The following is a 144,179-nucleotide window of genomic DNA, read 5'->3' as shown; positions in this document are numbered from 1 at the left end:
CTATTATCATTCCTACATATCATACATACATGCACACCACTTTCATGTGTTTTCCAGGCAAACGTTTTAACATTATATGGTAGCGTTTGCAAATTGCAGTTGGCATTAATAACTAAAAATTTACCTTTGCAGTGAAGAACAAGAGAACATGAATTAAAACTGCATTATATATTGATCATTTTTCCCCTGACTCCTCTTTAGAACCTGTCTGCATGCCCATATACACATGCATATACTGCCCCCTTACATTCTATGCTCCTCCTTCCTTTTCAGATGTCCTCACTGCACATGGTTTCACTGTTGGATGTACTTCCGCTGGAACCAGAAATAAGTGACAGTGTCCACTCTGCAGTGGCACAGGAATGCATGTGTTGGGTGGCCTTGTCAAACACTCATGAAAAAAATGAGGAAAAAAAGCTTCCACTGTCTCATAGGCTAGCCAAATGGGAACATGACGTGGTTGGTGGGAGAGGAGTATTAAAGGAAAAAAAAAATACTGTTGCTTTCTTCAGAAGAAAGGAGATGGGTAGCAATGGGTGACTCTTTCTTTTCCTAAAGATTGGATTGAGTATGTCATCTGTCTTGGAAATAAAATGAAAACAAACCCCTCTGAGTTTTATTGCTCTTCGTGGAGAAAGGGTACTAAACTCCATCGCTTTTTGCTAGAACCTTTCCAGAGGTTTCTCTTCTTGCTGAAATAATCTCTTATAATATACAAGCCTTTGTTCTATCTTTTTCTTCCTAGCCATTATTTTATTTTTAAAATTATTTTTCATTAAAATATAATGTATTATTAGCCCCAGGGGTACAGGTCTGTAAATCATCAGGCTTACACGTTTCACAGCACTCACCACAGCACATACCCTCCCCCCAACAATGTTCATAACGCAACCACCCTCTCCATAGCCCCACACCCCCCAGCAACCCTCAGGTTTGTGTGTGTGTGTGTGTGTGTGTGTGTGTGTGTGAGAGAGAGAGAGAGATTAACAGTCTCTTATGGTTTGTCTCTCTCGTGATCCCATCTTGTTTCATTTTTTCCTTCCCTACCTCCCACAACCCTCCACCCTGCCTCTTAAATTCCTCATATCAGAGAAATTGTATGATAATTGTCTTTCTCTGATTGACTTATTTCACTCAGGATTATATCCTCTACTTCCATCCACAACTTTTATTTTTAACTTGTTCCCACTATTCTGGTTCTTTTTTTTTTATATATAGATAATTTTTTAACCTATTTACCATCACAGTGAGATGTCCAGTACATCAAATTCCATAATAACCTTCTAACCTGAACTTTTTGATACATACACCCATGTTTTTCTCTTGCTTTTCTATTTTTTTAATTTTTTAAAAAAATTTAGTTTAGTTTAGTCTATTCTTTTTTTTATTTTTATTTTCTAATATTCATATAGAGTTAAACTTCAAGGTAATCCCCTTTCCCTAATCAATGCGACCCCTATAGGTAAACCAATTTTTAATCCCCCTTTATCTTAGGAAAGTTGAGTCCTTTAACAAAGATATCAAGATACATCCAGGAAGAATCAAAATAACCTTCCTCACCCACACTGAGAACTTATAACCACTCTCCCATCTTTTTCTTCCTCCAGTGTTTCTGTGTATTTTGGTTTGTCCTGATAGTATATAAATCTTATACTTGGGGTTCTTTTTGATGAGGTTCTATTTTTGTTTGTTTCTTTTGCTTTTATATAAAAATATTATTTTTTTCTCTTGTCATATACTTTTATTAGTATTTTTATTTATCTGTTTTTGTTTGTATACTTCATAAATCTTACCTTGGGGCCCATTTGGGCTGAACCTTCTCTTTTATCTTCCCTTTTTTTCCTGTCTTTCTCTCTCTCTCTCTTTTTTTTCTTTTTCTTTTCTTTTTTCTCTCATTTGGGTGGGGACTCCTGATTGCTCAGAAGTGTTCCAGGGTGCACCTTGACTGCACCATGGTCGATACATCCAGCTACATCCATTCAGCCATCTCTCACCAAAATGACTAGGAGGAGGAATGCCCAACAGAAGAAAAATTCAGAGGATGGGCATTCTGCAACAGAGCTAATGGCTATCAACATAGACAATATGTTGGAAAGGGAATTCAGGCTAACAATTATCCAGGCAATAGCTAGGTTGGATAAAGCCATGGATGACCAAACAGAATTGATTAGGGCAGAACTGAAAGCCACCAGGGATGATGTTCATAATGCTCTCAATAAGTTCTAATCTAATCTAAATTCTCTAAAAGTTAGGGTAACTGAGACAGAAGATAGAATTAGTGATCTGGAGGACAAACAGATAGAAAGAAAGGATCAGGAGGAGGCCTGGAACAAACAACTTAGAAGCCACAAAAACGGAATCAGGGAAATAAATGATGCCATGAAACGTTCCAATGTCAGAATTATTAGAATTCCTGAAAGGAGGAGAAAGAAAGAAGTCTAGAAGATATAGTGGAACAAGTTCTCCATGAAAATTTTCCCAATCTTGTGCATGGAACCAGCATTATTGTACTAGAGGCAGAACGGTCTCCCCCCAAGGTTATAGATTACTGAAAGTCCTCCACCTAATAGCAAGAATGAAGAATTATAATTGTAGGCAGACCCTCCTGAAGGCAGCCAGGACAAAGAAGCTCCTTATATACAGAGGAAAGCCCATCAGAATAACATTAGACCTGTCCACAGAGACCTGGCAAGCCAGAAAGGGCTGGCAAGATATATTCAGGGCACTAAATGAGAAGAACATGCAGCCAAGAATACTTTATCCAGCAAGACTGACATTCAAAATGGATGGAGAGATAAAGAGTTTCCAAGACCGGCAAGGCTTAAAAGAGTATGCGACTACCAAGCCGACACTGCAGGAAATATTAAGGGGGGTTATATAAAAGAGGAAAAGTCCTAAGAATATCATTGAACAGAAATATGGAGACAATCTACAGAAAGAAAGACTTCAAAGGTAACACGATGTCAATAAAAACGTATCTATCAATAATCACTCTCAATGTGAATGGCCTAAATGCGCCCATAAAACAACACAAGGTTGCAGATTGGATAAAACGACAGGACCCAGCCATATGTTGTCTACAAGAGACCCATTTAGAACTGAAGGATATACCCAGACTGAAAGTGAAGTGATGGAGAAGCATCTTTCATGTCAATGGGCCTCAAAAGAAGGCCGGGGTAGTGATTCCAATATCAGATACATTAGATTTCAAACTAACAACTATAGTGAGAGATACAGAATGACACCACATAATTCACCAAGATGATCTAACAATTGTAAATATCTACGCCCCCAATATGGGAGCAGCCAATTACATTAGAAAACTATTAATCAATATAAAGAGTCATATTGATATGAATACATTAATAGGAGGAGATCTTAACACACCTCTCTCAGTAATACACAGATCATCCAAGCAGAAAATCAATAAAGAAACAAGAGAATTGAATGACACATTGGACCAGATGGACCTCATAGATATATACAGAACATTCCACCCTAAAACAACAGAATACTCATTCTTCTCAAGTACAGATAGAACCTTCTCCAGAATAGACCACATACTGGGTCACAAATCAGGACTCATCTGACACCAAAAGAGTGAGATGATTCCCTGCATATTCTCAGATCACAATGCTTTGAAACTGGAGCTCAATCACAAGGAAAAGTTTGGAAGGAACTCAAATACCTGGAAGCTAAAGACCACCTTGCTTAAGAATGCTTGGATCAACCAGGAGATCAAAGAAGAACTTAAACAATTCATTGAAACCAATGAGAATGAAGACGCTTTGGTCCAAAACCTATGGGATACCGCAAAGGTGGTCCTAAGGGGGAAATACAGAGCCATCCAAGCCTCCCTCAAAAAAACTGAAAAATCCAGAATACACCAGCTGTATCTACACCTTAATGAGCTGGAGAATCAAAAACACATCAAACCAACTCCACACATAAAAAGGGAAATAATCAAGATTAGAGCAGAGATCAATGAGGTGGAAACTAGAGATACAGTAGAACATATCAATGAAACTAGAAGCTGGTATTTTGAAAGAACAAATAAGACCAATAAACCATTGGCCACACTAATCCAAAAGAAAAGAGAGAAAGCTTAAATTAATAAAATTGTGAATGAAAAGGGAGCGATCACAACTAACACCAAGGAAGTAGAAACAATCATCAGAAGTTATTATCAACAGTTATATGCCAATAAGTTAAGCAACCTAGATGAAATGGATGCATTCCTAGAAAACTATAAACTCCCAAAATTGAACCAGGAAGAAATTGACAACCTGAATAGACTGATATCTAGTAACAAGATTGAAGCAGTGATCAAAAACCTCCCAAAAAAACAAGAGCCCAGGACCTGATGGATTCCCTGGGGAATTCTCCCAACCTTTCAATGAAGAGATAACACCTATTCTCCTGAAGCTGTTTCAAAAAATTGAAGCAGAAGGAAAACTTCCAGTCTCTTTCTATGAAGCCAGCATTACCCTGATCCCCAAACCAGGCAAAGACCCTATCATAAAGGAGAATTTCAGACCAATATCACTGATGAATATGGATGCTAAGATTCTCAACAAGATCCTAGCAAACAGGATCCAACAGCACATTAAAAAGATTATCCACCATGAGCAAGTGGGATTCATCCCTGGATTACAAGGATGGTTCAGCATTCGCAAATCAATCAATGTGATAGAACAAATCAATAAGAGAAGAGAGAAGAACCACATGGTCCTCTCAATTGATGCAAAAAAAAGCATTTGACGAAATCCAGCATCTGTTCCTGATTAAAACGCTTCAAAGTATAGGGATAGAGGGAACATTCCTGAACTTCATAAAATCCATCTATGAAAGACTCACAGCAAATATCACCCTCAATGGGAAAAAGCTCACAGCCTTCCTGCTGAAATCAGGAACACGACAAGGATGCCCACTCTCACCACTCTTGTTCAACATAGTATTACAAATCCTAGCAACAGCAATCAGACAACAAAGAGAAATAAAAAGTATCCAAATTGGCAATGAAGAAGTCAAACTCTCTCTCTTCACAGATGACATGATTCTTTATATGGAAAACCCAAAAGACTCCACCCCCAAACTACTAGAACTCATACAGCAATTCAGTAACGTGGCAGGATACAAAGTCAATGTACAGAAATCAGTGGCTTTCTTATACATTAACAATGAAAATACAGAAAAGGAAATTAGAGAATCAATTCCATTTACTATAGCACCAAGAACCATAAGATACCTGGGAATAAACCTAACCAAAGAGGTAAAGAATCTGTACTTGAGGAAGTACAGAACACTCTTGAAAGAAATTGAAGAAGACACAAAAATATGGAAGACCATTCCATTCTCTTGGATTGGGAGAATAAACATTGCAAAATTGTCTATACTGCCTAGAGCAATCTATAATTTTAATGCCAATCTGATCAAAATTCCACCGGTATTTTTCAAAGAGCTGGAGCAAATAATCCAAAAATTTGTATGGAATCAGAAGAGACCCCAAATTGCTAAGGAAATGTTGAAAAACAAAAATAAAACTGGTGGCATCATGTTACCTGATTTCAAGCTTTACTACAAAGCTGTGATCACCAAGACAGCATAGTACTGGCATAAAAACAGACACATAGACTAGTGGAACAGAGTAGAGGGCCCAGATATGGACCCTCAATGCTATGGGCAAATAATCTCTGACAAAGCAGGAAAAAATATACAGTGGAAAAAAGACAGTCTCTTCAATAAATGGTGCTGGGAAAATTGGACAGCTATATGTAGAAGAATGAATCTTGACCATTCTCTTACACCGTACACAAAGATAAACTCGAAATGGATAAAAGACCTCAACCTGAGACAGGAATCCATCAGAATCCTAGAGGAGAACATAGGCAGTAACTTCTTCGGTATCAGCCGCAGCATCTTCTTTCAAGATATATCTCCAAAGACAAAGGAAATGAAAGTGAAAATGAACTTTTGGGACTTCATCAAGATCAAAACTTCTGCACAGCAAAGGAAACAGTCAACAAAACAAATCTTCTCCCACGGAATGGGAGAAGATATTTGCAAATGACGGTACAGACAAAAGGTTGATATCCAGGATCTATAAAGAACTTCTCAAACTCAACACACACAAAACTGATAATCATATCAAATAATGGGCAGAAGACATGAACAAACACTTGTCCAACGAAGACATACAAATGGCTATCAGACACATGAAAGAATGTTCATCATCACTAGCCATTAGGGAGATTCAAATCAAAACCACATTGAGATACCACCTTACACCACTTAGAATGGCCAAAATTAGCAAGACAGTAAACAACGTGTGTTGGAGAGGATGTGGAGAAAGGAAAACCCTCTTACACTGTTGGTGGGAATGCAAGTTGGTTCAGCCACTTTGGGGAACAGTGTGGAGATTCCTCAAGAAATTAAAAATAGAGCTTCTCTATGACCCTGCAGTTGCACTACTGGGTATTTACCCCTAAGATACAGATGTAGTGAAAGAAGGGCCTTCTGTACTCCAATGTTTATAGCAGCAATGGCCACACTCGTCAAACTGTGGAAAGAACCAAGATGCCCTTCAACGGATGAATGGATAAGGAGGATGTGGTCCATATACACTATGGAGTATTATGCCTCCATCAGAAAGGATGAATACCCAACTTTTGTAGCAACATGGACGGGACTGGAAGTGATTACACTGAGTGAAATAAGTCAAGCAGAGAGAGTCAATTATCATATGGTTTCACTTATTTGTGGAGCATAACAAATAACATGGAGGACATGGGGAGATGGAGAGGAGAGGGGAGTTGAGGGAAATTGGAAGGGGAGGTGAACCATGAGAGACTACAGACTTTGAAAACCAATCTGAGGGTTTTGAAGGGGTGGCAGGTGGGAGGTTGGGGGAGCCAGGTGGTGGGTATTAAGGAGGGCACGTAGTCCATGGAGCACTGGGTGTGGTGCAAAAACAATGAATACTATTACGCTGAAAATAATTAAAAAAAAGAAATATAGTGGAAGTGGGGAGCAGAAATTAATGAAATAGAAAATTGAAAAATAAATGGTAAATAAGCACAAAAAACCTCCCAAAAAAACCAAAAACATAAAAATAACAACAAACTATATATATATATATATATATATATATATATATGTATATGTATATATATACACAACAACAACAAACATATAAACACAAAAAATAAAAACAAAAATAAAAAATGAAAATTAAAAAATAAAATAATAAAAAAAACAACAAACATATATATTATATAATATATGTATCTGTATATTCAACTGTATATTATTAGACTATATATTATATATAATATATATAAGATATTCAAATGTGTATATTAGACTGGTGAATAGAACAGAGGCACCCAGTTGATTTTGGGTATATTCTGGTCTCCTAAAAGAAACAACCTCTCAAAATTTTAAAGAAAGCATGCTCACTTTGGCAGCACATATACTAAAATTTTAAGGAAAGAAAAAGTTATATAGATCCAAAATAAGGGTAAACACAATGAAGGTATGAATATGACTGTAAAGATGAAAATTAAAAAAGACTCTAAAAAAGGAATTGATAAGTTGATAAGTTAAACTTTTTCTTGGAAAAAGAAAAAAAAGAGCAGAGAATGTGATCAGGTTGGAGACTAGAACAAAGCCATGCACTGGATTTAGGGTATATTTTGATCTATTAGAAGAAATTTTATCCCAAAATATAAAAAAAATCCTGTATGTATACAAAAAATAAGATTAAATACAACGAAGGGATTTTTATCCCTATAACAATGAAAATTTTTTATCCCTATAACAATGAAAATTTAAAAAGATTTTTTAAGGTATTGTTAAGATAAAATAGTTAAATGTTAAAAGAGGAAAGAGGAAAAGTTAAAAAAATAGAATAAGAAAAAAATAAAATTAAAAAAATTTAACTTTGCAAGACTAAAGGATCAAAACGCCATGAATTCTATATGTGTTGCTTTCCACTTGCTCTGGAGTTCCACAGTTTTCATTGATCAACGAAGTTGGTCTTGGCTGGATGTTCTTGCTGCTCTTCTGGGGGAGCAGTCTCTTGCTGTGATTTTCAAATGTCTGCCTGAGGCGGACAGCACTGTTCTTGCCAGCGGCCAGGCTAAGTAATCTGCTTGTGTTTGCTCTTGGTAGCTTTTGTTCCCTGAACACTTTCCATAGAGCTTCGGAGGCCCAATCTCTGGCCCAGAGTAGCTGAGAACTCTGGACCCCACTCCTCATTGTGCCCTCCCAGTAAAGCAGTCAATCCCTCCCATCTCCCTGGTCTCTGGCCATGCTCTGTGTTCACCTGGCCTGTGACGGAGCATTTCTATCTCTAGTGCTCCAGACCCAGCAGATTCTTGCCATGTGGTCCTGTGCCACTCCTCCTGGAGGAGGAGGGGATCTCTCTGGTTCTGCCAGTTGTGTGGTTCCTGCTCAAAGAGCAGTGGCCTGACTGTGCCTTAGATCACAGTTTAAGGTAACCCCAAGCTGAGAGCTCACTCCTCAGTTCCGTCTCTGTAGCCAGCTTCCTGGCTCTGATACCTGGCAGCTCTGCCACACTCAGACACCCCTGGTCTTTCTGTGACCCTGTGGGTCCTGAGACCATGCTGTCCCTGCAAGGGCTCCACCCCCTGCTTAGCCTCTGGAGCAACATCCCTCAGTGGAGCAGACTTCTAAAAGTTCTGATTTTGTGCTCCACTGTTACACTGCTTGCTAGGAGCCAGGCCTTACCCCCATGGTCTATGTTCCCGTAGCTTCAGATTCACTTCTCCACACGTCCTACCTTCCAGAAAGTGGTTGATTTTCTGTTCCTAGAATTGCTGCTCCTCTTCTTTCTCCTGTTGAGTTTGTAGGTGTTCAGAATGGTTTGATAACTATCTAGCTGAATCCCTGGGACATAATGATATTTCAGTTTCCTACTCCTCCGCCATCTTGCTTGCTACCTAGCCATCATTTCTTCCGTTCTACATGTCCCTGGCTGGAAAGCATCTGATAATGCCAGTCAGATTCTGTGTGTGAGTGAGGTGCTCACCTGACAGCAGAAGATGGCCCAAATGATCCCTGTCTCATGACATTCATACCCTCGTGCAGTTTTCTCCCATAGTGTGCTGTGGTTGAAGTTTGTATCCAACAGAATATGGCAGAGTGATAGTATATCATTTCTGGTGTTAGATTATAAGAGATCCTGCTGTGTGCATTTTGGCCACACTCATTCTCTCTGGGATCATTTGCCCTGGGTGGAAACCAGCTGCCGTGTTTTGAGGATGGAAAAGCTCTGCGGAGAAGCCTGTGTGGTGTGGAACTGAGGCCTCCAGCCAACAGCCATATGAGTCAGCCTTCTTTATGCTGTATCTTTCAGCCCTGATTAAGCCTTCAGATTACTTCAGTAGCCTCTGCTGGTAGCTTCACAGTAACCTCATGAGAGACCTCCAACCAAAATCACAGGCAAACCAATTCCAGATTCCTACTCTCAGAAACTATGAGAAAATAAATATTTGTTGTTTGAAACCACTGTCAAAACCCAAGAAAGATTTGAGATCTTACCCTATTTGTAATCTAAAAAGTCATTGGACTCTTGAGTCAGGAACAAAAGACTTGTACATTTATAACAAAGCAGTCAGTGTGAGCATATGTTTGCATTGGTTCCTCTTGCTTCCTAAGTCTTATGGGGGATGAGAAAGCGATGGGCAGGTAGACACTACACAAGCAGTGCATTTGCCTCACAGCTGAGGGACCCTCAGCTTAGAAAACCCCAACCTTTTATAAGAGGGCTTCAAGAAAATTTGCTCAAACTTTACCCTGGAGAGCTATGTTATTTTTATTATATTGGACAGCAGACACTTCTGGCCTCTGGCCCAGGGGGATACACAGTCTCCATCTTCTGAGGTTGTTTGCTATACAAATATCCTAGAAAAGAGAATCTGGACCAAAAGCTGTCAGTGCTTCTGCTCACAAGAAGCACAAGGGGCCTAATGGAGACTTGTCTGCCAACAGCCACAGAATTTTGGAATAATTTTCTGTGCAGCAGTAGATAGCTAATGCAGTGGAGACACCTGTGTCTGACCTCAACTGACAGAGCAACTGCACTGAGGCATGTGTGATGGAGTTGTGTCTGTTGACAGACAATGGGTGCAGGGTCTTTGAATTTAGTGATAGGTGAAAGTGTAAGGAAGGTACAAGGCACTGGTTTGGAAGGTGAAAAAGAGTGAGAAAAGGAAAGGGAGATGTAGGGAAGTGGTCAACAGATGGAACTGATTGGATTTGACATGCTTAGCTTCCTCTAGAAACAAAGGTTGATCTAGGGAATAGTTAGGTTTGTTAAAGGAGAGAATTCATTACTTAGCATCTTGCTCTGTTAAAACATCTTGTTTCATCTTTATTAATAAGCTGCCTTTTGCAAAGCATGTGGATGTGTTTTGTGGTTATTTTTCACACTTTTCTTGTCTAGTGAAAGAAAATGAGGTACAGTTAATGTTGAGCCAATCCATAGAGAATCAAACTTACATAATTCTCTTTGAAAGATAAAAGAAAGAAATTACTTAAAAGATTATTTTTTGTTCCTTTGTTTTATTCTATGAAAATGAGGGATTGAATAAGATATCTTGGGTTTTATGCCATTAGGCAGTAGCTTCATTTTCCTCATGAAATCAGAGGAGACAAAGACTTGTGAGTGTTTTTAATCTGAAATGATATTTAGTCTTATGTTTCATTCAGTTTTAGGAATATAAAGTTTTAGGCATATTAAATGACATCCTTCATGGAGTATCCAAATGTGTGAATGAGCTTCCACCGGCCCATAAGATACTTAATAAGTGTTATTCCTCCAGGCTTCTTCCCCCATGCACTGATTGGACAGAGCCCAAGGATGTTTTATTAGTTCTGCAACACATAATTCCATAGCTAATTGTACAGATTTTCATCAGGATCTCTCTATACAGGTTCCCAGGGCAAGCTATACACTTGATTACCACTTAGAAATTTAAAAGTGTAGGTTAAATGCCAGTTCTTTAATCTGACTGAAGTCTTAGTTTCTTCATCTTTTTACACGAGAACTGCAATAATTTTCTCTCAATGTTATTGTGAAGTTCAAAAGTGCTAAAGTAGAGAAAGGGTTTATCACTGTGTTTGGCTCATAATAAATGCTCAGTAAATTAAGACAAGTATTAATAACCTAGGGATATTTTTAAAAAGGTTTTACTTATTTATTCATCAGAGAGAGAGAGAGAGAGAGAGAGAGAGAACGAGTGTACACACAAGCAGGAGGAGCAACAGGCAAAGGAAGAAGCAGGCTCCTTGCTCAACAGGAGGGACTTGATCCCAGGACCCTGGGATCATGACCTGAGATGAAGGCAGGTGCTTAACTGACTGAGCCAGGTGCCCCTTAACCTAGAGATATTAAAAATGCTCCACCATGGATTACATTATGTCATTTCAAATGCAGTAGTGTTCTCTTAGATGACAGCTGTCTCTATCATGTCCTATTTGATTATATTATAGGTCAGTTCATAGTTCTCTTTTGTATAGAAGTCTCATTTATATGATGTTAGCTATGTGCTTCTCTTCCCTGGCATATGGTAAAATCTCTCAGTAAGTGTTGACTTTTTGATACTAGCAAAATAATAAATCCCACCCACTGACCAAACTTAGCAAAGCCTGGCTATTCTCAAAGCATATTGATTTTAACTTTTTCTTAAACAGGAAGACTCTTTACAGAAAATTTCCCTAGAGACTAGAATTCCTAATAAGTTCAACCTGTTTTGTGTCTAAAAATCCACAAACTTGATCCAAGAGAAAGCCAGGACTGAGAGTTATCCTGCAGGTGTGAGGAGGAATGTAGTGTCCAGAGTAGAGATTTAGCCCTTTTGCTAAATCTTCCCATGGGGCCCCTAGTAGTGTGGCCAAAGGCATCATCATTCACACACAGTATTCCCAGGTGTTGTCACAGTCTGGAGAAAATCATGTTGCAGTTCTGACAATGAGAAAAGGCCTTCATATCTCCAGGGCCTTGCAATGTTGGGTCTGAGCCTAAGGGTGTGGCAGATGCTGTGCTCCAGCCACATTCTCTTGGCACCTACCATTTCTAAGCATGCCTATTCTATGGCTTCTGTTGCTGGGACCTGCAAATCTTTGCTTAGGGCTCTCTCTGGCCATGGGAGCCCTGTCAGTTGAAATCTGGGGCACACTGGAGGTATAGGAGAGTTAGCCTTTGGGACTATGGACTTGATGAATAAATGCCAAGCTCCTTCGCCCCTCAGGTGGGAAAACTCCAAGATGTCTTCTGCATTGTTTTCCATAGTTTCCCGATGTGAGTGAGGCCCCCCTTGCCCATAGTGGTGCCATGCTTGGTAATACTCTCTTCATCTGCTTCCATCTCTCTCTTCTTTCACTGCTCTATTCTCTTTACTGGTTTGCTAGGATCATCTCCCAGAAAAACTCAAATCCTTGTCTCAGATGATCCCAGACTAAAACAAAGGATCCACTCACATTGCTTCACGTTCTCCATTAGCAATTATAACTTGCCTTGTAGGTGCTCATTATCCAGAATCCCCCTTCTCTGTATCTCCTAGGAAGGAGGGCAAGAAAGAAGGGACTTGACATCCTAACCATCCACTATATGGGCAGTTTTAAATCCCTCATCTCATGTATATTTCAGTGCTATGATGTAGTATTCCACTTTATAGGTAATGAAACTGAGGCCAGAGGATTAAGTATTTTGACTGAGGTAATACAGTTTCTAGATGGAAGAGATAGGAATTGATTCCAGGTTTTCTGACTTTTTGTCTAAAATGTTCTTGTTTCCAGTTTATGTCTAAAGCCAAGAACTGGATAGAGAGGAATAATGTACATTTCTGCATTCCATGTTATAAATTTTTTAGAAGAAGCATAAATCATATCAGATCACTCCAAAGGTTTCATGTAACAAGTAGAATAAAATCTAACTCCAACCTGTGCAGTCCTGCATATCCTGGCTCCTACTTATTTCTCTAATTTCAACTTATACCACTTGTCTTTCCCCATGCTGTTCTAGACAAACTGACCTTCCCCGCGTTGCATGCATGCACCAAGCTCAGCCTGAATGTGGTCTTTGTCCTTGCTGTTTCCTCAGTCTGGAATGTTCTTTAGATCCTGTAGGGCTACCTCTTTGTCAGCATCCTAGTCTTTTGTGAATGTGACTTCCTCAGAGAATCCCTAACTGTTGTAGTCACCTGCTTCCAGTTCCCCTGTACTAGCCCTGGCCCAGGCATTCTTTATCCATTTTTTAAAAAAATTATATTTAATGCAGTTATTTCCTTCTTTGCTTGTTTTCTAACCCTACTGGCACGTAAGCTGATCAAGGGCAGGGACCTCTTGTCTTGTTCATTACCATTTCCCCGGGGCCTAGAACAGTGCCTGGCACAGTTTTTGTCCATTGAATGAATAAATAAATGAAGGTAAGGCAGTAAAGAAAGAAAATTCTGAGCATGTATGAGAAAAGAACTTAAAACAAATTTTGTGAAAAACTAACATTTATTTACCCAGCTCTTTGTAATCAGCAGAATTAATATAACTTGAAAGCAAATGCATCTTGCTGACATTTTAGAACCTGTATGCATGCATTAATACCAATCAATTTAAGTGTGTGTTTCACAGCATGCCATTTGTGTGAGAAATGGTGGAAAGGGAGAAGGTGGATAGCTTCTTAGCTTCCTTTTTTCTGGCACATTTAACATCATTCCAGTAAACTGGGCTCTGGGTTTAATTAAAGATTGTTCAGGGTGTGGAGCAAAGGTATGGAGAAAGTCAACAATCTTTTACATGTGGACTTTACTTAAAAAGCAAAGGTATTATTGTGGTTAAAAGGCCCACAGTTTGAATTGTCCAAAATGCATTATTTTTGCCTTTCTTATCTCTTTTATTTTGATATTTGTAGCTTTGATCAATGAGCTTTTTAAGGGAGTTAAGAGGTAGAAAATGATATGCCTATGCTCATGTATTTGTTTTAATAATATTGCTTGCTTTTCCTTATTATGAGATTTATCTATATTTATTAGAAAATTTGGAAATAAAGAAAACATAAAGAAGAAAGTAAAAATTATCTGTGAGTCTGTTCAACAATTTTGATGTGCTTCACTCCAGTTGTTTTTTAGGATTATGGATATCTATGTGTACTATAGTTCTTTAATTCTAAGATACACTATCTGTTATAAAATCCAGTTTGGTTTAGTTACTGTATTTCAAGACAAATAATGATACATTTCTTTCTTACTTAAAAATTGGCAATTACATGCCATTTTCTTCTCACAAAATTGAGACCAAGTTTCTTTTTCATTCTGAGTCTAAAGTTAATTTAAAATCACTTTTGGCCAACCATAGCTGTACAGATCATCCCTATTATGTGCCGTTTCCCATTATATGTGCTTCAAATGTTGACCCCTGAGACATCTTTATCTACAGTCTAATGTCAAAATATATGAAAAAAATAACAGGATTTTATCTGAATTTTCTATTTGGTTAAACTCATAATTTCTTCTTTATTGAATTACACATCACAAGTTTCTCTTGAAATTCAGCCAGAAGCTTTTACTCATGGATTTTCAGTGCCCAAGTAATAGTCCTTCATAATGTATGAATCAGTCACACCAAATTCTCCCAGCTTTAAAGATTGCATGATATATTTGGAGAGACCGGGCACTGTTCCCATATGCATTGCAAGAAATGACAAGTATGTCACAATTTAATCTATTTGGCAGCTTATAAGTTCTTTTTGATATAAATTATTAAATGCATCCTAATTTAAAAAAAATCAAGCTGTGAAAAAACATACACCATGGAATCAAAGATGTATAGTATATGTGTAACAATATGAGTGTCTTTATTTCAGCATGGTGGTTTTCAACTCTGCTGCATTAGAATCACATGGATATTAAAAATAAATCTGTGCCAAAATCATAACCTCAGACTTTCCAGAGAGGCCCAGGGAGTAATATTTATTTTAAAAGCCACACACTCAAAATGACACTTCCCAGAAATTCCAAGGAGAAGCCAGGATTGAGAACCACCATTTGAATAGCTGATAGATCAAGATTATTCTTAGGGTAGGACCTGTCCTTATTTGGGAAATGCCTTGATAAGCAGCCTGGGATAGGAGGCGGGTCCCAGAGAGGACTGTTGTCCAGCCTCTCAGGTACAAAGTAGACAGTTAAGTGGCTTGCATGGAAAATGATAGAATTTATTTTATTGTTCTTGAAGGAGGAGAGGTAGAGAGAAGGGAAGGTGAAGAAAAATGGGCCCATGAAATGCGCAGCTCAGTGATTTAACAGGCGAATAGCCAGTGGGCTGACTAAAAATAATTTTTTAAAAATGGTAATACTTTGTGTTCAATTTGAAATGGTTTGCATACTGTTAAATGAACTTCTTCTCCATCTTCCAAATGCTTGATTCTATTATACCCTTGAATGCTTTGTGTGATTCCCACCCGCTTCCTACCCCCGCCCCCCACTGATGGAAATTTAAGAAGGAGCTAAGCTAAAAACTTAAACTTTGTGTTGATTCAGGACAGAACAGAGTAGGATTCTGGAGCTGAGAGGACTGAATATATCACTCTTCAGAAATCTTAGAGGGGGTTTTACTTTTCCATAGGGCATGGAATTAGTTGTTTAAGCCAATTTAGTTTGATATGTAAATCCAGGGAATCTTCACTTGGCATGTAATTCAATGCACACAAACATGTCCCTTTATCTCCGTGTTCATATTTTAAAATAAATTGGATCATACTGCATACCCAGTTTTGTATCCTGATTTTTTCATGTAGTATAATGCCATTAATACTTCCCATATCATTAATTATTCTGAGAGAGTTTGAATTTTAATTAATACTTCATCTTATAATCATACTATGATTTATTTAAATGTTATCCTAAGAGATATAGTGTAGGGTAATGTAAGAACTAAGATTCTGCAGCCAGAGGCTATGTCCTCACTATGCCAGCTGTGTTGTTTGAGCAGGCATCCCCACACTGCTGCCTCCGTTGCTGACACACAATATTATCCTTCACAAAAGGTTTTGTAGTTTCAATGGCTAAAAATGATGCGTAATTGTTTTAAATTTGTTTCTTTGGTGATTAGTGAGTTTGAACCCCATTTTACCACTATTAACATTTTATCAATTTATTCTGATCCATTTTTCCACATTAAAATGTTAATTTGAGGGGCACATTAAAATGTTAATTTGAGGGTTAAAGCCTCTGCCTTCTGCTCAGGTCATGACCCCAGGGAACTGGGATCGAGTCCCGCATCGGGCTTTCTGCTCAGCAGAGAGCCTGTTTCCCTCTCTCTGCCGGCCTCTCTGCCTATCTCTGTCTGTGAAATAAATAAATAAAATCTTTAAAAAAAAGTATTTAAAATGTTAGTTTGATAGATATATGTTCCTGTTGCTCTGATGACAACGAAAAGTTATACATTGTTGGAAGGAAAGCAGATCTGCCTCAAAGAAATCATGTTGGTTTGTCAAATAAATTACATGCCTACCTCTCTGAGAGCAAGTATCACAAAGTTACAAGTGGAATCAAAGCCACCTGCATATATCTCAATGAAAAATCTAGCCAAGAATAAGGTAGAGAAATACTTGTGAGAAGAAAAGCAGAAAACTAGAGAGCTGCCAGTTGCTCAGAGGGTCATATTAGAATCTTTTTACGGAGTGATTTAGAATAACTGAGCATCATCAGCTTCATATCAGTAATGATCACAGCACAGGAGGTGCTGGGTACCCAACCTGCCAGGCAATCTGGCCAAGTTTACTGGGCTGTGTGTGGAAACCATGGAAAATAGCTTATACTCAGTCTAATGGCTGCTTCTCAGCATATCCTTTCATTAACAAAATCACCACAACAATTATAATTGATGTGTTTTTGAGTGGAGGCAGGGAGAGTATATTAAAAAGAGAAGATTATGCTCCTCACTTTCACTCTTTCAAGGAAAATCAAGATGATATTTTCTAAGTGCTTTAAAAGGTCATTTATAGAGAAAGTTTGCCGGTCATCCCAAGATGGCGGTACTTGTGTCAGGCTGCGGAATATTCCTGTGGCTCTTTTCCATCTCTCTGTCCTCGAGGTACCTGTTCACCCACATCATGTCTGCAGAGATGTCCTGATGAGAAGGAGTTACTTTTGGTCATCTGTGAGCCTGAGAATGAGAAAAGGTTGAGAGGAAAATGGGGGAATTGGCAGCTACATTTAGGTGAGAGGGAGCAAAGGAGGACAACAATCAGAAGATGGGGAGGTTATGAGATGTTAGAAGAAAAATCCTCTCTGACTTAGCTGGTCAGGCAGCCAGGGCCATGAGCTAAAGGAGGAAAAGATGGTGAATGGCTTTCAGTTCAAAAAAGAGGGCTGAGGCAGAATGAGAAGCTTTTTAAAGAGGAGGTGGATGGTCCCAGAGAGACCTAGATGCCGTTTGACTCTGTTAAAGATACTTGGAGAATATAGATTTTACTTAAAAATAGCCAAGCTGTACAGGTCAGGCTTCAGCTCAGGGGAGAGGAAAGAGGAGGGCCATGGCAGAGATCAACAGCCTGGGAAACAAATGGTTTCCTGCCAACCAAAAGGCACGATCAGAGAATAAGAAATGAGCTGCAAGGGTGGAACTTCTGAAAGGGAAGAACTGGGGGAATAAGGGGGATGGATTAGCAAAGCCGCAGCATCCAGCAAGAAGTCTGGAGATGGTGGTTGCAGTTGTGCGTTATTGGGGTTTAACAAAAATAATTTATTTTTATTTTGATATCTTTCAAACCCACAGGAAAGACCCCTTCCTTTCTGTTTATACACTCGTACTTTTGACAAAGTATCAAAAAGAAGGTCGCAGCCACTACAAGTTACCCCTAAATATATAGGGTATACCTCCCAAGTATTGGACCAGTTTCTATGAAACCACAGCCCTATTACTGTACCTGAGGAAAAAACATTAATTCAATACCATTATCAACAGAGTCCAAGCTCAAATTTCCCCAACTGTCCCTAAAAGTCTTTTGTAGCTCTTTCTCACCATCCCCCCAAATCTAGGATCCAATCAAGGTTCACCATAACATTTGGCAGTAGTGTCTTTTTAATCTCCCCCAGTCTAAGAGGGTTCATTACCTTTCTCTGGTTTGTTGTTGTTGCTTTCCTTGTTTCTAATTTATTAAAACACTCATATTGTTACACATATTTTGAGGGATCATTTACATAATTATCAACATTTTACAAGTTTACTCCTTGTAGTATACAGGAGTTTGTCAAAGCTGTAATTATGTACAATTTATGTTACTACCACCACAGTCTAGATAAAGAATGGTTTCATCTTCCTCCAAAATACTTTCCTGTCCTTTTGCTGTCAGACCATCCGCTCTCTGAGTCCCTGACAACCATTCATGTTTTTTTGTTCCTATCATTTTGCCTTTGCCAGAATTGTGACCATCTTAGCTCTCCTTGGTAAAAATTCATTTTTTTCCTTTGTAATGAATAAGTGAATTTGGATAGCAGATTACTTTGAGTTTATGTGAGTATTTTGTTCTCCAAGAAACTTTTATTCTTTTCACTTTAACATTTACTGATGATTTTGCCTGAATCAGTACTTATATTGTATTTCAGAGTGGTGATTTTACATTTTATCATTTGTTCCTTGTTTTTTAGTTGGTATTCTTCCTTAGAGAGGAGTTTTTCTCTTTTTTTTTAACCCCTCCACTTTATTTTGAATCTCATGATGGACTTACATTTTCCCATGTATTTTAATTCATTGCTATCATTTTTTTTTTTTTGACTATCAATTACAACCAGTGGCTGTCCCCTTGGGACAGCATCTGGGCTCACTAATTTTTAAATACTTACTTACTTTTTAGTACAAGATATTCCAGGATCATCTTGTATTTTTCCAGACCTGGAATCAGCCACTTCTCCTAGGAGCACTGGTGACTTTTTCCTAGAGGATAGTACAAGTGCTAAGTGCTAATTGTGCCTCATCACTATTGAGATTTATTTCTACTAGTGTCTTTTCAGTGTACCATTAGGATTATATTTTTGTTGATAACTCAAAATCAAAATGAAATAGACCCTTACCAGCTCCAATATATTTTTCTCTTTCCCTTTCTTTAAGCAAATACCCTAGTTCTCAACATAATAAATATATTTTAAAATTTTCTCTATCCTAGAAAACACAAAATGGTTTCAGAATTAAAATATCATTCCACTGTCAAGAATAGTGGAATTTACTCTACTAAGTAAAATTTAAGACTTAGGGAATATCCAGAGTAAGGACTCTTTTTCTGGGGGGCTCAGGTGAACTTCAGTGCAGGTTCTAGATTATACTGAGTTTATAAGCAGGGTGGGACTTGGGAGGACATCCAGTCTTCTCAGATAGGTAGAGAAGGATCTGCAATTGATTTTATAAATTGCCTGTAAATGATTCATTGATATATATATATATGTATATATATATATCTTCAATATTCTAATCAAGTTTTATACTCCAATAAACTGAATATTATAATTTGAGATATTATATGTCTATTAATATTTCTCATTTTAGAGATTGCTTTGATATTAGTTTATTAGTATATTAATATTATTATATTAGTATATATTATATATTAGTATATATTAGATATTAGTATAGCAACACCAGGTTTTATTTTTGCATCCTTTTACTATTAAACTTTCTATATCCTGCTATTTAATGTGTCTCCTATAGGTGATGGGTATATTTATTCTTTGGCAGTGGTGGTGGTTACATGGGTGTATACTTACCTCTAAATTCATCAAGTTGTATACATTAACTATGTCGAGCTTTTCACATGTTAATAATACCTCAATTAAGTGGCTTAGTAATTTATTTCCTATAAGTGTCTTATATATATTTTTTAAAGTTTTAATTAATTTATTTACTTGAGAGAGAGAGAGCAGAGGGGGAGGGAGAGGGAGAGAATATCTAGCAGACTCCATGTAGAACAGAGCTGGGTCGGTGTTCTCTCTCATGACCCTGAGATCTTAACCTGAGCCAAAATCAAGAGTCACTTGCTTAACTGACTAAGCCACCCAGGTGTCCCACCGTATAGTTATTTTTTAAATCTATTTTCCTCAATCTTTAGCCTTTAAGGGTTTAATTCATTTTTATTTAATGCAATTACTAATACATTTGAATTTAAATCTATCATTTGACTATTTCCTATCTGTTCAACTGGCCTTAATGTTTTGTTATGGCTGTTTCTGTTGTTTTTTTTCTCCATCTGTGTTGTTATAATGTTGTCTCTTGCAATGTCTAATTTTTCAGTTAATGTCAGTCATTATGAATAAAAATGGTAGAGGTAATTTGAAGCTCTGAATGCTGTTATATTTTTCCATTACTTTTGTTTCTGGTAGCAGTTAAAATAGAGGACAAATTATCTTACTATAACCAGGAAGTGAGCTGATCCAAAGTTGGGCTTTGATTTTTTAAGTGCTGCTCTATTTTTGGTTTACCTTTACTTCAAGGGTATATACTTTGGGGACCCCAAATTAAAACTTAGGGTTTACCAGAATCTCTCTCTTTTTGGTGGATCCTGAACTCCATTTTTTTTTTTTTTTTTTTGCATTCTTAGCTCTTTGAAATAGCTTCCCTTCTCAGCTTCTGAAATGCAGCTTTCAAATTAACAAAGGACTTAAGGGGAAAACTGGTGTCAAGTGTTGGACTCACCCTCCTGCCACAGCTTTGTCTCCGCACTTCCCTTTTAGTGAAATAATTCTGTAGTTCTCTGTTGACTTACACTGTTAATAACCCCATGTCCAGATTTTTCAGTTAGGGAGAGAAGGAGGGAGAGAGGAGAGAGAGAGAGGGAGGTGGAGTGTTGATCTGCAATAAGCTATTTGTTTTATTACTAATTATCCAATTCCAGGGATGGAGTGAGAAGTGAGTTTTTCCTCATGTAAATAGTTTGTCACACTTTTGGATGTTTGACCTGAGAGTATTTTCTTAGCTTTAGGCTCTCTTCATCCTATGTGACAGTGCTCACTTCTTTTAAAGTTAGTATTTTGGCTTGTAAGCTGAGGTGATAGAGGCAGAACTGGATGTCACTATGTAAGTATCTAGAGGAACTACTAACTATTTTAGATAGAGCCCAAAGTCAAATCAGCGGTATCAGCAGGGCAAACTGGTATCAGTGCCCAGCAGTGGTGGTAGTGGTTTTTTGTTTTGTTTTGTTTGTTTTTTTTCATTTTGTGAGAGCAGACTTAGAATATACTTTTGAGGTGTTATTCCTTGTTGCAGAGCCTCCAAATATAATTTTCAGCCTTGTTGGTAATGAATGATATAAATTGTTCAAACAAATTCCTTTTATATGTAAAGTAGGTAGGATTGGTTGTTTACAGCTAAGAATCCTGACTTGATATATGAGCTTTAGACAGAGAGACAGTCTCAGGGGGGTATAAACATAAGGAACTTTACCGGCACTTATTATCCTTTGAGAATCAGAGGTAAAGGAAGGGCAAGCTCCCTAGCAAGATGGTGGTTTAGGTATGCTGACGTTAAAGAAGTAATGGAGTAATATTAACATCCCATGGGGTTTCAGGAAAAAACAGGTTTTTCCTTATGTGGCAGGGGAGGAAGATCAATTCCACTGATGAATCTTAGTAGACACAGGAGTGTTACTTTGGGTCTTCCAGGAAGCAGATGGCAAGAAAGAATTAGAAGTGCATGAAATTTGTTGGGGGAAGTGTCTGTGAAGGATGAGTGGGAAGAGTAGGTGTGGAGAGCCTCAGAATGTGATGCACATCTGACACCTGTTGAAGGAAAGAAGGAAGTTCATTTGGCTAGGAAGTCAGACTGTAGGGCAGTTCTGAGAAGTCTCAGCTAGATTTATTAGGAACTCTATTGCAAATACTGTCCGTTAATGGAGTCCTATGTTGGTCAAGAATGGCTGCCTTTTATAACCCATTGTGTGCAGTGATTGGCTAGGAGCAACTTTGGGATAGCATGAGCTTAGTATGAACCTTGTAATAGATCCTGATGGTATGATAGCTGGAGGCTGTCCGCCTACCACTTTGTAAGAATAGGTTCTCTCTTGAGGGGAGATCTGGGTAGTGCAATCCCATATGTGTGTCTGTCACACATTACTACCAAGTTTTGGGGGAGTGTGTTCAATTGCCTTAGATGATCCAGGGGATATACTGTTCAGATACAAGTACTTCACCACTCCTTTGAAATATGTATTAAAAGGCAATCAAACTCCTGCATTTCGAATATAATTAAGTTCAGACTGCTATATCAAGTTTCTAACCTTGAATTTAGGGGATAAAGCTTCAACTTCATCAGGGGACTATTCAGTAATGAAAATTGAACGGCCAGTACAGAATGACTTTACTTATAATTAGGGTAGAAAGGGAGAACATGTTCCAAACTCCAGGGAAATGGGCATCAAAATCTTGTTATATGCATTTTATGATTTTTGATGAATGTATATACCTATGTTTATATCTTCTCCAGCACTTGGAATTGTCAGCGTTTTTAATTTTAGTCATTCAAATGAGTAGGCAGTGATGTTTCTTTGTAGTTTTAATTTGCATTTCCCTGATGAATAATAATGATGAGCACCTTTTTATGGGCTTATTGCTCTTCATATATCTTTTCTGGTGAAGTATCTTTTCATTTCTTTTGTCCATCTTTTATTGCATTGCCTTCTATGTAGTTGTAAGAATTATTTATATTCTAGATACAAGTCTTTTGTTAGATATATGTTCTGTGAATAATTTCTCCCATAGTGTGATTTCCTTTTTTATTATTTTATCAACTGTGTGTTTGTCTTCCAAGAAACAAAATTTTTTAATTATGATACAGTCCAATTTATCAATATTTTATGGCTCAGGTGCTTTACAACTAATCTAAGGAATCTTTGTGCTCGCCCCTAGTCAAAAAGATTTTTGTCCTATGTTTTCTTTTGGAAGTATTATATTTTTAGCTTTTATGTTTAAGTCTAAGACCCATCTTGAGTTAATTTTTATATATGTTATAAAATGAGGGTTGATGCTTATTTTTTCTCAAGTGGATATCTATTGTTCCAGCATTAGTTTTTGAATAAACTTTACTTTCCTCATTGAATTGCCTTAGAATCTTTGTAAAAAATCAATTGACCATGTAAGTTTTTTTTTTTAAAGATTTTATTTATTTATTTGACAGAGAGAAAGGCAGAGAGACAGGGAACACAAACTGGGGGAGTGGGAGAAGCAGGTCTCCTGCTGAGCAGGGAACCTGATGTGGGGGTCAATCCCAGGACCCTGGGGTCAGGACCTGAACCAAAGGCCAGAGACTTAATAACTAAGCCACCCATGCATCCCCTAAGTGTTGGTTTTTATCCCCTTCCTTTCATCTGTATGTCTGTTCTTACACCAATACAATCCATGAGGGTTTCTGGTACTTAAAACCAGCGACTGGTAGTCCTCTTTGTTCTCTTTTTAAAATTGCTTAATTTTAGAATCAGCTTTTCAATTTCACTAAAACAATTTTGGAATTTTGATTGGGATGACACTGGGTTTTATGATATAAATTATTTGAAGATTCCATTTAATGATTATTTGCTGCTATATATAAAATACAATTCATTTTTAAATATTAATCTTTTATGCTGCATCTTACCACCTTAGTTATTAGTTATAGTGGGTTTGTATAGATTTCTTAAGATTTTCAATATGGGAAGTTTTGTCACCTGCAAACGGAGACACCCATTCTCCCTTAATAATCTTTATTGCTCTTATTTCTTTCTGTTGTTTTACTGCTGCCTAGGGAGTGGTAAGAACAGGTATCCTTGCATTTTTCCCATATTAAGGGAAGAGTATTCGATATTTTATACTAACTGTATTGTTAGCTGTGTTTTTTGTAGATGTCTTTTGTTAGGTTGAGGAAATTTCCTTATATTCCAAAATTGTGAGAGTTTCAGAAAAATCATTAATGGATATTCAACATTGTCATATGCTTTTACTGAATATTTTACAATGATCATATGATTTTTTACTTTTTCCTTTTTGTACAGTAAATTGTTTTTTAAATGTTTTATCAACTTTGCTTTTTTGGGACAAACTACTTGAAATATGTATATATGTATGTATATATATATATACATACATATATATATGTATATATATATATACATACATATATATATATACACACACATACATATAATCCAAACTACTTGGATTATATAGTCTGTTAATTGTTTAAGGATTTTATATGCGAGATATAATGATCTGTAATTTTTTTTATGGTGTCTTCTTCAGATTTTCATGTTGGGGTTATGCCAGCATTAAAAAATGAGTTTGGAAGTACATCTTCCTTTTCTGTGTTATGGAAGATTTTATGGAACAGTCTTATTTTTTCTTTGAATATTGTATGGAATTTGCCAGTGAAATTGTCTGAGTTTTCTTGGTGGGAAGATTTTAATGAAGAAGTAAATTTCGTTAATAAAGTGCATGAGATGTTTTTGCTTCACTTTACATCATTTTTTTAACTTGTATTTTTCAAGGATTTTGTCCATTTCAACTAGGTTGTTGAATTTATTGGCATAAAATTGATCATAATCTTTCTTATATCTTTTTAATATCTGTAGGATTTGTACTGATAACTCATTCCTTTCCTGATATTTATGGTTTATGTTCTTTCTTATTTTCTTGATCAGTCTAGTGATGGCTTTATCAATTTTATTGATCTTTTCAAACAACAGCTTTTGGGCTGTAAATTTTCTTTATTGTTTATATGGGTTGCACTTAATTATTTCTGTAGTTATCTTTATTACATTGCATTTATTTGGCTCTTCTGTTTTTTGGCTTCTTGAGTTGGAGCCTTAGGTAATTGATTTTAGGCTTTATTTATTTTCTATTATGTGTTTAAATCTGTAACTCTCCCCGTAATAGTTCATCAGCTGCATTTCACATCATTATGTTATTTTTCATTATTGTAGAGCTTGAATTACCCTTGTGAATTTTTCTTTGATCTATGGATTACATAGAAATGTGTTGTTTGTGACAAACCATAAGAGACTCTTAATCTCACAAAACAAACTGAGGGTTGCCAGGGGAGGGGGTTAGGGAGAGGGTGGTTGGGTTATGGACATTGGGGAGGGTATGTGCTATGATGAGTGCTGTGAAGTGTGTAAACCTGGAGATTCACAGACCTGGGGCTAATAATACATTATATGTTAATAAAAAAAAAAAAAAAAGAAATGTGTTGTTTGACTTACAAATTTTGGGCTTTTCCTAGATATCTCATTGTTATTGATTTCTAATTTAATTCCATTTCGTTCAGAGAATATTTTTTGTAAATTCTCTTAAGTTTAGTGAGATTTCTTTTACAATCTAGCAAGTGGTCTATCTTGATGAATATAATGTATGCATTTGGAAGTAATATAAATTCCAAAACTATTGGGTGTATGGATCTATAATATCAATTAGGTCATGTTGTTGGTAGCATTTTTCAGGTTGTTGGTAGCATTTTTCAGATTTTCTATGTTTCTACTAAATTTTTGTCTATTCACTTTAGCAATTTCAGAGAGGGGTGTTAAAAGCTCTTATTATCATTGTGGGATTGTCTATTTCTTCCTTTGATTCTAACAATTTTTGCTTCATATATTTTGAGGCTCTGTTATGAAGCATATACATAGAACTGATTGTTATGCCTTTCTGATAAATTTATACTTTTATTATCAGGAAATGTCTCACTTTATTGCTGTAATACTTAATCTTGAAATTATTTTATACAGCCTTCTATTGCTTATTGTTTGTATGGCATAATTATTTACATTCATTTACTCTCATGTTATAGACAGCATTTATTTGATTGGTTTTTCTTTTTCTTCTTTTATTCATTTTGATAATCTCTGCATCTTAACTATATTGTTTAGCTTATTAGCATTTTATGTATTCATTGATATTGTTGGATTAAATCTGTTTTATTTATTTATTTATTTAGGTCACCTATGTGGTTAGATATTCTACTTCTTGTTTCATGCTTTCTTTTGGATTATTTGAGTATTTTTAGAATTATATTTTAATTTATCTATTGGCTTTTAAAATAGACCTCTTTACATTATTTTTTAGTGATTTTTTCTGTAAATTACAGTACATATTCTTAAAATTTCATGCTGTATTTAAAATTAATATCATACTATTTTACGTAAAATGCAGAAAACTTGAATCCCATAAGTCCATTTATTCACAACCTACCATTTTTTATGGTTTAGCTGCCATACTATATATCTGAATATATATTTTAAGCATACAAGATAATATTATGTTTTTGCTTCAACTGTACATATTTTAAAGAAATTAATAGGAAAAACTGTGTTTTCTTTTTTTATTTGTTATTTTAAAAAAGATTTTATTTATTTATTTGACAGAGAGGGAGAGGAGGAGAGAGAAGGAATACAAGCAGGGGGAGTGGGAGAGATAGAAGCAGGCTTCTTGCTGAGCGGGGAGCCCATTGTGGGGCACCAAGTGGGGCTTGATCCTAGGACCCTGGGATCATGACCTGAGCTGAAGGCAGACACTTAATGACTGAGCCACCCAGGTACCCAAAAACTGGGTTTTCTTATTTGTCCAGATATTCACTATTTCTGATGTTCTTTATTCTCTCTTGAAGATCTGATTTTCCGTTTGGTACCACTTTCATTCAACTTTAAGTACTATTTTTGTTTGTATTATTTCTTTTTTTAAAAAATTTTTATAGACATATAATATATTTTTATCCCCAGGGGTACAGGTCTGTGAATCGCCAGGTTTACACACTTCACAGCATTCACCATAGCACATACCCTCCCCAATGTCCATAACCCCACCCCCTTCAACCCCCCTCCCGCATCAACACTCAGTTTGTTTTGTGAGATTAAGAGTCACTTATGGTTTGTCTCCCTCCCAATGCCATCTTGTTTCATTTATTCTTCTCCTACCCCCTTAACCCCCCATGTTGCATCTCCTCTCCCTCATATCAGGGAGATCATATGATAGTTGTCTTTCTCCGATTGACTCATTTTGCTAAGCATGATACTCTCTAGTTCCATCCATGTCATTGCAAATGGCAAGATTTCATTTCGTTTGATGGATGCCTAGTATTCCATTGTATATCTATGCCACTTCTACTTTATCCATTCATCTGTTGATGGACATCTAGGTTCTTTCCATAGTTTGGCTATTGTAGACATTGCTGCTATAAACATTCGGGTGCACGTGCCCCTTCGGATCACTACGTTTGTATCTTTAGGGTAAATACCAAGTAGTGCAATTGCTGGGTCATAGGGTAGTTCTATTTTCAACATTTTGAGGAACCTCCATGCTGTTTTCCAAAGTGGTTGCACCAGCTTGCATTCCCACCAACAGTGTAGGAGGGTTCCCCTTTCTCTGCATCCTCGCCAACATCTGTCATTTCCTGACTTGTTAATTTGAGCCATTTTGACTGGTGTGAGGTGGTATCTCATTGTGGTTTTGGTTTATATTTCCTTGATGCCGAGTAAAGTGGAACACTTTTTCATGTGTCTGTCAGTGGACATCTGGATGTCTTTGCAGAAATGTCTGTTCATGTCTTCTGCCCATTTCTTGATTGGATTTTTTGTTCTTTGGGTGTTGAGTTTGCTAAGTTCTTTATAGATTTTGGACACTAGCCCTTTATCTGATATGTCGTTTGCAAATATCTTCTCCCATTCTCTCAGTTGTCTTTTGGTTTTGTTAACTGTTTCCTTTGCTGTGCAAAAGCTTTTGATCTTGATAAAATCCCAATAGTTCATTTTTGCCCTTGCTTCCCTTGCCTTTGGCGATGTTCCTAGGAAGAGGTTGTTGCGGCTGAGGTCGAAGAGGTTGCTGCCTGTGTTCTCCTCAAGGATTTTGATGGATTCCTTTCTGACATTGAGGTCCTTCATCCATTTTGAGTCTGTTTTCGTGTGTGATGTAAGGAAATGGTCCATTTTCATTTTTCTGCATGTGGCTGTCCAATTTTCCCAACACCATTTGTTGAAGAGGCTGTCTTTTTTCCATTAGACATTCTTTCCTGCTTTGTCGAAGATTAGTTGACCATAGAGTTGAGGGTGTATTTCTGGGCTCTCTATTCTGTTCCATTGATCTATGTGTCTGTTTTTGTGCCAGTACCATACTGTCTTGATGATGACAGCTTTGTAAGAGAGCTTTAAGTCCGGAATTGTGATGCCACAAACTTTGGCTTTCTTTTTCCATATTCCTTTGGCTATTTGAGGTCTTTTCTGGTTCTGTATAAATTTTAGGATTATTAGTTCCATTTCTTTGAAAAAAAAAAAAAGATTGTACTTTGATAGGAATTGCATTAAATGTGTAGATTGCTTTAGGTAGCATAGACATTTTCACAATATTTATTCTTCCAATCCAGGAGCATGGAACATTTTTCCATTTCTTTGTGTCTTCCTCAATTTCTTTCATGAGTACTTTATAGTTTTCTGAGTATAGATTCTTAGCCTCTTTGGTTAGGTTTATTCCCAGGTATCTTATAGTTTTGGGTGCAATTGTAAATGGGATGGACTCCTTAATTTCTCTTTCTTCTGTCTTGTTGTTGGTGTAGAGAAATGCAACTGATTTCTGTGCATTGATTTTATATCCTGACACTTTACTGAATTCTGTAGAAGTTCTAGCAGTTTTGGAGTGGAGTCTTTTGTGTTTTCTACATATAGTATCATATCATCTGCAAAGAGTGATAGTTTGACTTCTTCTTTGCTGATTTGGATGCCTTTAATTTCCTTTTGTTGTCTGATTGCTGAGGCTAGGACTTCTAGTACTATGTTGAATAGCAGTGGTGATAATGGACATCACTGCCATGTTCCTGACCTGAGCGGAAAAGTTTTCAGTTTTTCTCCATTGAGAATGATATTTGTGGTGGGTTTTTCATAGTTGGCTTTGATAATATTGAGGTATGTGCCCTCTATCCCTACACTTTGAAGAGTTTGGATCAGAAAGAGATGCTGTACTTTGTCAAATGCTTTCGCAGCATCTATGGAGGGTATCATATGGTTCTCGTTCTTTCTTTTATTAATATGTTGTATCACATTGATTGATTTGTGGACGTTGAACCAAACTTGCAGCCCTGGAGAAAATCCCATTTGGTCGTGGTGAATAATCCTTTTAATGTACTGTTGAATCCTATTGGCTAGTATTTTGGTGAGAATTTTTGCATCTGTGTTCATAAAGGATATTAGTCTGTAGTTCTCTTTTTTAATGGGATCCTTGTCTGGTTTTGGGATCAAGGTGATACTCGTTCATAAAATGAGTTGGGAAGTTTTCCTTCCATTTCTATTTTTTGGAACAGTTTCAGGAGAATAGGAATTAGTTCTTCTTTAAATGTTTGGTAGAATTCCCCCAGGAAGCCATCTGGCCCTGGGCTTTTGTTTGTTTGGAGATTTTTGATGACTGTTTCAATCTCCTTACTGATTATGGGTCGGTTCAGCCTTTCTATCTCTTGTGGTTCAGTTGTGGTTGTTTATATGTCTCTAGGAATGCATCCATTTCTTCCAGATTGTCAAATTTGTTGGCGTAGAGTTGCTCATAGTATGTTCTTATAATTGTCTGTATTTCTTTGGTATTCGTTGTGATCTCTCCTCCTTCATTCATGATTTTATTTATTTGGGTCCTTCCTCTTTTCTTTTTGATAAGTCTGGCCAGGGGTTTATCAATCTTATTAATTCTTTCAAAGAACCAGCTCCTAGTTTCGTTGATTTGTTCTATTGTTTTTTTGTTTTCTATTTCATTGATTTCTGCTCTGATCTTTATGATTTCTCTTCTCCTGCTGGGTTTAGGGTTTCTTTCTTGTTCTTTCTCCAGCTCCTTTAGGTGTAGGGTTAGGTGAGACATTTCTTGTTTCTTGAGAAAGGCTTGTACCGCTATATATTTTCCTCTCAGGACTGCCTTTGTTGTGTCCCACAGATTTTGAACCATTGTGTTTTCATTATCATTTGTTTCCATGAATTTTTTTCAATTCTTCTTTAATTTCCTGGTTGACCCATTCTTTAGAAGGATGCTGTTTAGTCTCCATGTATTTGGTTCTTCTTTCCAAATTTCCTCTTGTGATTGAGTTCTAGCTTCAGAGCATTGTGATCTGAAAATATGCAGGGAATGATCCCGATCTCTTGATACCGGTTGATACCTGATTTAGGACCGAGGATGTGATCTATTCTGGAGAATGTTCCATGTGCACTGGAGAAGAATGTGTATTCTGTTGCTTTGGGATGAAATGTTCTGAATATATCTGTGATGCCCATCTGCTCCCGTGTGTCATTAAAGGCCTTTATTTCCTTGTTGAATTTGTTCTTGGATGATCTGTCCATTTCAGTGAGGGGAGTGTTAAAGTCCCCTACTATTATTGTATTATTGTTGATGTGTTTCTTTGATTTTGTTATTAATTGGTTTATATAGTTGGTTGCTCCCACGTTAGGGGCATAGATTTTTAAAATTGTTAGATCTTCTTGTTGGACAGATCCTTTGAGTATGATATAGTGTCCTTCCTCATCTCTTATTATAGTCTTTGGCTTAAAATCTAATTGATCCGATATAAGGATTGCCACTCCTGCTTTCTTCTGATGTCCATTAGCATGGTAAATTCTTTTCCACCCCCTCACTTTAAATGTGGAGGTGTCTTCGGGTTTAAAATGAGTTTCTTGTTGGCAACATATTGATGGGTTTTGTTTTTTTATCCATTCTGATACCCTGTGTCTTTTGATTGGGGCATTTAGCCCATTAACATTCAGGGTAACTATTGAGAGATATGAATTTAGTGCCATTGTATTTTGTTATTGTTAGTGTTATTGTATATTTTCTCTGTTCCTTTCTGATCTACTACTTTTAGGGTCTCTCTTTACTTAGAGGACCCCTTTCAATATTTCCTGGTTTGGTGTTTGCAAATTCTTTCAGATTTTTTTTTGTCCTGGAAGCTTTTAATCTCTCCTTCTATTTTCAATGATAGCCTAGCTGGATATAGTATTCTTGGCTGCATGTTTTTCTCATTTAGTGCTCTGAATGTATCATGCCAGCTCTTTCTGGCCTGCCAGGTCTCTGTGGATAAGTCTGCTGCCAATCTAATATTTTTACCATTGTATATTACAGACTTCTTTTCCCGGGCTGCTTTCAGGATTTTCTCTTTGTCACTAAGACTTGTAAATTTTACTATTAGGTGACAAGGTGTGGACCTATTCTTATTGATTTTGAGGGGGGTTTTCTGAACCTCCTGGATTTTGATGCTTGTTCCCTTTGCCATATTGGGGAACTTCTCTCCAATAATTCTCTCCAATATACCTTCTGCTCCCCTCTCTCTTTCTTCTTCTGGAATCCCAATTATTCTAATGTTGTTTTGTCTTAAGGTGTCACTTAGCTCTCGAATTCTGCCCTCATGGTCCAGTAGCTGTTTGTCCCTCTTTTGTTCAGCTTCTTTATTCTCTGTCATTTGGTCTTCTATATCACTAATTCTTTCTTCTGCCTCATTTATCCTAGCAGGGAGAGCTTCCATTTTTTTTTTTTTTTTTTTTTTGAGAGCTTCCATTTTTTATTGCACCTCATTAATAGCTTTTTTGATTTCATCTTGGTTAGATTTTAGTTCTTTTATTTCTCCAGAAAGGGCTTTTATATCTCCTGAGAGGGTTTCTCTAATATTTTCCATGCCTTTTCGAGCCCGGCTAGAATCTTGAGAATCATCATTCTGAACTCTAGATCTGACATATTACCAATGTCCGTATTGATTAGGTCCCTAGCCTTTGGTACTGCCTCTTGTTCTTTTTTTTTTTGTGGTGAATTTTTCTGCCTTGTCATTTTGTCCAGATAAGAGTATATGAAGGAGCAAGTAAAATACTAAAAGGGTGGCAACAACCCTTGGAAAATATGCTTTAACAAATCAGAAGAGATCCCAAATTGTGAGAGGGAGAAAGGGGATAAAAAGAGGTTCAGAAAGAAAAAAAAAAAAAGAAAAGAAATAATTAAAAAAAGAAAATGAATAAAAAAGAGAAATTATTAAAAGGAAAATATATATATATATATATATTAGATAAACTAGTTAGAAAATGTTAAAAAAGAAAAGGGTAAAAGTTAAAAAAAATTTAGCAGAAGAAGAGAAAAAAATGAAAAAGAAAAAAAAATTGAATTAACTGCAAGGCTAAAGAATCTTGGGGAGAAAGCCATGAGTTCTGTGCTTTGCTTTCTCCTCCTCTGGAATTCCGCTGCTCTCCTTGGTATTGAAACTGCATTCCTTGGTAGGTGAACTTGGTCCTGGCTGGATTTCTTGTTGATCTTCTGGGGGAGGAGCCTGTTGTAGTGATTCGCAAGTGTCTTTGCCCCAGGCGGAATTGCACCGCCCTTACCAGGGGCCGGTCTGAGTAATCCGCTTGGGTTTGCTTTCGGGAGCTTTTGTTCCCTGAGCGCTTTCTGTAGAGTTCCAGAGGATGGGAATGAGGATGGCGACCTCCCAGTCTCTGGCCGGGAGGAGCCGAGAGCCCAGGGCCCCACTCCTCAGTGCGCCCTCAGAGAACAGTGTCCAATTACTCCTGTCACTCTGGCATCCAGCCGCGCTCCGAGCTGACCGAGCCTGGGACCAGTTCAAGGTAACCCCGAGCTTAGAGCTCACTCTTCGGCTCTGTCTCTGTAGCCGGCTTCCCTGTTCTAATACCTGTAAGCTCTGCGACACTCAGACACCCCCGATCTTTCTGTGACCTTGCGGGACCTGAGGCCATGCTGACACCGCATGGGCTTCACCCCGGTTAAGCCTCTGGAGTGATGTCCCTCAGCAGAACAGACTTTTAAAAGTCCTGATTTTGTGCTCCATTGCTCCGCAGCTTGCTGGGAGCTGGCCCCAACCCCCGCGGTCTATCTTCCCGTCGCTTTGGATTCACTTCTCCGCCAATCCTACCTTTCAGAAAGTGGTTGATTTTCTGTTTCTAGAATTGCTGTTCTTCTCTTTGATCTCCCGTTGGATTTGTAGGTGTTCACAATGGTTTGATAAACTATCTAGCTGATCTCCTGCTACCTGAAGTAGTCTCAGCCTGCTACTTCTCCGCCATCTTGACTCCTTCCTGTTTGTTTTATTTCTAATAGTGGCAGTCTGATGTTGACTAATTTCCTTAACTTTGTTTTATCTAAAAATGTCATTGTTTCACCTTAGTTCTTGATGGATATTTTCAGAGTATAGAATTTTGGATTATCAGATTTTAGTCTTTCATATTACTAGGGTTTTACTTATTTTCTGGTCTTCCTACTTTCTGGTAAAATATTGCTAGTCATTTGAATAATTGTTCCCTGTATATAATGTGTCATTTTTTTTCTCTGGATTTTTGCAAGTGCTTATTTTTTGCTATGATTTACAGCAACTTGAGTATACCTAGGCATGGTTTTCTTTGTATTTATTCAGTGTGGAGTTCATTCATCTATCAATCTCTAAAAGTCTTTGCCAAATTTAGGAAGATTTTGTCCATTTTTTTTTCAGTATATATATATATACATATACATATACATATATATATATATATATATATATATATATATATATATATAAAGATTTTATTTATTTATTTGACAGAAAGAGAGATCACAAGTAGGCAGAGAGGCAGGTAGAGAGAGGGGGGAAGCAGGCTCCCTGTTGAGTGAGAGCCTGATGTAGGGCTTGATCCCAGGACCCTGAGATCATGACCTGAGGTGAAGGCAGAGGCTTAACCCACTGAGCCACCCAGGTGCCCCCAGATGTATGTTCTAACCTATTTTTCTCTCTAGCCTCAAGCTGGGTTTCCAATTATACATGTGGTAGAATTTTTGATAGTCCACAGATCTTTAATACTTTAACTTTTTTCAATTTCATTTTTTTTCCAGATTGGGTAATTTCTATTTATCTATCTTTGAGTCCACTGATTTTTCCCATTCTCATCTCCATTCTACAATTGTGTCCATCCATCTAATTTTTAATTTCAGGCATTGTACATTTCAGTAATTTTTAATTGGTTCTTTTGTATGTTTCCTCTTTCACAGATTTCCTCTCTTTTATTCATTATTATTATGTTTTCCTTTATTTTGAACAGTTATAGTAAGTGCATTAAAGTCTTTGCCTCTTAATTGTAACATCTGGATCATCTTGATATTGTCTGTGAATTGTCTTTTCTCACAAACATGGATCACACTTTCTTAGTTCTTTTCTGTTTTTTTTTTTTTTTTTATGAGTAGTTATGGATTATATCTTGGGAATTTTAGAATATTATATTCTGGATTTTGCTACATTCCTCCAAAGAATATTGATGTTTTTGTCTTAGCAGGCAATTAATTTTGCTTGACTCAGATTGCAAACTCTTATGTTCTGACAGCTTAAGTGTTCAGTTCTTTTAGCTTTAACTACAAACTTCCCAAGTATGCATGGTTGAAGTGTTCTCCAGATACTTGGGCAGCGTTTATACCCACAATTTGTGATTTCTTCTTTTATATTTTCTGGGTTTTTTTTTCCACTCTGAAATTTTGCTTTACTTTGTAGTGACTATAGTTCCCTGTGTTCTGCCTTTTGGCTTTTCAGTACAGAAGTATGGAAGGTTTTCTTTTGAGTTTGGTTCTCTATGTTGCATACTGTGGTCTGCTTTCAGTATAAAGCCTAAAAATGGAAAACTCATCATGTCCTAGTCTCTTCTCCCAAATTTTGACATCTTTAAAATCTTTCTGATTTTGCCTGCTCTCCAGAGTCTTTAAATAGCTGTTTGTGTGAAGGTTGGTCTGTCAGTTCACTCCATCATGTCAGAATGGGAACTCTGCCTTATCTTAACATAATTATAGTATCCTGAAACACTGGCCTAAAAGTAGTGCTACTAATATTTTAAAATCTTAGAGTTAGAGATTTTGTAGGGACCTAGTGTAACTTTCCTATTTTCTAGTGTAATATTCCTTCATATTAATGAAGAAATGGAGAATTTCTGAGATCAAATTCATTTATTCCTTCATCAACAAACACTTTTTGAGCATTTGCTATGTGCCATTCACTGTGCTGGATGGTGAGACAATAGAGACAACTTCCTCAAGGGCATCCAGTCCTTGGCACAGCTGAAACTAGGACTCATAGCTTCTATTTTCTAGTTTATTGCTTGTTTTGCTACTGTTGGGGAGAATGAGAGAAGGGGGTGAGGAGAAGTCTGCAGGGCATAGACTCTGGTTACCAAACTGACCATATTTTGGCAGGTTGAACCAGATACGGTGCCACAACAGCCTGAAGTTCTTACAAACTTTTTTTCTGTCAGAATCCTGTGGTCTCAAGCTATGTATATAGAAAAGTTTTCTCTATGCTCATTGTTGCTGGAATGAGCATGTGAGATGTATCCCTAAACTATAAGTCCATCCTTCACTTAGCATAGTGTCCTCTAGTTTTATCCATGTTGTTGCATATGGAAGGATTTCTTCCTTTTTTTGTTTTTATGATTTTATTTATTTATTTGACAGAGAGGGATACAATGAGAGAGGGAACACTAGCAGGGGGAGTGGGAGAGGGAGAAGCAGGCTTCCCAATGAGCAGGGAGCATGATGTGAGGCTTGATCCTATGGTGCAGGATCGTGACCTGAGTGGAAGGCATCTACTTAATGACTGAGCCACCCAGGCACCCCTCCTTTTTTATTTTTAAACCCGAATATATTCCATTGCATATATATACCACATTTGCTTTTTCATTCATCCATTGATGGACATGCTAAACACAATAAGCTAGTTAAGAAACAGAAGGACAGATACTGCATGATTCACTTGTATCAGGTGTCTAAAATAGTTAAAGTCATAGAAACAGAGGGTTGAATGGTGGTTGCCAGAGGAGCTAACGGGAGGAAGAAATGAGGAAGAAATGAGGAATTGCTTTTTTTTTTTTTAAAGATTTTATTTATTTATTTGGCAGAGAGAGATCACAAGTAAGCAGAGAGGCAGGCAGAGAGAGAGAGAGAGAGAGAGAGAGAGAGGAGGAAGCAGTCTCCCTTCAGAGCAGAGAGCCTGATGTGGGGCTCGATCCCAGGACCCTGAGACCATGACCTGAGCCAAAGGCAGAGGCTCAACCCCCTGAGCCACCCAGGTGCCCCAGGAGTTGCTTTTCAACAAGTATAAAGTTTCAGTTATGCAAGATGAATACATTCTGGAGATCTTTTGTACAGTATTATGCCTAGACTTAACAATACTGTATTGTGTACTTAACAGTTTGTTAAGAGGGTAGATCTCATGTGTTTTTACCATAGTAATAAAAATGTACTAATGGAACAAATAATGGCAACATTCAAAAAAAGCATGCCAACAAAAGCTCACCTTCGGAAAACTATCCGATACCCCTTGAGGAAGAGGAGGTTTGAGGTTTTGAGAGTAAAGAAATAATTATAATTTTCAAAAAGAAATTGCCTAGTTTTATACATGTATATCTTCAGCCTTGGATTTTGGCTAATGAGTCACTGCTAGGCTCCCATCCCCTTAGGCTTGTGGATTACTCTAAGCATCCTGGAGCTTCTGCCTTCTTCCTGAGTTCTTACTGCCACATGACTTGCTGTGGCTCCCCACTGCAGGCAATAAATAAACCCTCCTGGTCGTTGGGATGGTTGACTTGGATGGATGTGATTGATTCCCATGTGAAGAGTTAGGAACTGGGCTCTATAAAAAATGCAGAGAAGTAGAGGGGCAGAGACAGGAGGGTTTAAACCTCTTTGTTGGACCTTTTCAATTATTCATGGAAAATCTATAATCTCTGTTATTGGCTTTAAGTAAAGCAAATTTGTTGTTTCTATTGATCATGCAATTTATTATCTTTATTTAAACTCTTCAGGCAATAAATAAATAAAAAGCAGTTGGAGGGAAAGAAGCTTTACAGAGAAAACAATTTCCTAGGCAAGTAGTTTAATCCTTTTAAAATTAGGTTTATAAACTTAAAGATGGCATCTGATTATTCTATTTACTCCCTTTTAAAAAGGACTCTGGTCTTGGTTTCTCTGTTTTAGCTGAGATCTTTCAATTTTCACCTCTTTTTTCACCAAACTCTCTTTCCATTATATTCATAAATTAATCTACAAAGAAAAAAATAGCAAATGTATTGCAGCTAGAAATAAGAAAGCTTCTATCTGAGTAATAGTCTCATTTCGCTATCATTTGCTGGTGAATAGAATTTATTTAACCTCTTTAAGCCTAATTTCTATCATTGGCAAAATTAGGACACTAACATTTGCCCTTTCTTCTTCTTGGTCAAATGAAGATTGACAAGATAACCATGGTGATGAAAACACTTTTGTATAGTAATTCACTGTTTATTAAATTAATTAACATTTTTATTTTCTCTAGGTCTTCCAATATGAAATCTAGTGGCTTTTTTTTTTTACAATATAGAATTTATACTATTATAAAATTAGAATGTTTGTATGAGACGTTCTTGAATTTTTTTTCATTTAAAATTCTGTGATTTTATTATAGCTTTTCATATAGAATTTCTTTCAAGCCAGAGATTTTCTATAATTTCTGTTGCACTTTCTCCTTGAATCCTGGGTAAAATTGTCATTGGTTGAGTCTACTTCTTGGGCAAGTGAACATTTTATCATCTTCACATGTTCTCCTTCCTCTGCCTTTAGGTCCCTGATTGTGTTTATTGGGGAAGTGCTTCCCTTTTCTTCTCTGATTCAGTCCTGCCAAGATGAACAGCCTCTCCTGTGCTCTGTGTTGTATTACTGTGCCTCTTTTGGAGCCATGTTGATAGTTTCCTTTTTCATTTCATCTGTGCCTCCTGGCCTCACTGTTCATTACTACTATAGTGGAGTTCCTTAGATTTACTCTGTCCTTTGCCCTTGCTGGATAAATGTCTCCAAGTTATCTTTATCAAGAGAAATTCTCATTTTCTGGATTGAATCTCTTTTGCTTAAAAACAAAAACAATCAAAATGTGTCTCTTCTTGAAGATAAACTTTGGCTTATTCTGTATAGTAATTTACAGGAACTTTAATAGGCTCTATGTGGGCTTGAAAAAATCAACAGGTGATGATCTGGTTCTTTTCTTGGGGTGTGTTTATAATTATAATTATGCTCTTTCCCCTTAGGAATGTAACACAATATCCCCCAAGGTAGGTTTAATATCCTCTAGAAACCCCCTGCTTATTATTCTAAAACAGCACAGGTGCTTTGGAATTTAAATGCATCTTAAAACAAAATCCTCTAAAGATTATTATAAATGATACTACTGAACCACAAAGAGGCCATAGTTCTCTTCCATGCATCAGCAACATGGTACTGGTGAAAGCTTACACGTTTTGGGGTTAGATAGGCTTAGGTTTGCCTCTTGTCTCAGCAACTTACTAGTTTTACAAGCTTGGGAATGTTATTTGGCCTCTCTGTGCTTTAATCTCCTTATCTCTAAAATTGGGTGATGAATAATACCAACCTCATTTGCTTGTTGTGATGGTCAAGAGACTGTACCCATGAGTGAGCAATCCCAGCTAGGCTCATGGAGGAAGAGAATTAATTGCCTTATGATCCATGACAGCTGCCTGAGTAGATTGCAAACAAGAGGAAGAGAGGAAAGGGGTGGGGAGATGAAGGACAAAGGTACTGAAGAAATTATGAAGCCTTACAGAATTTAGCAAAGAAAGAGCAACAGCAGGGACAGCTCAGGAAGAATAGATTATGGCGGTTTTTTACTCTGAGCATTGGGCCAGCTAATTGGAAGAGAACTTCTAAGAAGAAAGAGATGGACAAGTTGAAAGGGACAAAATTGGGGAGAAAAAGGGGAAAAAAACAATGAAAACAGATGAGAAGAGAAGAAATAGGGGCCAAGAAATTCTCTGTGGCCTTTTGGGTCCAGAAGAAGGAGCTGGAGGCAGAAAAAAGTGAGATATTTATTGAAATGAGGAAGTTGTTTTACAGTTTTCCAGGACTAGATTGTGGTGAATCCAAGGAGTCTCAATGCATGATAAAATATTGAAGAAATCAGGAGTTTAGGTGAGTGTCACTTTAGCAGAAAAACAGCTTATTTTTAGAATATCTCAATGAGAAAGATTGAGTGTTGAGGGGATAGTACGAAAATGTGACTTGTGCTAATGGCCTAAACAACGTATATAGTATTTTCAGGGACATCTCAACAACCCGCTTTTCTTTTTTTCTTTTTCTTTTCTTTCTTTCTTTTTTTTTTTTTTAAAGAATGGAGGATAGATGTAGCAGATTATGTGACCTGGTTACTGTTGTAATAAATACGGTGCATAGGGTTAGCATTCCCTCTAAGAAGTGTGAAGGAGGATTTTGATAAGTGAAAGGTGAGAATGAGCATATGCTAAGTGTCCTTCATTCATGAGTAGCACAGAGTTTTAACCAGGACAAAGAACAGCCAAAAAATCTCACCCATATGGATTATGTCATTTCCTATACATGGTGTGTAGCTTGAGAGACTTCTTCTGTAAAGTGAACTAGAATGCCTGCTTAGGGGTCTCTGGTAGGCAAGGGACTCGAATTACTAATGTGAGTATTCTTTGGCCTGAAGTGAGATTGCAAAATACCCCATTGTTGTATGTTCCTATTTTTTCCTTTAGCCACAAGAAAGAATATAGAGTACAAAATAAGATTGCTTTAAAATCAGTATGTTTAGTTATATTAGGCATTCTACTAATTCTGTCTTTGGATGAAATTTCTTCTGAAGACCTGAACCTATTCTAATTTGGAATGTATTCTCTGCTGACATTTATCCTTATTACCATACTGTGGATTTCCTTCATCTTTCTCTTGGCTGATCCTAGATTTTGTAATGACATTTCCTTTTGCTTTTCTAACTTATGTTCTGTTTCTGGTGGCACACATGCCCCAGGAGTGTCCTGAAAAATGGTACTTAGAAGGAAAATTTTTTGAACCCCTACATGTCCCCAAATATCTTTCTCCTGATAGCCTAATTGATAGTGGGCTGAGTATAGAGTTCTGGTTTGAAAGTAATTTTCCCTCAGACTTTTGAATGTGTTGCTCCTTTATCAGTTGGCTGCCAGTATTGCTGTTGAGTACACTAAAGTCAGCAAACGATGTCCCGGTGGCTTGTTTTGTATGTTCCATGAACTGAGAATAGGTTTTATGTTTAAAAAGTGTTGTAAAAATCAACCAACCAACCATGTCTTGGGATAGATTCTTCAGAGAACATTCTCTCAAGGTATTGTCTAGAGAGTAATAGACTTATTACCACTGTTCTGGGAACAGTGAGGGAAAAGAACTCTGGGTTTCAAAATTCAACATATAAATTCCCTTAGCCCTTCACTATGATTCCTCCTACACTGGATGTCTTCTAGTAGAAGGACCCTTTGTTTTACCTTTTTCAGGGAATTAATTTAACAGTTCTCAAGTGAGAAGAGAAGGGCATTCACTAAGCTGCTCAGAGAGGGATAGGAATCTAAGTTTCTCCTTGCCTTTAAAGCAGACTTTCAGCCCGTCATCCTACTTTAGCTCCACTTTGACCAACACTTCCAGTGTTTCCTATCACCAGTGTTTGAACATTTTGGGGGCTTAAAGTGAAAATGAAATTGTTTTTCTCCTTCCCCACTGTCAGCCTAGGATTCCCCTTTCTCAGTTTTTTGAAGTCAGACATCCCACCTGTTTTCCAGCTTCCCAAATTTGTTTCTACTGTTTTCTTTCTTATTATCTTTATCCTTTTAGATTTATGCCTCAAAAATACATTTATTATCATTTTAGTGAACTTCAGGAGGGAAAGAAAGTAAATATGTGTTCTCAATCTGCTATCACCCATTTTAAAGGAATCTTAACATTTTGCTGTAGTTGCCTAAGAATTCTCTTTCTTAAAAAACAAAACATTACACAATCAGTTCAAACTTCTTTTGGCCTCTTTCCAGTCTCATTTCTCTCCCTCCCTCCACCGAGAAAACCATCATCTTGAAGTAAGCTTATACTTTCTCTTCCTTAGTTGTCTACCTTCATTGCATATGGGTGTTTCCAGTAAAATGCAGGCTGTTGCTCCAATGTCTTAAAGTTTGGATAATTGGTGTTATATTATGTGTAACTTTATGCAATTTTCTTCACTCATTCTTAACTGAGATATAAGCATGGTGATAGAGTTAGCTCTAGTTCATTCATTTTTACTACTTAAGGATATTCATTGGGTAAATACTGCCAAATTGCACTCCTGTGTTTCTACTAATTTATATACCCACTAGCAATATATAGGAGTTCCCATTTCTCCAAATATCCCAATATCTGATATTATAACATGATCTTCAAATGTTGGGTAGTGATAACATGGGTTTTATTTTGTGTATGAAAATATAACATTGGAACTCTATCTTTTCAAGAGACACACAGACTAAAGCAAAAAATAATATAAGGTCTGGGGACTCCCAAATTCTATTTGGTCTGACTTCTTTGTACCTTAATTTCCTACAGTTCTCTTTGATCATGACTGCTGCTATTCATGCAAATACTATGCTTTTACTTAAGTGAACAGAGTTTGAGATGTGATAATTTTGGGATTTGGGTACATAATGTAGGGGAAGTGTAAAAGTAGTCTTCGGGCAGATGGTGATGCTGGTTCTAGCAGTTCTACTGTCTCTTACTATCTTTCAGCTTTCAGATTCTGATGCCAAGGGACTCATTAATCAGTGACACAGGGCTAGGAGACTAGTTCTTTTAAGAGGCTCTCTGTTTGACTTGTGTTATTTCTGGTGTGAGCACATCTCCAGAGAGGCAGTGCAATCTGGCTGCTGTGATAGCAAAGTTGGTGTATAACCTTTATTAACACAATCAACTCGCCATTGCTAAGGGGGAAGTACTTTTCCTTCACTTTCCTCATCTTAAGCAGTGCTTTGCCAGCAGAATGTAACAGAAAGTTTGACATGGCTCACCCATACTTCATCCCTTTCCTTGCTAATAGCAATGAAGTTTCAAGGCCTCTAGATATTTTGCTAATTTGTTTTTTCTTTTCCAGAGATCACTGAAAAAGTGTCTTTTAAATTTAATATATACCTGAAAACATGTAAGAAAGTGAAATATAGGGAACTTAAACAACAGACACACCTTGTAGGGGAATCACAGTCATAAAGCAAAAAATACTTTCAAACTTCCTAATTACATTTTTCCTTTATAATATGATCTTCAGTATTACATTCCCAGCATTATTTATTTATATGTTCTTTCCTTTTTGTTATTTTCCTTTGCAACTGAACTCACAATCAGCTGGCGCATGTCCAGCAGGAATGCAATTCAGGTAAATGATTTTCTGCCATTGACATGCCTGATGAGTTCCCTCTTTGTCTCAACTGAATTGAGTTTATGAGAACAGTACCTTTTACAGCTAATGTCAGCTCTTTAATTTTATTTTTGTTTACCCTTACTTATAAAATAATATGGAAAAATACAGTTTTTTTTAAATTTATTCATTTATTTGAGAGAGAGAGAGAGAGAGAGAGAGCACAGAGAAAAAGAGGAAGTAGACTCTCCACTGAGCAGAGAGCCCAAGGATGTGAGGTTGGATCCCAGGATCTTGAGATCATGACTACAGCTGAAGGCAGACACTTAACCAATTGAGCCATCCAGGCACCCCCACAAATTTTTGAATAATTGCATAAATAGTGTTGTGTACACAAATATTACAAGGCTTCTGAAATGGAATCTTTAGCTGAGAGGTGACTTGAAGAAGTTATTTGTCACCTGAGTTATGAACATCCAAGTTTGGCAATAAGATTACGATATATGTACACACACACACACACACACACAAACACAAATATGTGAGTTGTTTGAAAACTGAATGCATGAATGTTGAGACCATCAGGACTAACTTTCTTTTATCCTTTTGTTCCCTTTTGATCTTCTTAAGCCCTAAGTATTTCCCTTTCCAATCATTGATATCCAGTCTCATCCATTTCATTTCCATGAAAAAATATATTCTTGTCTCTGCTCTTCCAGGCGCCTTTTACATAGAAGCCCAGTTGACTATCCCATATTGGTCTTTCCAGTCATCTCCCTTGTGAACTTCAGGAAAAAGTGAGAGACTCACAAATACCCATGTGAGATCATCAGAGCACCTTGCGTTCCAAAGGCTTGGGATAGGCTGGTGACCTTAATTTTCTCTGGTTCTTGGCTGCAAAACATCAAGCATAGGAAGGCTGAAAGGACACCAAGGGTCTTAAATGCCCAAAAGAGCACAAACAGATATCATTTCAAGTTCCTCTATGTATAATAAGGCATCCTCCAAGAATCTAGAAATAAAAGAAATAAGATTGCTGTCTGAGGGTTAAACATGTAAGACAAACAGGTAATGAATTTTTCTAAAAGAAAGAGAATGTCTCTTTGTCTATAAGACCAGACAAAAAATTTACTGAAACTAACATATCAAAAGGAAGTCTATACCAAGGTGTGAAAATGACTAAAGCTATTTTAGAAGAGAGAGAGAGGGAGAAAGAGGGAGTGCATGCTCACACAGGTGAGGGGGAAGGAGAGGAGAAGATGATGGGAGAGTGGGAGAGAGAGAATCTGCCCAGCGATTTCATATATCTGGTCTCATGATCTTCCTATTATAGAGATAAAAATGTCATTTCAAGCTGATGCTGTTAAGCATCCAACTCATAAAACTCTTCTTGTTTTGATTTTATGTTCACCAAGTTACTTTGTTACTACTATTTAGTTCCTTTGGTAGTTAGTGTATCTATAGGAAGAGAATACCTGGCTCAGTGGACTGATGTATAAGCCTTTTGGCATTTTGTTTCACTATAAATAAATAAACTAGTATTCTGGTTTCATATATTCTGGTTTTAGACTTAGAGTTCAGTCAGTGTAAGCCCAGCTCTGAGTAGTGGATTTTGGAAATTCATTAGGACAATGCCACTCTGTGAGGTCACTTCTGAAATGGTTGACTGATGACACACCCCTCAGATCATGATTATAATTGAGCAAGCATACTTATTGAGCACAATAACTTCAACCCTGAAGGAACAAAATACAGCAAGGGAAACAAACTGCCTTTGAGGAATTAAACAAATCAAGATTTAGCTCTTTTTTCAACAGGACCAAGATGTGCTATATACATGTAGTCTCATTGTCACATCTCCACTCTTCATTCTTCTTCTATGTTTTCCCTACTCTCATTTTGGTTATTGCAGTCATTTCCATGTGACAGGCTCTCTCAATCCTGTCTCCTTTTCCTTCCCTGAAAGCAGTTGTTAAGGTAACCACCGATTTCCATAAAGGACCTCTATTCAAAGGGCAAATATCAACTCCAGGGAGTTCTAGCTTTCCCTTTCATAAGAATTAAGGCTTCTTGGGATTCAAGGAAGCCCAATTCCTTTTCTGAGTCAGTGTGTAAAGGTCTGAGAATGTGGCAAAGTTCTGCCATTGAGTGGCTTTTCTGGAGCAAAAGGGAAGGCTGGAGGCAGTGAGAACCTCCGGGCAGCCTAAGGCAACAGCTGCTCCGTTCCAGTCAGCTTTTTGGGAGAACCATGCATGTGGGGCCAGATCAGTGAGAAGGATTCTTTCAAGACAAATGAATACCTACTGATTTCTTCCTACCTTGATTCTAGCATCATTAGTATCCCTACAGATATTTTTAAAAACCTAAACAAAGGGAGAAAGAAAATAAAGGTAAGAAAAAGTTCCCAGGTTAATAATGATAATCATTCAAGAAGATCAGAAAACACAACCTTCCCCAAAAATAATAAAAGAAAACAAATTACATGTCAAAAATATGCCAGACATTAAAATTAGGTAATTTTTACCCTGAATGTTGAAAATAGCTTATCTTCCTAGGCTCTATGTCTATCAGAGTTTTGGTGTGTTTTTCTTTGAACTTTTAGGGAAGATCACAAAAGTAGAAAGCTCAGACTGAAAGCCCAGGTGTCAGACCCAGGTAATGAATCTCAAGTGCAGTTGTGATGCTGGTTCTGGGGCAAAGTGCTGACCACTGGGCTTGGGGGCTGTAATTTCATATTTTCATCATACAAGGTACTCTAGCCTTCATTGGCAAAATCTCAGGGTCTTTTAATAATAAAGCAAAAGCTTCTGTGTCTCAGTTTATTAGTAATTGAAATAGCAAAACTGTATGGATGCTACTCTTACAAATGCCACCATTCATTCAAAGGATGTGTTCGCAGACGGATGGTATGACATCCAAGTTTGATGCCTGAAACTTAGTGCCGCTGTGAACAACTGTCCATCCTCAGGAGGTCATCTAAACATATAGTCATTTAAAAAAAAATTAATTTTATTTTTTTCAGTATTCCAGAGCTCATTGTTTATGCACCACACCCAGTGCTCCATGCAATACATGCCCTCCATAATACCCACCACCAGCTTACCCAGTCCCCCACCCTTCTCCCCTCCAAAACCCTCAGTTTGTTTCTCAGAGTCCATAGTCTCTCATGGTTTGTCTCCCATTCTGATTTCCCCCAACTCCCTTCTCCTCTCCCTCTCCCTCTCCCTTCTCCTCTCCTTCTCCCTGCAATTGCAGGGTCATAGGGTAGTTCTATTTTTAATTTTTTGAGAATCTCCACACTGTTTTCCAAAGTTGTTGCACCAACTTGCATTTCCACCAACAGTGTAAGAGTGTTCCCCTTTCTCTACATCCTCTCCAACACATGTTGTTTACTGTCTTGTTGATTTTGGCCATTATAACTGGTGTAAGGTGGTATTTCAATGTGTAAACATATAGTCATTTGATTGTTTCTCAAGCTCTGCATCTGGGTTGTGTGAGCTGCTGGGCAGAGAAAGCAGCTTTGAATTTAGAGAGAGTTCTGGACATGAGCTTGGGGGACAGACTGCCTAGACTGTGAGCTGCTATCTCCTTCCTGAGATTATGTTCCTCTGCCTTGCATTCACCTGGTAGGTCCTTGAAACCATATCTATATATGTTGTCCAACTTCCCTTACTCCTCTCCCCTCATATCTAAGACATAAGGGACATTTAACTTAAGTTAGACAATAAAATTTCTTTCCTGGTAATAGGGGCATTTGAACCTAGAGAAGTAAACTTTATTGTGGTGGTCTAATACTGACATATGGATGAGAAAGAAAGAAGCTTGTCTCCAGAAAAAGGCAGAATAAAAAAGAATAAAGAAGTTCTGCAGAAAAGGGCAGTCACAAGAAATGCAGAGAGGGTACTTCCTCAGATTCTCCAATTTTCCAGTTGCTAGCTTCTGTCTCATTAAGATCTGGCTATGTTTTTGCCTTTAGATTTAATGAGACACCTCTATATATCCTTATAATAAAATCTTCCTTTGGTGTAATGCTTAAATTAGTTACTTGTAATGCAGAGTCTTAATAAAAAAGAATAAACAGAAAATGACAGACTATCAATGTTTTAGCCTTTCTCAGTAAAAGTCATTTGGGTTGACTCTAAGAGAAGTTTTGTTTTTTTTTTTAATGTTTTATCTTTAGGAATTTGGAGTCCATTTTAAAAGCAGCATGTTCATTTGAAATGTTTCTTTTGTTTGTTTGTTTCTATGAGAAGCTGTTAATAACCCCAAGAGGCATCTGATAATCAATAATATCTCAAAATCAAGGAAATGCTGCATATTACTGCAATATAGTTCATGTCTTTCTTTTTTATACTAACATTCCTAGATTTCCAGATTCTTAGACTGTAAGAAATGGCTGACCTACTTCAAGGACTCCTGTCAAAATGATTGTGCTTATGGAATGGTTTGTTTTATTTCCCCAAAATACTTTATTTGACCTGGACAAAGTTTTCTTGTTGTATTATTTACTTCTTGTAAAGTGAAGGCAAAAAAAAGGCAGACACCTGGCTTGAGAATCTTCACCCATCGCCGGAGCCACTGCTACTGAGAGTCAGTTGCCTTCCTGGACTTCTGGTAAGGTTTCCCACTTAGTGACTCCCTTCTTACATAGTACACCTGCATTTTCATTTTTGCCTGGCCCATAGATGTTAACAAAAACACCTGTGACTTTTCAGTGTCACTTTCCTTAAAATACAAAAAAAAAAAAATCAGGAAACTTCAAATATGATATTGTTTAACAAATACAATGACAATTCTTTGAAATCTGACTGTTTTGGTCCTTAAATAGATACCACTTACCTTTCATTACTTAGAACTGCCTCTGAAGATGGTTTGCAATTTAAATACATAAAACTACTAGAATGAGTAATAGGAAAATCAATCTTTATTCTTTCAGATTAAATAAACTTGCTCAGGAAAAATTTCTTATGTGGACACCAAAATGTATTAAGAGCTGTTTTTTTGGAGGTCGTTAGACATCAGTGGATAAATCTTTTAAAGTGGTTGATTCCTTTCTGTGGGAAGGCTGATCATCAGGACCCTGGAAATTCTTGGGTCTAAGTCCATATTCCATTTCAAAGTGTTACAGTGGGGAGGTGGTGGGCTTGGGAAGCAGAGAGGCATTTTATGAAGTTGGGCCTCTGCATTAACTGGCTATATGTTTTTACAGAATTCACTTAACCTTGAAACTTCAGATTTCTCAGCTGTAGAGTGGTAGTAATATTGCTTATTTTTCAGGGTGCTCACAGAAAATAGAGAAAATGAGATAAACTGACCAGGGTACCACCTATCCTGCATTATATCTCCTCAGATCACTCTCTTATATGTGGGTCTGTGTGGTAGGACCTAAACCACATGCCTGTTCTCTGATAGCAAATGATATTAGGACAGGAGTTTTTCAAATTCTATGTTGAGAAGGTAAGATTCACAATGTGGAGAATTATCAAGATTTTAGCAGCCACAGATAGATGTCCATTATTTTAGGTATGTTAGAAATCTCTTACTTCTATCTCACCAAGCCATCTGGGCATGAAGGCACTCTTTGTAATAACAGTAATGGCCACTGTCATCAAGATTTCTAGGGTCTATTTTCATCATGTTGTCACCCAAATTACCAAGACATAAATTGAAAATATAACTCATGTTTTATGTGTGTTATGATTTATGAAAGTCTTTTCACATTATTGCACCTTTTCCCCTTTAGAAAACCCTGGAAAATGGTCATTATTGTTAGTTCCACTTACATATAAGGAAGTTGATCACCAGTGAAAGTATATTTTGCCAAAGGACATCCAGCTAATGATTGCTTGATCTAAGGGTGCTATAGAGGTTTTATCTGAACTTGCTGTTTCTAACTAAAAATTTACAAATGGTTAAGAAAACAGGCTTTTGGATATGACATATGTGGGGTTCAGATCCTAGCCCTAATATTTATGTTTGCCACTTAACCTTCTTGAGCTCAAGTTTTCTCATTTGTGATTGATGGTAGCATCTACCTTGTAAGGTTATTGTGATGATTAGATAAGATACCATAACCAGAGCATCTGTACAGTGTCATGGTAGGAAGTGAGTGACTCCTGCGTGATATCATTTCTGTCATCAGGATAATCATCATTTGTATTGTACCACATCACCTGAAGAGATTTGTATGTGTTTATCTCTCATTTTCTCATGAATGTGTACTCTAAACAGTCCTAGATAGAGGGAGAAAGCTTGTTCATTAAGTGTCCAGGCATACAGGACTGGAGCTCTACTTACTTTTATATAACTGTCATTTTAGAGTTGTAAGCAGTTTTGTTTCTCTAGGAGAGAAAATTTATTCACTCTTGGGCAGACTCACTTGGTTCTGGGATGGGCTGCCAAGTGACTCCTTTAAGGTATTTAGGATATCTGGCAAAACCCTATTCTATTTGTATGTCTCCACCAATTTACAAGGCTTCCCAGGAGACTTTGAAGTACTGATGGACTGTGGTAAGGCCCTTCTAGTTTAGAGCTCCAGAAATGTTGGCAGAAACTTTAAGAAATTGCCCTAAGGGAGAGAGAAATGTGAATACGTCCCAAGTTAGCACAAGGGCGGTGACTCTTGGTGAGTGAACTCCTGGGTACAGTTCCAGGTTCATGTTAGAAACTCTGCTCCAGGATACAGTCTGCACTGGGGAAAGATGAGATGAGAGAACTAGCAGTATAATAATTGGAACTCCAGGTTGAGTTTGGGTGGGGACATCCATGGTTGAACCTGGTAGTGGGGTCTAAGGAAACGCTATAGGGGATGGCACTGTGGCCATCAGCTTTAAGAACCTCTCTGAATTGGGTGATGACATAGTATTCTAGAAACAACAGTGACAGTGGAAGGAAATGGGCATTGCTTCTAATTCCCAAGTTTTTCTAGTGCCAGTTCAAATGAACAAACCTTTTGTTTCCTGGTAGTGCCTTTCTGGTTTGGTAATAGTGTCAACATTGACAGTGAACAAGTCTTGGTTTGATTAGGCCATCACTTTCACTCTTACAGCAAGAGAATCCAGACTGAATCTAAAGACTGACTAAGCTTATTTGGGAATTCTGATCACACACAGGAGGGAGGTTCTTTGTATGAGTGTAGAAAACTTAGATTTTCTGTTAATCTGGGTATGTGGAGAATTAGTGGCACTGTATGTAATTTGTATATGAAAGAAAAATATAACTTTTTGTTTTGAGCCCAGTTTGGTAAAGTCTGGGTTACATATATGAATAATGATTGTGACTATGCTTGGGAAACAATCAAGTGCTATTAATATTGAAGATAGTGGTGTATCAAAAACCAAAGAAAGTTTGCAGACTCACACTAAATAATGAAAGTGATGCTTTTCAGCACACACAGGCTAAGTGTCACCTGGAATTCAGAAAGTGGGTAAATTATCTTTTTAAGGCTCAGCTGCTAAAGGGAAGGCTCACAAGAGGAAAAGAATCACACTGCCCTACCTCTCTGCATTCCTGGTGGAGCCCACAGCTTGTGGGGTCTACTGAAAAAGCATGGAATTGTAGTCTGAATTCCACCTAAACTTTCTGAGCCTCACATAACCTTTCTTAGTCCCATCTGCAAAATGGGAATAAAGAAACTACTTCCCCTCCTCCCCCTCCTCCTCCTCCTCCTCCTCCTCCTCCTCCTCCTCCTCCTTCTTCTTCTTCTTCTTCTTCTTCTTCTTTTGAGAAGGGAGACTGCTGAGGGAGGAGTAGAGAGGAGAGGGGCAAAGGAAGAGAGAGAGAGAGAATCTTAAAAAAAAAAAAATCTTAAGCAGACTCCACATCCTTCATGGAGCCTGACACAGGCCTTGGTCTCATGACCCTGAGATTGTGACCTTAGCTGAAATCAAGAGTCGGACACTTAACCAACTGAGCCACCCAGGCACCCCTAAATATACCTATTTTATGGTGCTGTTATGACCCTGGTGTAGCATAACACAGGAAGGGAGTCTAGTATGGTACCTAGCACAAGTTGATATCTTTCATCCTTTTCCTCTTTACTGTGGTCAGTGAGTGTGAGGGAAAGGAGTGGGACCAGAGACCAGTGAATGTTTTCTTCATGCTGCTGTCAGACCTCTGACAGACTTTTCTGTTGATGATTTGATAATTTTCCCCAACTTTAAAAAAGTACCTACTCTTTTGGTGGTTGTATCATTTAAAAGTAGCTAGTGAAATTTTGGTGATTTGGATTAATTTATTGTTGTGTTGTAGGACAGGGCTAATGAGATCATGGGCTCCATTTCCACATTGGAAGTTTGCTTGTCATAAAACAAAAATCTGTTTCAGGCCATTGTCTGCCTTCTTCATTCTTGACAGCTGTGGGCCTAGAGTCAGTTGGTGGGGGCACTGCAGTGAACTTGCTGCATGCAGTGAAATTGCATTTACCTTGAAGGGGAAGTCTGGGGAACAGTGAGTCTGCATAGCGAGGCCAGGCCTGGGGCAGCCTGCCATTACCAACAGACTAAATGAACCATGACAGGCCCTCTAAACCTGTCATTAAATGCCAATCCAGGAGGACGGATTTTTCAGCTCCATTTTGTAAAAGAAAAAGCTGAAGCTCAGTGTGGTTAAATGACCTGTTGAAGAAAATCAGGAGCAGAAATAGGTATAATTCCATGGCTTTGGATTCAGAGTTGTCTATAAGGCAAGAGCCCAAGGCCACACTTCCCTCTTTTCCATTAAGGCACACTCTTTCACTGCTAAATTTGTCTTGCTTCTTTAGACTTGCACCGAAATTAATAAAGGTCTACTTTCCTAATTGCACAATCAAAATAAATTATGTCCACAAATTAGAAGGCAAGGAAATTGCATGTGCATTTTGGGTGCTCTGATAATGTCCTGCAGTAAATTGTTTTCATATAAATTGCATGCTTAATTAATCGCTTTCAAAAGTGCCCATGTATTTTCCTGCAAATACATCTCTGCCTGCAATTCATAAAATACAAAGACAAATTAAATTGACGATCCCCATATAAAAGTGTCGCCCTTGGTGTACCCTGGCTGTGCTCAGTCATTCTGCCCTTTCCAGGGAATGCAATAAACCTGGTGAGCCTCTTCCTTTCTGAGTTGCCCCTGGGTATCTGATTCAACAGATTTGAGGTCTATCTTAAATTACAGCCAGACAAGGCAATAAAGCTAACGTGTGCTCCATAACTGGTTGCGTTGAAAAACTGGCTGGCTCAGGTGACTCTTGAGACCTCTGTCAGCCTGAAAGACAGCTCGAGACAGTGAGCTTTGGGACACGTAGCCACACTAAAAGTAAAAATAAATAAAATGCCCCCCAACATCCAAAATTAAAAAAATAAAACAAAACAAAATAAACCTTTCTACAAAAATGCATGCACTGCACATGTTTTGATAAAATTATAGAAAAGTATAAAAAAAGTTGCCTTCTGTAATCCCAGCACCCATATAAAATCACAGATCACCATGTCTTCTTTGAAAAGAACACTAAATGTTAGAAAAATGAAAACGATCATTCCGATTGAGTTGATTTGTTTAGGAAATTATTTTTAGGGATGAGTTTGGGCTTGTGCAGTTTTCATTAATTAGAGAATATGTCCTCTATTTCAAACTCCCACATATGGTATGCCTCAGCAGGTAAAAGTGACTGTTTAGAAAATACCCTGGTGTGGCCTGCTTGCTGCAAATCCTCTACTCTGATTTCTAGAAAGGAATTGTGCTAACAGAAAGTGAAGGGAATGCTTTGCTAGATATTAGAATTTATTTGTCAAAAGAATTAAATGCTGGAAAGTTTTATTTTTAAAACATTTCACTGCATGTTTTTGATACAGAAGCCCTTCCTCTGGCTTCCTCTTCAGGTGACTGCTTGGCCAGTGTTATCTGAGGTGAGAGGTGACCTAGCAGAGCCACCCTCACCAGCCAGCACAGCTTGCCTTTAGCTGATAATTCTTGCACTTGGCGCTGAAGTGCTTGTCTTTGAAAAGCAAAGAAAACAAAAGTCATAAGGTGCTGAGATGGTTCAGTTTGTGGTCGTTGGGGCTTAGGTGCCTATTCATTCTTATGGAGTCATGACCTGTTGAGCAAAATTGTAATGGAAGAGTCAAAACGAGGGTTGATATCCACTGAAGTGTTATTTCCAGTGATGGCCAAAACCAACAATCAAAACAAAACTGGATACACTTTACGGATGTGGGTTTTTTTTTTTTAATTTTATTTATTTATTTGACAGAGATCACAAAGTAGGCAGAGAGGCAGGCAGAGAGAGCAGGGAAGCAGGCTTCCTGCTGAGCAGAGAGCCCGATGTGGGGCTCGATCCCAGGACCCTGGGATCATGACCTGAGCCAAAGGCAGAGGCTTTAACCCACTGAGCCACCCAGGTGCCCCACGGATGTGTTTTTGTAGATGTTGTGAACTTGGCTGTACTTCTGGCTCCAGTGCTAATTCTGGATGCATCATGGGAAATTCAGCTTCTATAGGGGCTCTCTCAAAAGGCAGCATCTGAGCTGTGGTTTGCAGTTAAGAAGCTGCCATCTCCCCACACCCTGCGAGGGCTCTTCTGAGTGGCTGATTCAAGCATCTATGGAGGTAGAGATCCTCTCAGGCTCTACTAAGGCCTGAAAAGGAAGTTGTTTTCAAGCTAATTCTGCTGTGGGCCCTACAAATGTACCGAAGTGAGGAAAAAGATGACCAGAGGAAATGTGTGACCAAGTTACATGTAATTCTCATCCCTTCTCATTGTTGCATACCAGAAAAAGAACAATTTCAATAACTATTTCAATAAATTATGTTGTCATAAGATGTTAAAGAGTATAAATAGTATAAATAGGTATTCATTTGAGATTTATGCATGTGGCATGTGCCTAAGCATGAGTACACACATATACTGAAAGGAGTGTTAATTCTTAAAAAATGTTACATTGAAGTATCGTTGGCACACAATGTTACATTAGTTTCAGGTATATCATGATTTGACAACTCTGTATGCCATGCTCTGCTCACAAGTGTAGTTACCATCTGTCACCAGAGTGTTAATTCTTGATAAGCTTATGAAATCAGCAAAATTTGTATTGGGTATTTTTCTAAATCATCTTTTTTTGTCATTCCTTGTTTTTCTTAGCCTGTTAAACCCCATATCCCTATTTCCTTCTCCAACCATCATTTCCCGCTGAGGCTTGTTTTTTGTTTGGTGTCGGTGAGTACCCTGTAGATGAAACGGGTGTTGAATGAAAATGTGCTCTTCTTTGGAAATTTAAAATCTGTAAGCATGATGTTTTATAAATAATCTGTGTAAAACATCCAGCACAGAAGCACACTAATGCCCATATAAATCCAGTGATTTCCAACTTGGTAATATAGGTCCTTTTTACAATCTGGACCCTCAGGCCTCATAAGATAAAATGATGAAATTTTCTTTGAGGAGACAGGTGACTCTCTTTTCATTTTCCCTTTCTTAGGGTGTCTCCTTGAAAACATAATAGGCTCAATAAGAGGCTTGACCTTTTGATTTTACAATGCAAAATCATGGGCCTTCTGACCTTTGGAACTGTAGATACATACCTCTGAAATTACTCCCTCCCAAGGTATACAGGAGAAAATGACAGGTGCATTCATTTATCTTTCAAGGAGAGAGAAGAAATTGTTAATGTTCTTTTCCTTTCCCTTCACTGTATAAATTTGTGTGAAATTCTATCTATACTTTGTAGTCACTTTTATCCTATTTTACATGTGTGTGATTCTGATAATGCCTACTTTTTAATAATTGTGACTATTCTCTTTCATATTGATATGGACAAGTCTTATGTTGGCAGGATTGTTTTACTTCCCCCAAAGCCTGTAGCTGTTTTCTAAGTATAGCTATGCCTGTGGGCTTCTGGGTACTTCTTTAGAAAAGAGATGTTCAAGTGTGGAATGATTAATATTACATGCATTCAGATGGTGGTATAGCTGGAAATATAACCCTGTGGTTACCCATGACTGCGGGCAGACTCTTACGCTTTGGAAGGAGGGACTATGCCTAGGATTTGTAGAGGGTGTAAAGAGAACCAGTGCTTTAGAAAGCTGAATTTCACTTATTTTTTGTGCATAGTACATACTCAGTAAGGATTTGTCAAATGAATGACTGTCTGGTGAATGTGAGGTGGTTTACCAGAAGTCTGCTGAGGGACCTCTTGGGGAAAAAGGCACTGGTGTGAAGAGCGAGGCTTTGTTGTACTCAAGCCTTGGTTGTCAGAGGAAAGGGATGTTCCAGGTAAAATCTGAAGGCTGCCAAATCAAATTTATCTCTTTCTGGCCCAATTTCAGGAATTTATTTCTGGTTCATTGGAGATAAAGGGATGTGGGTAAAATATGACAAATTTATTCCACTAAAAACACCACAAGGCAGAGGAGCAGGAGAGATACTGTTTTCTGGCTCTTCTGAGTGGGTCTTGCATAGCAGAGATGTAAGTGTCATCTTTTCCTTCAGTTACCATAGGCCAAGGCGTAGAAAGCTGAGGGCTCTGGTATGGTGACAGAGGTGACAGAGCTTCCTGGAAGGAGTGTACTAATTTGTGAGCACATGTAAGACCTTCCCTGGGACTCCTAGAGATAGATGGGATAATAAGGGATTATTTCATAGAGGACTCTGGCCCTGTAGCAACAAGTGAAGTCTGTGTGACTTGAGTTGTCATTGTCACAGTAGCTGTTATAATACTTTCAGATGGATAAGCCCTAGGTGAATTTTTATTTTAAAAATAAATATCACATTTCTTCCATTATTATCTATTACACAGAAAGCCTTAACACCTGAACTCAGATTCCCTCATATCTGTTTAGAACTGCTATAACAAGATAAAAATTCAGGTTTTTCTCAATCCCAAGACCATTATGAGCACAGCAGTGCAGTCTGCCTGCACTGAAAAATAATATCTGTGTACCCTTTTCCTTAGACTTTTAGATTTCACTGTTTTTAACAGGGACAAAGGAATATGATATCACCGTGATGCTCTAACTACTGCTTCCAAACCAGAAATTCAAGGCAGCTAGTTTTTGGCCTTTTCCTCTATCTCTCCTGCTCCTACTCCCCACTCCCATTCCTTGTTAAAATTTCTTAACTCCACTACCAGATACCATATGAAACTGAGCCTCCATGCATCTGTTTTTTGTCATCCCAGTTGACAGTATATTTTCAGAACTCTGGAATTTCTCTCATTGCTTAATCTTATATCTGGAAGCAGAATCTATGAAGCTAGGGCAGGAAGCAAAGTCTGTACACTCTCTGGGATCCTGTCTTAAATTTTCCCTTTTGGAGGGGTGGGGCAGCTGTCAAGTTTCTGTCTGTCAGACAAAGCCTGGGACTTCCAGCAATAATGGAACAGTGACTTGTTAGGTCTCTGAAGGTGGTTGAAACTGGAAAGCTGGGTGGAACCAACAAAGAAGGTGCCTGGTTTTGAGTGAGTCTAGGTTTTGAAACAGGAAGTAGAAAATCAGAACCAGATAATAGTGGAAATGCAGGAAACATGGCACGAATGTAAAATTAATTGCAGGAGTTTTAGTTGCTCAGTTGTGTAAGTCAGCTTTCTGAGGCCCATAAATTATTGGTCAGAGAACACAGAAGAGAAGGCAAATTATTATGAGGCAGGCATATAGCTCTTCAGACATATAATCAATTTAAATTGTATTTTCTGAACAATATGCAGTGCTGTCCTTCATTCTCCAAGAGGGTGTTTCTTTCTCCAAGAGGGAGTGGGAGTCGGTTATAGAGTGCAAAGCATAGGCTTCAGTGCCAGAAGTTCCAGGTTTTGTCGTGATTATGCTGGCTCATGGAAAAATCTTAATTTTTCCTGGCCTCAGCTTCCTGATTGACAAGATGGGATTGAAAACCACCATATTATCTATTTCCCAGGATTGCCATGAGGATCAAATAAATTCTTATGTGAAGGAGACATACGGCAGCAAAATAGCTGACCTGCCAGACTTGGTCAGGTCACACATAGCTCCGTACCCCCCACCACATTCGGAGGCCTCAGGAATCATTATTTCACTATTACTAGGAAGTTCCAGGGAGACTGGTGCATGACAGACTGAGACTTAACAATTTCTCCTGCCCTGGTGCAAAGCAAAATTTCAGATAAGACTTCAGAGAGTTCACAGGCTTTGCTTCCTGTTTCATAGATTTTGCTCCTGGATGTCAGAATAAACACCAGCAGAAATAGTAAAATGCTAAATGTGGTTCTGTGATATGTTGTGCTCATGCATAGAGCCCAAATAGTACTCAGATGCCATCTACTCACTTCTGGTATCAGCTTCTTGAAGAATGTGGTATCATTGGTGGCTTTGCACCTTTCAGGCCTTTGACCAAATGAAGAAGAGTTTTGTGGCACATGTCAACTTGTCATCAAATAAACTGTCTATGAAATTGCTTAATGTTCTGGTCATTCTATTTCTCAGAGCCTGTTTCCTCACTTGTAAAATAAGTAGGGTAATGACCATATGGCAGGCTTACTGGGAGCATTAAAAGAGGTGCTTGGCAGGTAAGTATGTTCTGTAAGTATTGGTTTCAGTTTGAATAACTATGTAACTTTTTCTTCCTCAGTACTAAATTGTTGTTATGCTTTATTTTCAGTAGTTAATGAGTGTTTGTAACTCCTTATGTCTGTAGCTCAAAGCTAGATTATAGGTTAGTTGTGATAAATATACTTACCCTAGATTTTCTGCTACAGTGATCTCTCCTCCCAGTATTATATCTTGGTTCCACATCTCCTAATCTTTTCATTCAGGTTTTAATGATTCTACTGTTTGTACCATGGGGATTTATTTTTTCCTTAGAAGCCAGCACAACTGTTAATAGAATCAAGGACATAAAAGTACCAAGTAAAATGAAGGAAGGAGAAAAGGAAGGACAGATTGGAAGGAGGGAGAGGAAGAAAGGAAGGAAGGAGGGAAGGGGGAATGGAAGGAAGGAAGATAGATTGATCTGTCTTTTTGGCTCCCTGTGGTCCTGAAGTCTTTATGAATATTTTTCAGTGAATGTTTATACTTGTAATCGGTTGCTGGGCCTCTTGATAGTGGCCTCTGACTCCATGTGTGGCTGTTTACTTGGACAGTGTGTTGGAAGGTGGGCTTTCAGCTCTCACCAATAGGATTTCCCCTGTCCTTCTATCTTGGGCTCCCTTTCCCTCAGCCAGTCAGGCTTCTCTCTCAGTTGCTTTGGGGGCAGTCTTTCCCTGGGCGTTGTCCAGCCTGGCAACTCCAAGTTAAGATTAGCAATCTTTCCATCTCCCTGCCCCCTCCCACTGTTTGTTGATGGACAGGTGGACTGACTGATACAAAATTAGACTTGAATAAAGACTTAAGTACAGATTAATATAGGAGATCAGATATTCTCTGCTAAAGGTAAATGACTCTTTTTAGCCAAAAGGTGTCTATTATTTTGTTCTTAAAGTGGGATGTCTGTCCTTGAGAAAGGGACAGGAACAACTGTTTGGCTTTGTTGTAAGCCAGTGAACTCAGAGAAAGAAACTTCTCAAACTCAAGTAAGATGATTGTGAAAGGAAAGGATAAAGCGCTTTTCCTTATATGGACACATCACTCATTCTACAGTTTGTAAATGTTGTATTCATTTCTCCTGTTTTTTTTTTTTTTTTTTTCCCAGTATAAGTATTGAATGGATGGGTCTTGGCAGGAAGAGGGAACCAAGGTGGCAGATTTTTCTGGCTGCCAGTATCAGGCTTCTTAATGATGGAAAATGGATTAGGGAGAAAGCATATCAATACACAAATGCGGAGTCTAATATAGAAACTGGAGCAAGTTGCCAGAGCGCCCTGGGTTGTGTACTCTTGGAACAGAGCAGCCAAGCCCTGAGGGGCTTCCTAAAGGAAGAGTCAGAAATAGAAGCAGACACGCTCGCTGTCGGAAGGCACAGAGTTCTCTGGGGAACGCTGAAAGCAGCAAGCAGGGCGACCTATTTTTTCCATTTTGTTTCATGTCTTCTGGTAAGGGTCCTGGGATTCTTGTCCTAAATCCACTTGCCATTTGATTAGAAGTGGGCAGGGGTGGAATGGTGGGGATAAATATGTGTGTGTGTGAGTGTGTGTGTGTGTGGAGAGAGTGAGAGAGACAGACAGAGATTTGTGTTCTATACTTCCTTAGTGACTGTTAATGTTTCACATTCTTCATTTTGCCTTAAGGATACTGTGTGTTTGCAGGAAGACCATTAACTACCTAAGGACCATCTCCATTAATCTCCCTATGAAAGTATGGCTAGCAGGAAATACCACCTTCAAAGAACATAGTATCTTAAAGGCAAAATGAAGAATGCGAAACATAACAGCCGTTAGAGAAGTAGAGCACACAAATCTCCCGCTGTCAAACACACACACACACGTTGTTAAAGTTAGGGTCTGTTTATATATATTATTTCATTATGAAATAAAAAACGGTGGCTACGTAGTGACTTGAGCTTGAACACAGCATGTCCTGCCTATTTTTCTACTTGTGGTCTCCTCCATAATTAGTCTCACTAGTAGCCATATTATGCTCTCAGTCAAAGAAGATTCACTAACTGTCCATTATATATTACCATGTACAGGTCCATACACACATACACTTAGCCACTCACAGAATCACCTGCTCATTCATGTCAGAAATTCCTTTAATAAGACACAAAACCTGAAGGGGCTATGCATTAGCTTCTATCTACCTTGTGTGAATGTGTGAAATAAGCAGCTTTCTTGAGAGCAGTTCCTAATGGGGAGAGATGGCATTGGGCATTTGAGTAGTAATAAAGCCTTCCATTCAAATAGCATTTTATAATGTACAGAACATGTTCACATTTCTCACTTACCGCCAACTGCTAAGATTGGGTCTTTTTGGAGGCTCTTCCCATCTTCCACTAGACTCACAGAAGCCCTTCAGGAATTGCTGTGATTCCTCAAAGTTCCTCCATCCTGGAAGGAAACTTCATTGTTTTTAATTCCATAAAGCTGCTTTAGCCTTTGTCCATTTGTTGGGTGTTTTTTCTTTCTAATTCAGACTACTAAGAAGCCGTCACAGTGACCCTCTCCACTAAAACCATGGTGAAAGCTCCCTCCCTCCCCCAAGTCTTAGACCACAGCATCAGTGTAGGACAACATTTTAGGAAGTGGTAGAGGGATTACTTTTTCAGTTTTTTTAAGTGCCTTTTAGAGAAACCAATGCAAGATAAGAATTATCTCAATAGCTTTTCCTACCACAACCCTGAAAAGGTAGTCATGGTCTTTTACGGGAAATTCCTTCAAGTTAAATCAAATATCAGAGGATAGCAATGAAAGGCTATGGCTCTGCAGGCTTAGCCTGCAAGAAACTAAAGTGTCCATGTTGCCCGCATTATGTGGGCCCAGAAAATGATTCTATAATTGCTGGTCATTATACACACGCTGTATCCGAGAGAGTGCAAACTAGGTTCTCAAGACTGAGGCTTCAATTTCTAAATGTCATTTGGATAGCATCAAATGGATAGAGTAAGGGACTTTATATTCATCTTGAACTGAACTCATTTCCCTCCCAAATTTGCTTCTTTATGTTGCTTTATCATGGTGATGGCATCACTCCTTATTCAGAAAATTGATATAAAAGCTGCGGCATCACCTCTGTCATTTTACTTTTCTTCCAAGTATCCTTTGAAAATCCAACTTATATTTTATCTTCTCCATGAAGTTTTCCATTAGTACACCAAGAAGTTTTTATACTCCAATTAACAGGTTTGTTAACAAGGCTGCTATGTATGTTTTGATTTCTCTTTCCCTATTGTCTTCCTTCCACTTGAGCTCCTTTGGTACAAGTCTTAATTCCTTCTTCACTTTTGTATTCTTCTGCCACCAAGTCCTTAACACAGTGTCTTATACATAGCATGGGATCATGAGCTTTTCTGCTGTTTTAGCAGCAGGTGCTAAGATAAATAAAACCATTCTCATTGTTATCTTGGCAACACTCTGAAATGGTTTTCTTTGATAATCCAGCCTCTCAAAATGAAATACTTTCTGTAGAGTTTAGGTTGCAGGGTGCCCCCATGATGACCAGTGCTCCATGTTCACACTGTCCCCTCCCTGCTGTATTGGTCTCTCACTTTCTTCTCAAGAGTTGTGAAGTTTACAGCAAAGGGAGGAGAGAGATAGGAAGGGCATGACTCATTAGTTGTCACAGTTGTACACTGATTCCATGAAATGTGTTGTAGGGCTTCCCGTGTTACCTTACAGGAGGTGGCTCCCACTACTTGCCACCCCCCTGGATAAACTGTTCTCTTGTAGACACACGTTTTAAAGAATTGTATTGTACATTCTTAAGGTATTTATACAAGATGGCCTTCTGGATCCTCAAGATCATGTTAAATGTGCTGTTTTTGAGCTCAACTCAGCTGGGAAATCCTTTCTTTTGTACAAAGTTGGAAAAATCAATATAAATGGCTGTGAGATACTGAAATGAATCCCCACTCACCTGCTGTTTCTTTACATGCCATCTGATTGCTCCTGAAATAAAAACGGTTTGCGCTTTCATGGAACATTTTACAACACTAGCTACAATGGGAACAATTATTTTTCTCTTGGAGGAAAGTGAATGATAATTTCTGAATTATTCAGATAATGAAGGTGAAAACTTAGTTTCTGGAATACCTAAGAGCTGTGGGGGTTGGGTAAAAGGACTCTTTGGTGGGTATCTGGTGACATCTTCCAACCCTCCTGGAATGTGAGGGATGTGGGTGGGAAAGTCATGGGCTTCTCACAAAATAATGAGACTCTGTAAGCATTGACCTCTAATACAGCTCATTGAAAAAAATCCCTTTTCACAGAATGTTTACACAGAGAGTATTTTGCTGTTAAGCAAATACAGTATTTAATAGGCCCAGAATGATCTGATTACATGGGAGCCTATAACGATCAGAGAGAGACCATGCCAGAACATTAAGAAATTAATACATGGCTTAGACAAGCAATGATCCTTGAAGAGAACAACAGTTTGTGGAAGTCAAGACAAATGCCACCTGCCACAGTGACTCCAGGGGAAGATCCAGGATATGGTCTCCTCTGGAGCAAAAGCAGTTTTCCAGTACCTTGAACAGCCAGCTGAGGTGGAACACTGGAAGAAAGAGTCAACTATTTGGTTGTTCCCTGGGTAGTCATTTCTTATATCATTGGAGATGGCATTGTGCAAGTTGTAGCAGCTGGTGTTTTCATGCCACCCAGCACACTTCCAGTTCTGTAGCACCTTATAGATCTATGTGGAACCTCAGAGATCTGTGAGAACCACATTTCTCATTTGTTATGTAGTTACTTTGTGCCAGCCCCAGCACTCACATTCTTTATGTACATTATTCCATTTAGTCCAATGAGAGGTATGCGTATCTGTAATCTCCATTTTATAGATAAGAAAATGGGAGCCCACAGAGGATAAGAAACTTGTTTGAGGTCTCACAGCTTTTCAATGGTGGAACTAAGACTCAAACACTGATTTTTTTTTTTTTTTTTCCTAGTTCAAAGCCACTGAATTGGAGCTCTCACGCCATGGTGATCGGAGCAAGGTCAGAATTGCTGGATAAGCACATTCATATGAACGAGTCACTGATTGTACAGATGTGCTAGTGAGATTGAAGAGCATCAGCTTTGGTGATCCCCTGGGATGTAGCCTTTCTGAGTTGATGTGAATTTCCCTGACCCTTGCCACCACCACGGTGACATAGAACAGCAGATACTTGAGCAAGCATTTGTTGATTTGAGATGTTTGCCTTCTAGCCCTACTCCCATGTGACACACTACTCACATGAAACAGTAGAAATTTATATCATTGCATTCTAAGACTAAAAATAACTGTGAGGGGCAAAAAATTAACATATAAATTTCCCCAGGTGTGACACCCTTCTGTTAATTTGTTCAGGTCCCAAAGAAACAGTCCTAGTGGGAATAATGGATGAAGGGGAAACAAACTAAACTTGAAGAGAGTGTTTGAGAAGAGGCCAGGATAGGTGATCTGGAGCTTGGTGGGATGAATACAGCAGATTTGGAGCAGTGATGATGGTGCATGGTGGGGCCTTGGAGAGGAAAAGAGAACCTTTTAGACATCAGTTATGTCATGACCATCTAAGGATTTTTTGAATTGATTTTAGTTTCTCTTGGATATGGCATTCCTACAATTTGCCTGTGAGGCATCCAAGTTATGGTTATTTAAGCTAGATTATTAAAAATGCTACCCTCAGAGTGCCTGGGTGGTTCAGTCGGTTAAGTGTCTGCCTTCGGCTCAGGTCATGATCCTGGAGTCCTGTGCTCAAGCCCCATGTTGGGCTCCCTGCTCAGCAGGAAGCTTGCTTCTTCCTCTGCTCCTCCCCCTGCTTGTGTTCTCTTTCTCAAATAAATAAATAAAATATTTAAAAATGTTACCCTTACCTGTGCACAGTCCTTTATAATTTAGTAAACATTATCACACTTGATTCTCACAGTAATACTAGGATGTCAGGAGGAGCAATACAAGCAAGCTCATTTCATCAGGGTTTGTGGAGGTTTTAGAGACATTCCTGCAATCACACAGCTTTTAAGAAGCCAGGCCTGTACGAGAGTCCAGTTCTCTGATACCTCTGCCAATGCGCCCCTCTGAAGGTCTCCTTTAAGAATACAAGAGCAAAAGAGAGACCATATAGGGTCAGTTCAATGGTTCACGCCACCATTTGAACAGGCTGGACACAGGGATGCTTTGCAAAGGAGGATGGCAGTTGCCTTTGTAATATCAAAAGTTGGGATTGCACCTAGACACCTCAAAACTCTCTTCAACAACCAGTAAGATATTGGGCATCATAATTTTTCCAAACCCTTCTTGAACCTATTTACATTTCTTGGCTTGTTCAAATCTTTGGGAGTAACAAGTTCCACATGTTTACCACCTGCTGTGTGAAGAAGTACTTCCTTTTGTTATTATTTTAAATGACTGCTTTCCAGGCTTAAATGCTCCTGTACCCAAATTCCTTTCCCAACCAGTTATAGTCCCCAGGATGCAATGTCTGTCTGGCTCACAGCTCCTGGCATGCACGCTTCTGCTGCTGTTGAGGTGCATGTGGTGATTTTATCTGAAGTATCACAGCATGAGGAAGTACGTGTCCATGGGCTTGCTTTTCGGGTATAAGTACTGTCTATGTGCAGGAGTGAAAGTTGGAATGGACTCTCCCCCATAGTGCCCTGACAACTTGAAAATGTAAAGGAAAGATCACTGTTTTGAAACTTTCCCCTTTCTGTGACTTTGTCCTTCTGAAAACCTTCACTGTTTTAAGGAATTCCATGCTACTCTAAATGAAATAACTACAAAATCTGCTTGCGTGAATGTGCTATTCCAGTTTGAATCCTTTCTAGCGACTGACCTTGCTAATGTGAACATGTTCATATGGTTAAGATTAATGAGTCAATTATTTTTATACAAGCTATCCCTCATGTAGGCTGTTTTCCTTGACTTGACTATGTTAATTAATAAAAAGCATTCAATCCTCCTTCCATTGCAGTTTGTGGTTAATCAGGTGCAATTATCAATAAGGTTATGGTGAATGTCTATGTGCTGAGGCAACTCTAATGAAAATAAGATATATTTGGCTATGAAGAGAAGTACTTAAAGTTTCTCCTCAGTGAGTGCTTCCAGAAGAAAATAAGGCTATGGATCTTGGAAGGCACAGGCTGCCATTATAAATATAGTTGTGTTTTTAATTAAATAAATACTGAAACAAATGTGATTGAATATGAGATAATCCATTCATGTGGATATTATTTCATGTCATGCCTTAAATTAATACTTCCTAGGGCTTGGCCTGGCTCTTGCTAGTTGAAGAGTAGAGTGTGCAATAAATACATAAATACACAAAGGCTTGCATGCTCTCAGTCTACCTGCACCAGAGCTGTGAAATGACAACATTGCTTTAGGAAAGTCCAAGACAAAATTTCAAAGTTGCAGAGAAATTTGAGTAGCAATTATTATGTCATCAAAGGTTTCCTTGCTCTGTGGGTGGTTGTAAAGGAGTAAATTTATATAAAGCAATTTCCTTAGTGACTGGCATATAGTAAGCAGTTAGAATGTTAATAATTTTATTTTTATTACCAATGTGGGGTTTTTTTGCTTCACAAAAATTTAAAATTTATTTCTCACAGTTTTGGAGGCTGGGAATTCCAAAGTCAAGGTGTTGCCCAATTTGGTTCCTGGTGAGGGGCTTCTTCCTGGTTTGCAGATGGTCATCTTCCCCTTGTATCCTCCCATGGTAGAGAGAACGATTGCCTCTTTGATGTCTCTTCTACAAGGCCACTAATCCCACTCATGAGAGCTACATCTTCATGACCTCCCAAAAGCCTCACCTCCAATAGCATCACATGGAGGATTAAGGTTTCAACATATGAATTTCACTGGGGCACAAACACTCAGTCCATTATGCAATTATTACCAATGTTCCTTCCTACCACTCTTAATATGTGATTTGATTATCATATCATTTGTCAAGGACACATCTCTTATATGAAATGAAACATGCTTGAGGATGGTTTTATTTTTAGGATGAGATAGTTAAAATAAGAGTTTCAAGATCCCTGTGTGGTTGGTAGATACCAGACCTTTAAAAAAGGAGTAAGTTGAATTGATGTATTTCTGAACTGGTGCATTTTAGGATGGAAGGTGATTTTAGTGAGTGGTCAGTTTGTCTTAGTTTATAGAAAAATGCTATGGATTTCAAAATGGCATTAGCTTTTGAGACTTCAAGAATATTTGCAAATACTAAATTGATATTTTCAGGAGAGATATTTCTTTAAGGCTATTTCTATATGCATACAAAATGAATGGCTGCCACTAAATTTTTACTCCTGTTTCCTGCCATTGAAATTATCCTAATTAAGGACAATGATTCATTGTCCAGGGAGAGCTAAGGCATGGCATGTTTGTGGAAACAAGACATTCAATCCATTCAGAGGTATAAATGACTGCTGCTAGAACATTTCCTTGTTGCCCTTCGTGATGGGAGAGCAGGAAAGATAAAAAGGACATGAAGTTAAAGAAGAGTTTGGGCAGCTAAGGCCAAAACTCATGAACTTAATAAGACCAGTTCATTATATCTCCAAGACTGCAGGATTGCTAAAGAGGATGGAAAGCTTCCTCTGACATCACTCACTCAAAAGGCATTCACTGAAGACATACTCTGGGCTAAGGTGTATGCTGCATCCTGGAGTTATAATAGTAAAGCATTGGTAGAGTTCCTTCCTTGAAGTAACTTGCAGTTTATTGGAGGCAGATGGGATAGACATCTATTTAAATGCTGAATTGGGTAGGGCAGTGCCAAGTATGGTAAGACACAAGTGAAAGAATTGTTGATTTGACATGAGGTCACAGTGGTGTGTTGCAGTCAGCTTCTATCACCTCATGAGAGTTGACTATGCAAATCTTTTCCCAACTATGTGTTCAGTGCTGTCATGTAGGTAACTTAAAGTCAGCCTTGGAAGGAATATTAGCACTATATCAGCTGGGAAACACTACAAATTAGGGTTCCCCCTGCACAACCTTCAGAGAACTAGTTGTTAAACATTTATTAGCATACTACTGCCTGGGGGTGTGGAGGGGGTATATAAGGAGAGGTTTTACAGAGAAGGGGATTCTTGGGCTGAATTTTGTAGAGCAATTAGACAAATAGCCATTATTAGATTCTTAAAGAGGAGTTTGAGTTTTTTTGCGGGGGTGTGGGAAGGGGTAGGTTTTTTGTTTTTGTTTTTGTTTTTTTTTTGTTTTTTGAGAGGATGGGGGAAAATCGGACTTCTATCAATACATTTCTGATGATTATAAACTGTAGCCAATGTTTTATTTTTTTTAATTTTTCTTTTGTTTCATTTTTTAATTTAAACTCTAATTAGTTAATATAAAGTGCAATAATGGTTTCAGGAGTAGAATTCAGTGGTTCATCACTTATATATACCACCCAGTTGTAGCCAATGTTTTAATCATCAACTGATCCCTGAGGTCAGATTCTAGGTCTTATTTATCTTTGTGTATATATGTGTGTACAACCTTGCACATGATAAGCAGACTATAAATGTGTCTTGCATGAAGGGAATACATGTTGATATTCCTTAAGCCTCCTCAATTACCCTTTCTGGATGGGCTCAACCATTTTCCCTCACTATATGCCAAACATTGTGCTAGGCACTTTATATAACTTTATGTATACATTTTAGAGAAGAAACTAAGCACTGGAGAGGTTAAGAAATTTGTTTGAGGTCATAGAACTAACAGCAATAAAAACAGCATTTAAACTTAGGTTTTTTGCTTCCAAACCCCAGTTTTTTCAGCTGTCCCATATTTCCTTTCAACTCAGGGGCCGTTTGTTATGTGTGGATGACAATAAGTACTTTGGGAGTGAGAGGTCATCAGGGACTGTGGACATGAAGTAGATGGTCTTTAGCTTAAAAATTATTGGTTTAGGGGATATTGCATCCTCTGTACTTGGCTCCTTTGGTGACATTTACGTTAGCACCTTGGCTGATCTATGATAACCTTTTCCATGGACTCCTAATCTGAAATGCAGCTTGACACACTTATATAGTACACCAGAAGGCTGAAGAATGAGGTTTGGATTTCTTTTCCTATCCCACCTTCAATTCAGTTACCAAGAAAAGATCTTTTAGATCAAAACACTGTATTTCCCCACCCGCAGAAAAGATGTCAGACAAAAGTGTTGGAAGATAATTTTGGATGTGGTGCACTTGAATACTGCATCCAAGGACCGAATATGACAGATATCGAGTTTAGGATTATCTATAAGACAAAAAATGGAATACTAAATTTTTGTACTTCAACAACTTGCTGCATGCTACTTAGCCCATCTTATGACCTCTGAGTTAGACTATACCCTATTTTTGTTTCCATTTTTCAGACTAGGAAATTAACTCTACTCCTTAAATCATAACTTGAAGTGATTCACTCACCACTTGGGTATATTGCATCCAAAATTCTCATAGTGGTGGAAAAGAATAGAGAAGAAAATCTGCACAGAGTTGCATTTTGCAAGTGAGGGATTAGAAGCTGAAGAAGGTATAGAGTTAATATTAGATATTGCTATAATATAAAAATATGAATTGTATAGGAAACTTGTGGGTAATTTCTGGATAACTAGTAGTTAAAGGAGCAACAATTGGATCCCCTTATATCACCCTGCACTAATAGAGTTCTTGGTTGGAAACCATCGAAGACTACTTTGTTTACATTAAGGAAAAGAGGTGTTTCTTGGGAGGCAATGACGATAGCTTATGGAATCCAGCAGGTTGGATAACAGGTTCAGGTGTAATCAAGGGGCACAAGGCATGGCTGAAGCACTATCTTGGGAGGATCTTGCTGAGGACACTTGTTTGCCAGCTGAGGACTCTCTACTGCTTCTGGCACCATAGTCAGTGGACACTTAACATGCTATGGGTTATGTCTCTCTTACATGTTTCACTGTTTCTGGATCCTCTAATCTACCACAGCCACCAGGAAAAATCCCTGACTGATTCCACACTCTTATTCAACCATCCATCCATCCATCCATCATGTATTCATTCATTTTTTACATTCTTCTCTTAAAGACTTATGGAAGCATGAGGTGGGAGCGTCTGTTTGGAGATGTCAAGTCACACAGCCACACTCTAGCTTCCTGGGAGGAGAAAACAGGACTATCTTTCTCTAATTTCCCCAATAGGAATTGAACTCTGTCTCCCACCAATTCTGTGATTTACCCAAATCAGAGTGGAGTTTTGGTGCTGGGCAATCCTAAATGAGTGATATTTCCTCTACATATCCTAATTTTTGCCTAGAAATGTGCTTAAGAGAAGCTGAGACAACCTTATTTACATGGAGCACTGTTCAAACAAAGCATGCTGTTATACTAATGGCAATGAGTCTAATTATGACACATTTATTTCCCTAAGTCCACAGCTCTCTTGAACCTATTATGTATACAAAGTGAATTTGTCCAGGCTCTGTATTTGTCTGATTCAAGCACAAATGCTCACATGCAGGCTAACTTCTTTCTCACTGTGTGGCTTTGCAATTCAGAAGATGTAAAGAGGTTTTCTCTGGCTTTAAGCCTCCCTATCTATTTTGATCATGGAGGTTAATAATGCTGAAAAGCGCTCAGAGTATATAAGGCTGCTGAGGAAATGAGAGCTCTATGGTTTATAGCTGGGACATGACTGATTATGTATCTGCCAAGAAAGTTGCCATTCAGAATTCAGCAATGAATATTGGATTCCATCAGTACTCTACCAGTTCTCACTTCCCCCACCTCACCCCACCTCTTTGCTTCCCACTTGGGAAGGGAGCATTCAGAACCCATATCTGAGCATCCTGGGAACATTTGTCTTTGTAGGGCTCTGGCAGTGTTGCACAGTCGCTTACCATCTTGGTTGAACATTGGGGTCACCTGGGAATTATTAAAAAGCCTTACGTTCAGGTGTTACCCTAAACCAATCAAATTAGAACAACGGGGGAATCCCAGTTGTCAGTTTTTTTAAAGCTCCGCAGGCTGTTCCAGTGGGCATGAAGGATTGAAAACCACTGTGTAGCACAAGCCCCTAATGTCTAAATGAACCAGGCTGACTTCAGAACAAAGGCAGTAGAAATGAAGACACCCTCTATACACCGTTCGTTCGTTCGTTCGTTCGTTCCTTCCTTTCTTCCTTCCTTCTTTCCTTCCTTCCTTTTTCTTTTTTTGTGACAGGATTGAAGTGGCCATTCCTGAAACAAGTACTATGCAGCAGGACAACAAACATAATTGCATTCCTATTTACTAACCGTGTGGTGCTGGGCAGGTTACTTTAGTACACTTGCTTTCAGCTGTTTCACTTGTGGTAATTTCTGCCTCACAGTTATTTGGGGGAGGATTATATAAGAAACTTCATTTCAATTTCTTAGTGTAGTACCTGGAACACAGTAAGGGTTTAATAAATCCTAGGTTGCTTTATTATTGTACAGCACTTGGAGTCTTCAGAGCATTCCCATATCTGCTATTTCCCTAGAGTTTAGGCATCATCTTTGTTATAAGCTAATGTGGAATTTATGGCCCCATTTTAGAGATGAAGGCACAGTGATCCAGAAGCGTGAGTCAGTTGCTCACATTCATTCAAGTGGCATCATGATAAAGTGACCTCACGTTAGGTGCTAAGGTGCTAAGGAACTTAGGTGCTACGTCCAAGAATCAGCACTTTTGTATACCATGAGTCATCTTGCAGAAGTGGTCAAAGGAGAAGGAAAATGAGGATAACGTGGAATAAGTGAGGGGTCTTTGCGGGGTGTCTGTTGACTTAGAGGCAGGAGAAGAGACTGATATAGGGAAGCTCCCAAATCTTGGATTTAGCTTCCTTGTGTTGATGTTATAATGGCTGTAGAATTTATTCAAGCAACTCCTTGATTTGACTCATGATTCACTCTTGGCACATTTAGAGTTTAGGAATTGAGGGGAGGGTAATAGAGAGCAGTCATACCTCACCTCTAGGAATAGGACAGGAGTGGGAGAGTAACTAAAAAGTCCATTATGTTACTTTTAGCTTGAATCAGTGAATGTGACTATGATCTGGGGTGTGAGTGTGTGTGTGTGTGTGTGTGTGTGTGTGTGTGTGAGAGAGAGAGAGAGAGAGAGAGAGCCTTATACAAGCTTAAGAAAAGAGAGGAAAAGAAAAAAATAGGAAGTCTAGGGACAGTTGTCAGAGTAGCTGAAAGTTCAGTCTTCAGAATCAGTCAGAGCTAGATGATCTATTAGCTATGCCTTGAGAAAATTACCTAATTGCTTTGACACTTGGTTTCCTTATCTGTAAATTGGGATAATAATGACATTTAGCTCATAACATTTTATGAAAGACTAAATGAGTGAAGTATGTTAAGTACTTGGTCTAGTATAAGATGCATGGTTAACACTCAATACATGTTGGCATAATCAATCAATCAACCAAGCCATCAGTCAGTTAGGGATTGGAGTTCTAAGACTGGGAGCCTGGACACTGGTCCCTGTTTTCACATAGTTTTGAGACCTCAACAATGTCAGGTTGACCTGTATCTCCATCAGTTTCCCCACCCATGTGGCAATGAAAATTTACCATTGTTAGAAATCGTTTCACTTTTCTTCTTAAATGCCACTTGAGAAAAGAAATGTTAGGGTGAAGTTATCTTTGTAGGAGAGAGGAAGATCTAGGGAGTTCTTAGAGTTATTATTTAAACACAAATTCTATAGCCATAAAATGGCCTGAGACCAGACATTTTTTTTATAGTTAAAAGTTTTTCTTCAGTTTAGTTTCCCATCTATTCAGTTAAAAAACATACTTTTTAGGAAAAAAATATGTGATATTTGTGGAAGGCTATAAGGTCATATTGACATACTGTTCATTTCTGGGCTTTCCAGACCTGTTGTTTTATTCATTCTGTTGCAATGTCTCTTGGCCTGTAGCTCTTTCACAAAGTGTGCTAATGGCAGACAGCACTCTATGGGATGGACTCCAAAATGTAACATCTTTTCTATCAGCCTGCATGCTAGACAGTGGTAAGAGCACCCTGAGAGTGAGAAAAAGAGATGGCCAACAGTGAATTATGACCACCGCCATGTGAAGGGTTCTTTTGAGGAAGAGGCTGAGTCAGGTGTACATGGATAAGGGTGAGGACTTTGAAGTTAGTTTTCTCTGGACCTTGTATCCTGGCATTGCCACTTACCAGCTGTGGGGACTGGACTAAGATACTTCTCTACACTCCAAATTTCTCATCTCTAACATGGGAAAATAATAGTAAAATCCTTGTTGAGAATTAGATGAGTGAATCCTTTTAAAGTGCCTAATGAATTTCTTGATAAATAGAGAGTATTTGCAAAGTTGCTTAATTGTTAACACATCTAGAAAGTGATAACTTGTTCTTTGTTTTCTGGCACAGAATCAGAACAAAGGTGGGGGAGATCTAATATTTACTGGCCATCTTTTAGGTTTTAGGAACTTTACTTATTATTTCTTCAAATAGTCCCCCCAAATATTGCATGATACAGATTCTTAGTCCTATTTTACAGATGAGCAAATTGAGACTCAGAGAGGTCAATCAACTTGTTCAGGGTCAACACAATTAGTAAGCTGTAGACTCCAGCTTTAAACTTGATATATGTGACCTTAAGGCCCATTTTTTTTTCTCCTTAATTGAATAGCATGTATTGAATGAGACTGGGAAAAAATGCAACCCATCTGCCATTATGAATAGTCAGCACCAAATTGAAGACACAACTGATGATTTTATTGAATAAACCAATGAGAGGGATCATGTAAATGAGTAATGATCCAACCAAAAAAGTGCTTACTTCTCCTTGAAATTAAACAGCCTACCTAGAAAGGTAGTAGAATCTCCTATAAAAATTCTCTAAAACATGGACAGGTGATTTGTCTCTGCCTGTTTTATCACTGGCCTTTGAGGGGACAATGGAAGAAAAAGAACCTCTTGGAATTTCTTCCTTGTCTATTCTATCTCTGCAATATGTTGCAAAAGGCATTTCTTTCTATTGCTAGCAAAATCTGGGAGTAACTCAGTACATAAAACAGTATAATTGAAAGGAGTCAATAGTAATAACTAATATTTGTATAAGTATTTTAGAACTTCCAGAGCTGCTTGAAACTCATATCAGCTATGGGAAGGAAAGATGGACAAGTAGTATTACTATTTGCTTTACTTTTCATGTAAAAAAACAGAGACTCAGAAATTAAAGAATTTATGCAATATGCTAAGGGGAATAAGTAACCAAATTCAAACCTGAATCTGTCCAACTCCAAAGCCAGAGCTCTCAACCCAGGACCTCTTTATTTGCTTAATGTATGGTTTCTGGACTAGGAGTACCCGCTTCTCATGGGGGCTTGCCAGGAATGCAGAATCTTTGATTTCACCTCAGACTCGTGGAATCCAACTCTATAGTTTGGCAAGACCGCCATATGATTGGAATATTTGAATAATCTTCTCTAAGTCGACCTGATTCTTGGTCAATACCACTCCCACATTTGTGACATTAGTATTAATCATATTAGCTTGAAAACACAAAGCTGGCTGTAAGAAAGAATTCACTAGCCTTCCACTGAACATTGCCCTCTCTCCACCCTTTATGTAATAAGAAGCGATTTACTTTTAAGCATAAGGCAATCTTGGTTTTATTTTCTCTTGCATGTCTTTGAGTCATGTTTTGGAAGTTTAAAATGACTAAGTTTGGGTGAGATGGTAGAGGTTGCTCAGATACAGAGTTTGCTTGACACTGGTGGAAAGGGAGCCCAGGCTACTGGGTATGGAATCAGGAAGTACTCTGCTCCTGCAAAGCATAACCTGGGAGGGAACACAATCCATAGCTGGATTTATCTGAGAACCTTCTCCAGGTTTCAAAGCAGTTATTTCTGGCTCACTTAGAAACAGGATGTACTGAGGCCAGATGCCCTGCATGAGGGGACCCTCTTCAAATAGTATCTGGCTAGCATCATTCAACCCCAGTAAAACCCAGAGAGCCTGAGCTGGTCTTTTCTTTCCCAATGTCTGCCTGGGATTTCTTTTCTTTAAAGAGCCAGCTGTGTTTCTAAGAAATGTGTGCTGTCCAGATGGGCTCCCTCAGTTAAATAGCACTGCCCCCACTCCTGGGAGATGTATCCAGGATGGCCCAGCAGCCTGCTGGCATTGTGACCCTAGCCAGCAGGCTGTCTTCTTCCCAAAGAGGATGGCTCTCCATCCTCTACCAGATGATGTTGCTGAGTGAGGAAGAGCATGCTTTTGCACATTTTTTGCCCTGCTGTAAAAACAAGGAATTTATGATTATGGTGGTTTGAAAAGAGGGCCTGGGGAATCATTACAGAAAACATAAAAGACTAATTTTCCCCATAAAGTGGCAGCAATAAATGTCCTGTAAATATGGGCCTCCACTGACTCCTTCTTCAAAAGCATATTTTTACCCTCAATCCAGTAGAGTCTATTTCATGTTTAAGCAGAGTAAATGACATAAACTCAGTGACTACTTTCAGACACCCAAAGTGAAAGCATATATACTAAAGCAATGGAGAATAACTCAGGGGGACACAATTGCTCTGGCTGCCTCCAGTCTGGGAAAGAAGGAAAGGAAGAAGCAACATGAAGCGGAGAGGCTGTCGAAGGAAGCCACCAGTGTGTGCAAGTCCAGAAAAGTAGCAATGGCATTACCCTCCTGAAATTCTAGGAATCTAGAGGATTCCTCCGATTTGGGGAGAATTTTTCTGATTTTCAAATATCAGGAAAAACAGTATTTTCATAATATCTATTTATGAAAATTAAGCCAAATTAAGCAAGAATGTAAGTTCTGTCGATTCTTGCCATCCCCCAGTGTGTGGATGTGACAAAGTATTTGAAATTGTTTTGGAAAACTAAAATTTTCACTTATGTTTTCATGGTCAGCTGATCAATGAACAGATGCTGAGGTTTTGGGATGTCGGGCAGAGAGAGGATCCTTGCTTTTCTGAGATCTTGAGAGATTTCAGTGGGTCCATGGGGAAGAGATACTTCTCATAGGCCACATCCCTGGGGGGTGGGGGTAGGGAGTGAACGCTTTGCCAGCTTGGTGGACAAGGAGAAGGAAGGAGCAACATGTTCTTTCATTGTCAGTAAGAGGATCTCTATCAGCAGTAATAATGATTTAAAAAAAGAGTTGGCATGGAGAATGTTCCAGATTATTTATCTACACTATGCCAATAAACCTATAAAAATTCTTTCTTCATATTTTGCTTTCTGGGAGTAGGATATAGAGTTGACTAAGGAGTTCCAGATTGGGATGACCCAGGGAACTAGGCTCTGGATGTTGGATGTTGGGTTAGGGGACATAAAATGGCAGATAAACTGCTGTTGCTGTTGTCATCTCTACGTCACCTGGCTATAAATTCCACCTTAATAAGCAAAATGACTCAGGGTTGGGAAGAAACAGCTAAGACTAAGTACTGTGGAGTCAGACATGCTGGGTTCAAATCTTGGTCCCATCTGGGTGACATTAGGAGAGACATTTACTTTGCCAGTGCTTTAGATTCCTCATTTGTAAAGTGGGGCTAATCACAAGTTTGGTGTGAGTTAAGGAGTCAATATTTGCCAATGACTTAAAACAGTGCCTGGCACATTGTAACTTCATAGGCTATTGAAGCTGGCTTCATATACATGTAGGCTACTAAGTTATTATTGGCTAATAAGTTATGATGGGTAATATAATATACAATGAGTTATTTAGAAGTTATGTATCCTACTTGCTATGCATCATCTACAGGAGAATACCTCTTACAATAAATGGGATGTGTTTTTTTCCACACATAATTTGGAGTCATTGATGACACAGATTGTGTTTATTTTTTAATTTATTTTTTTAAAAGGTTTTATTTATTTATTTGACAGAGAGAGAGATCGCAAGTAGGCAGAGAGTCAGGCAGAGAGAGAGGGGGAAGCAGGCTCCCTGCTGAGCAGAGAGACTGATGTGGGGCTTGATCCCAGGACCCCGAGATCATGACCTGAGCCGAAGACAGTGGCTTAACCCACTGAACCACCCAGGTACCCTTATTTTTTAACCAATGAAAAACACACATTTTTTAGATGCACTCAGTGACTGACAATATGATTCTGGAAAATTGGCTTCTTCCTCCCTTACTCTATCATACTTGTGCTTTTAAGGTGACATGACTTGAAATGACTATGGATCAGGCATGTCCTACTTCATGGGTTTTCCGGTGACTGTTCTTAAATTCCTGATGCTTGAATTTTGATTTCTTCTACTTTTCCAATTTTCTAATGTCCAAACTATGATCTGTCCTCTTCTCTAGGTGCCTTCATTCACAGGCACTTTTCCAGCTGTCTCGCAGATTGTCCTTGCCCTGTGGGATTCACGTTTCCTCTTTCCACAGTGGGAACACGTCTTAGCCTCCACATTCTTAGTCACTATCTTTTTCCTCTTCTTCCTCTGTCACTCCCTGAGGCTGGAGTCTTGCTTGGTCTCCTGTGTTCTTGCAGGAGGAATCTCTGAAAGACTGTCTCTGAGAGATATAGGAGATGTCAAGAGGTGAAGGTAGGGCTGAACCAGGCATTGTGGTTAGTTCGATGCTGGGGCAAGTTACTTTCCTTTCAGGAACTGCCACACCCACACTTGCTTCTAGGTGTGAAGGAGGGAGAGACAAGCCTGCCACTCTGGAGTCCTGGGAAACAGGCTGTGTTAGCGTTAACAAGAGTTTCTAACTGTTCTTAGGATTACAAGGGGTTAAAATAAAGGGTAGGAGATGTCCCTCAGCTGCAAGAATGTAAACAATCACAAAACTGTTTTGTTAAGAATGAAAACAATTAGGAAAATCATGTTCTAAATTATATGTCATGGTCTATAAGAATAATAGGAGCTTAGAGTTGGAGTGAGGGCTGGTGGCTTCAAAGAGAATGAGATTTGAAGGATGAACTTGGTTTAGGTACGGGGACTTGGGCAGAGAAGAAGAAATGTTCTAGGTGACAATGGAATGTGTAGGGTGTTTAGAACAGTGTCCCTGCTGGTCTGAAGGGCTTCAGGGGGTGTGAATGGTTATAATAATGGCAAAAACTACTTAGAGAAATATAGTACTTCCCTGTTTCCTAGAAAATTCACATGCAATATCTACTTGGAAATGGAATTGATTAAGTTGGAGATCACAGAGTTGTGCTAAAGTGAGATCACAGATCTTGAAGAAGTGGAGAGCTCTGCCTATCCGCAGTGGAGTCAGGAGATTGGTTTGTCTGGGTCTCTTACCCTGAATTAATGGATTCTTCACCAAGAGGGTCTGGTCCTAGTTGAACTATTCTTTAGTTATCTGGGATCCCAGACTCAGTTTATTGGCTCTGTGTTTCTTTTTCCCTTCCATTGGATAACCCAGACTTCCTTTTGCTTTGCTTCTGGTAACTCACCTTAAGTCCAAATGTGAGCTCTTGTGGAGAATGGGAAAGAGCTATACCAGTGCTTTTTCTTTTACTTGTTTAAAAAGAAGATAGGCCCATCTTTTTATAGACCATTGGAAAAAATGAACACTTTTCTTTTTCTAGGTAGAAGCACACGCTAGTATAGTGGGGCCTTTTTAAAGAAAGAAAAAAAAAAAAGAAAGAAATGCATGTATTAGTTTAACTTCATGTGTTATTATTAGCCATCATTTTCAACTTCTCAGACTGCTGTCACCCACCCCTGAGGAGCTTCATTGGGCTGATATTGGCACTTATTCAGATTACATTAGTGTAAATTTGGGTTTTCCACTGCCTGCTGCTTAATAACTATCAGCAGTTCTGTCCCCATAGTATCATTAGCACCTTCTTCCTCCAGGTGCTGACTAGGGGCTGCAGAAAGCCCTCAAGCCTACAGCAATTTACACCTATTGACTCTCCCTGCAGCTAATTCATCTTCATGATCTGTCAAATTCTTCACTCAACTCTTAACTCTCTCACTACTCTTATGGAGTTGGCTTGCCCAGAGTCCATTGATTTTTGAGATTTGTAATAAGGTTAGGGAGGCAAGGGACTTTGCAGACCATCTTGTTTACATCTTCTGCTTTCTGGATGATATAAGTGAAGGCCAAAGAAGTTAAGTGATTTCTCTAAAGTCACACAGGAAGGAGTAGAGGCAGAGCTGGGCCTATACTCTGTTCCCCCTAATCCTCATTGCATATTCTTCCAATTGCTTTGACTGTAGCTTGGGATTCTGCAGGCACTTCCCTGACCCAGTCAGCTCTTGGACATGTGATCCCATGATTTGGAGGCCACAGCATTGAAGGATAGTCTCTAGGTTGAACTGTCACATTTTATTTTTTTATTTTATTTTTTGAACTGTCACATTTTAAAAAAGCTACCATCAATGATTGCAGTAATTTTTATAATGTTGTAACATGTGTTATCCTCACCAGACTGTACACATATTAATTTTTTAAAAAGATTTTATTTATTTATTTGACAGAGAATGATATTTGGAGAGGGAACACAAGCAGGGGAGTGGGAGAGGGAGAAGTAGGCTTCCTGCTGAGCAAGGAGCCCGATGTGGGGCATGATCCCAGGACCCTGGGATCATGACCCAAGCTAAAGGCAGACGCTTAACTGACTGAGCCACCCAGGTGCCCCCACATATTAAATTTCTATAGAGTATGTTTATTTTATCATAATGGGTCAAATGGTCAGTCTTTACTTTTTCTTTCCTTTTCTCTCTGCATCTGGTCAGTCATCAGTCCAGCTGAGCACTCCTCTTTGAAAGCATTTCTCAGATTCTTTCTCAGTTCCTGCTCTAAGATTTCCCTCCTATTTCAGATCCCATGACTGCAATATCATCTTAGCTGGTATCCCTGAGCCCTCCACTCTTAACCCCATAAATCTGTCTTCCACACTTATTCCAGAGTTATGGTTTAAAACCAATCCTGTTCTTTCACAGCATATCTTATAGGTGATGACTTCCCACTTAGAGAAGATGGGGCTACATAGATTCACAAAAGGGTACATGTGCATGGATGGATTTTAGTTTACTTGTTTATTTTTTACTTATTTATTTTTTAAAGGACTTATTTACTTATTTTAGAGAGAGAGAGAGAGAGAGAGCATGAAGGGCAGGGGCAGAGGGAGAGGGAGAGGGAGAGAGAATCTCAAGCAGACTCCCTGCTGAGCATGGAGCCTGCTGTGAGGCTTGGTCTCATGACCCTAAGATCATGACCTGAGCCAAAATTAGGAGTTGGACACCTAATCAACTGAGCTACCTAGACACCCTGAATGGATTTAAAAAAAAAATCAATTTCTAGGTATTTAATATACAAATGAGCCTGCAATCACAAGATTCTTCTACCTCTTATAAAAGAAAGATAGTTTTGTTTTTGTTTTTGTTTTTTTTTTTTACCCATCCTGAATCTTACTTTGGTACATTGTCCTAGGATGTAAGAAACTCTGAATATCAAATAAAGGGATAAATTGAAATATTGGTTTTTAGAAAAGACTTCCTTTAATGGTTAATCACTATATTTTCATCGTCAGCTGAAACAGTAGAAGGTTAATGATGTTAATTTTTCTGAATGTAACTAGAAAGCATGGGGGCTATCACATTTTCCCAGACAATAGTATACAAACTAAGGATGCATATTTTATGTGATTTGTTTCAGATTTAGTATGCTTTATCAACAGGGTAGTTAAAATCTATTTATCAAATCATAAAGTATAATATTTGTTTCATAAATAGTCATTTCTCATTTCATTTTTATTTATGTTTATTTTATTTTATTTATGTTATTTCATTTATGTTTAACATTTTCTATGTCCTTTTATTTAAAAAATAAATCTATGATGAAAAAGTTTAAATATGTGTGAGGGGCAATATGGATTTTTCTTTCCACAAATTTTTATTGTGACAAAATTTTAAACTCAAAGACTTCAAAGAATTATATAGGGGTACCTGGGAAGATCAGTCATTAAGCATCTGCCTTCAGTTCAGATCTTGATCTTGGGGTCCTGGGATCAAGCCCTGCAACTCAAACTAAATTGCAGACATGAGACACACAGTTTTTAAGTTATTTTAGTGGGTATATAAACAGATAAAGTTTGAAGGCCATGGAATCATGAAGAGAGACCAAACTCTTTAGCTGGCTATCCATGGAGGGCAGGACTGAGCCTTTGGCAGACAGTGGTTTTCTTGTTCTTCTCTTTTGTGCTTTTTTCTTGGCATTTGCTACATACAGTGCTCCAGTAACATGAAGCTGGCTGAAGTTCCCCTGCACCAAGCTGATTAATAACTCTGTTGTGGTAGCATAGACTGTTCTCTCTGCCTGGGGTTTCCTCCCTGACTCCAGGCTTCCCTGTCTCACTTCAGTGTATTCTTTAGGACTCAGCCCATGGGGTACCTTCTACATCATAGAGGCTTAAAAAATTAAGTAAAAGCTTGTTGAATTTTACTGAATATGGTATGTTGAAAATTGTTTCCTGTGTTGCATATCAGATGATCCAAGAGCAAAACATTTCCCTCAAAGTTTTTTTGTACATCTTTTATATTTTGTTCCAGTGTATTTCTCCTCTTGCTCCTATTAGCATGTAAGAACTACCTATGGCCTGAATCCCTTGTAATTAATATTTGTATTTAATTAAATTTATTAATTATTATTAAATATATTTAAACATGTTTGTATTTTATATTGTTATGTTCCTGGTCTTTTTTGGGAAGGGAATCCAAAGTCCAGGTCCCATCAACACCAACTGTATGGCTTTCCAAGTTCGCTTTATCTTTCTGGATCTTAGTTTGCTTATCTATTAAACGGAGGTAGAAATACCTGCTCTACCTAGCTCATGAATATTTCTTGAGTATCAGATATATGTGAAATCATGTTACCAAGTTTTTTGGAAATAGGAAGTGGTAGATGAATGTATGATAGTCCAGGTGTTTACATGCCATATGCCACAAGGAGACATTGCTGCTGAGGGTCAGGGATTTGGACACCATGGTTTTGTTCATCAGCCTGTGCAATCATTCTGGCCACCACTTCATCTCTCTTTTCTTCTCAGTTCTCCTACATGGTGGCCCTTTTCTGTCTAAGCTCAGTGCCAGCTGAATCCTGCGTGAGAGTCCTCCATATCCATGAACCTGTAGGCAAATGACAGATGAGAGACTGCAGAGAAGAGTGTGGAGGACTCTGATCATAACCAAATTTGGGCTTCAGTGAGAAGTTGGTGACAGTGAAGCATATCCTAGAGTCCATGTCTGTGCCCATTTCCTGCCCACAACAGATCAAAGATATAAATCCTGGTATCAGTTAGGATTCCCTCAGTACAAGTAAAAGAAATGTGGAGCAGCTGGCCGAAGTGGTAAGAACATTTGTTTTCTCAGACAGCATGAAGTGGAGAGGCAGGGACTCCAGGGCGGGTTAGTTCATTGGTGAAGTTGTTGCGAGTCCGCCTTCTTTTATTTCCTGCTCTACAAGGAGCTCCAAGTATCAAATCCCAACAAGAGGATATTCACAGAAAGGGGAAAAAAATGGTCTCTTCCGTTGCTCCAAGTCCTGCAGTATCATTGGCCAGAATTGTGTCACATGTTCATTCTTGAACAAACCACTGGTTGGGGGAGGGCTGAGGCAACTTGAAAACCTGGACCAATCAGAATCCAGCCCTGTGGGTCTGGATGAGGCGGCTTGTGTTAAGGGTCAAAACTACTTGAACAAAACAGGAAGGAAGAGGATAGATGTAGGAGAGTTAACCAATAGTATCTGCTAAACCTCCTCTCTCTAAATTGGCGAGTAACCTAAGGGTAATTGAGGAGATTGGTACTGCATAAGCTTGGTGCAGCTAATTGGTGCAAACATGTTTTGCTGATCTATTTTTTTCTTCTCTCCTTTCCTCTGTCCTTACCCTCTTCCTCCTTTCTCTCTGTCTCTCTCTCCTTCTGTCTCTCTCCCTCCCTCTTTCTTTCTCCCCCCCACCTCTCTTTTCTCCTTTGCCTCCTCTTCCTTCTTCTATGGCTGGGCATTTTAACCAATTATTGGTGTTTTAGTTACCAAATAACTAATCTCTGCAATTTCATCAACTTATGTTATCCTTTCATTTTATCATCTTAAAATATTTCTCCTTCAGTCTGCTCTCTCAGATTTCTCAAAATTAATGTCTGTCTCCTATGTACTTCCATAGCATGTTTTGATAACTCTCAATATAGACTCCCTTCTGCAAAGCTATTTTGGTAGGATTTGTTTTCCCAGTGCATAGTGAACAAATAAAGCTCAGGGGTTATCTATTCTCATTTCAGTTTCCTGAGCACCTTTCCACCGTTTCATATGTAGCAAGTGCTTAATAAATGAGTTCATTTGAGAAAAGGGCTTGTGTCTGTGGCCTCTTGTCGATGTGGTCAAGAAGTAGTTTCTTCATTCTGTTTTGAATGAACTTAACCATGATATTGGTTACTTTGCTTCTAGATGCTTTTGTCAAAGGCTTTTTTTTTTTTTATTAGCCTACAACTCTTCTAAGGATTAAAAACCAAAAAATTAAAATGCTCTGTTATTTTCTTTGGCCTAAGGGGAGATTATCTTCATTCATCCCTTTCTAACAGTGCGTTTCAACCAGATCCATCCTTCATGATAGTCTCCTCCAGTGGCTCTAGGCTCCAGTTTCTTAAAAAGCTTTCCTTGAGATGAAAACAACCATTTTCTTTAGTTTGGGTGTTGTTTTACTGCTTTCTTTTCTTTTTTTCTCTCATTGAAGAGTGGTCTCCCTTGCAGGAGTTAGGGCTACCTTGACTCAAAAGGCAGTGACACATGTCAGTGGAAAAGCTTTCCATTTCTGCTTGTTTTAGCTTCTCTTTTCTTCAGACTGCTCATGACTGCAAACACTTAACACATGATATATCCTTTACAAGTAAAGATTTGGTTTGTGATATAGTGGAAGAGTAATGGATTCATTAAGGGGCCCTAGAGGATCAGGAGGGTCCTTTGAACTGATATGTTTTCTTTTTTGATCCTAAAATTTGATCAGTACCTATTGAGTTCATGGGAATGTAGCCTCATTCTTTTCTTGGCTGGACACTCCTATAGGTCATATGGGAAAGGAAAAGAAAGAAACAGAGAGAGGAAGTTATATTCCTTGATACCCTAACATAGTGTGCTCTACATAGAAAGTGTACATAATGGTTAGGTTTGGAGATTAATCCAGAAAATTCTTCTTAATCCATAAAATACCTCAAATTGTAAAGTATCCCCAAACAGTGTAGAACGGTAGTTATGGAATGCTTTTGTGTATAGTACGTGTATAGTACTTATATAGTACTTTATTTGACCTTAATAATACTGTATGCTATATTACTATCCCCTTTTACGGATGAGGAACTCCCTAGCTCACAGCATCCAGCACATAGTAAGTGTTCATTAAATGTCTCCTGGATAAATAAGCAATCAGAAATAGTATGGTCAGTGTCACATGGTATGTGATGAAGCTGGGCCTTTCACAGTTCTTCTAAGTGTCCATTCTGTCCAGGGATCTTCCCATCTCCATATTTTTCAGGCTTGCTCATGGAAAGACTTCAGTGTTGGAGGGGAGCCAATGAATCGACTGTGTCTGGGGATACAGCCTGAATTTGTTCTGTGAGAGATTTCTTAGATAAAATACATTTATTGACTTAAAAATGTATTTTTCCCCCAAATAAATGTAGACACTTTTTTTTGGAAAAAATCAACTCAAACAGTACAAATTTATATAAAGAAATCATGGCAAACTGCCATTTATAGTTTTTGTGCACTTGTGGGTTTTATTTTAAAGGTTCATGTGAATTTAGCCTTCCATCCCATATATCATCTACATGTCATGTTTGAAATGACTTATCATCAAGTACAACAGATTCAGGGAAGACATCCATGTGTATCCCATGACTCTAGAGTCCTGGTACTTTGTGGCTTGCTCCTGTGGGGACACAGAGTATCCCGTTTTGAGATCAATGGAGTTCTGCTGCTACTTCTGCTTCTCAGTACTGAACGGATTATGAAGGCCAGCCTGGAATTAACTATACAAAGGACACTGTCCTTACAGGAAAATATATATTCAGTTCTCAACAAATGAATGTGTAGAACACTAGCTGGGGACTCTGAGTCTGTGAGGTTATTGTTGATCTTAAAGTAGTTTACTTTCTTTTTTTTAAAATTTAATTTTATATTTTATTTTATTTCTTTTCAGTGTTCCAGCATTCATTGTTTATGTACCACACCCAGTGCTCCATGTAATATGAGCCCTCCATAATACCCATCACCAGGCTCAACCAATACCCCACCCCCTACTCTTCCAAAACCCTCAGTTGGTTTATCAGAGTCCCCAGTCTCTCATGGTTTGTCTCCCCTTCCAATTTCCCCCAACTCACTTCTCTATTCCATCTCTCAATGTCCTCCATGTTATTCCTTATGCTCCACAAGTAAGTGAAATTTTTGTGAATCCAGATTCCACAGGCAAGCTATAAATTCCAACTTTCCTACCTGTCTCTCACTGACCATCTCTGAAGATCGGGAGAGTAAGCATGTTGGTGGTGCCTTGTGATGGCCATAACGCCACAGGCTCATGGCTCTGAAAGCTGCATTCTACCATTCCATGCCTTGATTCTCTTACCAAACCTCTCCTTCAGTTTCTTTGAGTTTGAATCAGCTTTGGTGATTCCACCCTCATCTTCTTCTGCCTGCAACTGCCTTTAAAGGTAGAAGGTAAAGGTTTTATAGAAAGCAAAGAGGGTTATACTTAGCTGTTTTCAGTCACAGTCCTGTGGTCAGAACAAGAGGCTCCGGCTTTGAGTCAGGAGCCAGTGACAGTGGAGCTTCCTCCTTTCCTCCCCACTTTGTTCTTACCTGCTCTAGCTGAGAGTCAGCTTCTGAGGACAGAGCTCACATTTTCTCATTCCTCATTTCCTCCCCCACATCATCCCTCAAACCGCATGTAGCAACATGGATGGTCTGACTTCACTGGGAGACGAAATCACTCTCATTTAGATTTTTAAAGGGGTGGAGGGAGGGAAACAAAGGGTCAGTTCAGTGGGAAATAAATTGAGAAACATCCCCTCATTCCTGACTCAAGAAGATAAGTATTGTGCTCATGATGGAATTTTGGATAATTCCCCTGCTTGATTATGTTCCTGCAGATTTCAGGAAATGGCTTATTTGTCTAGTCATAGCCTCCCTATTGTGTTAGGCCCATCACCCAGGCATGACGTGGATGATTAAAAGCAGCACATGTACTAGGTCAACAATAATACAGCTCTTCTAAAAATATGCATGCGTCCACTATGGTGTCATTGTATTGGGAGCCAGGAAAATGAACTCGACTCCCAGGAGAAATAAAAGGGAAAAAGGATCAACAGTGTGATTATAACTCACTTTCCCCTTAGCCCCTCTTGTATGCTTTAGTTTCTGGCAAATATTTTTCCTTCTTTACACTGTCTTGGTGCTTTTCATTAAGAAAAGCCAGTACCTGCTGAATGGTGGTCCTGTGATCAGAAGAGTACAATTTCCTCTCATCTGTTTTACAAGGAAGCTTTTGAAGTCAGGATAATTTGTGTTTAAATTAAGATGTCACTGACAGGCATGAGAAAGTATTTAACTAATGTAATGACCTTCTGTTAATAAGGGGAAATATGACCTAAGAGTCATTGGAAGAAGCTACCTGAAACAGTGAAGTCCACTAAGCAAGCTGGCTCAGAAATAATTACTGAACTGGAAGGAGAAGAATCAAGAGTACATCTAACATTCACTGAGCACTTAGTACATGTGAGGCACTGGATTTATTTAAGGATAAAGTAGACCATTAAAGTTAACCATTAAGTCTGTAACTCATCCTGTGAGGGATGCACTTTATAGATTAAGAACCTGATACTTAGGATACTTCAATGACTTGCCCAAATCACATAGCTTAAAAGAGAGCAGAGCTGAGTTCTGACTATTCCCATTATAACACATAGAAAGGCAAGTGTTAATTTAGTATTTGTGATAAACTTGAACATATATAGACAAATTTTATGTGATGTAATTTGAGGATTCACAGGAGAAGCCATGTTACAAAATACCTTTTCTATTTTTCCAGTTTTAGCATTAACTCTGGCTTAAATGTTAACTCTTTAAAATAACTGGTGAAAAAAAAAGGCCTTGATGATTTGAACTTTGATGCTTAGTGCTCTTTTAAGAAAAGACTAGATCTTGAGAAAATAGTAGCTGACAGTAGGCCGTGATGGGGTGGTGAAGATGGTTGGTAGTGGCAAGGCTATGCCAACAAGTGATAAGCAGGGGAAGGGACCAGCCATGTCACTTCGCTTAGCCACTGGAAGTCACAGTAAATCTGTAAGAAACATAGAGGTAGAAGTTTTATAACTACTTATCACAAAATTCCAAGAGCTCAGAGTCCTCAAAGATGTGCCTTAAATCCTGACAAAAAGAGGTGAGAATTTTTCCCACTAGGGGCTCAGACTAAGTGTGTTGGTGGAAATGGAAGACAGGGTTAGGGTGAGCTCACCCTTTCTCCTAAAGCCCTCTTCTGAATTCCCCAGTGTCTGTCACCAGTACTCTTCCAGCCACCTTCAGGTCCAGAATTATAATCATTTTTTTCTCCTGGTCTATCACTTGCTCCCTCCCCTAGTAAGTTCGGGCACGTGTGCATGTGGTGCACGCACACACACACACACACACACACACACACATACACACTCCTTCTTTGCCAGTGATACTTTGAGATCTACTACAATCTTGTAAAAGTGGCTAGAAATGGCTTTCTTCAGATTTTCTAATACATATTTAGCACTAAAGTGTCTGTAGGTGGTACTCTTCGCTCTAATCACAACTCTCCCAACAGGAATTTAAGCTGGCTGTGGATAAAGTACAGATGAAGCTCAGTTTGGCCAGTTGGCTCTAGGACAACGAGGCCAAAGGAGGGCTCAGTATCCCTTTGGCACTCAGAGGGGATTTATTCAACCAGTTGGTATTCCCTCAGGCTAGACCTCCTTCACCTAATCTCATTTATCAATATAGCCTCTTCTGCTCCCAATTTCTGAATCATTAGTTAACAGTTGTGTGTTATTGTGGTTTAATCTTAGGGCTCACCCTACTAAGCTATCCCTTGGTAGAAATTCCTCAGTGTTCTAATACACTGTGATTGTGGTTTCCCACGGAGATCCTATAGGGTGCAACCCCCTGAGTACGCCTCCCTCTCTGAAAAAAAAAGTTGAGTAAGCACAATCACTATGGATCTGTACCACCCTCCTCAATGCCATTGGTGACTTAGTGGAGTTTCTAAGCCAAACCTTGTGGAGAGTAGCTCTCCACCTCCCTTTTAAAAACCAACCAACCAACAAGCAAACAGCAACAAGGAACCTCAGAAAGGAGAGAGGGGGAATATCCTCAATTCTCTCAACTGCCTTTGTGGTTCAAATAGAAGCAGGGAATGCTGTAAATGTTCTGACAAGGATTGAAAGTATTTTTATGTTGACAGATGCACATGTGGGAACCACCTGTGGCACCACTTTAGAAGGAAGACTCCCAGTTGCCCAGGTCATTAAAGCCAGGTGTTCTTTCTTGCTTGAGTCTTAATCTACATTTGGGGAGAAACCTTATGTTCTGCTCAGACCTGCTTAACCCCACCTGTAAGAACAGGCTTATGATTTTCTGGAAAGAAAGACTATCCAGGCTTTTTTTTTTTTTTTTTTAAGCCTGGTGTTTATTGTGAGCTGATGTCAATAGATGTGGCTTAGACCCCTAGTTCTGCTTCTGTAAGCCCAGAAGACCTGGAAATGACCGTTAGAGTTTATAAACTGCCAGAGGCCCTGTGGTCCAATTTGGGGCAAGTAACTGGAATACTGAGCAAGATGGTGCATAACAAGAGAGAGTAGTATTGTGAATTCAAGTTCAACAGAGGAAAAAAATGAACATTTCTTCTCCATTCCTTTCACTGTTCTGATTGTTTTGTTTCTGCTTATGCTACTAGCATTTCCCCAAGGCCACACATCTCAATTTCCTGCATCCTCTTTCACCTTCAACTTTTTTATCTGATTAGCAGGCACATCTTGACAGTTTTATTTTGTCCTGTAAATGCGTGCGTGTGTACACACACACACACACACACACACACACATCCCTTTCCATTCTCCATCATCACCACTCTAGTGCAGGCCCTTCTTAAATGTCTTTTCATCTCAAATATCTCTGCCAGTCCATGGCACTCACCACTATGAGACTGATGGTCTGGTCAGGTTACTCACCTCCTCATAAGTTTTTGGTGGCTACACACTAGACAGTAAAACCCAGACTCTTCTTAAGAAATGTATCATAGTTAATTCATTTTTTTCCTTTCAGAATTTTTTCCATTCAGATGAACGGAATACAAGGTCTTTGGTGTTGCTTCATTATTTGGTGTTTTAGCTTTACTCCCTGTAGTGGGAGTAAGATTCTATTAGTAGCTCTCCCTTGTAGGGTCATCTACAGCTTCAGTAGACCATTCACTCTACACCAGAAAGGCTTCTTGTCTCAACCTCTCGTGTCTCATTACCTGAGGGCTTTCCAAGCTGCAGGAACATGCTTAGCTGTAAGTGCCATGGAGTTAACATCCCTGAAAGATTAACCCTCAACCATTGAGAGAAGGGAGTTGGTGGATAGCTATCTCAGCTTCCTTGTCCCTTGTGAGGATAATTCTGACCAATGTTCTACATGGTCTCTCAGTAGGTCTTTAGATGGAACATGTTCTAGTTGTCCACAGTGACAAACAATAAGGACACCCTTCATTGTCTTTCCCTCCCTGTCCTGGCTGGCGTCACTACTCCCTCTCCTGAGTTCCTGGAATCACTCCAAATTAAGCTATATTAACCTAAATTCTTGTCTCAGGTTATCATTTAGGAGAAATCATGCTTCCGTACACAGCTCTAACCTTGCCCCCCACCCCCAGTGGGTTACAGAGTGTTGTCTGAACAAATCCTGTGCTTTTCCACCTCTTTCTGAGTTGTTCTCTCTGGCTGGAGTGCACCTTACTTTCCCTTCTGTGGATAAAAAAATCCATTTATCTTTTAATACTCACAATTTATACTTCTAAGATCTAAATATATCCTCCCTTACATTATAATCTTTATGTATTTTCTTCATTTCTTCTAGAAGACTAAGAGCTCATTGGAAACCCACTGTCTTTATCTTTGTATTTATCATAGTGCCTGGCACTAGGAGGTGCTCAATAAACACATGTTGACTAATACTTAAGTGAATGGTCAGGAATGGATGCTGTTCAGTCTGCACATGTCTGGCACCTTACTGCCTGGCACACTGGAGGTAGAAATTTCTAATTTTCAAGACTCCAGCATACCCAGCCCTGATTCTCATTCAGATGGTTTAAGGATTTCAAGTATTTTATGGATGCTTTGCAATTCTAAAAGCAGAGAAACAGTGTTTGATTATTTTTGGGCATCTTGAAACCAAGTAATTGCTACACCTGTAGTACCCAGAGCCCCTTGTGTTACAGCTGGGGCTGACCTTTGGCAAATGTATTTTTCATGATCTCAGAGCCCATTACAACCTTAACTTTCAACTGTAATTCTTTCACACCATCTTGAATGAACCAGACTGGTTACTACAGCTATTACAGAGAGAAACCTCAGTGGGGTTAGATAGAAAGGACTGATGGAATATGTGTGACTACTGTGCATGTCCTTAAGGGGACAGTCATCCCACAGATTGTTCTCACTTCTAAAAGCTAGAATCCACTGAGATGGTCCAAGGCCTGATTGCCAAGACTGCAGACCGGCAACATTAGACTATCTCTTGCCTGAGTTGGGCATTTATTGTCCTTGCTTTTCAGCTTGTGCAGTGTTCATAAAAAAATGATTGACTGGAGGCCAGGCTTCTCAGGTGATTTTAAAACACCACAGTGAACTGTTCATAGGGTCCCAGATTCCTCAAATTGGGAATAGGAGACAAACTTGAACTTTTAACACTCTATCTCCAACTTTTGGTGTCTTATCTACCTAAAGTGAGACTTTATGTATGTGTGTGTGTTTTATATGGTATATGATGTTAAAGCCTCTTGAGACATAATTGGATTGTAGTTCTAAATATCCTCAAGAGAAATAAAATGATGTCTCTACTAATTTTAGTCTATACATACACATATCAGAGCCAAGGGGAGGCAGTTTTATAGTTTTATTTTCCCTCTATTATTACTATTATTTTATTTTCACTGCTTCCAACCTTTGTATGCTTCTGGGGAAGTGAAAACTTGATTCCCAGTATGACTAGAAGTTCTATTTCTTTCCTCAATCTAGACTTCGATCATGTAGCCAAAAAGGAGACTTCATATTTAGAATCATGGGTCTGTTTCCTTCTCTTTGAATTTTTACACTTTATAAGATCCAGTTTACTCGATTGTGACCTACACAACTGGTGTTCCCTCCCCCCTTTAGCTTTATTTAGATATAATTGACATATAATAATGTATAAGTTTAATGTATACAATGTGATGATTATTCATCATCATGTGATAATGCAAAATGATTACCACAATAAGGTTAGTTAACACATCCATTACCTTAAATAGTAACAATTTTTCTTTTTTTGTGGTGAGAACTTCTAAATCTACTATTCTCTTAGCGACTTCCAGGTATATAATACAATATTATTAACTTTAATCACCATGTTGTATATTAGCTCCCTGGAATTTATTCATTTTGTGACTTTGTACCATTGAGCAACATCTTCCCTTTTCTCCTACCCACCCCCCACCATCCCTGGTAATCACTCTGTTTCAATGAGTTTGGCTTTTTCAGATTCCACATATAAGTGGTACCTTACTGTATTTGCTTTTCTGGGTCTGAACTTATTTCAGTTCGCAAAATAACCTCAAGTTTTATTCATGTTGTTACAAATGGCAGAATTTCCTTCTTTCTCATGACTTAACAATAATCCGTTGTGTGCATGTGTGTGTGTGTGTATGTGTGTATCAGTCATGTTTTCTTTATCCATTCATCTGTGGATGGACACTTAGGTTGTTCCCATAGCTTAGCTATTATAAATAGTGCTGTAATAAACATGGGAGTGTATGTATCTTTTTCGAGATAGTGATTTCATTTTCTTTGGATATACATTGAGAAGAAGAATTTTCAGATCATATAGTAGTTTTATCTTATATTTTTTTAAAAAGATTTTATTTATTTACTTGACAGACAGAGATCATAAGTAGGCAGAGAGGCAGGCAGAGAGAGAGAGAGGAGGAAGCAGGCTCCCTGCTGAGCAGAAAACCTGATGCGGGGCTTGATTCCAGGACCCTGAGATCATGACCTGAGCCGACGGCAGAGGCCCTAACCCCCTGAGCCACCCAGGCACCACCTTATCTTCCATTTTTAAAGGAACCCCCATACTATTTTCTTCTAGAAGTATTATGGTTTCAGTTCTTATGTTCAAGACTTTAATCTGTTTTGAGTTAACTTTTGTGTATGGCGGAAGATAGTGGTCTAGTTTTATTCTTTTGCACATGGCTTTCCAGTTTGAAGAGACTGTCCTTTTCCTATAATATATTCTTAAATCCTTTGTTGTAGATAAATTGACCACATGTGTATGTGTTTATTTCTGGCCCTCTATTCTGTTCCATTGATCTATGCAGTTTTTTAAAATGCCAATGCCACACTGCTTTGATTATTATAGCTTTGTAATATAATTTGAAATCAGGAAGCATGATGTGTTTCAGCTTTTTTCCTCTTTCTCAGAATTGCTTTGGCTATTCAGAGTGTTTCATGGTTCCATGTGAATTTAAGATTATTTTTCCTATTTCTGTAGCAAATGCTATTGAAATCTTGATAGGGATTGCATTGACTCTATAGATTATTTGGATAGTTTGGATGTTTTAACAGTGTTAATTCTTTCAAGCCATGACCATGGGATATCTTTACAGTGATTTGTGTCTTCTTCAATTTCTCCCATCAGTTTCCACTAGTTTTTAGCATATAGATCTTTCATGTTTTGGTTAAATTTTTTCTTGAGCACTTTACTATTTTTGATGTTATTTTAAATGAAATTATTTTCATTTCTTTTTCAAGATATGAAATTTCTAATTCATTGCTAGTGCATGCAAATGATTCTTATGTATTGATGTTGTGTTCTGCAACTTTACTAAATTTATATATAAGTTCTAATCATTTTTTAAGGTGTGTGTGGAATCTAGAATTTTCTATATATAAGTTCATATCATCTACAAACAGAGACAATTTAACTTTTTCCTTTCTTATTTGGATGTTTTTATTTCTATTTCTTGCTTGATTGCTCTGGTTAGGACTTCCAGTACTGTGTTGAATAGAAGTGGTGAGAGTGGGTGCCCTTGTCTTGTTTCTGATCTTAGAGTGAATGTATTTCTTAGAGTAAATATTTATTTATTTGAAGATAATATATAAATGGAGAGAAGCAGACTTCCTGCTGAGCATGAAGCCTGGCTTGGGACTTGATCCCAGGACCCTAAGATTATGACTTGAGCTGAAATCAAGAGTCAGATGCTTAACCAACTGAGCCACCCAGGCATCCCTTTCTGCATCATTAAAGATGATCTTCTGATTTTTATCTTTTATTCTATTAATGTGATATATCATATTTATTGATTTGTGTATGTTGAGCCATCCTTGAATCACAGGGATAAATTCCATTGATCATGGTATATAATCCTTCTAATTTGCTGTCGAATTTAGTTTACTAGTATTTTGTTGTAATTTTATCCATCTATATTTTTAAATAATTAAAAAAACTTTTTATAAACACATAATGTATTATTAGCCCCAGGGGTACAGGTTTATGAATCGCCACGTTTACACACTTCACATCACTCACCATATTACATACCCTCCCCAATGTCCATACCCCCACCACCCTCTCCATCCCCCACCCCGCCACCCTCAGTTTGTTTTGTGACATTAAGAGTCTCTTATGGTTTGTCTCCCTCCTGATCCCATCTTGTTTCATTTAATTCTTTTCCTATCCCCCAAACCCCCCACATTGCATCTCCATTTCCTCATATCAGGGAGATCATATGATAGTTTTCTTTCTCCAATTGACTTATTTCACTAAGCATAATACCCTCTAGTTCCATCCACGTTGTCACAAATGATAAGATTTCATTTCTTTTGATGGCTGCATAGTATTTCATTGTATATATATACCACTTCTTCTTTATCCATTCATCTGTTGTTGGACATCTAGGTTCTTTCCATAGTTTGGCTATTGTAGACATGGCTGCTATAAACATTACGGTACACGTGCCCCTCCAGATCACTACATTTGTATCTTTAGGGTAAATCCCCAATTGCTGGGTCATAAGGTAGCTCTATTTTCAACTTTTTGAGGAACCTCCATGCTGTTTTCCAGAGTGGTTACACCAGCTTGCATTCCCACCAAAAGTGTAGGAAGGTTCCCCTTTCTCTGCATCCTCACCAGTATCTGTCATTCCCTGACTTGTTAATTTTAGCCATTCTGACTGGTGTGAGGTGGTATCTCATTGTGGTTTTGGTTTGTATTTCCTTGATGCCGAGTAAAGTGGAGCACTTTTTCATGTGTCTGTCAGTGGACATCTGGATGTCTTTGCAGAAATGTCTGTTCATGTCCTCTGCCCATTTCTTGATTGGACTATTTGTTCTTTGGGTGTTGAGTTTGCTAAGCTCTTTATAGATTTTGGATACTAGACCTTATTCTGATATGTCTTTTGCAAATATCTTCTCCCATTCTGTCAGTTGTCTTTTGGTTTTGTTAACTGTTTCCTTTGCTGTACAAAAGCTTTTGATCTTGATGAAATCCCAATAATTCATTTTTGCCCTTGCTTCCCTTGCCTTTGGCGATGTTCCTAGGAAGATGTTGCTGCGGCTGAGGTCAAAGAGGTTGATGCCTGTGTTCTCCTCAAGGATTTTGATGGATTCCTTTCTCACATTGAGGTCCTTCATCCATTTTGAGTCTATTTTCATGTGTGGTGTAAGGAAATGGTTCATTTTCATTTTTCTGCATGTGGCTGTCCAATTTTCCCAACACCATTTGTTGAAGAGGCTGTCTTTTTTCCATTGAACATTCTTTCCTGCTTTGTTGAAGATGAGTTGACCACAGAATTGAGGGTTTATTTCTGGGCTCTCTATTCTGTTCCATTGATCTATGTGTGTGTTTTTGTGCCAGTACCATACTGTCTTGATGATGACAGCTTTGTAATAGAGCTTGAAGTCTGGAATTGTGATGCCACCAACTTTGGCTTTCTTTTTCAATATTCCTTTGGCTATTCGAGGTCTTTTCTGGTTCTGTATAAATTTTAGGATTATTTGTTCCATTTCTTTGAAAAAAATGGATGGGATTTTGATAGGGATTGGATTAAATGTGTAGAATACTTTAGGTAGCATAGACATTTTCACAATATTTGTTCTTCCAATCCATGAGCATGGAACATTTTTCCATTTCTTTGTGTCTTCCTCAATTTCTTTCATGAGTATTTTATAGTTTTCTGAGTATAGATTCTTTGCCTCTTTGGTTAGGTTTGTTCCTAGGTATCTTATGGTTTTGGGTGCAATTGTAAATGGGGTGGACTCTTTAATTTCTCTTTCTTCTGTCTTGTTGTTGGTGTAAAGAAATGCAACTGATTTCTGTGCATTGATTTTAAATCCTGACACTTTACTGAATTCCTGTACAAGTTCTAGCAGACTTGGAGTGGAGTCTTTTGGGTTTTCCACATATAGTATCAAATCATCTGTGAAGAGTGATAGTTTGACTTCTTCTTTGCCGATTTGGATGCCTTTAATTTCTTTTTGTTGTCTGATTGCTGAGGCTAGGACTTCTAGTACTATGTTGAAAATAGTGGTGATAATGACATCCCTGCCATGTTCCTGACCTGAGCGGAAAAGTTTTCAGTTTTTCTCCATTGAGAATGATATTTGTGGTGGGTTTTTCATAGATGGCTTCGATAATATTGAGGTATATGCCCTCTATCCCTGTACTTTGAAGAGTTTTGATCAGGAAGGGATGCTATACTTTGTCAAATGCTTTTTCAGCATCTATTGAGAGAATCATATGGTTCTTGTTCTTTCTCTTATTAATGTGTTGTATCACATTGATTGATTTGTGGATGTTGGTCACCTTTGCAGCTCAGGAATAAATCCCACTTGGTCGTGGTGAATAATCCTTTTAATGTATTGTTGGATCCTATTGGCTAGTATTCTGGTGAGAATTTTCTCATCTGTTTTCGTCAAGGATATTGGTCTGTAATTCTCTTTTCTGATGGGATCCTTGTCTGGTTTTGGGATCAAGGTGATGTTGGCCTCCTAAAATGAGTTTGGAAGTTTTCCTTCCATTTCTATTTTTTGGAACAGTTTCAGGAGAATAGGAATTCATTCTTCTTTAATTGTTTGGTAAAATCTCCTGGGAAGCCATCTGGCCCTGGGCTTTGTTTGTTTGGAGATTTTTGATGACTGTTTCAATCTCCTTACTAGTTAAGGGTCTGTTCAGGTTTTCTATTTCTTCTTGGTTCAGTTGTGGTAGTTTATATGTCTCTAGGAATGCATCCATTTCTTCCAGATTGTCAAATTTGTTGGTGTAGAGTTGCTCATAGTATGTTCTTATAATTGTTTCTATTTCTTTGGTGTTAGTGTGATCTCTCCTCTTTCATTCATGATTTTATTTATTTGGGTCCTTTCTCTTTTCTTTTTGATAAGTCTGGCCAGGGGATTTTCAATCTTATTAATTCTTTCAAAGAACCAGCTCCTAGTTTCATTGATTTGTTCTATTGTATTTTTGGTTTCTATTTCATTGATTTCTGCTCTGATCTTCTGATCTTTATTATTTCTCTTCTCCTGCTGGGTTTAGGCTTTCTTTGTTGTTCTTTCTCCAGATCTTTTAGGTGTAGGGTTAGGTTGTTTATTTTGAGACCTTTCTTGTTTCTTGAGAAAGGCTTGTATTGCTATATATTTTCCTCTCAGGACTGCATTTGCTGTGTCCCACAGATTTTGAACCGTTGTTTTTTCATTATCATTTGTTTCCAAGAATTTTTTCAATTCTTCTTTAATTTCCTGGTTGACCCATTCATTCTTTAGAAGGATGCTGTTTAGTCTCCATGTATTTGGTTCTTTCCAAATTTCCTCTTGTGATTGAGTTCTAGCTTCAGAGCATTGTGGTCTGAAAATATGCAGGGAACGATGCCAATCTTTTGATACCAGTTGAGACCTGATTTACGACCCAGGATGTGATCTATTCTGGAGAATGTTCCATGTGCACTAGAGAAGAATGTGTATTCTGTTGCTTTGGGATGGAATGTTCTGAAAATATCTGTGATGTCCATCTGGTCCAGTGTGTCATTTAAGGCCTTTATTTCCTTGTTGATCTTTTGCTTGGATGATCTGTCCATTTCAGTGAGGGGAGTGTTAAAGTCCCCTACTATTATTGTATTATTGTTGATGTGTTTCTTTGATTTTGTTATTAATTGGTTTATATAGTTGGCTTCTCCCATGTTAGGAGCATAGATATTTAAAATTGTTATATCTTCTTGTTGGACAGACACTTTGAGTATGATATAGTGTCCTTCCTCATCTCTTGTTATAGTCTTTGGCTTAAAATCTAATTGATCGGATATAAGGATTGCCACCTTCTTCTGATGTCCACTAGCACAGTAAATTGTTTTCAACCACGTTACTTTAAATTTGGAGGTATCTTTGGGTCTAAAACGAGTTTCTTGTAGGCAGAATATTGATGGGTTTTGTTTTTTTTTTTTAATCCATTCTGATACCCTGTGTCTTTTGATTGAGGCATTGAGCTCATTAACATTCAGGGTAACTATTGAGAGATATGAATTTAGTGCCATTGTATTGCCTGTGAGGTGACTGTTACTGTATATTGTCTCTGTTCCTTTCTGGTCTACTACTTTTAGCGTGTCTCTTTGCTTAGAAGACCCCTTTCAATATTTCCTGTAGAGCTGGTTTGGTGTTTGCAAATTCTTTCAGTTTTTGTTTTTCCTGGAAACTTTTTATCCCTCTGATTTTCAATGATACCCTAGCTGGATACATGGGTATCCAGCTGCATGTTTTTGGCTGGATGTTTTGGCTGCATGTTTTTCACATTTAGTGCTCTGAATATATCATGCCAGTTCTTTCTGGCCTGCCAGGTCTCTGTGGATAAGTCCTCTGCCAATCTAATATTTTTACCATTGTATGTTACAGACTTCTTTTCCTGGGCTGCTTTCAGGATTTTCTCTTTGTGCTAAGACTTGTAAATTTTACTATTAGATGATGGTGTGTGGACCTACTCTTATTGATTTTGAGGGGGGTTCTCTGCACCTCCTGGATTTTGATGCTTGTTCCCTTTGCCATATTAGGGAAATTCTCTCCAATAATTCTCTCCAATATACCTTCTTCTCCACTCTCTCTTTCTTCCTCTTCTGGAATCCCAATTGTTCTAATGTTGTTTCTTCTTATGGTATCACTTATCTCTTGAATTCTCCCCTCGTGGTCCAGTAGTTATTTATCTCTCTTTTTCTCAGCTTCTTTATTCTCTGTCATTTGGTCTTCTATATCACTAATTCTTTCTTCTGCCTTATTTATCCTAGCAGTAAGAGCCTCCATTTTTGATTGCACCTCATTAATAGCTTTTCTGATTTCAACTTGGTTATATTTTAGTTCTTTTATTTCTCCAAAAAAGGGCTTTTATTTCTCTGGAGAGGGTTTCTCTATTATCTTCCATGCCTTTTTCGAGCCCCACTAGAACCTTGAGAATCATCATTCTGAACTCTAGATCTGACATAGTGCCCATGTCCATATTGATTAGGTCCCTAGCCATCGGTACTTCCTCTTGTTCTTTTTTTTTTTTTTTTTTTTTTTTTTTTGTGGTGAGTTTTTCTGTCTTGTTATTGTGTCCAGATAAGGATAGATGAAGGAGCAAATAAAATACTAAAAGGGTGGCAAAGACCCCAAGAAAATGTGCTTTAACCACATCAGAACAGACCCCTAATCGTGGGGGGCAGAAAGGGGGTAAAAAGAAGTTCAGAGAAAAAAAAATTAAAAAAAGAAAACAAATAAAGAAAAAATATACAAAATAAAAAAAAAAGGTATATATTAGACTGGTGACTAGAACAGGGTCACCCACTTAATTTTGGGAATATTTTGATCCCTTAGAAGAAACTACCTCCCAAAATTTTTAAAGAATGAAAAATGTATATAAGGGTAAACACAATGAAGGGATGGAATATTACTATAAAGATGAAAAAAATTTTTTTTTAAATTCTAAAAAAGGATTTGATAAGGTAAGTTGTTTGGGAGAATAAAAGAAAAGAAGGTGGAGAGAATTTGCTTGGGCTGGAGACTAGAACAAGCCTAGTGTTAAATTTAGGGTTTATTTTGATCTATTAGAAGAAGTGGTACACCAAATTTTTTAGAAGAAAAAACCCTATGTTTATCCAAAAAAATAAAGTCAGATACAATGAAGGATAAACTATGCCTATAATAATGAAGGTTCAAAAAAGATTATTATTTTTTATTGAAAGGTATTGATAAGATAAACTATTTAAAAATGTTAAAAGAGGAAAGGGTAAAAGTTAAAAAAAATTAGCAGAAGAAAAAAATAAAATTAAAAAAAATTAATTAACTTTACAAGACTAAAGATTGCGGAATGAAAGTCCTGAATTTCATGCTTTGCTTTCTCCTCCTCTGAAATCCTGATGTTCTCCTTGGTAAGTGAACTTGGTCTTGGCTGGATTTCTTGTTGATCTTCTGGGGTATGGGTCTGTTGTAGTGATTCTCAGGTGTCTTTGCCCGAGGCGGAATTGCACCACCCTTACCAGGGGCCAGGCTTAGTAATCTGCTTGGGTTCACTTTCTGGAGCTTTTGTTCCCTGAACGCTTTCCGTAGAGTCTGGAAGACGGAAATAAAAATTGCAGCCTCCCAATCTCTGGCCCGGAGGAGCCAGGAGCTGGGGCCCCACTCCTCAGTGGGCCCTCGGAGAAAAGCGCTCAATCACTCCCAACTCCCCTGCCTCTGGCCGCACTTGGAGAAAAGTGCTCAGGCACTTCCGTCTCTCTGGCCTCTGGCTGCGCTCTGAGTTCACCCAGCCTGTGACCAAGTGTCTCTGTCTCTGGCACACAGCTCCGCCTGGAGTCTCCAAACCCCACAGATCCCTGAGCTCTTCCGGGGGGTCTCCCCAGATCTTGTGGGGACCCCACTCACAGAGCAGGGGTCTGTGCCACAGATTACGGTTCAAGGTAACCCTGGGTTGAGAGCTCACTCCTCAGCTCTGTCTCTGTAGCCGGCTTCCCCTCTTTAATACCTGCAAGCTCTGCAACACTCAGACACCCCCGATCCTTCTGTGACCCCGCAGGACCTGAGGCCACACTGTCCCCACGTGGGCTTCACCCTGGTTTAGCCTCTGGAGCAATGTCCCTCAGTAGAGCAGACTTTTAAAAGTCCTGATTTTGTGCTCCCCTTTTCCACTGCTTGCCGGGAGCCGGCCCCTCCCCCCCGCGGTCTATCTTCCTGTAGCTTTGGATTCACTTCTCCGCCGGTCCCACCTTTCAGAAAGTGGTCGATTTTCTGTTTCTAGAATTGTTGCTCTTCTTCTCTTTGATCTGTTGGATTTGTAGGTGTTCGCAATGGTTTGATAAGCTATCTAGCTGATCTCCTTCTACCTGATGTCGTCTCAGCCTGCTACTTCTCTGCCATCTTTACTCCTCCTTATCAATCTATATTAATCAGGGATATTGGCCTGTGGTTTTCCTTTTCTTGTAATACCCTTATCAGGCCATGGTATAAGGGTGATGTTGGCCTCATAAAATGAGTTTGGTAGTATTCCCTCCTCTTTAATTTTTGGGAGGAGCTTGAGAAGGATTGGCATTAATTAATTCTTTATGTATGTTTGGTAGAATTCACCAGTGAAACCATCTGGTCCTGGACTATTTTTGGGGGGATGAGATAGGTTTTTGGTTACTGATTCATTTTCCTTACTTAGTCTGTTTATATGTTGTATTTCTTCCTGATTCCCTCTTGGTTGGTTATATGTTTCTAGGAATTAGCCATTTCTTCTAGGTTTCCAGCATAGTTGTTTATAGTAGTCTCTTATAATCCTTCATTATAGGTTGTAACGTCTCCTTTCTTTCTTTCTTTTTTTATTATGTTCAGTTCACTATTGTATAATTTTACTTATTTGGTGCTCTCTTTCTCTCTTAATTAGTCTAGCTAATGGTTTTTATCTTTTCAAAGAACCAACAGTTGGTTTTGTTTATCTTTTATGTTGTTTTCTGATTCTTGATTTATTTTTATTCTGATCTTTATTATTTCATTATTTTTGTTTGTTTGACACTCAATGAATGCTAGCTCTATTCTTACTACATCTTGGGCATGAAGGTGACAAAACCTTGATAAAACATGACTATACTCTGACATCATGGAGAATTTTGGAAGTCATTTGAAGATTAATCTTTACTAAAAACCTCAAAGAAATAATCTTACATAGTAAAATAATAAACGACTTCATATTCTAACCGCCAAATGCTGTTTCAGGCCCCAAAACTATCAGAGAAGATATGTTGAAATTTATAATAGAGTTCTCTCATTGAGACTGGAGCCGAATTTTTTTTTTAATAATGTCCAAAAGCAGGAAAAATCTGGAATTCTGAAGGTTCCAGCAAGATTTCTCCTTCTCTAGAGGTTTGCATTCACATTTGAGAGCAGATATCTTTATTGTTTGGGGAAAACAACAACCAAAACAACAAAGATAGACATTTTCTGAAACTTGATTGTGAAAAGGTAAGTCAAAGATCCTTTTAAGATATGGGAGACTCCAGGTCAGAGATCTCAAACAGTTTACTCCCATCAATATGTTTGATTCATTAATGTTATTTAAAAACATTTAACATACAAAAAATGGGAGATGTCACATAAAGCTTCACATTTTCCCCGAAAAGCCAGAACAATCTGGTCACATATCCTCGTGCTTTCACATGGAATCAATGACCTTGAAGCTAGATAGGGGCCACTCCCTCTTTGGTTGCCCTCTTGGGTTGCATGGGCATCACTGAGCCTGTGTCACTGATTTGTGTTATTTGTCCTGGATTTGTAAGAATGTGAGGTGGCTTCTACATCTACACAAGAAGCAGGTAAAATATGTTGTACAATAACATAAAACATTATAGATTATATCTCCTGAAGTACAGCTCAGAACCCTCTGAAAGCCCTGTAAGTATCTCCATTGCCTACCAAATAAGGCTGCAAATTCAGTGCTCCATGATCTGGATACTATTCTTTTTTTTTTTTTTTTTTTAAATTTCCTTTTCCCCTCTACTGTTTGCATGATTTACAATCCCTCCTATACACCTCTGAATTTCCCCACATCCATGACTTTATTAAAAATTAATAGCAGCCAGAACTACTGTTACTGAGTGCTTATATACCATGCTTAAAAACTAGGGATTGCCTTATTCCATTCAGGCTACTATAACAAAACATCATAGTTTGCATAGCTTATGAACAGCAGAATTTCTTACGGTTCTGGAGGCTGAAAGTCTAAGATCAGGGTGCCAGCACAGTCGAATGAGGGCCCTTCAGGTTATAGACTTCTCACTGTGCCCTCATATGGCAGAAGTTTGCAAGAGGCCTCTCCAGAGCCTCTTTTGTGAGGCATTAATCCTACTCATAATCTAATCACCCCCAAAGGCCCCACCCCTGAATACCATCATATTAAGCCTTAGGATTTCAATATATGAATTTTGGGGCAACACAAATATTCAAATGATTACAGGGCTAGTACTCCCATGTTACATATCATGAAATTGAGAGCAAGAGGACTGAGGTAAATTGCCGGGGTCACACAGTAAAAAGTAGTGGTGCAGGGATTTTAAGTTTGATATGTCTGATACCACAGCTTACTCCATTTCTTTCTTCTTTTTTATTTAAGATTTTATTTATTTATTTGACAGACAGAGATCACAAATAGACAGAGAAGCAGACAGAGAGAGAAGAGGAAGCAGGCTCCCTGCTGAGCAGAGAGCCCAATGCAGGGCTTGATCCCAGGACTCTGGGATCATGACCTGAGTTGAAGGCAGAGGCTTTAACCCACTGAGCCACCCAGGCACCCTGAACTTACTCCATTTCCAAGATACCATATTGTTTCATTCTGTTTTCTGTTAGGACAATCTTTCTCCTTGCCACTGCGTTCTTGCTAATATATCAACTTTCTAATTTGGGTCAAATACCAATTTTTCCACTAAGCCTTCTTGATTTCTTCTACTTTTCCCACTTGCCACATCCATCCTCCCACTGCCACCACCATACTTCCAAAATAGTCTCAGCTAAGTTGTGTCTTCCTTTCCTAAATAACCAGAGAAATTGGTATTTATCTTATGGTGCTAATTATAATTTATCATGTATTGTTTTGTTTTTAAAGAACAATATCTGTGTCCATGTGATCCCCAAATACTTAGTGTTGTGTTTTGTAGGTAGCAGGGCTCCAGTATATGTTGCGGAAAAAAAAAAAAAAAGAAGAAGAATCTTGAAGGTGTTGTTACTCTCTTCTATGTCTATTGATTTTGTCTGGTAAATGTCCTAAATTATGGGCAGCTCAGTTTGTTTGCCACAGCCCAAAAGAGCTTATTGGAAATGATAGGAATTCTGCTGGCTATTCACCATACCAACAATTAGGCACAGAGTTCACCTGCTTTAAAGGAAGGCAACTCCATATTGAATAGTCTAAGTTAACAATGACTTAAAGTTGTTATAGCAATTATATCAAACAAGGCTCTTTGTATCTTTTGTGGAAACATGCCAGTGTCCTTTGCCCTAGAAGTACAAGATACCTAATCCCTTCTCTTTACCTCCAACAAAACAACAAGGCAGCCCATTGCTGTCCCTATGGATTTTCCAGGCAGTAAAATATCACCTGTTAGGAATATTTTCACAAGCTACAGAGCCCCTGTCCTTGAGATGGGGGCAGGCGCCCTTTTACCTCTGCATTGTTTGGAGGTTGAGGATGAGAGTAGTTGGAGGTAGAGCTGACCAACCTTTATCTTTACAAACTATTTCTGTATAATTTTTGTGAGGACTCTCTTACAAGGTTAGGATGCAACATTTCTTGAAGAAAATGTGAACCATGTAGAATTTCTCTCTCCAAAAGAAAATAATTTACCCCAAGTAACTTTTTCTCCCATAGTTTTCTTTTTAAAGCTTCCATTCCCTTTTATATGTCCTAAATGTGATGAGAAGTTTTGGAATCATGAAGTTAGTTTGTGTTTATATCCTGTGTAGATCCTGTGTCATCTCTTATGTGTGTATGCAATAACCCTTAGGTTAGGTGGCTGTACAAGAACTCAGATGCTCAGTTCATACTTTGTTTTGTATTTCAGTTTGGATAATTTTTATTTACTTGTATTCAAGTACAACAATTTTGGTATTTAGCCCTTAGAATAAGTTCTTCATTTCTTTTCTTGTGTTTTCTTATTTTTGGTGTTTCCATTTTTCAAATATAATCTCCACCCATCTGCTGAAATTCTTATCTTTTAATGCATTATTTCCACATTTCCCCACATATTCTTTTAAATATATATCATAACTATTTAAAAGTTATTTCCTGGTAATTCCAAATCTTTATTATTTGGGAACCTGCTTCTATTGACTATTTCCTCTCTTAACCATGAGTCAAATTTATCCTTTGTTTATATGTCTTATAATCTTTGATTATATGATGGATATTATAAGAAAAAGAATAGTAGAGACTGAATTAAATAATATTTACTGCCCCTCCCAAAGGTACCTCCTTTTTTTGTCAGTTTTCTAGGATGGGAAGTTGATAAATCCACTGTGTAATTGTCCAATTTTACCTTTCTAGGCCTGGGACTTGTGGCAACTTTAGTTAAATTCAGTTTCTCATTGGCTTCAAATGTTTTGAGGACATTTAAGAACATTGTCAGATCATGAGACCTGAGTATTAATAAGATTCTAGTGATTTTCCTTTGCTTTGGAAACAGCACCAGATTTCTGAACTGTGATTAATCTCTCTATTTTACCTACCTAAAAAACAGAGTTTTGGGTCACTGGAGGATTCCCTTTGTTCTTTAGTCCCATTCCTGGCTTTTTGAATTCTGGAGAGCTCTCTCCCTTTCTTTACCTGTTCCTAGCTTTAGGGGGATTGAGGGTACTAGCAAAGGCTTGGATTGCCTCCTGAAGCATCTTGAAATACTTCTGTTAGCTCTCTTGCCTATTTCTAGCCTTCAGTAAGCCACCACCTTGGACCTGAGAAATGTCCCATGTGCCTCATGTAGGATTTAACTCAGCTCTACCTCCCTGACTCCAGCTATCAGCATAGTAAACCTTTGGCTTTGAGAAGGCTGGTAGAAGAGTTGGCAGCTGGGTATGGCCTTACTCTGTGGCTGGTACCTCATCAGGACTTTAATATTTCATGGTAGCTCACATGTAGCCATTAAGTTTGTTAAAATACAGCTTGTGTCTTTTCACCCTCATCTAAGATGACTTCCTCTTCCTCTTGCCTCTCTGCCAGGAATGAATGCAGCTGTAGGCCTCTCTCTTCTCTTTGGAAAATGCCATCACTTTCTAGCATTTAGTGCATTTCTTTTTAAATATTTTAAGTTGTTTAACACATTTTTCCAAAACTATGATTTTGTAGTTTATCTATTTATTTCTTGTTAGAGTAAGAACTAAACTCTTTTCACTTTTTGTATTTGAATGGGAGGCCAAATGTGAATATTATTCTGGTCTATAACTGAACCATGATTAATTTAACCATTCTCCAAGAGCTGAGTATTTAGAATTACTCTAGTTATTCACTATAATAAATAACTTTGTAATAAACATCTCCATCTGTAAGTCACTTTATTTCTGAATATTTCTTTAGCATTGATTCCTACAAGTGCTGATTAGAAGGAGAATGAGGGGAATTTTGGAAGTGCTGGTAATGTTCTGTTTCTTAATCATTGAGGTGGATTTTTGAGTGTCTTTATTCTGTGAAAATTCCTTTAGCTATATGCTTATGATTTCTTTCCTATTTTTCTTTTTTTTCTTTTTAAGCCTAAATAAAAATTTTAAAAATATTATTGGGTTGAAATTTTTTATTAAATTGTGTTCTTTCTGCGAATTATCAATCAGTGTTTTATAGATTAATGATTTAGACCAAATCATTGAACTTTTTTTTTTTTTTTTTTTTTTAAAGATTTTATTTATTTATTTGGTAGAGATTACAAGTAGTCAGAGAGGCAGGCAGAGAGAGAGAGAGAGAGAGAGAGAGAGGAAGCAGGCTCCCTGCTGAGCAGAGAGCCTGATGCGGGGCTCGATCCCAGGACCCTGAGATCATGACCTGAGCTGAAGGCAGAGGCCTCAACCCGCTGAGCCACCCAGGGGCCCCCATTGAACTTTTTAATACATCATTTACCTCATCTATAAAATGGGACAATGAACTTTATCATATATACATTTGAAAGCACTTAAAAATACTTTGAAGACTTGGAAGTTACATAGAAATGTAGGAAGCATTTTTATACTTAACTATTTACCAATGTGATTCATACACAATTCTGTGTAACATGGAACATCTGTGAAAAGAGAAGTGCCCCAAAGAGAGTGATTGTGTGTAAGCTTTGGGAAAATCCAGAAATAAATAGATCAGTATTGACTCTTTGCACAGCTTTGCAGTCATTGAAATTGGTATTTAGTACATTGTCTATCCTGGAAACTCCATCTGCCTTCAAAGCCAGCGTTTCTCCCATGCCTCCTTGCTCCTCATCTCTAGTAGAGAGAGAAGTCCCTCTGCAATAGCGTCTTCCTTGACTCCAGATTGTAAAATGCTACCATTTGGCTCATTATGAGCTTGTACACTCCTTGCAAAATGGTGGTTTCACTTGCTTCATTTACACTGAGAGGGAGAGACTGGTTAATGGAACCAAATGCAGATAAAATAAAATCCTAGTAAACGGAGATACGGAGCAGTAGGTTAATCTGTCTCATAGAGTATTTTAGTAGTAATTTATGAGGAATTAAGTTATAATGAGTCAACCCAGGTGAGAATATCAAGTATTACATGTGGCATACCTTAAGCCTTCAGTCAATGGGAATGCTCTTTATTTTCCCAGGACCATGCTTACTTTTTTTGTCAGTGGAAATGTGCTTCTTAGAGTTCTCTTCCTAGCCTACTTGCCCTAAAAAGCATTCCCGCTGATTAACCATGGAGGAGGGGCAAAGCAGAGAAGGCCAGACAGTACACCCTGCTAGGAAAGGACTGTGTTCTACAAGCTGGTAAAGTACTTTCAAGCACACTCTTCAGAATGCACAGGGCTGAGTGTAAGGTATCATTACTGTAAACTCAAGCAAAGTACAGCCTAATCATAGTTTGCAAAGGAAAGAGGACAAGAAGGCTACAATTCACTTTTTTTAAAAATTGATGGTGTTTTCTCTGAATGACACTTTTTTCCTTCCAGGTTTTTTTCTTAACTATACCTTCTCAGTTGCTGCCACCAACTTTATTAGCTATCAGAATTTTTGCACTAGGTGAGTATTTAAAAGTCCTTTAGGCCAGTTGACTGAACATCTGTCTTTACTAATGGAGATGATATTGGGGACTTGACAATATTTATGAAACTTCTAAACTGAAACTGCTTCTTGGAATCATAACCAGAAGAATTAGAAAGAAGTCTTTTTTTTTTTAATCACTTTTTTTAAAAATTTATTTTCAGCATAACAGTATTCATTGTTTTTGTACTACACCCAGTGCTCCATGCAATCCGTGCCCTCTCTAATACCCACTTTGAGATGATTTAATTCAGTGTCCTAAGTCTCTGGATGCTGTACCTGAAGCTCAGAGAGGTCAAGATATGGGTCCAATGTTTCTGAATTAGTCTGGGCCCAGGGATAGAACCCAGTTCTAAACACTCCTGATTCTGGGCATTTTCCAGGACTGTCAAAGAAATCCTGTTACTTGGTGATTATAATTGTCAGCTTGGGCTGCCATAATAGATTATCACAGACTGGGTGACTTAAGCAATAGCAGTTTATTTTACCATAATTCTTGAGGCTAGATGCCCATGATCAATGTACTGGAAGATTCAGTTTCTTTTAAGATCTCTCTTTTGGGCTTGTGGATGGTCACCTTCTTGGTGTATCTTCACATGACTTTTCCTCTTTTTGTGTGTGAAGAGAGAGTGGGGTGGGGGTCTTTCTGGTGTCTCCTCAACCTTTTATAAGGACATGAATGCCATTGAATTGGGGTTTTGACCTTACGACCTTATTTAACCCTAATTACCTTCCAAAGACTCCATCTCCAAATACCATTATACAGAGGGTTAAGGCTTCAATGTTAGAAACACTGAAAAAGGATGTGGAAGCAACTCTGTAGAAAGCAACAAGACTATAAAAAATAGAAAAAAAAAAAAGATTAAAAGAGGAGTGTACCATAGGTCTAGCCAGCATTGGAAGAAGACCAGTGGCTAGCTCTGACTTGAATTCTGACATCTTCTGGACAGAACTGCTTCACTCCCCTTGGCTCCCTTCCTGTCCTACTTCTCACTTATTTTCCACACTTAGAGAACTGAGGTTGCCCAGAGGAACCTCTCAAACCTCTTTTCCTATTTTCAAATGTTTCTATTTCCTGAGTGTGCCTCCTTCTTGCCAAGGTTAACACCTCCACCTATATGCTATTTTTACACTCACTTGCATTTCCAGTTTTTCTGTAAATTAGCCCTCTTCTTTTGTCTGATCCATTTAATCAAATATTTGTTCCCTTTGCTTCACATTCCCTTGTAAGCCTAGGACTTACAAGGGTTGCATATTGCATATTGAGTTGCATATTGGGAGCCCAAAGGTAGACAGAACATGGCCAAAGCTCTTGAAACATTCAGAGATGAGGGTGAAATATGCAAGTAAAGGCACAGATCAGAATGTTAAGTTGTAACAGAACTCATAGAAAGTAGCATTAAACCTTTCTAACCACCCAATTAAGTTACCCTTTCATTCTATGATTTTATTTTTGCTAAAAATTCTCTGAAATGTCACCAGATACTCAGATCACCTCATGGAACAGGCCTTTCTCCCTCTTCATTCTACTTAAACTTTGTGCAGCATAATATACTTTACCTTACAGCCTCATCTGGGAATGTTTGCAGTAGGTCCTGTTGTACTTCTGCTCTGTCCTCTCAGTCACTTCAGCTAACTCCTGGTCCATGCTTAACCATAGGATGCAGAAGGCACCTGAGGTTGTGTGTTGGGCCCGTTTGTTATCTCCACTGGTCTCTCCCTCTCTCTATGGCAAGCTCCCATTGATTCAATTTTCACCTCTCTACCACTCTCAGACCTGAAGTCTGACTATGTGCTAGAAGTCTACATATAATGCCTTAGAATATTAAAACTGATTAATCTCTCTCCTCAATATCTTCTGATCAACTCCCACTTCTGTCTGAGATTCTGAGTTATTTTCAAGTTTGCCTTTATTTCCTACTTGCATCCAATCACTCAGAAAGTCCCCTAGACTCTACCTCTTCAATGTTTATATTATTATTTTTCTTCCCCTACCTATAACTACTCAATTAAATTTAGGGCTTTAGTGCATTTAATCTTGCATAATACATTAGTCATCTAAATGATCTTTTTTCACCCCAAACTGTTCTAAAAATGATTTCTAAAATAATTTTCTGATTGTCTCTTTCTTGTTATAAAACCCCACAACTTTCAAAAATCCCCATTGACTAACACTAGTTATCTTACCTTGATGCTCAAGTCTCTTTAATAACGTCGACCAAACCCATCATTACAACTTTTTCTCTCTCTCCTTTGTATATCTCCTTGTGTATATTCCAGGCTAAAGGCAGACTCAGATGCTCACACTTTGAGTTCTCCTCTCTCTATGCCTTTATTCTTGCTCTTCTCTCTATTAAGATTGTCTCATCTCCTGAAACAAGTTGGGATTGGGAGGGAGACAAACCATAAGTGACTCTTAATCTCACAAAACAAACTGAGGGTTGCTGGTGGGAGGGGTGTTGGGAGAGGGGGTGGGGTTATGGACATTGGGTAGGGTATGTGCTATGGTGAGTGCTGTGAAGTGTGTAAACCTGGAGATTCACAGACCTGTACCCCTGGGGGAAAAAAATATGTTTATAAAAAATAAAAAAAAAAAAAAGATTACAAAACAAAACAAAAAAAGGTGGTGTTTTTGACACCCTAGCATCCCATTCACCGTATTGTATAATGACAGAACATTATATATTATATAGGAGGGATGGAATGGATGGATGGTGATTGGTTCATGAACCATGACTGAAGTGACCAGAGTGGGTATGATGTGACCCACTTTGGCATAATAAGGAAAAAAATAAGTAATTCTCACCTATCATTGGAACAGAGGTACTTATTTCCCACTGTGAACAAGGAAGCGCCAGTTGTTATCATCTTATGGGAAATGCACTTAGAAAGCAGGTGGTAGTGAGGGCAGTGGAATAGAAATATTATTTTAATGTAATAGTTGACACTGTTGAGCCACTGAGCCAACCAACTGAGAAGTCTGCTTTACCTCTGGATTTTTGTTGATGAACAAAAAATTTTCTACATACTTAAGCCAGCTTGAATAGGACTTTTTGTTGTTTGCAATTAAGAATAACATAAAAAAAAATACCCATCTAATCTAGTCTTAAATGCATCTTTGTCCATGGAACATCTAACCAAACTGAGCTCTTTTAATACCCATAATAGTATTTACCTTTTTTTTTGTGAGATGGCATTTATCTTACCATACTTTTAATTATACTGTGTAAGTTATTGATTTATCCATATATGAGGCCCTGATATTTAGGGAATGTGTTTTCCTTATTGTTTCCCCTGAACACCTATTGCAGAACACTGTGAAGATTGTCAAATGGGAGAGATTTTGTTGTAGTGAAAGGATCCCTGTCATTCACTAGCTGTGTAACCTTGGGAAAGTCAACCTAATATCTCTAGGTCCTAGTTTCTTTGTATGTAAAATTAAAGAATTATGAAATAATCTCCAGTGGCCAAGATTTTCTCCTTTAATGAAAATTTGTAAGCAAAGACAAGAAAGAACAAGAGGAGTTGATTTTTTTTTTCTCATTCTTCACCCAGACTAGACTATAGCTATACATTTAATGAACACAGCTTCCCCACGAAAAGAACATTTTTTTCTTCAAGGGAAATTCTGCTGTCCTCTGAGAGCATCTGGCTCAAATAGCAGCCAGCTTTTAAAATAGCATTTCCCCTGCATAACACAAGGAAGATAATTCTTATAATGTGGATTCACTCTAAGGATTCCATGAGATATCATTACTTAGTCCAAGTATGGAAGCAGGTTAGATGGCCATATGGAATTAGCACATGGGCTAATGAGACTCTACCTGGGATTAAGAAAGGATTCCACAAGAGAAGCACCAGTGACTCTTCACAAAGTCTCTGTAGATCCACCATAAACCTTGGTGTGTGTGTGTGTGTGTGTGTGTGTGTGTGTGTCTGTGCATAAGCACTCATGCACAACTTACAAATTATTGATAACTTTCCACAGTTTTATCATTTACAAAACAGAGATTTTTGCCTCCTGAGAAATGTTGTGAGGATTAGATGAAATAATTAATATGGAGTGTCTACCATGTCTGGATAAGTTGTGATTACCTTTAGTCATTTTTAATGCCTTTATACTCAAAAGGAAAAAAATGGAAGGTTGCAGTGGGACCCTATGAGATTCAGAAAATAAAGAACCAGTACTATGCCAAGAAACCACACAAATGGATCGTCCAGACATCAATCTACTTCAAGGAAAGGGACAAGAAACAGAGCATTGGGAAAATCTGTTTTAGGATCCACTGCGGGGAATCATGGTGGCCAAAAGCTTTGTACTTAGAAGTGAATTGGAAATTTTTGCTATGTCAGGCAGATGGGAAAGCACAGCCTGAAACCCTGCAGTCACCCAACTACCAAGCAACTAATGAAGAAACCAACCTTATTCTTTGCATGGGAAAGAGGAATGTTAATGAACACATGTGGCTCATTCTACAGTTTACAGAGCTCTTCCTTATTTCATTTTGAGTTTCACTCAGCCTTGTGAAGTAGATACAGCGGGAATTAATACCTTCCCTTTACCACGTGATAAAAAGGACAATGTGAGGATAGGGAATTTGGTAATTCCCACATGTTGGTGAAATATGTTTGATCTTGACTATCATTTTATAATTCACTGGCTGAAGCTATTCTTCATCAGTTCTGGTTTCTATGACTTGCCTATTTTGAAGAAATAAAGGAAACCCAATTGTTGTCCTCTTATTTATTTTCCTTCCCTTGATTACTTTTAAGTTCTGGTTGAATTTATTTTATTTTTATTATTTTTTTTATAATCATTTTTTAAAATTTATTTTCAGCATAACAGTGTTCATTGTTTTTGTACCACACCCAGTGCTCCATGCAATCCGTGCCCTCTCTAATACCCACCACCTGGTTCCCCCAACCTCCCACCCCTCCACCTCTTCAAACCCTTCAGATTGTTTTTCAGAGTCCATAATCTCTCATTGTTCACCTCCCCTTCCAATTTCTCCCAGCTCCCTTCTCCTAACTCCCCATGTCCTCCATGCTATTTGTTATGCTCCACAAATAAGTGAAACCATATGATAATTGACTCTCTGCTTGACTTATTTCACTCAGCATAATCTCTTCCAGTCCCGTCCATGTTGCTACAAAAGTTGGGTATTCATCCTTTCTGATGGAGGCATAATACTCCATAGTGTATATGGATCACATCTTCCTTATCCATTCATCCGTTGAAGGGCATCTTGGTTCTTTCCACAGTTTGGCGAGTGTGGCCATTGCTGCTATAAACATTGGAGTACAGATGGCCCTTCTTTTCACTACATCCTTATCTTTGGGGTAAATACCCAGTAGTGCAATTGCAGGGTCATAGGGAAGTTCTATTTTTAATTTCTTGAGGAATCTCCACACTGTTCTCCAAAGAGGCTGTACCAACTTGCATTCCCACCAACAGTGTAAGAGGTTTCCCCTTTCTCCACATCCCCTCCAACACAGGTTGTTTCCTGTCTTCCTAATTTTGGCCATTCTAACTGGTGTAACGTGATATCTCAATGTGGTTTTAATTTGAATCTCCCTGATGGCTAGTGATGATGAACATTTTTTCATGTGTCTGATAGCCATTTGTATCTCTTCGTTGGAGAAGTGTCTGTTCATATCTTCTTCCCATTTTTTGATATGATTATCAGTTTTGTGTGTGTTGAGTTTGAGGAGTTCTTTATAGATCCTGGATATCAACCTTTTGTCTGTACTGTCATTTGCAAATATCTTCTCCCATTCCGTGGGTTGCCTCTTTGTTTTGTTGACTGTTTCCTTTGCTGTGCAGAAACTTTTGATTTTGATGAAGTCCCAAAAGTTTATTTTGGCTTTTGTTTCCATTGCCTTTGGAGACATATCTTGAAAGAAGTTGCTGTGGCTGATATCAAAGAGATTACTGACTAGATGAAATGGATGCATTCCTGGAAAACTACAAAGTCCCAAAATTGAACCAGGAAGAAATTGACAACCTGAATAGATAGATATCTAGTAATGAGATTGAAGCAGTGATCAAAAACTTTCCAAAAAACTGGAGCCCAGGACCTGACAGATTCCCTGGGGAATTCTATCAAACTTTCAAAGAAGAAATAACACCTATTCTTCTGAAGCTGTTTCAAAAAATTGAAGCAGAAGGAAAACTTCCAGACTCTTTCTACGAATCCAGCATTACCCTGATCCCCAAACCAGGCAAAGACCCTACCAAAAAGGAGAATTTCAGACCAATATCACTGATGAATATGGATGCTAAGATTCTCAACAAGATCCTAGCAAACAGGATCCAACAGCACATTAAAAAGATTATCCACCATGACCAGGTGGGATTCATTCCTGGGCTACAAGGATGGTTCAACATTCGCAAATCAATCAATGTGATAGAACAAATTAATAAGAAAAGAGAGAAGAACCACATGGTCCCCTCAATTGATGCAGAAAAAGCAGTTGACAAAATCCAGCATCCGTTCCTGATTAAAACGCTTCAAAGTATAGGGATAGAGAGAACATTCTTGAACTTCATCAAATCTATCTATGAAAAACCCACAGCAAATATCATCCTCAGTGGGAAAAAGCTTTCAGCCTTCCTGTTGAGATCAGGAAGAAGACAAGGATGCCCACTCTCACCACTCTTGTTCAACATAGTATTAGAAGTCCTAGCAACAGCAATCAGACAACAAAGAGAAATAAAAGGTATCCAAATTGGCAATGAAGAAGTCAAACTCTCTCTCTTCACAGATGACATGATTCTTTATATGTAAAACCCAAAAGACTCCACCCCCAAACTACTAAAACTCATACAGCAATTCAGTAACATGGCAGGATACAAAGTCGATGTACAGAAATCAGTGGCTTTCTTATACACTAACAATGAAACTATAGAAAGGGAAATTAGAGAATCAATTCCATTTACTATAGCCCAAGAACCATAAGATACCTGGGAATAAACCTAACCAAAGAGGTAAAGGATCTGTACTCGAGGAAATCCAGAACACTCATGAAAGAAATTGAAGAAGACACCAAAAGATGGAAGACCATTCCATGCTCTTGGATCAGAAGAATAAACATTGTTAAAATGTCTATACTGCCTAGAGCAATCTATACTTTTAATGCCATTCCGATCAAAATTCCACCGGTATTCCTCAAAGAGCTGGAGCAAATAATCCAAAAATTTGTATGGAACCAGAAGAGACCCTGAATCGCTAAGGAAATGTTGAAAAACAAAAATAAAACTGGGGGCATCACGTTACCTGATTTCAAGCTTTACTACAAAGCTGTGATCACCAAGACAGCATGGTACTGGCATAAAAACAGACACATAAACCAGTGGAACAGAGTAGAGAGCCCAGATATGGACCCTCAACTCTATGGTCAGTTAATCTTCGACAAAACAGGAAAAAATATACAGTGGATAAAAGACAGTCTGTTCAATAAATGGTGCTGGGAAAACTGGGCAGCTATATGTAGAAGAATGAAACTCGACCATTCTCTTACACCATACACAAAGATAAATTCAAAATGGATAAAAGACCTCAATGTGAGACAGGAATCCATCAGAATCCTAGAGGAGAACATAGGCAATTCTGGTTGAATTTATAACAGCTTTTGGGGGTGGAGGGTCTGGGTGTGTGTGATTTACAGATAAGATATGTTATTACTTCCTGTAGATGCTAACCTAATCCATGTGTTTTTTCTTATTTTCTCTTGAGCATAGGGACTATTTTTTCATGTCATGGACTTTAAATCTTTAAGCAATAGCAAAACTGTATTTTCCACTATTCTTTCCAGGAATCTTCCTCGTCATTTAAGAGAAAATGTGTAGTTCCTAATCATAGACTTTCCTTCCATATGGAGGAACCTCCATTCTTTGTATCCCTTCTGGACTCTCCTCCTACCTCCTTCACTGACTTCTCACATGATGATGTGGAGAAGGGGTGACTTATAAAACCAGTGATTTTAGAAAGTGAAACTGATCATGTGTAGCCCAGGCTTTCTAGTAGAAATCTTACTGTAGGAAGTACACATTTCACTTTCCCCTCTAAACAGCTACCTAAGCCTGCTGAAAACACTTCCCTACACAGGCAGCAGCATGAATATGAGTCATTCAGGTATAACTGAAACCAATTCAAGAATATAGTGAGAAGAGTCTTTTCAAATACAGACTTTTTAGACACTGGAAGCAAAACAGTATCTGCTGTTTGTAAAGAAAAGTCAGCTGAATTCTGTATGTATTTTAGTATACCAAAGAAGCTGCCTTTAATCTGCCAGTGCCCTATGTTTAGATAGACAGCATATCACTGCCCACAGTTCCATTCTGAAGTCAGGGCTGAGGAGGTTGATGTGAGAATGCTACAGTTGGGTTGGAGTGGTTTATATGCAGTCTCAAGAGTCATCAACCACCATTTTGTCCCAGGTTGACTCTATGTTAATCAATTACAAATAAGGGAAACACATTATCTGGGAGTTTGTTTCTTAGGCCTTAGGAATTCTTTTTTTTTAAGAGTCAGGAAAAGAAAAAGCAAAACTGTGGTGTAAAACTGAAAATGACTACTCATCAGAGAGCACAGATTATGTGTTATTAGATAGAACCTCTACTCAGTCCATTGCTGGAATGCCAGAATATGAAGCCTCAAAGGGAAAAAGGAAATGAGGAGGTTTTGAATACACCAGATAGAAAAGAAAGCTTCTTCAAATAACATCTGGTGGGTGCCTGGGTGGCTCAGTGGGTTAAATCTCTGCCTTCAGCTCAGGTCATGATCTCAGGGTCCTGGGATCAAGCTCCACATTGGGCTCTCTGCTCAGCAGGGACCCTACTTCCCCCTCTCTCTCTGCCTGACTCTCTGCCAATTTGTGATCTCTATCTGTCAAATAAATAAATAAAATCTTAAAAAAATAGAAAAAACAAATAACATCTAGTGACCTTAGTTGCAATTTTTCAGAGAAAACTGTTATATCCCCTAAGGGAAAAGACAATGTATTTTTCAAGATATGGCTGAATATATCGTGCCAAATATATAGTGCCAAAATTAATCTCTTGATGAATTTAATGTCCAAATGAATTTAAGTTCATAGATCACATATTTCAGACACCTGGCATAGATTAGTCAGCATCTTGGCAAGACTAAAACCAGTAAGGAGAGCATGGTGGGTAGGAGTGCATAAGGGCAGCCTGCAAAAGATTTGCATCTTGGTGCTGCTCTTGACTAGCTAGTTAGATGACCTTGTATAAATTCCTGGAGGGGGCTGGCTTATTTTCTAAACATGGTGGGTATAAGGCCAGTGCCTGGCCTACTTTGAGAATTCAGGTCCAATAAAGACTTAGACTGAATTAATATAAAGATGGAGGTCCTGAAGAAACTACATCTATTCCAGTGAGATTCACCGCACTGTCAGTGGTAAGGGGCTCTTAACTCTACCCAGGCATTGAGAATTCCCATGCAACTCAACTGATCAGTAGAGGAAATAGAGGGACACCTCAGTGGTTCAGTTGGTTAAGAGTCTGCCTTTGGTTCAGGTCATGATCCCAAGGCCCTTGAATTGAGTCCCCCATCAGGTTCCTTGCTCAGCGGGGAGCCTTCTTTTCCTTCTGTGTTGCTCCCGCTCCTCCCCTCACCCCTGCAGTTGTACTCATTCTCTCTCTATCTCCTCTTTCTCTCTCTCTAGCTCTCTCTCTCTAGTAAATAAATAAATAAGATCTTAAAAAAAAAAAAGAAAAGGAAATAGGTGAGAATAAATTACAACTAGTTTAGTTTTCAAGGACTTTTACCTCATAAGGGAAAAATAATATAACTTCAAGCTTTAATTATTTGAGGTTTTAACTTCCACAGAAATTTGATTTTTGGACTCTAATTACTTTTTAAAACTTGGCAATGGGAGGTTATATTAAAATTTGGGGCATATTATTGCTGAAGTTTTAATATTGTGGTATCTTATTTGTTTCAGTTTTGTAGTATCATGTTAATTGGACTTGGGGAACAGGAAGTGGCGGGTACTCTAGATGGTCTGGTAAGACACATGCACACAGTTGGATGGGAGAAAAACTCTACCTAGATCAAGTGTACTACCTACCTCTAGGATCTAGGCATGAACTTGGTAGGCAGATTTTGAAGACAGCACAGACCAGATTTTGAAATGTTCTGATGCATTTGTCATGCAATTCATGAGGCTACCAGTTTTGAATAGGGTGCAAAGAAAAAGGGGTCTCTACAGTAGTATCAGTTTTTAGTACAAGTGTAGCTGATTGGACCATATGACTCAACAGATCCCAAATTATTAGAGGTATCTCTGACAAGGTCTCTGGCAAGTCCCAATAGGAGAGTCACAGCACAGAACCCTGGAGCTAAGCCATGCCATCTGCAGTAGAAAAACTATTCATTGTTTGAGATGCAGTTCCTGGCATGCTTCTCAGCCTTATGGAGGACATTTAATTATTATGTAATTGGAGCTTCTCATGATGAGTTGGATATTGTCAGAACTATTAGGTAATAATGTCAGGAAAACACAGCAGCAAGCCATTGTATAATGGAAATTATATACTCAGGATCAGGCCTGAGAATGTCCAGCAGGCACAGCTGAGTGTACAGGTGGCCCAGACCCCCATGTCACCTAGTCTTTTTGTACTGATGTCTCTTTAACTTATGCTTATGGCTTCAGGAGTTCACAATAACCAACTAATATAGGAAGAGAGTATACAGACCTCAATTCAGCATGGACTCTTGCTGCACTACAGCCACATTCAGGGATAGTCCTGGAAGACAGTGCTGAGGGGAAAGTCTCTCAGTGGGCAGAGCTTTGAACACTACATCTGGCTATTAAATTGGTGGACAGGGATAAATGTCCTGAAGTAAGGATCATAAATTCCTGGAAAATTATCAGTGGTTTTTGTAGATTAGTCAGGAGCCTGGAAGGAGCAAGATTTGAAAACTAGGGACAAAGAGATGTAGAAAAGAAGCATGTAGATAGTCCAATGAAAGTAGCACAAAGTGTTCAAAACTTTGTGCCTTGTATCAATGCCTACCAGACAGTGTCCATCACAGAGTTGGCACTAAATAACTTGGTTGAATAGATGTCCATTAGAGGTAAGTAAAATTTTGTTTTTGTGGCCACTCATACTTGCATAATATACAAAAGTCATCACGGTGGCAGAGATGGAGGTTGTGGGTTGACCCAACAACATGAGCTCCTTTTACCTAGCCTGATCTGACTAGTACTGCAGATTATCCAAAATGTCAGTAGTAGAGGCCAAAGCTGAACTCTCATATGGTACCATTCTCTGAAGAATTCAATTAGCCACTTATTAGAAATTTGACAACATTGGACCCCCTTCCACCTGGAGAGTATAGAAATTCATTCTTCTGTGTTATGGTATTGGTATATGTTATAAATATAGGTTTGCCCTCTGTCAGTATAGGCATCTGTAACAAAATACACATTAGGTATCTTATAAACAACAGGAATTTATTGCTCACAATTCTGGAGGCTGGAAGTCCAAGATCATGACTGCAGCATGGTCAAGTGAGAGCCTTTTTAGTTCATGGTTGGTAGCTTCTTGCTTTGTCTTCAGATTGTGGAAGGAGCTAGTGACATCTGTGGAATCTCTTTAACAAAAGCACTCATCCCAATCATGAGGGCTCCACCCTAATGACTTAAGTATCTCCTGAAGGTCTCATCTACAAATTCCATTACTTTTGGAGTTTAGTAATTCAATATATACATTTTTTGGGGACACGCTTAAACAATGGATCTTTTCTGCTATAGTGGCTTGGTTACCATTTGTGTCTGAAGACTAAGAGGGATCATGTACTTACTGTCTGATTTATCATCATAAGATCCTTCATCCCCTTGAATTGAACAATCCATTTTAAAGGGAAGATGTAACAATGAGCACATGACCACCATAGGATCCACTGGCCTTAAAATAGATCCCCTCACTCAAGAGATACTACCTGGTAGAATTGTTGCAGTGCCATTTTAATACATAGCTGAAGAGCCAGCTTGATGAATACACACTTCAGTACTGGGTTACTGTCTTTCATGATATGATACATATTTTGAACTAATGTTTGTTATATGGTGTTGTGTCCTTGATAACCAATGAACATGAGAAACAAGATGTTTCTGGGAAACAAGATGTGGAAGTAGGCATGGTTCATTCGCATCCATTCCCAGTGACCTTTGTGGGGAATTTGTGCTTCTCATCCTCACAAATTTGTTCTCTAGTGAATTAGAGGGCCTGGTTTCCAGTGGGAGTAGGTAAATGACACTTCTTCTGGGAGACACATTAACTGTTCTACTAATCTTAAAGCTATGATTGCAGCCTGGACACAGTGGGCTCTTCATGCATGTAGACAAGTGGGACAGCAAATAAGTTATATCATTCTCTACCCTACTCTACTATATCATACTACATTATACTATGCTGTCAAGCACAGATGATGCTGATTATCATGCAGAGAAGAGATTGCTGTGATGTAATAGGGACAAGGAGGATTATATCTGGAACTTAGGGAATTTACTGGGTTGCCTCTAGATGTAGTCAAGTGTTCATTGTAAATGGGCAGGTAAGCCTGGTAATCAGAGCTTATTAGGGTATGTTAACCAGAAGTTTAGACTCTAAGGGATGAAAGTGATCTAAATCAACAAAAGTTGCTAGCTAAGGGTGAGGAGAATTCACTCTGGGTGGTGGAGGATAGAGATGAAAATGTCATTTGTGGAAATAGAAACATTAGTTTCTCAATAACCCTCCTGGTTTAAGTTTGGTTTTAGAAATCAGATGGCGGTACTGTTGTGGTAGTTATCATTTTGCAATATACAAATGTATTAAATCAACACATTCATTATTCGCTTTAAACTTATACAATGCTAAATGTCAATGAAATCTCAATAAAACTGTAGAAGATAAAAGAAATTGTGACCACCTTGGAGAAGCAGTGATGGTAAAGAGTTATTTAAAATGTGGGGCATCGTAAGAGATGGAGTATTACAGATGTTCTTAGTGCCCACCTGTATCTCTTCAAACCATTAGCACCTACATTTTGTTGTCTGGTGTCTTCCTTTGATGCCTAGATACCACTCTGCAGGTATGCTTACAGGTTGGAAGTTGCAGAGAATTACCAGTTTCTGGAAGCAGCCTTCAATCAAATCTAATGAGAGTTGATGTATCAGTCCTTTTCTCCTTTGACTCACATGTAGAATAACTCTAAAGTGCCCATCCCACACCAGCTGGTGCTCCCCTGCAGGTTAAAACTTCATTTCCCTACAATAGGAAACTTGCATGATAACACATCCTGTATTGGCTGATACCCTAGCCTACCTCTCTCTCTACCTCCTAGAGTTTCCTGTGATCACCTCTCAAATAAACCTCTTGCACATGAATCTTTGTCTTATGGCTTACGTGTGGGTGAACCCAAATTAAGATAAGATACCCAGTATATATCACAAAATCAAATATAAAACAACTTTCTTCCATTTTATGATTTGTTTACACTGTAAGTAAAGATAGATGGCAGTGGAGTTTAGATATTTGACAAGGACCTAAAAAATGGAGGGATGTTTATTTGGCTAGATCAGTGGTGGGAATATTTTTCTGTAAAAGGCCAGATGGTAAATATTTCAGGCTTGTAGGTTACATACATTTAGTGTCACATATAATTCTTTGTGTGTTTAAATTTTTTATTTTTATAACCATTTAAAAATAGAAAAACCATTCTTAGTTCATAAGTTATACAAAACAGGCAGTGTGTCACATTTATCCCACAGGTTATCATTTGCTAGCCCTGGCTTAGACAAAAACAAATAGAAATAAGGAGATGTTGATTTCACAATATAACCTTGCCTCACATGTGAGGATTTAGTTTCAAAGAAGTTCTCATTATTCGATTTGATTTGTTTTTATGAAGATAGCTAAGTGTCTTGGCTGTGGGACAAGAAGTACCTAAAACCTGTAATGATCTGAGTTTAAATAAGACAAAAATATATGGACTGAATTTTCCTCCAAAACCACATGAAAGGAGAGAGTGTTTGGCATAGCTTTTGGCGGGGGGAGAGAAGAGGGTTATTATTTTAACAAAAGCATTTGTAAAATAGTTCTAGAGACTCAACAAACCAGAGGTGATTGACTTTGCCCTCAGGAGTCATTCTGCACCATAAGCCTACACCCCAAATATATTGATGTTTCAAAGTACAATTTTAGCTTTTAAAACCTTCACCAATGTGTTTCCAACACTAAATATATTGAGGGAAGAAAATCCAAATGGGGAGATTTATTTTAAAATTTCCCAGATTAAGGGAAGGTGTCTCTTGAAATGGTGGCCTCAGGGAAGGAGTATATTATGATATACTTAGTAAATGATGTTGAGGGAAATTGCAGAGGACTATATAAATTGGGGTTTGGAGAGGAAATAGAAAGAGAGAAAAATATTTTCCTTGAATGAGATTTATAAGCCGAGAAACAATTTGGGAAAGAAAGTTTTTCCTTTTATTCCCTAGCCCAGATAGGCTAATAGCCTTTGGAAAACTGAGTTAGAGCATGATTTTCACCCTTTTTGCTTTTGCATAGCTCCTCACCATTTCTCCATAGTATATAGCATGGTGATGTATTTTCCTATTTCCATTCCTTGTTCATCATATAAAATAATCTGAATTTCTGAACTCTGTGTTTGCAGACAAGTATGGTTTGTAATCACAACCATTCCTTTTAGAAAGTGTTTAGCCATATTGGCCCTCATGGGAATGAGTACAGTTGTCCACAGCTTAAGTGAAGATACTATGTTTCTGCTTAGGAGTCTTGATTTCTGAGGCAAAGGGAATTACAATTTGAAATCATTTTATTGACAAGGCAATCTGAAGTCCTCTTGGACTTCAAAATGTTTAGCTGACTCATTTCATCCAAAGTAATCGGGGGGGGAGGGCAGAAGAATATGATGGCCAAAATTCTGAGAAAACTCAGAAATCACTGGTGAGTTTGATATGCCTTTATTCACCTCTGATCTCAAAGCTATTAATATGCTGCAAAGGGATGAGCTGGATGTCTGGCTCCTAACAGATTTTCTGAGGCAAGTGATATGATCAGATAACAAGACAAAAAGGAATAAAAGAGGAAGGAGAGAACACTGCAAAGAATATGAATTTCTCATTACTAGATAATCAACCTGTGAGCAATTGAAGATTACCTACGTGTGGCTCTGGGGAGGGAATTTCATGATCTTAACTTCCTTTTCCTCTTAATGTAAGAGTCTTATTACATCATGGAGCACTGGAATGAGTCATGGGGTTTGTGCTCTTTGGAGATTGGAATAATTCCTGCAGATCACTAGAGAGAACTATTTATTGTTAATATATCTTATATTTGTGAGCCTCAAATTTTGTCAAGAAATATTTATGGATAATCTTCTATCCATATCCTTGGATAAAGTGCACTAAGGGGGAAAGTCAAGTATATTGCCCTGGTGGACTTTATGGTTTTCCTGAGATGCTTTGATATTGTTTAACCTTTATAAACACTGTTTCTTTTGCCTGTCTCTTCCCAGCTGCCCACCTAGAAAATTCTTGCTTATTTTTCAACCCTCATGTCCCTTCCTCTTTGAGGTTTTCCATAATCCTTTCAGAAGCAAATGCCTTTTTCTTTGTGTTCTCAGAGTGTTTTCAGGCCCTGGTTATACCTTACAGTTATCATCTGTTTTCTTATCAATTTCCTTTGGGCCTAGTATATACTCTAGCACCTGGCACAGAGTCTGAAATAGTATCAGTTCAGTTAATGGCCAATAGCCAGAGGCCTAATGTAACTCACACCCATCTGGTTTTGTCTGTGCACCATGGAGCTACATAGTGTTTTAAACTGTTTTGAACTAATTGCCAATTCAACACAAAGATCCAAATTTATATCACTTGAAAAATTGGAAGATACAGCAGTGTTAGACTTATTCTCCTGCATGATACAGTTGGTTGGAGCTGAGAAGTGGCTTTTCCATGTAAAAAGGAACAAGTGCTTTCTAGGTAGCCACAGTGCCCAGTACTCCCTCACAACAACTTGACCTAGAATGTGTGTGTGTGTGTGTGTGTGTGTGTGTGTGTGTGTGTGTGTGTGTGTGTGTTTTAATGTGACCTGCTTGGTCCTTGTAGATTGGAGATTGTACCTTGTTTCTCAGAACTAATTGTCATTTCCTTCCTAAAGTCATCCCAGTCCCTATTCCCCCATCCAGGAAGTAATCTGTATCCTTTGAACTTCTCTCATTTCAGTGATTCTTAAAGGGAAAGGGGGGATGCGCATATCAGAATCATTTGGGAAGCTCTTCCAAAATATGATTTTAGAAACTTAAGGTAGTAGAAACATTTGAAAATCTTTCACATATAAACCTCTTACCTATTTTAAGGACCATTGACTCTTGTCTTTTATCATTCTCTTCCTTATATTACAGTTATTAAGCACATGGTTTATAGCCTCTACTAGATGGTAAACTCCTAAGGTCCAAATGTTGGTTTATTTCATCTCTGTCCTGGAAAGTGTATTGAATATAGCAGATAATCAATAAATATTTTTGAAAGAAAACTTGAAGTACAGTAAAAAAATATTCAGAGAAAGGGGACCTGAATTGGCAGAGGTGACTGTGGTATGGGCTTCGTGGGATATGATGGACTTCACCAAACCTTCACCAAAACCACATTATCTTTGTGGTGAATTCCAGAGGACCATTCCTTTTGAATGAAACTCCAATATAATAGTCTGCCTAGAAAGTTAATTTCAGAAGGGAGAGTTAAGCCATTGGAAGAATCTTATTTCCTCAAGGAAAAATACTCTATGAAAGAACATTCATATCATAAAATATTTGACATCTCTGCATCTTTATTGAAATATTTGTACTGAAAAAGGAGAAAACCCATCAAGTACCAGAAGTCACTGAGAGCAAAGGACTCATTAGAATTTCTTTTTTTAAGATTTCATTTGACAGAGAGAGAGATCACAAGTAGGCAGAGAGGCAGGCAGAGAGAGAGGGGGAAGCAGGATCCCTGCTGAGCAAAGAACCCCATGTGGGGTTTGATCCCAGGTCCTTGAGATCATGACCTGACCCATCCATGACCTGACCTGAACCATCCAAGCACCTCTAGAATGTTTTATATATATTTTTCTTGTCTGTATTGTTCAAGACTAAAACTCTAAGGAGACACAGATAGCAGAAACTTGTTGGATTAATTTACCTCAAACCACATGAATGTTGCAGCTTTTTTTTAATTTTTAAATGAAGAGTGCCTTGTTTCTATTAAATTCTAATTATGACTACTGTAAAAGAAAATGAAGTCTCTCTAATTACCACAAGAGGGAGATATATAAATAACAGGCTAGGCACTTGACTTACTTCTGTTTGGCACTTAAGCTTGATGAGTTCCACATTCTAGAGTCCTCTGAGAAAAGAGCAAGAGAGAGGTTTTATGCTTATATTATCCCCTTATTATGAGATATCAACTATCTTTTCTGTTCTGTAATTACTTTTTTCTGCTCTAGTGGATTCAGCATTCATAACCTGTTTATAAATGTATTAGTATATATAGGTCTACCTCACTTTATGAGCAAGTCTGATTTGAAAGAATTCTAGCTCTGCTCAACAGATTCATTTTGCCAATATACTTTTGTTGTGTATTTTAGACCCTGGGCTAGGTAATGGGATATAAAAGAACAAGGGTGTGCCAACACCATAACACAAGATGAAAAGATTTAGTGACAATGGAATAGAATAAATGGTTAAAGGATTCAGGGAAAATGAAGTAATTATTTCTGAGAATTTCAGAAGAGGTGAGCTATGAAGAACGAGTGGCAGTTGCATAGTACGAAAATGAAAGAAAGGGCATTTCATGGATATTTTAGGCAAATTTAGAGAGACTCTAAAGTATTTAGCCTTTAGGAGAAAAACAAGTTATCAGTATGGATGAACTGAAGGATGTAAGGAAGGAATAATGGGGAGAATGATTAAGAAGACTGGAGAGTTAGGTGGACATTTTTGGTACATATGGGGAATTGCTTTATTTAATTCTAGCCTCCTTTAGTGACCCTCTCTCTACTTCAGAGTCAAAGAACCTAAAAATCTGAATTTCCTGTATCTCCTGCAATAGATAGATTCACCAGTAAGATGTCTTCCCATGAGATTTGGAAAGCAAAACTGAAATGGAGCCTATATTTCTGCTGCTTCTGGTATATCTCTTTGCAGTCATGATGGTGAATAATTTGCATTTTTCCCAAGGTCTTATCTCTTGTTTTTTTTGTGGGCATTGAGAGCCTCTCATGGTAGTAGAGATTTTCTGATCCTGAAATTAAAATTACAGTAATATATTTTGAAGCCAACAGTTTGAGTTGGAGCCTTGGCTATCTGTGTTCTTGTTTGTGGCTGAGGCAGCAGTAGCTTTGGTGGGAAAATGCTGTTGTATCTCTGAGAACAATTCCTGGAGAACTGGGCTAGAGCCCACTCCTTCGGTCCTAATTAATTTGTAAGCTTTTAATTTCTTGGATTAAAACTCTGTCTGTTTATAATAGGTAGTATGTGTTCTCTTTCCTGCAATTCTCATGCAATTTTATTCTGAGCACAGGGGAAAATCATTTTCAAGTAGGAATGATATAACCAGACCTGTGAGTCAGAAAGCTTGGTCTATTGACAGAATGAGTATGGATTAAGTGGGAGAAAAATTGGATATGGGGTTATTGAGACATGGTTGTATATCATGAGGGTGATCAAGAAGTTGGTGTGAAATGCTAACACAGTGGTGTGTTTCCAGGAAGGGCCAACTTCATAGACTTGTCACATGGGAGTATGTGCATGGAAGGACCCCAAGCTTGGGTTTAATGTTCTGTTATCACTGTCTTAAAATTCTTAATGATTTTTGTCTTTGAGTTTGGGTTTTACAAGTGAAGTCTGATGAAAAAATGGAGCATAAAAGCCTCAGATTTCTCAAAGCCTCAGCTCATGTTGGGTCTGTTACCTCATTTTCCTGGAATAGGTCCTTGGTGGCCCGATCTTTCTGTTTCTTGGTGCCTGAGACTTATCCATTCTTTGCTTCCTCATTACTGCTCAGCTGCTGCTGCCATTTCCTATACCTACTTACCTGGGGGCCTGGGCTTAGGGAAGGCAGGATTCTGGTATGCAGAGTGCCATGATAGTGTGGTAGGCAACTTAGGAGGGTGAGCCTCCTGACCACCTCTTATTCAGGTACTAAATGTGTCATGGCATGGAGGATACAATACATTCCTATAGGAAGGGAAGATTGACTTCCTTGTCTCCAGCCCAAGAAGGTCAGTCCAGTGACTGGCAGGAGGGGAACCCAGAAGTTATTAGGTTGTGTCATGATTCACAGGACAAGTCCCTGGGAATCTGTGAGGGTTTATACACTCCCAACGAATATCACTGTGCCTAACAGACAGTAACATTAAATAATAAGTAAAGCTTATATAATACAGGTCAGGGAAAAGAAAAACCACTGAAGAAAGGAAAAAGTTTTATATTTTACTACCTTTTTAAAAAAAAAAAGATTTTATTTATTTATTTGATAGAGAGAAAGATCACAAGTAGGCAGAGAGAGAGAGAAGGAAACATGCTGAGCAGAGAGCCCCACGCAGGACTCAATCCCAGGACCCTGAAATCATAACCTGAGCAGAAGGCAGAGGCTTTAACCCACTGAGCCACCCATATATTTTACTACTTTTAATAGTACTTTTCCTCCTGCCTTTTGGACAAGGCATCTACATTTTCATTTTTCACTGGATTCCACAAATTATGTAGCTGGCCCTACCTCTAAGCACAGCACCTACAACAAAATCTGACCTTTAGCATTGAATAACCCCTGCCTTGTAAAGGATTTGTGGCTCATTACGCTAAAAGAATGGTTGTCTCCTCTTCAGATTTGAGTTTTGCCTTATATCAGGTCATGTTCTACAACCAGAAATAATGGAAGAAGAAGAAAATAAAATTTCTTCAATTTTATCTGTAGATTGTGTGTGCAGAGGTGTGCATGTGCATATGAGGGGCAATAAAGAGAAATACAGAATGAGGGGAAAAAAGGAGAGAAATGATTCAGGGGGAGAGCCAGCTTTACCTCCTGTGCAGAGATGTAAAGGAGAAAAAGGACATTGGTCAAGAGCCTGGGGGAAATGTTTGCATATGGTGAAGAGGTGAGGATCCTCCGTCAGAGAAAGAAGGGAAGGAAGTGATAATGGATGAAAAAGGTAGCTGGGGTATATATTTTCTATTTCTTAATTTTGATTGCATGGAAATGAGTAAGATTGGCAATTAGTGGATAGTAGAAACTGGATAAGTTTAGCTGTGGGAAACGGGAGAAGGAACAAGCTGGAGATAAATAAGACTAAGAAGGATTATTTGCTATTTGAGGCAATTTCTTGATTTTAAAGAAGGGGTAATCCTGACTTACTACAAAGAACCAGTGCCTTTTATGCATTAGAAATAATTTTGTTTCAACAGATTTTATGTGATACCACTTCTTTTGGAACATCTACTGCTTAAAGCAAAGAATTTTTAAAATTTTATGTTTCTTTTTAAATTTCACTTGGATTATTCAGTGGATTCCTAATTTGTACTTTTGGATCTCCGCTTTCCACTCTTTGCTTTGTCTTCTGTTTTCCTTGCTTGAATTTCCAGGAACTGTGGGTCACAGCATCTACTAACAGCTTCCTTTGGCTCATGATGCATGCTTATTAAAAACAAACTTAAAGGCAGGTTTTAGTTGATGTAAATGAGTAGAACCTTACCCTGGCTTAGCCACGCTGGGATCCATATCCTGGAACTTTCTTATTTGTCAACACTGCAGCTTTGACTCTTCTTATCCAGGCTCTATTCCTGAGTGGTTCTTATAAATTGTTTCTGCAACAAAATAGACCTTAGCATATTTTGTGACGCTTTCTGAGCTTTGCTCTGGAAGAGGACAAGCCTCTGCTTTTTGTGGTCATTTAATGTTTCTCTTGGGTTCACAGTCCTATTGTTTTTGACCTTTAAGAAAAAAAAAAAACAAAAAAACATCTGTATTATGCGAGACATTTGTTTCAGCTTCCAGGTGTCAACATGGGACCATTTTTATACCATTAGGAAATCCATCACCACTATCTTTAAAAATCAACATTTTTTTAAAAGATTTTATTTACATATTTGATAGAAAGAGATCACGTAGGCAGAGAGGCAGGCAGAGAGAGAAGGGGAAGCAGGCTCCCTGCTGAGCAGAGAGCCCCATGTGGGGCTGGATCCCAGGACCCTGAGATCATGACCTGAGCCGAAGGCAGAGGCTTAACCCACTGAGCCACCCGGGTGCCCCCCAAATCAACATTTTTATATAATGGTAGAGACAAGCTTGATTGTTTTTCCTTTGCCTTCGAGGAGTGGGTAAATAAGGTAACTTGTGAGTACTAGCATATCTTCACAGAAGGTAGCATGGTGTCTCAGTTGGTACTCTTTGTATTCAAACATAAAACTTCCCTGCAGTTAACTGAGTAGAAAAAGGATATTTGTACCAAGAACACTGAGTAAATACCAGAATCTAAGCATATCACTCCCTAATGGTTAACTCAAAGGGAAAGGGGATGTTTGTAGCAAGGAGACTGGGTAGGTTTCAGATTCTAAGGCAGAACTGGATAGTTGGATCTTGTCAAGGGCAGGATCCAGGATTGCCCTGCAAAACCAGATATGAGGAATTAAAGGACAGACAAACTCTTCTTTCGTTTTTTTTTTTAAATTTTTTAAAAATTTTAATTTTATTTTTTCAGTGTTCCGAGATTCATTGTTTACGTACCACACCCAGTGCTCCGTGCAATACATGCCCTTCTTAATACCCTCTACCAGGCTCACCTAACCCCCCACCCTCCTCCTCTCCAAAACCCTAAGTTTGTTTCTCAGAGTCCACAGTCTCCATGGTTCATCTCCCCTCCTGATTTCTTCTTCCAGGAGCTTTCATTAGAAAGACTTACTTTCTGCTGTTTTCATCTTTTATGACACATATGTTTCAGATTTCCAGGAAAGAAAGAGTGCAATTGACCTCACATTGCACACATAGCCACCTACTCATCCGGTAGGAGAGGTGACATTCCCAATTGAAAATGTACACCAGTTATCTGTCAGGCATGTTTACATATGTTGCCACATTTAACTCTTACCATGAGCCCACACCCTTTGGGGTATGTATTATTATTTCTTTCCAAAGAAATTAATTGAAGCTCTGAGAATTAATCTTTGAAAGGATAAACAAAATTGATGAACCTTTGGCCAGACTCATTAAAAAATAAAAGAGAGAGAGAGAGGAGAAAGAGAAAGAGATGACTTAAATATATAAAATCAGAAATGAAAGGGATGCCTGGGTGGCTCAGTCATTAAGTGTCTGCCTTTGGCTGAGGTCATGATCCCAGTGTCCTGGGATGGAGCCCCACATCAGGCTCTCCGCTCAGCGTGAAGCCTGCTTCTCCCTCTCCCATTCTTCCTTCTTGTGTTCCCTCTCTTGTTACCTCTCTCTCTGTCAAATAAATAAATAAAATCTTAAATAAAATAAAATTAAATAAAAATTAAAAAAAAGAAATGAAAGAGGAGAAATAACAAGTGATACCATAAAAATGAAAAAAATTGTAATGAACAATTATATGTCAACAAATTGGACAACCTAGAAGAACTGGATAATTCCTAGAAACGTATAGCCAAAATGAAGCAGGAAAATATAGGAAATTTGAACAGGCTGATTACCAGCAATGAAATTGAATAAAAAAAACTTCCAACAAACTAAAGTCTAGGACCAGATGGCTTCACAGCAAAATTCTACCAAACATTTAGGGAAGAGTTAATGACTATTTTTCTCAAACTATTCCGAAAGATATCATATCTGTCAGAATGGCTAAAATAAAAAACACAAGAAGCAAGTGTTGGTGGAGGATGGAGGATGTGGAGCAAAAGGAACCCTCATGGAGGTTTTTCAAAAAATTAAAACCAGAATTACCATATGATCCAATGATTCTACTACAGGGTATTCTCCCAAAGAGTATGAAAACATTAATTGGAAAAGATATATATACCCCTATGTTTACAGCAGCATTATTTACATTAGCTAAATTATGAAAGCATTCCAGTTGTCCATTGATTGATGAATGGCTAAAGAAAAAGTAATATAAATGAGATGATATATTATATGCATATATATATATCATCTATGTCATATAGATTACATATATATGTAATGGAATATTACTCAGCCATAAAAAAGAGTGAAATCTTGCCATTTACAACAACATGTATAGCTATAGAGAGCATAATGCTAAGTGAAATAAATCAGTCAGAGAAGACAAATATTATATGATTTCACTCATATGTGGAATTTAAGAAACAAAATAAGTGAATAAGAAAAAGAGATAAACCCCCAAAAAAGACGCTTAACAATAAAAAAAACAAAATGACAGTTACCAGAGAGGAGGTTGGTGGAGGAATGGGTGAAATAGGTGATGGGAGTTAAGAGCACACTTATCATTATGAGCCCTGAGTATAGAATTGCTGAGCCACCTGAAACTAATACTAAAACACTGTGTTAACTATAACTGGAATTAAAATTTTAAAAAAATTAAAAAATAAAAAATAAAAAAATAAAAAAAAGAAACATTAGATGTCTTACTTTAAAAACAAAAAAGTTCTGAGAAATAAACTTTCCATGGTGACAAAAAGTAAGAAGACTAGAACCAGGGGGCTCCTGGTGGCTCAGTCCGTTAAGGGTTTGGCTCAGGTCATGATCCAAAAATCTTGGAATCAAGCCCTGTGTTGAGCTCCCTGCTCAGCGGGGAGCCTGCTTCTCTCTATCCCTGTGCTGGTCCTCCTGCTTGTGCACTCTCTCTGTCAAATAAATAAATAAAATCTTAAACAACAACAACAGTAACAACAAAACTAGAACCGGGATTCAAACCTAAGGTGAATGACTACACATACTGGGAAAAAATCACCTCATGCTACTAATTATTAATTAGTAGAGATGATGATGATGATGATGATGATAATGATTTTAGGGTCATTATAAATGTTTTTTCTTCCCTTCAGATTTGATTGGTTACTTAATAAGAGTCACTTACAAGGGTTTACCTGCTGAAATTGTCCTTCTTCCTATCAACTAAAGCATTATCACATGCCTTTTTTCATAGAAAAGGGCCTTAAAGCCTCACTTTGGGTCCCCTTACATTTGACATAATTCTAGAAGAACCAAATTTTAACTTCAGAAGTGGACCTACTTGAATTAGTCATTATCAAAAACTGATAAGAATAATAATTACTGGTCTGGCAGAAAAATGGATCCAATTAGACACCAGAACTCAAAAGACAGTAAGAGGAAAACATTAAACCTAAGGGCAAATGTCATTTGTATCTTAGTAGACCTAGAGGGATTCACTGTTATTAAAGCACAAGACAATAACCAGTTTTAAAAGAACATTAAATTATGCTCAGTGTCCTCCATCTAAAATGCATGGAAGGACAATATTTATTCCCACCCAAAGTGGAGGAGCCACAGTAGCTCCTCAGTGTGCTGCTCTTAGCTGAGCTCCCACATGGAGACACCAAGCACCAAGCTTTCCTATAAAGATGACCTTTCAAATGAGTTATTCCCATCTGTCCTCCTCTGCCATAGCAGAACAGCATCGAGGGCCAAGCCCCTGATAATATACTGTGGTTTCTGTAAACACACAATGGATTTTTAAAAACATGTATCTTTCTTTTTTAGTGTTGAAAGTACTCTGTACACATATCATGAATTTATCTTTCAGTGGGACTGAAGATGAAGTTTCAAACCTTATTTCCTATGATCTGAACTTTTTTACTCTCTATATATCGTTTTTAGTAGCTCCTCATCTTTTAGTGAAAGCCTTTGGCAGTCTTTACTGCATTCTTCCTAGACTATAAAGTTACTTGTGAGGAGAGATCACATTTTGGCCATCTTTTTTTTTTTCTTCTTCACTGATTTCTTACTTTTCTCCCACATATTTCCTTCTCTGACTCTACCATTGTAAGGCTTTTAAATGCTGTCAGTTGGCTTTGGGAAACAATATAAAGGTGCCATGGTGACACAGTTGTCAAATATTCTATCATGTTGTAAAAGGATCAAGTTGATCATACAAAAGAAAGGATGGTGCTTTGGAATGGGACGAAGCTAAGTATGAGCTAAATGGGAAGAACAGAAAGAGTGATGTGGAAAAAACAGGCCTCAAGGGAAATGAAAGCAAATGGACTTGGGAAGCCTGGAAGGAACTGTGGCAAAGACAGAAGAAAAGAGAGTAGGAAAATAAAAGTCTTCCTAGATGAGAACATAACAAAGGTACTCAAATTTAGTTGTGAAGATTATTATGCCAACAGCAATTACAAGAAGCCATAATGTGTGCACAGTAGATCAGTCTTCATGGCTACTGTAGTTGGGGTAGACTAAACTACTCAACAAACAGATACCAACACAAATTGGCCCAGGCAAAGTAGAAGCTTATTTCTTGCTTATGTAAAAGGCCAAAGTAGATGTTCAAATAAGCAAAGAGCTCCTCTCTATTTGGCAATTCAGAGATCCATAGTCCTAACTTCTTGTGGCCCTACCATCCATCCCCTGGGACTTACTGGTCACTGCCTGCACCCACATAGTGAAAATAGCAGGAATGTGAGAAGTCTTCCTGCTCACTTGGAAACTCCAGCCCAGAAGGTACACACATGACTTCTCACATTCCACTGGAGACAACTGAGCCATTCGGCCTACATTTGTAAGGGGGCAGGGAAATGAAGTCCAGCACGGCTTCGGATAAAGTCCAGGTATTATGGAAGAAGGGAAGAATAGGTTTTCATGGACAGCCTATGGTTTCTGCCACTGTGGCTCAGGGAGTAAGATCATAGCTATAGGGTTCAACAGATCTGTTTTAGAATTCTTACCCGGTGTATAGTATGGAGATAATAATAACATCTACCTCATAGGATTCTTATGAGGATTAGATGAGATAATTAGTATAGCACATTTAGCACAGTGCATGACAAACCATAAACATTCAGTAAATGTTTGCTATTATTCTTCATAGCCATAACCCAAATAAGGGAATGTAAGCGACATTTATTCTGTACCTACTTTAGTTCCAAACTGATGATAGGCAATTTACATATGTTTACCATATAATTCTCAAAACAGTACCTTGAGATAAGTATTATCTGCTTGTTATAGATGAGTGGCTTAAAGCTCAGAGAGGTAACAGAGCTAGGATATAGGAAAGCAGGATTTGAGCCAAGGTTTATTTAATTCCAAACCTCATATTATTTCTACTAAGCATACAAATGGAGGGGAAAAACAAATGTGGGGTGGGATGAGGCAGATCACTGGAGAAACAGCTAAATCAAGGACAAAAGGATGGAATTTATTTGAACTCAGAACAGGAGCCTTAGAGAAGAGGGACTCAAACCATAACCATCAACCTCTAATTTTAATCCATAGTTTAGAGGAGGGACCTTTAAATCAACAAGGAAGGAAGAGTATGTGCTTTAACAAGAGTTAATATCTGTGCAAAATTAGCATGCAATTGTATTTTTGTTTGTATTCTACCTCTAATGTATTCAATCTACTGTCTGAGACTCCCAGGTATGGGTCAAGTTTAATTGTATGCTTGAAATTGTTATGTTCTGTCTTTATTAGGTCCATTTTCAGAGAAGATGCTGCAGAGGAAGTTTGGGACCCAGGTGTGTAGTCATTGAAGGGAAAAAAATCTCTCAGTCACTTCTGGAGGTAAATGGGTGGATTCCAACTTCATTTGTCAAAAATATACTCACCCACTTCATCTTTAGGGAAAATAATTCACGTCAGTTTTCTGGAGTTCCCATTCCCATAAACCCTTATAAAAACTCCTTTAAATGTATAAGTCAAACCCAAATTGAGCATGTTACTTATTGCAGAGCTTCTCAGAGACTTTCCTATGCTAACTTGCATTAGAGAAAATTACATTGTGAAGATACAGCATGCAATATTTCCCAAATCTATTTGTCTATATTTTGCCATAGGGACTATTGCTTCAGAAAGCACACTTTGGGAAACACTGCTCTAATGTATTTCTTTAGCTGGTGATCTAGAATGACCTAAGTTTTGAAATCCTTAAAAAGGATTTGCTGTGTTCCTAGAAAAACACACTTTCCAAAAGTTTGTGATATTTCTTCCACAATACTACCAAGGCAAATATCTTTAAAACACTTCTCAAGCTACCGCATATGGAGGCACTAGTTACCTTTGCAGCATTTTCCCCTTTTTTTCCTTCTTAAGTCAACAGTGTGTTCTCTTTTAGGGGATGAATCATGAAGAGTTTAACCGAGTATTAGCAGTCATCTTTCCGTGTGTAAGCATCGGTCTAGGGGCTAGGCATAGGACTCTGTTCTGGCCAATACAGCAAAAAGAATCCTGGTATCTGCAAAAATATTTTTTTTTTTTTCACTAACAAGATAGACTAGGGAGAAGAAAACCTCATTTCTGCCTGTTCCCTTCTTCCTGCCTTGAACATTATCAGGTAAGCATGTGCAAGCATCACAGTATGGGATGAGATGTTCAGGAGTGTTGAAGACATTGCATCAATAGCTTTGCTGCATTTGATCCAATCCTAGAACCATCCACCTGTGAGATACCTGTCAAGTGGAATCACACAGATCTGTTTTGCTTAACTCACTTTTATCTGGGCATTGTCTTTCTTGCAGCAGAAAGAATTCTGATACCTAATATGTATGTGGAATGACAAGCTACACACTCCCCTGGCACAGCTAGTGGTGTGTTGATACCTACAACAGTAACTGCAGGGCCCCTTCTTTTTTTCCTCTCTCTTAAAAAACTATGTTAGAATGAAAGTGAGAGTAACACTATTGCATGAATCACTTTGCACTTGCTCTAATTTAGAAAACAAAATTATTTGCAAATTTTATTACTTTAAATATTACAAGTAACAAATTATGTGGGATACATCTATTTTTTTTTAATTTTATGTATTTATTTGACAGAGAGAGAGAGAGACCACAAGTAGGCAAAGCAGCAGGCAGAGAAAGGGGGGAAGAAGACTCTGCTGAGCAGAGAGCCTGATGCGGGACTAATCCCAGGACCCCAGGATCACAACCTGAGGTGAAGGCAGAGGCTTAACCCACTGAGCCACCCAGGTGCCCCTGGGATATATCTTATTACTAAGTGTAAATATCAGGGCACTATAACATTGTGCTTGAAACCTCTGATACAGACAATCCCCTCAAAGATTGTGCTTGTCAAATTAGCCTTGTAGGTAAGATCCTAAATGTTATAGTCCAGAGGTTAGCAGACCTTCTCTGTAAAGAGCTAGATAGTAAATATTTTTTTACTTTGGTGGCCATATAGTTCTCTGCCACAACTATTGAACTCTGCCTTTGCATTGTAAAAATAGATACAGACCATCATTAATGGGCATGGCTATATTCCAATACAACTTGATTTACAGAAATAAACAGTATGCTGATTTTGGCCCATGGGATGTAGTTTGCTTACCCCTTGTTTAATCTGCCTTTTTTCCTCCTTACTACTTTGTATTCTTTGGCTGGTATTTGAAAAATGGTTCTCATTGTATAGATGAAGAATTTAAAGCTTAGAGAAGTTAAATGACTTATCCATGGACAAATCACAGGAAATTTTGGATTCAACCCTAGTTCTGGTTGGCTCCCAAGCCATCCCTCACACCTTGCCACTATACCACATTTGGACTCTTCTCTGCATATCAGACAGGCCCATGTTGGAACCAGAAGTCCACTTTGGTGGTATAGCAAAGGTACCCAAAGGACTCCTTGTGAAGAATGAAATTTCAACCTGCTCATTGAAAATTGAAGAGTTACATTATGGTCCTTCTTCTTCCACCTGGTAATTATTTTCTCAATTTATTTCCAGAAATAAGACGGTCGTGTTTTTTTCTTCCTTGGACCTGCCTGGCTAGTATGTTTTTAGGTTTTTCAAATGCTGACATGGGCTTTGCCTTTGAGTGTCAGCCCAAGGAAACCAGCTGTCCTTGCATGCTAACAAGACAACATTTTTCTTGGATCATTTGTTCTCCAACCTGGACCACCTCTGAGCCCATTTCTAACAAATATTCTCCTTCCCCACAGGCCAGCTCCTATCCTACAAACTCTGAAAAGCCCTCTGAAGCCAACACTGTTTACCAATTTGTTCTTAAAAGTGTCAGAACTGTAATCAGATGAGGTCAAGCAACAATTCTCACAGCTGTTATAAAACATTGCTAATTGCTCTACAGGCTTAATAGAAAACACAGCACTGCAGCCTGGAAATGGTAATTATTGTGACTCAGGTTTCTTGGCCTAAATTTCCTGGCTGCATGTTCCCTTCCAACCAAAGGCAGGTGGAGAGCAAAACACTAAATATCTCAACTTTAATAATAATACAGAATCATACAAAGTATTCATGATGCAAAGAGTCTCCCTGATTACTAAAACTGGGATCCTTTGTCAAGAAGGCTGTGTAGATCTCATGAGTGGAAAGAAACTATGAAGATTTGGATTCTCTACCTCATGTTAAGAAATATTGATTGCAGAGGCACCTGGGTGGCTCAGTGGGTTAAGCCTCTGCCTTCAGCTCAGGTCATGATCTCAGGGTCCTGGGATCGAGCCCTACATTGGGATCTCTGCTGAGCAGGGAGCCTGCTTCCCACTCTCTCTCTGCCTGCCTCTCTGCCTACTTGTGATCACTCTCTCTCTCTCTCTCTCTCTCTCTGTCAAATAAATAAATAAATAAATAAATAAACCTACCTTTAAAAAAAAAAGAAATATTGATTGCAACCAATGAGAAGACTTTCACTTAGCCACATTTTAAAAAGCTTTCATAAATATTGCAATAAAGTGAAATTCATTGCTACTTAAACTCTAACACCAGCATGTGCTTATTTATCATACAGATGACTGAGTTGCTGGGAAGAGGAAACAGAGGACCATAGGGGATTTATATAGCACATCTTGAAATATCTTTCTGCAATGTAATAAAGGCCATGCTCCACATTTGAATCTAAAGGCCAATAAACAATTTTCAGAAAAAGAAAAATAAAGGTAGTAGAAATAGAGTACACTGGGAAATTCTATTTACACTATAGTCAATTATTGCAGTGTTCAGCTTTATTATAAACTTTTTTTCCCCATTAAGCATAAGCTTGTCAGAAATCCTATACCAAGGGAATAAAATGTCAGGATGGTGTCCAAATCATTATAGCATGTTCCTCATAACAGATTCTTACTTCTAGAAACTTTAAATGATTTGTGACAGTGTTCATGGCATTTGAAAGTAAAATTAGTCAAGTGAGATTTTTTAATGAAGAATCTTTGATAAGGAGAGCTGTTTGAGTTAAGCCTGCTGACACATATACCTGAATTTTTCCTGCCATGCTTTCATTTACAAAGTGAAAAGTCCTTTCCAAATCTGTGCCATGTATATCTTTGAATAGGTTTCTGCTTTAATAGAGTTTATATCCCTAACATCTTCAAAATAACAACAGTTTAAAAGGACAAAGAAGGAAAAATCACTGGTAAAGAACAGAATTTCCATTTCATTTGAAGTGCCATTAACTTTTTAAAAAAACTTTTATTTTATTTATTTTAGAGGAAGAGAGAAGGAGAGAAAGAGAGAGAGCAAGAGCAAGTGAGCAGGGGGAGGGGCAGAGAGAAAGGGAGAGAAAATCTTAAGCAGACTCCTAACACTGAGCAGGAAGACTGATGAGGGGCTCCATTCATGATCCTGAGATCATGACCTGAGCTGCAATCAAGAGTCAGACACTTAACCAACTGAGCCATCCAGGTGCCCCAAAGTGTCATTAACTTTAAAGATGAAATGAAAAATAGTTGAGGAAATCAGGTTAGAGGGAAAACAAAGACAGAAAATTATAAAACAGAGAGGAGTTGATGTACAAAGTATATATGCATTAATACATACATACATTAATTTTCTAGAGTTCACAGATTTTGGTTTGATCTTCTTAGTTTCCCAAACAAAAAGGATAAATAGTCACATGATAAGTAAACATCATATAAAGCAGTTGTGCATGATAGGCATAAGTTTTTGGTACTGTGACAGAATGGTGAGAAATTTGTCCTATGAGAGCTTATAAAGAAACTGTTGAATAATAAACTGTATCCTCAAAAACATTACGGCAGTAAGTGTAGTAAAGTACCTCATCAAGCTTACTCTCCTAATATCTCTGAGTCTAGGTGATTGGCAAACTGGCACAGCACCATTCAGTCAAAGCAGCTGTAGAAGAGGAGGCCTAAACTGTTGCTCTGTAACTGATGAGATTATGCTTTCTCTTTGTTCCTGTTGCTCTTTTGTTCTTTCTGCCCTATTACCTGATGTCTCATTTTTCATACTTGTTTAATATAGTCCCTTAGGCTTACCAAATAGAACCTGTCATAGGAAATACAAGTAGGGAACCCACTTTCCTTGTAGAGTTATGGTCATGTTGGGGCCTAATTTGCATTAAGTATATATATGTTGTGTGTGTGAATATAGTGTGTGTGTGTGTGAATGTGTGTATCTGAAACTTTAGAAGGTCAACGTAAGCAGCTTATATCCCCAAGAGTTCTTGGGGATATAAAGAAAGTTTAGGCAGTACAGTATAGTCCTGGCTTATGCCTGTCATCCTGGCATAATTACAGTAGTGCCCTCTTTCATGATTAAAATTATGCCAGTTTTGGAAGCTAAATAATATGGTCATCTTACCTCTGGATGCACTAGAATCAAAGGAGGGAAGCTAGTCATGTTGCCAGTTATTTCCCGTTAAGGCCAACGGACCAATTACTGGGGAACATGTCAGAAATTTCATGACAGAGGAGATAGTTAACCTGCAGGTTCAAAGCTACCTTTGAATGAATGTAAAGAAGTGGAGTCACTGGGCAGCTGGACTATCTATATCATATCAGAGGTTAAGTCCCTTTCCCCTGGAACAGAAAGAGTTCTGTCTTTGATGGAGATATGAGAACTTGGATCCTGCAGCTGATTAGGAACTGCAGCACCATTTATAGCATCATCAGCACAAGAGGAGATTGCATTGAGAGGTGGTTGAGATAGAGGCAGTGGCATTTAATGTCTGAAAGCAAGATCAGAAAGGGCATATGCCAAGGGGGACATTATGGGAAGAGAAGAAGATAATCTTTCTTGAAACTGTATACATCCCTGATTACTACTTAAAGTAAGAACTATAGCTAGCCCCCTTGATTTGAATGTGTGTGTGTGTGTGTGTGTGAGAGAGAGAGAGAGAGAGAGAGAAATTGAGAGTGAGATAGAAGAAAACTGGGGTTGGAACAATGATGGTTTGCTGGTAATGAATTTGGAGACCCAGGAAAAACACTGAGATGGGTAAACATCTCTGTGACTACCAACTAGAGTGAAGGGAATAAATGCTAGAAACATACTTGACCTTTAAAATCAATTTAACAAACAATGTGACAAAGCTTAAGAGGAAAGAATTTTACTATTTTATTTAGAATCCTGTGTTAAAATCCTATTTTTTCAAGTGTAAGTTTACTGCCTTGTTCTCACCTAGCAAAAAGGATGAGAGAAGTGAAAACTCAAGTGATAAGTAAAGCAGATATAAATATAGACCATAAGGATGGATCATGCTTACATGGGGCAGATGACCTTGACCTAGATAAGGCAAAAGACATGAATTTGTGTCACATACATAAGGATCAAAGTTATTTAGTGAATGTCTGAGTAAGTAGATGTTTGCTGGGCTCTTTCAAGGGGATTTATTATGTCAAAACAATTTTCCAGTAGAAATCAGAATCCAAGGCTTTTAGCCTGGGTGAGCAAAAAGTTTGAATTTACATAGCTCATGTTGTATAGGAACTCCAGACAAGAAATTAACACAAAAACATACCCAAGAAAACTGATAAGTTAAGGATCTTGGCAGAAGGAAGTTAGAATGGTCCCATGAGACGTACTCCGAGTACAGGGCTCATAGGACTCCCAAAGGTAAACAATCCATAATGAAATTGAGTTCACAATTAAAAAAACTCAACCAAATCTGAGTTCACACATGGTATGAGAGAAGATAATCAATACTCTAACACAAAGGAAATAATAGAACATGTTGGAACAGACTATACATTAATATAATTTAGAATAAAGAAACAGGGACTAGAAACTATTAAAAAAAGAGTGCAAAATAACAGAGTATACAGTAAATGAGTAGGCAAAAAAAAAGTTTGAAGGAATTTAAATAGAAATACTATTTGAAATTAAGAACTCTGTGAATGAGTTAAATGACAGACTAGATACAACTGAAGGAAGATTGAGAGAATTGGGAGATTAATATGAGGAAATCACCTGCAAATACAAATCTCAGAGATAGAAAATATGGAAAAGCAGCTAAGAGATCTGAGAGAGACCATGAGAAAGTATAAAGTGAATCTTATGTGAGTTCTTCTAGGATGGAACAGAGAGAGTGAAGAAAATCTCCATCCCCCCCACCCCTGCCCCACCAAATAATATCCTAGAAGAAATTTTCCATATTTGAAAAAAGAATTAAGTCCTCCAATTGACAGGGCACCCTAAGTCCTGAACAGGATAAATAAAAACCTACACACAATGTAGGAAACTAGAAACATCAAAGAGAAAGATCTTAAAATCAATCTAAGGAAAAAACAATTTTCTCTGACAGAGGAATCATAATTAGATATGTGTACTTCTCTACAGTGGCAATGGATAGCTCAACACAATGGGATAATGTCTTCCAGTTTTCAAGGGAAACATTATACCTCACATAAAAATGAGATAAAATGAAGATATTTTCAGAGAAAGAATTAAAGCATTTATTATTTATAGACTTTTACAGAGAGTTATGAAAATCACTCTTCAGTTAAAAGAAAATGAGTCCAAAAGGAAGGATATATATTAATATACATATGAATAAATCTAAAGAAATCTAAGTAAGTGTTAACTGCAAAAATAGAAATCTTGTTGGAGAGCCTCGTTTTAGGAATAGAAAACCAGGTGGAGCCAAAATATTAAACAACAACATGGAAGAGGAGTGATTTGAAATGAAGCATTCCTAAGTCCTTGTATTATTTAAAATGAGAAAGAAGGGATGCTTGGGTGGCTTAGTGGGTTAGGGCCTCTGCCTTCAGCTCATGTCATGATCCCAGGGTCCTGGGATTGAGCCCCGCATCAGACTTTCTGCTCAGCAGGGAGCCTGCTTCCCTCTCTCTCTCTGCCTGCCTTTCTGCTTCTTTGTGATCTCTGTTGGATGAATAAATAAAATTTTAAAGGAATTAAAATGGGAAAGAAGATAATGATTAGTTTTAGACATTATTGAGTCAAATAAGCAATATTGACTCAAGTTATTGAGTGAAACATAAAAAAAAATTAAGGGTAACTCAAAATAAAAATAAAATGTCTGTTTTGATACCAATAGAGAAGGTAAGAAGAAAAATAAAATGTTATCATTCCAGCAGGAAGACTGGAAAGAAAGAAAGAAGCAAAGGGAAAGAAAATTAATGGAAAACATGAAATAATTTAGCAATCACCACAATGAAAATTATACGAATTCATATGTCAAAAGAAAATGTCTTACATTATTCAATAATTGAATGAGAAGAAAAACCAAATAGTAGTAAGATGTTTATAAGAGGCAAGCTAGTGACACAAATGGGAACAAAAAGTACAGAAAGTTCTGCCAGGAGTGCCAACAGGTTTTGATTGGTTACTCAGCAGTCATTTTATTTTATTATTATTATTTTTAATTTATTTAAATTCACTTAATTAACATATAGTATGTTATTAGTTTCAGAGGTAGAGTTCAGTGGTTTCATCAGTCTTACATAATACCCAGTGCTCACTTCACCCAGTGCTCGCATACCTTCTTTAATGCCCAACACCCAGTTACCCCATCCTCCCCCAGCAAACTTTAGTTTGTTTCCTGTGATTAAGAGTTTCTTATGGTTTGTCTCCCTTTCTGATTTCATCTTCTTTTATTTTTACCTCCCTCCCCTATGTTTCTTAATGTGATTATTATCTTTCCTTGATTGACTTATTTCACTTAGCCTAGTTCCCTCTAGTTCCATCCACATCATTGCAAATGGCAAGATTTCATTTTTTTGATGGTTGAGTAATATTCTATTGTATATATGTGTATATATGTGTGTATACATATATATATATATATATCTATCTCACATCTTTATCCATTCATTCATCTGTCAATGGAAATGGACATCTGGGCTCTTTCCATAGTTTATCTATTGTGGACATTACTGCTATAAACATTGGGTGTAGGTGTCCCTTTGGATCACTACATTTGTATTTTTGGGTTAAATATGTAGTAGTCAGCAGTCATTTTAGATGCCTTTCTCAGCCCTTTATCTTGTCCTTGATATAAAAGCCCTTATCTCATTTTAAAAGATGAAAATACTGGCTTTTCAGATGACCAGTCTCTTTTGAAACCTATGCATTGACCTGTGCAGGTCTCCTGGTCTTCATGTATATAAATCTTGCCTAGATCATTAAGTAACCTTGTCCATTCTCAAATTATGATACTTCTCTCCTCCTCCCTCATTTTAAAAAAGTGGAGTTCTATGTTTACTATATTATTTTGCTACCAGAAATTTAATATTTACTTTTAACTGTGCTGTTTTATTACAATTGGTTTCATTAATATTGTAGTTGCTATATACTTCTACTGGATGGAGCTTATAGGAAAGCCATTGCTTCAGTAGGCAAAACTTTTTCCTGTTTGGAGCACAGATGCCTGTAGGTGGGGGTCACTATTTTGTAACTATGAGGATCAAAGCCACATGCTAAGGATTGTAGAAGACGACACTAGAAGGAGCCAGTGTCTTTTTGAATTCCTCAAGCAATGGATCTAGCCTAGAGCTGTCTGCTTCTGGACTTGATAAATGAAAAAAAAATTTTTTTTAACCTAGTTTAAGCCATGCTGGTTGAGTTTCTCTTATAGTCAACTGATTATAATCCTAACTGATACAAGCAATATATTCTAAACACAATTAAGCATTAATGAATAATAATTTGTATTTTGATAGAGCTCAAGGACTTTAACATCCCCTTTAAACTTGATCTTCCATAAAACTCTGAGGTGAGTGCAATTGTTGGTACTTTTCTCATTAAAAAAAAAAAATTATATCTTTGAAAGAGAAAGAGAGAGTAAGAAAGAGAGCAAGAGTAAGGTGGAGGGAGAGGGAGAAGTAGGCTCTCATCTGAGCAGGAAGCCTGGGGCTAGAACTCAGAAACCCAGGATCTTGACCTGAGCCCAAAGCAGACGCCTAACCAACTGAGCCACTTAGGCTCCCCTTGTTCTCATTTTCTGAGTTGGAGGAAGAAAGAAGTTGATTCCAGAACCCTCTTAGATATGTCAGATGTCTTGCCCAAGGTTACATGTCAAGTTAATGGCAGACTCTACCTTAAAGTCTAAATTTTGTATTGCCCACTTGGACTAGGACCTTTCTACATTCATTGTTCTGCTGTTTAGCAAATTTATGAATTTTCTTTACTCTCTTCTAGGATATAACAATAATTATATAATATATATTATATGTAAATATATGTAGTAATGTTTATACACATATATAATGTGTGTACATATTTGTAACTTTCTAGCAAGATTTATGATTTGAATTCAATTTGTACATATTATGTTGATAAGGCAAACAAATAATTCTGAGGCTCAGAATGAGTTTCAAAGTCTTTTGTGCTTTGAAACAAATTAATAAGAAAAATACAGTTCCCCCATTTTTTATTTCCATCATTGTACACCTGAACAATGCTCGCCTCTGCTTAGTGTTGCTCTCTTGCAATCCCTTTCTTCTAAAAGATGAAGAGTAGGAGTATCTTAGATGAACTGATGTTTTTACTAAAGATACCTGAGTAATCCAAACACTTTTTAAAATTATGTCACATTAGTCACCATACAGTACATTATTAGTTTTTGATGTAGTGTTCCAAGATTCCTTGTTTACATATAATGCCCAATGCTTCATGCAATACTTGTCCTCCTTAATAGACACCACCAGCCTCACCCATCCCTTCCCCCCAAAACCCTCAGTTTGTTTCTCAGAAATCAGAGGGGGAGATGAACCATGAGAGACTGTGGACTCTGAGAAACAACCACTTCTCACTAACCTGAACATTGTTGTACTTCTCAGCAGGTAGCAAGTGATTCCCTAAATCAGGGGTCAGCAAACTTTTTTTTCTGTGGAGAGCCAGATGGTAAATATTTTAGGCTTTGTGGGCCATGATGTTTTTGCCACAGCTACTCAACTCTGCTGTTGCAGTGTGAAAACAGTTATAGACAATACATAAATAATGAGCAAGGATGTTTTCCAATAAAACTTTATTTGTGGAGACTGAAATTTGAATTTCATATTTTCACATGTCACAAAATAATATTCCTTTTTTTCTGGTGTTTTTTTCTTTTCATGCATTTAAAAATGTAAAAGACATCTTTAGCTTATGGGCCGTACAACAGGCAGCAGGCTGATTTTGGCTCTCAGGCTATAGTTTGCTGACCACTAAATCCAAGCTCTTCCTTACTCCCTCCCTCTCTCACAACTTCTTCCTTCCCCTAGTGGGTTTAGGGGCCACAGTACATTTCTTTCCTGCCAATCCATTCCGGTAGTTAACATGTAAAAGAAGTTTCAACCTGAAACAAACTAAAACCACAAGGAGATATCACACCAATTTGGCAAAGATAAGGTATAGGAGTGGTTACAATCAATGCTAAATCAGGGGCACTTAACAAGAGCTCTTTCATATTGGTGAAAATTGGTACATATCCAGAAAGCATTTCATTTATCTGTATATCTCAGAGATTTTAAGAAGTTTATATTTTTTACCCAGGTTATTTCAGAAAAGAATTCATCCTAAATAAATAATCAGGAATAGGGACAAAAGATAGTTGTTTCCTAACAAAGATAGGGGAAAATATCTTATGGAAGTGTTATTTATAATAATCAAATATTTGAGAAGAATGGGGCAAGATGGCTGAGGAGTAGGAGACCTAAATTTCAACATCTCCCAGGAATTCAGCTAGATTGTTATCAAACTGTTCTGAACACCTACAAACTCAATAGGAGATTGAGGAAAAGAATTGCAGCAATTCTATTAATGGAAAATTGACCATCTGGAAGGTAGGACTTGCAGAGAAGTGAATCTGAGATGATATTAGGGAAGATAGACCACAAGGGGTAGGGACCTTCCATCAGCCAGCTACTGGGAATGGAGCACAAAATCAGAACTTTCAGAAGTCTGCCCAGGTGAAGGATGTCACCAGAGTGGCCAAGTTGCGGGGGGGAGGGGTGGTGGAACACTTGCTGGGACAGTGTGGTCTCAGGACTTTTGAAGTCACAGAAAGACTGGGGGTGCCTGAGTGTGGCAGAGCTCCCAGGTATCAGAGTGGGGAAACCAGCTGCAAAGATGGAGCCAAGGAGTGAGCTCTCAGCTTGGGGTTGCCATACACCATGATCCGTGGCATAGCTGGACCACTACTCTTCAAGCAGGGAACAAATAAATGGAAAATCTGGGAAGACTCCCCTTTCTCCCCTGGGAGGAGCTGTGTGGGAGTGCATGACAGGAATCTGCTGGGTTTGGAAACTCCAAACAGGGTCATATGCCAGAGATAGAAACATTCAGTCACAAGCTGGGTGAGCACGGAGTGTGGGTGGAGACCAAGGAGACAGGAGTGATTGACTGCTTTTCTCTGAGGACTTACTGAGGAGAGGGACACCAAGCTCAGGAGGTCTGTAATCTACAATGGTAGAAATATTAGATTGGCAGCAGACCTATGCACAGAGACCTGGCATGCCAGAAAGGACTGTTATGGTATTTTCAGAGCACTAAGCAAGATAAATATGCAGCCAAGAATTCTCTATCCAGGTAGGCTGTCATTAGAAAACAGAGAGATAAAATATTCCAGGACTAAAAAAGCTAAAAGAATTTGCAAACAGCAAACCAGCCCTACAGGAAATCTTGAAAGGGGTCCTCTAAGCAGAGAGAGAGCCTA

Source organism: Lontra canadensis, unplaced genomic scaffold (genome assembly GCF_010015895.1).
Source record: "Lontra canadensis isolate GAN:19392208 unplaced genomic scaffold, GSC_riverotter_1.0 scaffold165, whole genome shotgun sequence".
In the NCBI taxonomy this organism is placed as follows: Eukaryota; Metazoa; Chordata; class Mammalia; order Carnivora; family Mustelidae; genus Lontra; species Lontra canadensis.
The sequence above is the reverse complement of the archived record's forward strand: the minus strand, read 5'-3'. Positions refer to the sequence as shown.